Source organism: Atractosteus spatula, chromosome 4 (assembly GCF_055471065.1).
Source record: "Atractosteus spatula isolate fAtrSpa1 chromosome 4, fAtrSpa1.hap1, whole genome shotgun sequence".
Classification (NCBI taxonomy): Eukaryota; Metazoa; Chordata; class Actinopteri; order Semionotiformes; family Lepisosteidae; genus Atractosteus; species Atractosteus spatula.
The window spans coordinates 60,577,893-60,717,682 of NC_142709.1; the positions used below are offsets into that span (position 1 = coordinate 60,577,893).

General features: G+C 38.1%; 4 protein-coding genes across 7 annotated transcripts; all 4 read right to left on the reverse strand.

Moving 5' to 3' along the window:
- Nucleotides 1-15,504: 15,504 nt before the first annotated feature.
- Nucleotides 15,505-72,658, reverse strand: tnk2a (tyrosine kinase, non-receptor, 2a). 4 transcript variants are annotated; one of them, XM_088914479.1, is made up of 17 exons: nt 72,425-72,658; nt 58,897-59,080; nt 33,511-33,688; nt 31,704-31,774; nt 29,579-29,785; nt 28,372-28,524; nt 27,568-27,845; nt 27,083-27,209; nt 26,619-26,765; nt 26,377-26,471; nt 24,696-24,890; nt 23,495-23,586; nt 22,847-22,891; nt 20,740-22,196; nt 20,396-20,491; nt 19,940-20,067; nt 15,505-19,767 (listed from the first exon to the last, which is right to left on the reverse strand). In XM_088914479.1, the coding sequence occupies exons 2-17, from the start codon at nt 58,942-58,944 to the stop codon at nt 19,761-19,763; spliced, it is 3,324 nt and encodes a 1,107-aa protein (XP_088770605.1). In that variant the 5' UTR covers nt 58,945-59,080; nt 72,425-72,658; the 3' UTR covers nt 15,505-19,760. The 4 variants fall into 4 exon arrangements, with proteins under 4 accessions (XP_088770605.1, XP_088770607.1, XP_088770606.1 ...); XM_088914481.1 differs by lacking the exon at nt 22,847-22,891; XM_088914480.1 differs by lacking the exon at nt 22,847-22,891 and having other exon boundaries at nt 29,579-29,803.
- A 4,814-nt stretch (nt 72,659-77,472) lies between these two features.
- On the reverse strand, nt 77,473-100,346 carry tfr1b (transferrin receptor 1b). Its single transcript, XM_088913084.1, has 19 exons — nt 100,230-100,346; nt 94,308-94,364; nt 90,986-91,202; nt 90,102-90,306; nt 89,293-89,427; nt 89,067-89,166; nt 88,157-88,279; nt 87,549-87,647; nt 85,575-85,714; nt 84,953-85,119; nt 84,252-84,371; nt 83,823-83,908; nt 83,676-83,739; nt 82,891-82,958; nt 82,735-82,805; nt 82,420-82,504; nt 82,103-82,330; nt 81,506-81,646; nt 77,473-81,122 (listed from the first exon to the last, which is right to left on the reverse strand). Exons 2-19 carry the CDS (start codon nt 94,338-94,340, stop codon nt 80,880-80,882), a joined length of 2,325 nt encoding a protein of 774 aa, XP_088769210.1. The 5' UTR covers nt 94,341-94,364; nt 100,230-100,346; the 3' UTR covers nt 77,473-80,879.
- A 22,117-nt stretch (nt 100,347-122,463) lies between these two features.
- LOC148836745 (C-C motif chemokine 20-like) lies at nt 122,464-124,729 on the reverse strand. Its single transcript, XM_088913835.1, has 4 exons — nt 124,570-124,729; nt 124,015-124,123; nt 123,386-123,463; nt 122,464-123,112 (listed from the first exon to the last, which is right to left on the reverse strand). The coding sequence occupies exons 1-4, from the start codon at nt 124,646-124,648 to the stop codon at nt 123,085-123,087; spliced, it is 294 nt and encodes a 97-aa protein (XP_088769961.1). The 5' UTR covers nt 124,649-124,729; the 3' UTR covers nt 122,464-123,084.
- Nucleotides 124,730-130,993: 6,264 nt separating this feature from the next.
- LOC148836746 (C-C motif chemokine 20-like) lies at nt 130,994-132,740 on the reverse strand. The gene is made up of 4 exons (XM_088914913.1): nt 132,597-132,740; nt 132,248-132,347; nt 131,524-131,601; nt 130,994-131,238 (listed from the first exon to the last, which is right to left on the reverse strand). The coding sequence occupies exons 1-4, from the start codon at nt 132,673-132,675 to the stop codon at nt 131,214-131,216; spliced, it is 282 nt and encodes a 93-aa protein (XP_088771039.1). The 5' UTR covers nt 132,676-132,740; the 3' UTR covers nt 130,994-131,213.
- Between the last annotated feature and the right edge of the window lie 7,050 nt (nt 132,741-139,790).

Below are 139,790 nucleotides of genomic sequence, written 5' to 3' on the forward strand. Positions count from 1 at the left end.
GATGCTCAGTGTCAGACTCCGCCTCTCCTCTTGCTGCTGCAGCAACTTCTCCTGCTCTTTCTGGTATTCTACTTCAGGGACCCACTGCGCTACTCACTGAACCTGTCACACAAAAACACCCTGGTTTCTACCTCCTGCTGGTGCTTCGGGCTAAAGCCTTCTCTTAATGTGTGGGGGAAGGCTGGGTCATCTTGCCTTGCGCAATGTCAGCGTGTAATGCAATGCCTGGCTGTGGAATAGCTGTGTCCTGCCAGTGTTCCGGGTTGTGGAAGCAGCAGCAGAACTTTATATTCTCCAGAGTGCCTTGGTAGCCTGCTGGTTTCATCCTCCAAGTCATGCTGCTGCATTCTTAAGATAAAGTTTAATATAAAATAAAACATAGGGCTTATATTTTAACTGATCTGCAATATGCCCCGAGCAGGACTGCTCACATGAGCTTCATTTTGATATTCAATAATTTAAAACAAATAGCAATAGCAGTACGTTATTCACTTATTTAGATTGTATTATTTATAGCAATGAGTAAAGTTAACACTGGCCCTTCAATTCCATTTGCCTTTTTGATTGCTTCTGTGAATTGTCTAGAGATCAGGAATGTTCAGCCTTTGTCCTGGAGTTCCATAGTCCCGTAGGTTGTATACAGGAGGTAGTCTTAAAAGTTCTACTAGCAGAAATTGCAGAAAACATGTTAATTCTGCTGAATAATGTAACTGATTAATCCATTTATGTGTTTGGGGTTTGGTTGGAATGAAAACCTGAAGGTCCCATAGCTGTCCAGGGGGTTAGGGCTGTAGAGCTTTAGCCTAGATTCTGAAAGTGGCAAACCCCTCCTAGGACCTTTCTCCAGTTTGATCTCTTGTTCTGTGTCCTCCAGGGTATGAACTGGGTCCTACAAAATTTTATTATCCATATACAGTACAGTACAAAACCTTGCATTTAAATTGGCAGCCAATTTATTGATCATATTCTCTCCAGATCTCTTATATTACTTTCAGTGCTTTCATAAAAGGATAAGTTTAGTGGTAATTTGTGTCTATCCAAGCTGTTATTTGATATGATGGCATGAACAGTACTGTATATCTGCTAGTGAGTTGGTTTGAATTTTAACTCTCTGAATGTCGCTGCCAGGAAATCAAAGGGGATTTGCAATATGCTTAGAGATTTTACACAGGTCTCTGATCACCACTACTAATCTTGGCTTTCCCAAATGATGTCTTCCATTTCTTTAATGATACATTAATATTAATTTGTCTAGTAATGTATGCCATTTTTCTCTGGAGGGACTGGAGTCACCTTGGTGGGAGCAGTGTCCACTTTGGATTTCCTTCCTTTCAGCCACCAGGACACTGTTTTCATTTTAAAATAAACTCAGTCAGGCATGACTTTAAAATGTGCTGTCCCAAAGGAAGGATCAGGAAGTTTTGTTTGTTAAAGTAGATGAGGAGGAGTTGTTTTTCCTCTCTGAGCAGCAGAGAGATAGGGTTCTGTCAGCTTGAATTATCTCCTCTGTGCCACTGACTACTGGACTGAAGGCACAATCGTGAGCAAGCCCTTAGGTGAGGATAAGCGGTTCAGAAAAAGCAGCCCCCACATGGCCAGGAGGAGGGTGACACAACAATTGATTCAAGAGCAATCAACCTGAGGTTCTGGACAGAGGATTTCTGTTTAGTTTTCTAGAAACTGCTTTAGAAGGCTTTGCCTTGCTCTCATTTCTGTAGAAATAAGAACATAACAATAACATTAAGGCTAATAAAAATAGTTGATTTACTAGCAGTACGCCCATGGATACCCTGTTTCAAGAATAACATTTAAAAGGGTTATCTGTGTGGTGTTTTGTCATTTTAATCCTCTAAACTCCAGTTTCTCTCTCATTTGTATATTTAATGCAATATTCATAAGTTATCATGATCACGTTTAGATATAAGCTATACAGCATACTGTATGTTTGTACTGTATATAAAAGAATGCAAACTTATCTGTTATTACATTGTTGTGGTTTTAAATGCAGTGTGTATAGAAGGGGGCTGTTTCTACAACATTCTACAACATCTGACTTTTCTGCTTTTAAATAACTCAGTAGTTTTAATTTCATGGTGTGCGGTTTTACAGAAATACAATTTTATGTTGCTTTTTCTGTTTCATCCATTGTGCCTTTTTGAGGTTACTACACTGTTCAGCCAAATGTAGAGATACTATATAACAGAGCTTCTGAAAAACATTTTTTAACATTCTTTCTGGACACAAGAGATGTGAGCCCTTACTCTGCCTAACACATTCTCACAACTTTGGCTCTTGAAATATATTTTGTTTTAATGCTGGAAAAATAAAGCAGTAGAATTTCAACATTTAACAGCTCTTGTCATTGTGTTGGAGGGGAGAAGTCTCTTCTCATTTCCCTTCAAATTACATCAAACATGCTACCTGCTTGTTTGAATAAGATCTTGATGTGAGACCTAAAATTGGACAGTCAGCTTCTTAGGCTTTTACAGTATGTGATTTTACTTTTCTTTTTCAGAAAATTGAAGTTTGCGGATGTGTTGTGTCCTTGATGCATCTCAGTGTAATATTATAAGGAATATGCTCCTGGCACACATTTTCTATGAGTAAGAACTTTTTCCGTTATCTTTCACGGCCATAATGATTAACTCCCAAAAGCAAATAATTATTTATTTACTTATCTTAAGACACACCACCTGTGCCTCATAAGACAATCATGCAGCAGACAAAATGTGAGGCCTTGATGTTGAAATGTTTGATGACACAAATAAAAATAATTTAATTCAACTCAGTGGCAAGATTATAACAGTTTTTGCAGAGACTGGGAATCTACAATGCAGAGGTCTCAAGTCTGGCTTTGTAGTTTACTGTTAACGTCAAAATGTAGTACCTTTTTGCAATGAAATTGCAATTTTCAGTGGAGTTTGACTCCTTAAATGTTGTGAATTTTTAAATGAGTTTAGCTACTGTATGTCAAAGACTATAGGTTGTATGACACTGTTTTACACAGTAAGATATGAAGTTATATTCCCACACATCTCAAATACATCATACTTCCTCAAAAGGTCAATATTTCTTTGCTTTACACACCTTTTACCTTTCATTTCTTTGCCTTTCATTACATACCTTAGGCGATATAGTATAAATAAAGGATGGTTTTTAAATTCCCTTCACATGTAACAAACACAAAATACAAGTAGGAACCTGGAAGGAACTCAATTCAAAATAACCACCAGAGGTTCTGTTTTGGAAAGCCATGGTATAGTGAATGCTATCAACAATGACACTATGGTCAGCCTAGTTCACTTTCACTGCAGATTCAAACAAACTAGGCCTGGGGAAGCCAGTCCTAGTCTTGGAGAGCCACAATCTAGCGAACCCTGCAGCTCACCCTTACATTGTGGATTTGACCATACAACTTTAACCAACACCGTGTGATTATTTAAGTTTAACTGTTCTTCATGCAAATTATGTCTGTACTGCAAGGAAAAAAATGCCAAAACATAATAATGCTTTAAAATATTAAATTAAAACCGGATGTTTTCAAGAAAACTGACTTGCCGAGGCAAAACCACAGATATAGGATGAGACCATAGGTGTGGTAGATTGGACATTTGACCAGAAACAGAGATAAGAAGGGGAAGGGGAGGGGAAGCAGAGAGGGTGGGATTAGAAAGAAACAGAACAGACAGGGAAAAGGGAAGACAAAACTGCCTCTATTTTTGAGAGGTTCTGGAAGGCTTGACAACATCAGAACTGATTGAAAACGCAGAAGACGTGGCAGGAGAGGAGCCACATGTGTTCAATGAAGGGTTGAACCTGAAGAGGAGAAAAGGCGACTCAAGTCCTGACTTGTAGGAGATGAATGAGGTGAAGTAGTGTAAGTATCCTAGCAATGATGAGTGCAAAACTCGTCCATCCGCAACAAAGCAAAATACCGAGTGCTACAAAAGATGTGTGCAGTGCCACGTGCATCCAGGGAGCTTTGACGCAAAATGAAAGTGGAAGGGCAATTGAATTGGACATCCACCCCAAAGGGGAACCGCAATGCTATTTTCATATTTCTGAGGTAGAAAGAATTGATGAGTCCACACGTAAAATGTACGGAGTAACTTGTAATACCTCCAATTTACAAAACCTTCCAATTTACTTGTAAATACAATTTACATGACAAAGTAGAGGAAATTACCAGGTACTGTATGCACTAAAACTTCCAGTGACGTGATGAGGCCCTATTACATTGTAAACAAGCAGGCTTGTGGAGACATTTCTTTTAAATACTGCTCTCAACATCCAGATGGTTTTGCCGATAATTGGAACTTACTTGTTAAGTCTGCATGCAGATCACGTTGGAATCTTTCTGCAGTGAAATATCTGCTGCCCACCCTACATTAAATTTGCTCGTACGTTGCATTATATTATCTCACCCATTACGAGACCAGAGGTTTGTGACAACATGGCGACTTACAGTACTTTCACAAAGTTCACAATTTTGTTCCCAAGATTTCATAGCCAGTCTGAGAAATTGGGACTGTGGTTCCCCTTTAACGTCTGTTAATTTCACTACTAACAAAAAGAGAGAGAGAGTATTATCCTCAAGGTGCAGCTCGTTTTACCACAGCTGTCAAGAAATAAGAAAGCACGTACAGTATACAGTACATCGCAAAAGCTAAGAAACATCTCATATTATGATGCAAATAACATTAAAATGTAAAAACAAGGATAAAATATGTATGTAAGACCTCAAAATCAATTTGAACAAACCTCTGCATTATTAGGCTTTTGCCTAAATGCATTATTGTAATATCTATAGATTTGGGCAAAACTGCAATCGTCAGTGTATTTCACTCAGGTAATTAAATCATGCTAGCTGTCATCCACTGCAAAACACTGTAGGAACTATTGCAGCAAAGCCTTTTATCCACAGAATACGTTATCATCAAATTAAATATACTGTAATATCAATAATAATACAGTTTTGTTTAATTTGGGTGAAATAATACGAAGCTAGCGCAAGAAAGACCTTATAACCTAGATGCTAATTTTCTATAGCATAAACATTTACAGCATGAAAGCCCATCACTTGATATTTAATATTAAATTACTAATTCAATGAACAATCGAATACGGCCATATCACCCTGCAACTCACAACTGGCAACCCACTGAAGCTAAGCAGGTGTGAGCCTGGTCAGTACCTGGTCAGTACCTGGATGGGAGACCTCCTGGGAAAAACTAAGGTTGCTGCTGAAAGAGGTGTTGGTGGGGCCAGCAGGGGGTGCTCACCCTGCAGTCCACGTGGGTCCTAATGCTCCAGTATAGTGATGGGGACACTATACTGTAAACAAGCGCCGTCTTTCGGATGAGATGTAAAACCAAGGTCCTGACTCTCTGTGGTCATTAAAAATCCCAGGGCATTTCTCGAAAAGAGTAGGGGTGTAACCCCGGTGTCCTGGCCCATTGGCCCTTAACAATCATGGCCTCTTAATAATCCCCATCTCTGAATTGGCTTCATTTCTCTGCTCTCCTCCCCACTGATAGCTGATGTAGGGTGAGTGTTCTGGTGCACTATGGCTGCTGTCGCAACATCCAGGTGGGGGCTGCACATTGGTAGTGGTGGAGGGGAGTCCCCATTACCTGTAAAGTGCTTTGAGTGGAGTGTCCAGAAAAGTGCTATATAAGTGTAAGCTATTATAATTAATTGAAAGAGTAATTTTCTGTTCATAAAATATAACGAATGCTACTTACAGTACCTGGCTGAATGTATATCTTCCAACTCCTTCCTAAGTCAGAAGATGTTTTCCAGTCAGATAGTGGCAAGTCTATGACCCCACACTGCACAAATAACATAAGAAATATAGAAGGAAAATCAGTAATTACTGTACAACACCCACTTCTAACAGACCAGAAAATATAGGTTTAAACTCATAAAAGACTCTGCAAGCAAATGTATGAATTGACATTTGTTAATCAATTCTGACTCTATCCTAATCTATAAAATTGTCCATATTTATGAGAAAAAGGGAATAAAACAAAAAAAAATCTTAGGCATAGCATTGTTCACCAAAACATCACATAATAAACCACAAAATAAACATGGATTTAAAATTAAAATATACTCAAAGCAAGCACAAAGTTTTAGCAAGAATTTGAAAATGGGCAACAGTATATCAAATAATCATTGCATACCATAACTAGAGTTTACAGCACTACTGCAAAGCAAACTCCCATAAAGGTAATAAAACAATCTTTTCTTATGTACTGTATATTTAAAATGGCAGACTACAAACACTTAAATATTTAAAATGGGGTATTTTAAAAGCCTTTCTCAACATAATCCTAAATCAAAAAAGTCATTACTTTACAAAACAGTCATCTAGGATGCCATCTGAGTTGTATCTTAAAAAAGGGTAGATCAACAGCTACAGTATAGTGTACATTTTGAGGGGAACATTACCAGAAAAAAATCAATTTGTTGGACTTTCTTACCTCATATTTCTTCATGATTGCATGCTTAATATGGTTATTTCAATAGTAATCTATGTACAGTATACTTATCTTTGGATATACCTGTAATCCATTCTTCCTGTCTACCATGGCAAAATTACAGTACAAACAAATGCATACAAAATGTAACATACAATTAATACTTGTAGAAATACTTTCAATACCATTGATGCTCATTAATATTAACAGTCAGGATAGTGTTTCATTTCCTATGTATGACAGCATTTTCATGGTGTATTTAATTTGCTGCATAACATACTCAGTATGGTATTACATATACCAAGTTGAAATGAATGGATTCATATGTAAAATATTTTTTCTATACTTGCAGGCCTCTTTCTTCTGTGTCAGAGGCTTCTTAATTACTGAAGCGTATTAAAGAGACTGTGATGACTTGTAGTACAGGCTGCACAGTTTATCCAATATTGTAGAAGCTCAAAGAATCCACACATCAATTACAGTAACTGTAGGTCATTCAAAGACAATTTTATCCTTGAAAGTTATCAGTCACACTTTGAAAACAGAAGATTAAGAGAAATTTCAAACATTTTATTATTACTTTGTAATGTTGGTAAAAGATACTGGTGAAATGAGGTTGGGTCTATGTTACTACAGTATATGTACACAAAGCAATTTCAATCTTTTATATGCCTGCACAAGACCTTTATTCATCAAACATTTACTCTGTTCTACATAGAGGCATCAGCTGGAGGATAATCATTTGAAGGTCACAATGAAAGTTGTGCTTGGCTATTTAAAAGCAATTGATTTGTCCAGGACCAAGTCTGATTGAAGTTACCCCCGGACTCTTACATGTTATGCATGGTCAGCTTTCGCACACTATATACTGTATGTTGCAGAAAAAATCATTAAAGTAACAAGCAATACCCAGCAATTCAGTTGTTTGGTCAATTTCTAATAATGCAAAACTGAATCAGTGAATGTAAAGGAATAGCATTAGAAGACCAAAGAGAAAAATGCAGACCTCAGGGTGGAAGCAGAGCCACTTGTTTTTCAGTGGAGGGCTGAGGCTGAATACAGTAAGTGGGAACGTTTCTGGAGCCCTGGCTGAACGCAAAGACGGAGAGGTCCCAGCAGCACCAAATGTGAAACAAATCCGTCTGCAGCAAAGCAAAATGCTGAGTGCTTGAAGGATGAATGCAGCGCACCGCACCTCCAGAGAGTTTTTATGCACAAGGAAATGGAAGAGCAATATTGGAATTTAACCTCTACCCGACCTTGTATTCAACATCATACTTAGATTTAAAAAAAAAATCAATATTTTAAAAGGGTGCAGCTAAATTACATTTTTAATACAGAGTAAGAGTAGTACAACATAAGTGACATTCTGTACACTTTCATTATCATTTGTAGAACAGAACAGCAGTATAACAATATTCCAGTGTAATTCACTACATACTGTTTGTAATATTTATTATAACACTTTAGTGCAGAAACTGATATTCATGTTTTACACATTTTTTTTTTTCAATAGCAACTTAAAAATGATTTGATTATGGTTAAGGAGAAGTATGTTCATTACGAATTATTACCAAAGCTTATGTCATGTTTCTCCGTGTGTTTGTTGTAAAAATACAAGACTGGAGTTATTAGAGTGGAAAGAATCCAGAAGGAATTTTAATCACAAATTACTAAGCCCAGAAATATATTTAGAAACAGAAGAAAGTTCGATAAAGCACTGTTTCAGACAAATAATGGTTTAAAACAAATTGAAGTCCCTAAGGTCCTATTTTGGAATAAGCATACAAAGATGAAAACAGTTTTGTGTCGGAACCAGTCAGTAAAAGACAGTCAAGCTAACTAAGAAATCACTACACTGATTAATTTACCTGAATACGAAGAGTCTCAGAAGAAGAAGGAAACGAAGGGAAACAAAACCAAATCGATTGAAATCACAGATAACTAGTGTTTCCAGATAGGTAGTGGCTCCTTGGAGACTAGCTGTCAGACTTAATTAAATATATACAGTACCGTGTTTTGCAGCCTCTGTCTTCTTTTCATCGATAATATGAAACACATACAGTAAATGAAAGAATCCTATTGTGAACCAGCTAAGACGTGTTTTGAATTTCTCTGTGTACCCATTCAAGAGTGAGATGCTTATTTGAATAATTTCAAAAGTACAGTAAATACACAAAGGGCCTCGACTTAAACTACAAGATCCCTAAGACTTATTTCTTGCTTATTTATAAGGACAACAATTGCTTAACGGTATAAAACAAGGAAGGAAAGGGAATGCAATTATTCTTCTACATTTGAGAAAATATTTGTTGGCATTTACTCATCACTTCTGCTCTCTGCTCTACGAATAAATATCTCACCTCCTCAGCATACCTTTAAATATCTTTTTCTCTGCATTTTCTCTCGCTAGACAAAGTATTTGCCTTCCAATTCTCCATCTCCAACTTTAAAACTCTGTTGTTCCTGTGCAAGTAATGGCATCATCTCACAGGAGACGATGTTATTACTCGCTTCCACCCCCTTTCATCTCCTTATGCCCGCTGACTTTTCTCACACAGCCAGTCTTAGAAATTTGACAACCATTTGACTCCTCCAAGCCAAGGTAGACGTTCCCTTCCTACTTCTGGCAAGCTGGTCTTCCACATCCTCCACACAAAACAAGCAGCTCCTCGCAGTTCCCATGCTGTCTGCTCTTCTCTCCACCTTGACCCTGGAGCCACTTCCCCTTCTCCACCTCCTCCCTTTCATTTTCTCTCCCTCTTTCCACAATCCCTGCCTCCTTTCATCATCGTGCGTCACCCCCACCACACCTTCGGCCCCAGCCTGTTTCTGATGCTTTATACTCTTCCTCTTCCCCAGCGTTCCTTTCCTGCTGTCGGCCCCTGACTGCCCCCAGCGTTCCAAGCCCAAGCTCTTCCACTTACAGCTCTATTGGCGTCCTTCAAAAGACCATTGCTTTATCCACTTTATTCTGGTGTTTCGTCTGGAGACAATCAGTCTTCAGATGAAACAAATGGACTTGGCAGGACTCGTTGCTTGCCTGCTTGCCTGCAGTAGTACTACAAGGTCAATTCAATTATCAATGTAAGGAGTCTCTTATTCTTGTGATGTCCTTTACTGGCAGCATCCCAGTCTATTCACTGACAAGCATCAGCAAGTGGGTACTTAACCACCGGCTCATACACCATGGCTGTGTTCTGGTTAGTTCTTTCAGGTAAACAGAGCATCTTCTACAGTTCATCACGGAATTCCAATTTTTACCTCAGACCTAGGTTGGTGCCAACCTTCTGGAGCCTACCACGCTTTGCCTATATTCAAACAAATTCATTCAACCAAAAGAGTGCAGACCATACTCTATGTCTTGAAGAGCTGCGCATCAATGTAATGGGGTTGTTTTGATCTCTTTTGGGATCCTGGTAGCCACATCCTGATGGACAGGTTGCCATTTCCTCAGCCAGTTGAGTTACACCAAATAAACTCTCAATACATGACCCGAATAAACTTTGGTGCTGTGTTGAATTAATTAGGATTTGACAAATAACTGAAATGTTGCTTTTTTTGCTATCAAAGGCTGAGGTAAAATTTTCAGCATACAAGGGGAAGCAAGGTAATCGCTATTATAAAGCAGCTAACAACATTTAATTTTTGTCCCTTAAAGAAGCTTTTGTATACTATAATCTGTCTCAATAGGAGGAACAAGCAACTTGATTAATAAAAACAAAACCTTTTGTTTGTCATTCGATATTATTTTATTTATTTGCTCCTTTGATAGCCTCTGATAAGGATCTGGAAAAATTTTTTCCAGTTTGCCTGCTGAGCTGGTTCTTCCCCTGGGGTGTAACTACAGAGATAAGTTCAAGATGGCATCTGTTTCACTATCCAGACTTACAGATTTACAGCTGTCAGGGCCTCCTGTTGACTGTACTAAAAATGTTTGAGCCAGCTGGCATTTTCTGCTGATGCTAATGTATATGATCAACCTAGTTTTCCATGTAAACATTTTACTTTCATCAAACAAAAGTGCAGCATTTTATTTCTTATAATTAAATTACAGTAGTATTTTCTTTACAGTACATATGTACCAAGTTGCATCCATATAGAGTGTGGAAGAAAGCAATTACATTGATATCTCATGTCCCTGCTGAAATCAATAACAAGCACAAACAACGATGCAATGCAGTACGAATTGTTTTTTTACATGGGACACTTGGGTCCTATTTACAAAGTGTTACAAAATGGAGCATGGGGGTCTTGATCAGAAGGTTCGGTGGAGATCAAATTCTACACTTGCACTTCCCTGCATATAAAAGCTAGCGCCGCATGCTAGTACTCTGCATCTCACATTGTCACAGATGGGCATGTTTCACATCCAGTATGACCACGATCTTACCTTGATTGTGTTGATCCAGGTTCAGAGTCACTCTCTTGCCTCTTCAGCCTCAATGCTCCACTGAAATCAAGCAGCTCTGCGCCCATCATACCGTCGGTGTTTTTTCTTCCAGGTCGCCTGATGTGAGCAAAGCGTCCAGAAAGTCTGAGCGACTGCGGCACCTGTCCCCATGGCAGTTCTGTCCCCCTTCAATTTTCATCTCTGTCTTCCTCATCTTGCCCACACTGTTCTCATTCCTTCCCCCTTTCTTCTTTTCCGGTCGAGAATCCAACGCGCCACACCTACTGTATGTCGCGTGCCTACTGTATATCTGGCATTGTAAGTGTATATACCCACTGTAAGATCCTCGATTGCTGCCTCCCACTTCTCACACATGTGTGAGCACACAACATCAGTCTGTACTGGATCTGGCTTTCTTGTTCACCCCAGCACTGTCCCTAGCTTGGGCCCAGGCAGCTAGGCAGCTACAGCAAAGGGGTCTCCCATTTATAGTACTCTTCCTTTTTTGGTTGGTGTCTAACTAGAAGTATTATCAGAGATGGATGTGGTTGTTGCATATACTTTAATTTAACTGAATTTCTACATTAGTAGGTTCTTGCATTTGCCAGATAATTGTTTCAATATTCACATTTAATAGTGTTTTAGGCCTAAAAGTGGTTCACCTTTCACTGACAGAGCATGTCTCCCATTCAAAAATGTTCTGTATATGAAACGTACTGATCTTTTAAACAGGACGTTTAGCTGTCATCTACAATGTCACACAGGACTCATAAATAGAAGCATGAGCATGAAATGTTCAAAGCAGTAACAGAGATTCACACTTCAAACATCTGCTGTGAAACTTGGCTGTCCCATTTTGTTCACCAAAGGTTGCCAAGTTTGCAATAAATGCAATTTCTCCTCATGTTCTTTCTCTTCTGCATTTTCCATCTCTGCAGTTATTGTGGTCCAGCATACAGTATACTCGCTCATAGTGCCTCCCCACCCTTCCCCAGCCCAGTCGGCCTTACAGTACGTGCCCCCAGAGGGCTGGTATTTAATCTCACCACCCATAATCAATATTCCCAGACCTTCCTCCAAATTGCAATCTCGCCTTGCTCCTAGTTTCATACACTAGGGCCTTTCATTTGGCTTTTATTTATTTAATTTCTGTTTTCTTCAGTCTTCCTCCTTCAAATTACACAGCCACCAGCCTCCGACCCTGAGTTTGTAGCCTCCTTGCTTCGGGCCAAAGTCATCAATGGCTTTACGATCAGCCCCTATGATTCACCTCCTTTTCCCATTTACTGGGAAGAAGTGATTCACAATCAATCTTTCAGTCCCTCATAATTCTCATGTTTTGAGAACTTGATAAGCAGTTACAGTATTTTTCAGTAATCCTTACAATTTTCCTGTTCCATACTTCAAAACATTGTGTTGAGAGTTTCTGTCTTGCATGCTGATGACTAAAACCAGTTTTTGAATGCCGTCCTTGTAATTCCTGGAAGGTTTTCAGTCTTGTTTACAACTTTGTGTAGCTTAAAACAAATCAATATTTTACTTCTTTTTTTTTACTAAGATTACTACTGTTTGAATGACAAAAAGGAGCCCTTTATTATAAAAAATGCATAATCAGTGATAAGGAAACAATTTGTGCACCAACAGTCCCTTCGGTTCTAATAGCCACCACTCAGCTCTGTGATTTTGAAATCGAATCTGAGATGAGACATGCCACTATTAAACCGAGGTCATAAGGAACAGATTGCACTTAAAATAATCATGTAGAAATATGGCTCCTTCAAGGTGGTAAATGACTGAGATTATTACAGAATTCTAGCTAAGCAAAGCAAGACAAGACATGCATTTATTTCTGTGTGGGGCAAAGTCTATTTGTTACTACAGTCGAACGCTCATTCTGTATTGGATGTACATCACCTACCAAATTAATCATTACAAACTTCAAAAAAGTCAAGCGCTCAAACACAGAGAACTGGAAAACCCATAGTTGACTGGGCATGTAATGGGTTACAGGTACAGTAGCTTTAAATGCTCTAACATCTGAAAATGAAAAATGATAAACAGGCCCATTTATTGAATTTTGTGACTGAAAGCACAGATGGGCTGTAAACACGACGCTTCTCCATTCCTGAACGTGGTTGTTGTGTGCCTGAGGTTGTGTATATTAATTTATATAATTATATACAGATGTTACTGATCAAAGTTACAAAAAAAAACATCTTAGTAGTGGCAGCACAAGCCTCTACAGAAATCTACATTTCACAATCTGTAAAATACTAATACTGTGGTACTGTATGTGCGTCTACTGTAACTAGGAATTGTATTGCAGTTAAGAATTAGTTTGTTGAAATCATTGGTCAACATTGCATTCTGTATGCAGTTACTTTTTAACCTCATTGAACTCTGTTAAATCACAGCACATTAAGCACATTGCAGCTCTATTTTTTAGAAGAGAAGAAAAAAAAGAATAACGGCAGATGGACTTTTTCACAGCCCTTACAAAGAGTAAGCAGTATACAGAAATGACTTTGAACTCATCAGTTTTTTTTCCTCCCTCAGTCTGGGCTTGCTACGTTACTTTGGATTTTGCCATGCCCTTCAACAATTTGAAAACATGCCACCAGATGCTGAGTTACAAAATCCAAGGACCCGATTCACATTCCACGCAATGTAGATGCAGGCAATGACCATGAGAGAGGCTTCCAATTGCAGAAGACTCGTAACTTGTGAGAACACTCCACGATCTCAAACAACACTGTTGTTAACGTGGTGTTCATTAATTTCCTTTAGAACATAAACACGTGCAATGAGTGTACTTTCACAACTTTTCTTTTAATTTCACTGAAAATTAAAATGACAAACATAAGGAAAATGATGTGACGTGAAAATACGTGTGAACTTAAAGAGTAATGGTCTGCACATTTGTAAATTTTAAATAGGTCTGAGACTTATTTTTTCCAATAACAAATTGACAGAAGAAATAGTCATCTTTTGACTTGGTTAGGATATAATTAATTAAGATTTAGCATTATATTACAAGATTTGGGTAGGGTTAAACTTGGGTTGAATTAAAGGTCGAACTGCCTCTTGGTTGCAAACTTTCTTAAGATGTCATTTTGGTTCAGGCCAGGAAGCCAAAATCTTAAGGATAAAAGACTTGGAAAAGGTTATGTACTGTAGCAGTTAATAGTAGTTCAACAGTTCAGTCATCAGGTGGAATAAAAACTAGAAGACCAATGAATCCCCAGGAAAAGGTTAATAGTTAACTTTGAGGCTAGGATAAGAGATGTGTCTAGAATCATTAATTTGGCTGAGTCACTGAATGGTGTTACAATTAATTTGTGTTTTACTCATAAATCTTGGTGCCCATTTACAAAGCTGACTTTGCTAGAGCAGTCCACGTAAAGCTCCTTGCTCAAGCAAACAGCAGCAATGTCCCCGCCTGAAATTGTGAATCTCCACTCAAGAATCCAGACCCCCTAACCTCTACTCCACAAGCCAAGTTACGGTTCTACAGGACCAGGATTAATTTAGGAATCGTGTAGGACTGGGTTGTACTGTACCTAGGAGATAACGACTCCGAGAATCAGATTTAAGGTGGAGCTAGGATTAAATCCATGGTAATAGCAAGTGAAAGTATGACGAGAAATGGAGGGAATTGGATTCAGAATAAAGAGTTGGGTTAAGAGCTAAAAGTAAACTAAGTTAAAGAGCTAGGTTTCTTCAGTTACTTTGTGCTCCTTCGCCAGCCCCAGATTACAGTGCCATCTACTGTCACAGAATGGTAATGTAAATAGTAACCTGTTGGCACATTACTAGCCCAGGAGCCACTTGACTATGACCACACGTTCATTTTTTGTTCAATTGTTCAAATATTAAATTTGAAAGAATATAGACAATATTAACCTCAATTGAAATTCTGTCTAGATGACAAGCATACTGTAACAGGACACAGGGGAAGATCTTTCCTGACATAATCTTACATTATATTTAATTAAGGTGCATTTTTGCCTTCCAGCTTTTATGCTTTATTATAATTTTATTTGATTTTTTTTACCTGAGCCCTGTAGGAATAAATATCCCTGATCAGCTTGTTATAGAGAAAAAATATCTACAGTAAGTTACAAACACTGTACATCATGACAGTTTAAAAAAAAAAAGAACAGTATGAGTAATGTTTTTACTCTGGTAAAAAAAGAGGACTGAATCAGGAAGGGACCCTTCTCCATTGCTTTAAAGGAATATAGCTACTCAGCCTCTCTCCATGCCTTTATGAGGTGTACTGAAGGTAGTTTGAGAAACTTTAAAGTAAAAAAAAAAACAGAGAGAGCATGAAAATCCCACACAGATTAGGAAATCATCCCAATCTGGAATGAAACCCAGGACCCATGAGCTGTGAGACAACACTACTAGCTGCTGTCCTAAGAACATCACCAGCAAATACAAGCAACTAATCCTTAGAACTTTTCAGTTTATCGTCTCTGCATTCACCGTAGACAGACTCTGCAGAGGGTCTTCTAATGAAGATGTCAAATCAAAATGAAATACTGTATATCTGCAAGGAATTAATCCACCTGACATGAAAACTAGAGAGTTCAATAATCAAATCACCACACAATGAAAACATAGGAACTATATAATATTTTAATGAATTTACAGTCAGAACCTATACAAACAATACATTTATAAAATATATTCTGTACATAAAACCATATACACATTTAACAAGATGATTTGAGCTTCCAGACATTTTCAAGACATCATTTATTACACAGGCATGTAGGTTTAACATTTACTGTACTTTGCCTTCCAAAAATACAGTGTGCAAATCAAGGTTATTTATTAACATGCTTTTGCTATAACATTAGTTATATATACTGTAGAATACACATTATGAAGACAGGCTGCAGTGAAATAACCAGCTTTATTTTTTTCCTCTTGAACAGAGCAAACCTTTCTTTGTACTGTGGATAATGGCACTAACCTTGCCTATGTCCTACAATGGATTGCAGATAATCAGTTATAGAAAGATATCAAATCCAGACATGTAAGTAATTAATTCAGTGCTGCAATGAATATTCCTTTTAACAATCTAAAATTACATAATACGGTAGACTGTTGTAGTTTTATTGATAGAATGTTTTTTAATTGAAACAAATGTGATGTACAACTTTTACAAGAAATCTCGGTGGACACAAATCAGTCGTAATTTCTCAACATAATGATTCTAAACTAGTGTGTATCAAGGTAATTCTCTAGTCTATAGTTCAGACAGACGGCTGTTGATGTTTACTTCTTTCTTTTTTTACCAATGATGAAAACTGTTAGCACTCTTAAAATCTGTTTTTTCTAAATTAAATCACTGGGTATCGGTCAACAGAATTCTTTTTGTTGTGTGTTCCTTAGAGAAATTAGATTCACTTCCTTGCACTGTAAATACTGTATGATTCACTACTTCCGTAGAAGCAGTCTAAAGACACTCCTTAGGAATAAGCTAAATGCAAAAACATAATGGAAATAGTTTAAAGGTTTTTGTGAAAAAGAAACCTTGCAATCAGTTGCTACTGTACATGTCAATGAAGCAACATTGGAAAATAATCAACTGGAAAAGGAGCACACTTTCTCAGTGTGGAGTGAAAAGATGATACCTGAAACCAATGCCCCTGTTAATGTTTGTTAATCTGGTTGACATACAGAGGCATTCAAAGTATAGTACTTTTAGGTAGGAATAAATATGAAATCTAGCAACTCTAAGCTAAAATGAGAATGACCAAAATGTTAAAAATATATACTTACTACTGTAAATATGACCTTTAGTGAGAAAATCCATTTTCATCCAAGAAAACCAAAAACTGCTGCAGAAACCTCTGTTGCCGTAGAACTTCATAGTTCTCATAACTATAAAATTGCATTTAAACTGATTGTTTTAAAAGGATTCTTTGAACAAAAGTTGATAAGGATCAGGCTCTTTTGTATTTTCTATCATGCCTCATGAGAATAAAAGCAGCATAATAATGCCATACAGTGTGGATGCCGAAAAAATATGCATGCCAGTTACTAAATCTGTCAGCTTTTGGAAGAATGATGTACTGGCTAATTTATGCACAATGAATGGAACTGTCTGTGCCTCAACACCTTATCTTTGGAGGGTAAGAACTGAAATGTATGAGCAGGTGGACACAAGAGATATGTCAAAGCTTATGTTCTATTACAATCTGTCTGGCAAATAGAAACCATTATCATAACAAACCTTCCAGACCAGCAAATCAGTACAGTTCAGTTAAATGTTTGGAAATTTGTAAATCAATGTAACTTATGAAATTATATATATTTTTTAAATAATTCAATCACACTGCCAAAACATACAATGACAATGTTCCAAAGTATCTACAATAGAGTCTTATATTATGGACCAATCTTCAAAATGTTTTTTTCAACAGGAAGGCTATAACACAATTATTGAAAAAGAAAATCTAGAATGGCTAAAACACATCTTTGCTTCTCTTTGTTGTGCAAGACATCTTTTTGAAAGGAACACCACTGTCTGGAATGCAAAGTCACTTGTCAAGAACAGGAACAGGAAGCTTGCATGGATCCAACACAACCTGAGTTAGCATTAACGTTTCAACACAGTTAAACGTATTCATAAAGTTGCAATCCAAGCAAATGGAGGAAAACACCATAGACATGCATAAAAAAGATAAAAAATAGTTATTTTTAATAAAAATACATATTTTCCAGATCTGCAGCATTATCTCTTATGCAAATTTCCAACACTCACGAAGTGAAATTTCAGTTGTACAACCATTCTAAACATTTTACACATACACCGTGAGACTATACAAGCTGGTTTGAACATACAAAGGTCACCACAAACCCAAATATATCACCTGCCGTTGAACATGATTTTGTATCAGTCTTTTAAATCTGTTATAAGCTTAGCAATGTAAGCAATGGTAAGACGAGCTAAGGTCTGTGGTGGTCATTTTTGGTGTTTATTTTCTGACATATGACGTTCCTTTAAGCCTTTTGCTAATCGTATTTCCCTATTAAAAACACTAAGAATCTGCTAAAAATTTAATAAGGTGAGCTGCTTTTCACTGAATGGAAAGTTCAGTTGCCTCAATAAAGAACAGAGATGAACGCAGTTCATAATGCAACAGAATCACAACTACAATATTTAAAATAATCAGGGTTAATAATGATAAATCATCTTATACTCAGAGGAAAAGGAATACATTAGGCTATATAGGGATCTATCTAGTGAAGACACTTTCACTGGTATTTGCATTTTGAAAGAGGAATGTCTTTGCAAAATAAACACCTAAAAGTCAGAACACTAGCTGTATTATCAGAATGTTTCACAGACACCGTAACAAACATTTTGGGAATTCTATTGTTGTCAAGACGCTTACAGTAAGAGTGCTGCCATCAATATTAGGTAGACTATATATACACATACAGTTTATGTATTAAAAATAAATCTCAGATAATTGGAACAGCAATTAAAACATAGACAACTTCCTAATAAAGAGGTAACCTGCACAGTAAACATTAAGCACCACTATTCATAAGGATGGTCCTATAAACGTTACCAAGTCAAATCTTACAAGAGAGGTTCAATGCTCTCTGAACAGATAAACACTGATAAAAACAATAGGTTTGCCTTATTTGACAAATTCCTGAACAAGCTACTTGGAGCTTTCTAAATAAAGAGGTGGTTACATTGATTCTAATTCACAACAAACAACTGCAGCATTCTTTAAAAGTGAGGAAGATGTCCTTTTTGGCATGCATTCTACAGTGTAACATTGTATACACAGCACATGAGACTCAAACACATGTATTTAATTACTGAACGTCTCATAGTATACTACAGATGTCTTTGCTGAAGGCCTAAATTAGTGCAAAAACTATCCTTTAGTATTTTGTTAGTCACAATCTAAATTCTGACATTTAACACAAAATGTTAATGTTTTTTTTAGTAATGTGACTTACAGACTGTGAGCAAGTCTATAACTACATAAAAGCATTTGTTTCATTCCTTTAGGAACAATTCCTTTTTTGGCATGCACTTCTTTAAAATGGGTCAGTTTTAAGGATTTAATTCCAAGATTATGATGTAACTAACTTCTTCTGAAGTTCTGAAGTTGACTTCCCAACCAATATAATTTGTGCTGAATTTCTTTAAAATGCAGAGCATACTGATAATTTACTATTTATAATAGCACATAGTAGCAAACATAACTGGTAGTGCTCGTGGGAACACAACATGTTATGATAGGGCTCAGTGTCAGAGATGGGCTTAACTGCTAAACACAGAATCTGCTTATGAACGTGATGTGGAAAAACCAAGAACAGACAGCTTGACTGCCATCCCCCCTTTAATACAGTCAGAAGCATTAAAATATTTCAAAAAGTACTTGACAGAACAGTTTTGGAAAAAAAAATACAGATCTCATTGGCTTTCATATATATCTCTGCAATAATATCGGTTAAAGCCATTAAATAAAACACAAAACAAACATGAAAAAAAAGAAGACAAACTGAAACATCACAATAATACGTAAAGAGAAAAAATTACACAGACCCCTTTGTAAAACATTAGCGAGCTAACCAGACAAAAGGACACCGATGAAGCAAACAACTGCACACACCCCCAGTTGATCATTCTTTTTGAAGAAATACTGAACTGGTGGAAATTTGACCTTTGGGCTGAAAATGCAGCTGGGATCAATAGTGTCAATGGAAGGGAAGGTATCCATCAAATTGGAGTTCTGTTCAGGTTAAGATTCCATTCCACACAAAGCAGCAGTTTCTGTGCTGTGCACACCAGCAGAGGTGGGGCTGAAATCAGTGGTGCAAATAAAACTGGAACATGTGAGGCATCATCGCCTACAAATAAAGGAAACATTTTATTGTCCTTGGAGATGTATGCCTTTTCAGTTAACTGAAATAGGCGCTCAAAGTTCTGCGTTTTCTAAGACTGTAAATCGTGTTTATTTCAGAGATTTGTGTTAATGTGCTGATCATTACCCAGTTCAGACCAATACTTAAAAGGTCCTACCTTTGCCTGACAGTGCCATAGGAGTCAAGCAGCTGGGAGCTGGCCAGTTCCAGATTCCAGTCATACGTCTCTAACATTTTAAGACATTCTGCCCTTGTTTTTAGCCCCAGGCAGAACAGCTGCTCAACCTAACGGGGGGGGGGGGAACAAACGATTTGAAATATACTGTTTTTGAAAAGGTGGTAACTAGGAAAACAAAAAAGGCCTTCACTCCTGAAACAACAGTCTGCTATTTTTAATATCAAACCAAATATGACTTAAATTGTGATACACAACAAGTTATTAACTGGGATACTAACACCACCGTAAGTAACAAGTCTTTATATATTTTTATGAAACAAATATATATAGCTTTGTTTTATGGTATTTTAAATAGTCTCAATAATCTTTTGTAGTCTTTCTACTTCTCAGTAGTCCCTGCTACAGAAATGTTAAAAATGCAGTGTTAAAGGCTACCTTGAGATAGTGCACTGCCTTCTGAACATTCCAGCCATGATTATGCAGGGCAGCCTGGCACTCTTCTATTGTCACTCCATGGACAGCATCCTGCACCTTCACACGAGACATTTAAAAAAAACTTCAGAACCTCTATGTACAGTATTGTGCCTTCAGCAATGTTTAATGACCTTCATCGTGAATGTTAAATACAAAACACATTTTAAGTTCCAGGATGAAGGACTTAAATACAAGATATAGTGAATCTCATCTATAACTTGTTTTCATCAGTGTTACAACAAACAGGTGTAATGGATGGTATTGTACACGGAAAGTACTGTATTATAGAAGGCAAGGTTACTTACTAATTTGACTTTATCCATTGACCTGGCACTCTCTGATTTTCCAGCCTGTCCATCACAGTTCACTCTCTGAAGGCTGTAGGGCGTTTTCGCTGTGGTTTTGACTCCATGTGTGTTGCTGTTGTTCGAGGAGAAATTAGCTCGAAGGTCTGACTGTTGCATCATGGGCCTCACTGTTGCCGTAGTGACTGTCCTCCTGGAGGAGCTGTCCTCAGGGCTCTCTGCCTCTTTGAAAAACTTCTCGTACTTGTCTAGGTAGGGCGGTCTCTCGGGGAGGAGGTAGTAGTGAGTGCTGCTCACTTTCTTGCCATCTTTTACAATGGGCAAAATGCAAGGCCCCTTGGCACAGTCCTTGCCCTGTGCTTGAATAACTTTGGGTGTTGCATACTTGGGGTCTGACGCAAAGCTCTGGGTTGTGGGCATTAGTTTGCTAGGGGATGTGGAAAGGTAGGAGCCGAATGACGCTGCTGAACAGAGGCTGGTCCTTTGCTGAGGTGAACCCACGTGGAGGCTCATGGGACTGGGAGTTCGGGAGTTAGGCTGGGATAAGGGGTCCCGAGGGGGAATCTGCGGGGGTTTGTCCTTGTCCTCCTCGCCCCCCGAGGACGGGGAAAGATCCCCAGACCACCTCCCGTAATCGTTCCGTTTCATAGGTCTTGGGGGAATGGGTATCCTGGGGGGTATCTGGGGCTTGTCCTCAGAGAAGGACAGAACAATGTGCTTGTGCACATCCAAGCTGTTCGGGCTTGGGGAAGAAGGCAGAGAGGTAACCACAGGAACGTTAAGCCTCTTCATGCACTCCTGCTGAAGCTCCTCGAAGATCTCTGCTGACTGGGAGAAGTTATTCTGTGGGTTCTGCCTGCAGGGCAGAAACAGATTGTCCTCCACTTTGGGCTTGTCCACTGTGTCACCCTCTTGTACAAAGCTCACGCTGAGCTCTCCGCTCTCTTTGACTTTTTGGGCCCTGGCCAACCTATATTTGGACGGGTCATCCAGCAGACTGGGCTCAGAGCTGTTAATCGAGGACACCTCAATGTCTTCCTCGTCCTGAGCAACATCATCATAGGCAGGAGGGGCCGGCAGGGGCTTGGAATCCCAGTCTACTACGGGAGTAGGATGCAGGGGGCGAGGAAGGATACGAGTCGGACTTTGAGGAGGCGTTTTGTCCAATATGGAGTCAGCCTCTAAGACTAACTTCGCTAGCACGGGGATCTGTTTCTCCACAACAGGAGATGGAGTGGAAGGGGGCACTTCCTCCTCAAAGTCAATCAAGGATACCTCGTTAGCACCCGCTGACCTAGCTCCGCAGCTCTGCCGGTCTCCTGTCTTCGTTGCTGAGACCCAAGCGGCAGGCTTCACCAGTTTCAGCCCCTTGACTGGTCCTGGCTTTTTCAGGTACAGTTTCTTGATGCCCGAGGCTGTCAAATCGTCCTCTTCTGTCACAGGGTCATAACAAGGCTCTAAACCCAAAAGAAAAAAAACATTTGCTCACTGTGATGATTTTACTACATCACAACAGTCTTTCCTGAAAATACTTGAGCTTATAGCCAAGCTTCAAGACAGCAGACTGTTGTAATGTGTACCAGTCACACCAGTGACCCTTTTAAGTTATTTTTTATTACCCCGTTACATCTAGTTGTTTTTTTACACTTGATTAAACGCATCATCACTGCATGCATAATGTGTAGAACAACAGATGACACAGAGCTCAGAGTTCTTTAAACAGTATGTATAATCTATCTGGAAAAAAAATAACACCACACACTTAAATCTTTCGGCACGTTCATATGAAACGATGTCGCAAAAGGTCATTAGTTCATAGAATGTTAATTCACCATGCGACAGAAGCACAATAACAAATTACAATTAGTAGAATCATTTAGTTTTCACCCCCGTTAATGGCAGTTCTAAATGCAGAATAAGTCTGTGAATCCAGTGCAGTGTCTAGTGCAAATTTAAGGCTGCAAACTGCTGCAGACCAAGCACAACATTCACTCCAGTCCAGGCCAATAGGTAGAGAAGGTGCACAGTGTACCTTTGAAGAGTGGAGCTAGTATAGAACAGAGAGGGCAGGAACAGTGTTTGCACCAGACTGAGCGCCCACACTTACTCTTGACAAGAATCACTGGCTGGGGGGGGCGAGGTGGGGGCTCCTCTGGAAAATGCCACAGGGCGTAAAGATAAGGAATAGGTGAAACAGAACAGAGGGAGAGAGAAAGAAGAAGAGTGAAAAGAGACTGCCATGTTATTATTGAGCCAGCACAATGAAGGACGTGGAGAAGAGATGGAAATAACTAGTTTATTAAGTAGCACCTAGAAGCTCAAGTGCAGGTAGGATTCGAGTGGCAACAGGACACTAAAGGAATACTTGATCAATTCATCAGAAAATGCACTATATAATCATTAGTATTAGTATTATCATTAGTATTAGGTTAAACATTTACAGGTTGTGATAACAGTATAGTTCCATACCTGACTACCAACTACCAAATAAACAACTGTACCCTTGAATTTATCCCTGAATCGAAAAGAATACTATTGCCACTATTCCAATAACACAAAATAATAAACAAGATAAACTCATTCGACATTCAACATCAATTAAATCTTAAAGAGAAAAACTGTATGCAGCTGTTCTTTACAATTCATGGTAACCAAGCTAATTAAGAGGTATTATGCCTTTATGGGGTCCAAAAGAGAAATCAAGCACAACCAGCACAGAAGGCGAAATGTTCCACATTACAACAGGCTTTCTCACTTTTTGCCCGTCCTGGTAGCTGAGTTGGTCTGGCGGTGTTAAAATCCATTCCCAGCACGTCTGGAGGATCCATGGGATTGCCCAGATACAGACTGCAAGAACAACAATGAACAAGACTAACATCTTCCTGAACTCCGAGGCTGAAATCTCCAGCCACTATATGAAGAACAATTCCATTCCTTTCAGAAGGGAACAATGGGTGACTGCAGGAAGAGCAGGTTACCCATCCCGATGGGTTTTCTGGTTTGGGATGGTGTTTCCACACATGCTACGTGCAATGCTGGTCATCAATGGCACTGCCTACTTATGTCAGTAAATTTAAGGAGTCTAAAACAGCCGATAATTAAGACTGACTGTCTTTAGTCCTGAGCAGTGAAGATTGCAAGGCGTTTTGATACACGCATTCAAAACCGTGAGAAGTGCCGACAGTCAACCCACTAGATTACCTTACTTTTCGCACATAAGCAAGAAAACAAGGGCACAACTGGAGGTTATGAGGAAGTGTTTTTAGGACAGAGGAAGGGAGACACTTTTTCACACAAATGGTGGTGGAGTTTCCCAGAAATCTTCTGAAAAGGGCTGGATGAGATCCTTAGGTGGATAAGCTACTAGCAACCAAACAAGAATAATGGGTTAAGTGGCATCCTCTTGTTTGTAACATTATGTTGCAATACTAAGAACTGTATAAGCACCAAGAATTGCATAATATGTTTCAAATATGTTCCAATAATAATTGCATATTGCGTTACAATGCATAAAACATTACTCTAAGAGTTAAGTGTTTAAATAGCCTTTTAAAACACAAAAGAGAGAAATTCTGAGATGTGTAAATGAATCAGAAAAATACTTTGCTACCCTCTAGTGGTATACAGAAAAAAGGAAGATTTTAAGATTTCCTTAAGTGACTTGGCCTACAAGATGTTGGAATCTCAGGACAGCAGCTGTTCATCTATTTCTTGAGGCAAACAGCCACAGAAATAACTGCCAAAAGCAATTCAAATTGATGTGACGCCAGACCTCAAAAAACAAATCCTGGAAAGTGGCAGATCAAGGGAAGAGTGGGAACATTTTGAAGTAAAAAATTGTTTTACAACTGCTAAGAAATAACTGATACCATTCTCATATGGTGATTGTCATCATTTACTACAGCCTAGTATATGAAAGAGCTGAATGCGCATCTCTGCAGAAGTGAGGCACTTACTCATCGATCTTATCAGGGAAACCCCAGCTGCGGTGAGGGTTGGTGTCGCCATGCCCTGTGTGAATGAAGCTGTGTTTAAGTGGACGGCTGATATCCTGCGCTGACAGTCCAGCCACTGAGGTGACAGTGTTTCTGGGAAACTGGCTGACGTTCAGAGTCCGTTTGTTCTGGCCCCTCCACCAGTAGTTTTCAGCCCTAGATTCCAAACAAAAAATAATAAAAAATACCTAAAGGCACTACTCCACCAATAATAAAGATTTGGTGTTTGTTTCACAAGCATTATCGCCTTATTGGTAAACATTAATATTAATGATGATAAGCTTTTATTTAACTTGTCTGTGAACATTTTGTACTTTTGTCTATACTGTAATGATGACTGGGGAAAGTATCCATTTGTACAGCCCAGCATTTTACTGAAAAAATCAGACCTTGCCAAGTTAAGTACCTTGTACTGTACCTTGTCAGTGCACAAAACTGGCTTGAATCCATAACCTTCTAGGCCCACGTCTGAAGCTCTAATACTACTACAAGCTGTAGCCTAAGGGTTAATACTCCAATAAGAATATTCCAAATGATATTATACTTATTAAAAGGTAGGAAAAATAATAAAGCACAAATGCAAGGTTAATATCATATTCTCAAAATAGTAGCTAGACAATGACCAAACAAAGGACCTTATAAAAAATGTACAGACTTTCAATTCTGAGTGGAGATTAGACATTTTTGATTCATTATTGCTACTATGACAGAGTAACCAATAACCAGTATAGAAAGCCTCAGACCTGATAGGAGAAATCACAGCAATTTCTGTTAACAAGTTTTTATAAAGTGACTTCTTCAGCCAAAGATCAGATACCACTAGTCTTCCCATTAGAACATTGCTTCCTATTTTTTTCCATTTAATATCCAACAGTACATTCACCTTGAAAGAGTAAATTACAGACACCAAATGGTGAGATGCAAACCAGAGCTTGCTTTATAAGCTAGCGTTCACCAGTACACCTTTTTCAGTCAAACTCAGAATTATACCAAATGTTAATGCTTTGTAGTTTGACTTATGCTCTCACTGTTCCAGTGGCTTAACAGCTTGCTTAACATGAGGATTTTTCTAAGTCGAGCAGCTGTTCAATTTGACTGCAGTGCTGTTGCCCTTGTGGTCTGGACATGTAGCACATTCAAAGCCAAGAAAATTAAAGTAACCAGGCCATGACATTTAAATGGTATTTTAAAACTCCTTAACATTTGAACTCAAGGAAACATAAATTAAATTCAGGTTAATAAATAAATTACTTTTCCACTTGAAATCAATGTATTGCCTTTACATTTTAATGTATTAAATGCAACTTGTTATATTTATATTAGAGCGACAATTATACTGGTGTCTTTTGACCTTTAAAGCATGCAGCACTAACAGAAGACTTTATGCCCCTTTCAAATCCACACTTTAATGTAAGAATTAACTTGGAGACTTTTATGACAAAGATCTGGCCCGACAGTTTTAGAAAAAAATGTAAATGGAAACTGCAAGCTCACAGACTCATAAGATTCAATCCCTCTTTTTTGCATATGACACCACTCACACTATGTAAATGTTTCCCTAGCAATTTGCATGTAATTGTCCGGTTGAATGCAACCTCCATAGAGGAAGTTCAGGCGAAACAGCTCTGCTTTGAACACCTACCTGCCTTCAATGATGGTGATGACATCATCGATCTGAATCTCGAGCTTGTCTGGTTCCTCAAAATCCTGCAGTGCCCGCATGTCTGTTGGCATAGTCTGGCAACACAAACAAACCAGAATAACAACCACTTCTAATTTTGTAGATCTTAAAAATAAAGCACCAGCAGCAGAGCTGTTGTAAGACTGAAACACAATGCATACAGTGTACGCGTACAGATTTGTACACCAATGTCTTCAACTCACCTCCACCAGGAACTCCCGCAGAGCGACAAAGGTGGGTCTGTCATCTGGCTTCTGGGCCCAGCACTGCAGCATCACATTGTAGATATCCTGTGGACAGTCCTCTGGCTTAGACAGCCTCTCTCCCTCTTTGTCAATCTTATGGAGAATCTGCAAAACATTGCCCATTTTAAAAGATTGTTGTTTGTCCATTGAATCCTATCTGCACATCTGTAAAGCAGAACAAAAAAAAAAACTATTCATATTTTTTTGATCCGTCACCATAATTTACATTATTTTATTTCTATAGTCCATGATGCAAATTCCAGTGAATTTAGTCAGGGAATGAATCCTGAGCCAAACCACGTGAAACTAATCATCCTTCTCAATCCTTCCTGAGGATTTTCAACACCTACAAGATCGCAGGACCTTGAGGGACAGATTTGGATGTTGATGACCAACGGCCTGCTCTCTGCTGTTTTTGATACCTGACTGCCATTGAGCCCGAGCCAGGGCTCCTGTCCGTATGTAAACATCTCCCACAGGGTCACACCAAACATCCAGGTGTCACTTGCATGAGAAAACGTGCGCGTCTTCAGGCTTTCAGGGGCACACCTGTCGCGCAAACCAAACAAATCTGTTTATCAAATGTGACAATGAGCGTGCACACTGGTACAAAGCAGTCTCTCATTGATTGAAATGCAAAACATATGGCATTTACCAAGTACCCTGAGCATAGTTAACAAAGGCATGAAACATACAGGACAAAAAAACAGGCACCGTGATGGTGCCACAGTTCACATTTACTGCCTTAATTCAAACAAACAGCTTTCAAGGATCATCTTGAAAAAGCCCAAGGTTTTGTTACAAGGACCAGCAATATGAGTGGACTCACAGATTGCCCTGCCTATTCTGATAACCTTCCAGTGCTGTGCTCTTGTATTATTCCAGAGGTGCAGAAGCAGGGTCTTACCATGCAAAGGGGACCTTGCGGTGTTCCTGCATGACATAGTGATCGTCGTTCTTTGGCAGTGCCCTCATGAGTCCAAAGTCACCGATCTTTACCAGGTCATTGGCCGCAAGCAGGATATTTCGGGCAGCTAAATCTCGATGGATGAATCTTTTTGACTCCAGGTAGGCCATGCCATTGGAAATCTGGATTGCGTACTGGCACAGTGTTGATATCAAGAAATGCCCTTGGTTTTTTCTCAGACGGTCCAACATGGAGCCTAAAGGGGCTAATTCCGTTACCTAATTGTTGGGAAAAAAAGGATCACAGCAGAAAATAGGTTCAGATATAATTAAAAATATTTAATGTCAATTTCTGCATAGGTTATATAAAATTCAAGAGAAGAGAGCAATATTTTCCATAAAGAGAAGGTCCACAATAGCTACAACTGCATCATGTTTTTTAAAAGTAATTTAAACGATTCTAAAATTATACAGTTCAATAAGTTTAACATACTCTACTACTTTGTTGCGGCAAATGTATCAGTTTCTTAGTGTAATTTTAGTTTAAAAAATAAACTCAACCACCAAACACAAAAATAAAAGGTAAAATGGCAAAAATAATGCTTCTGAAGAAACATGAAGCTGTAGAGGCCCGGAAAACTGAAACGATTTAGTGAAAAGAGCATTACTAAGAATGATGCAGCTTACGCTGCTGTACCTTTCTTCTAAGGCAAAGACACTGATAATTGTTCAGTGTTACCTCACAGGTTTGATCTAGATTTTGATCTAGGTGCCATGATGCTTTTAAGAACGGCTCTTAGCTTACCATTTTCATAGGGTGTGTGAGCACAACCCCATACAGTCGTATCAGGTTCTGATGGTCGAGGGAGTGCATGGCGTTCACCTCCCGGATGAAGTCATCCAGTGCGTCAGGCTGATTGAGGACATCGGTTTTCAAGCATTTCACAGCAACGTGGATCTATTAATAGAGCGTAAGCTGTGAACAGTCTAGCAAAGCAAAGAACCCACTAAAAGAAACAGAACTGGAGTGTAACAAGAAGTTCCTGCCAGAAAAACAGAGCTAAATGCGCAAAAAAACGCTAAAAAAATAACTGTGCACACCACTTGCGAAGTTTCCAGTTCATTTCAAGTCTAGCTTATTCCCCTGTAGATCCATTGGCATATTGTCATATATTCGTCCCCAGGCGTTTACAATTCTATATGTTTCTTTTCCAAGTAAAACTTCAGGGACTTTATTTCAGTTCAATGATTTGAACTCAGCAGATGGGCCAGAATTCCTCATGCTCCCACAGTGATACTGCTTCTTACTATAATCGGCATACAGACACATTCAGCCCAAGGCCGAATTTGTTCAGTATATAATTTAAGGGTGGACACTGAAACCTGAACATGACATAGGAAAACAATGCAGAAACCTGGGGATCGCATGTCCCAGCGCTGTAAAAAGTCAAGTAGATTCTTACTATTTTAAGCAGGGTAGAAAAATAACCCGTACTAGAGCTAGGGATTTTAAAAGTTGAAAGACAAAATAATATCTCATAAGCAATACAGTTTCTTCCTGTCTGTTACCCTGCCTCACATGGAATGAGAATTACATGTGTTACAGGAAGAGTGCAGACAGATGAGTGTACTGCAATGTAAATCTAGCCTGGTCATCTATATACGGTACATGATACATCAGGTCGGAGGGGGTCAGTGAAACTCTAATAGACAAGACACCAGCCTAAGTAACTGCTAGCATGACTGACTGGGTATCCCTATTGAATTCTGTGGCAGAGAGAGGGGGATAAACCTTATCTACATCTGCAGAAAATAGCACCTAGGGGTGTGAAAGCACAGCTCCCTGACATAATCCTCATCTCTGAGGCTCAGGCTTGGACCTCGGGTTAGGCCCACACCTGATTTAGACCAGAAACCAGATTTAGACCGTTGTCACAAAAACTTTAAAAAAACCAAAGCAAAACAGCTTCCCACACAGCGTTTCTGTTCCAAATTTGGTTTTCCAAACTCACCACTTTCCCTGTGGGAGCGGACCACTCCCCACGCTTGACCACTCCGAAGGAGCCGTCGCCCAGCTTCTCGAAGAGAGACAGGTCCTTCTCACTGATGAGGCAGGTGAGGGCCTGCTGGCCCTCGGGAGGGGGCGGCGTGGAGACTTTGCGGAAGGTGGTGGCCGGCTGGGGCTGGAATTCTGACTCGGGCCTCTTCCCACTGAACACCTGAGGAGTAGAGAGAGGCTGCAGCTGAGAGTGATTCCATCTAGCTCACCAAAATCCGCCTTTCAAAAAAACAGACCCAGTACAGGTGCAGCAGCTATAAGAAGCCGGCATGTCACTAAAAGACAGACTGGTCAAGGTTAAAACTTGAGCACGAAATCGCCCCTTATTTTTTTAATGTCGTTTATTCATTAATGATGATTATGTGAAAGTAACAGTATATAAATGTACTGTATACTGCAGGTACAAATTCACACAGGCTAGATCTTCTGAGAAAAAAAATATCTAGTCTAGTCAATGAGTTCTAATAACATATCTCTTGTTTTCTCCGAATATCTTATCTGTAATTAAAATATTTTAAAGCCACTTTGTAACACGAGACACGTCATTGAAGGATGAAAGAACATTCTTGCACTGAGCAACCAACAAGTTATTTCTCAGCAGATTTTCTTAAGTGGAGCCCTCACTCCCTCCCTCCAGGCCTTGTCAGTTGAAGGCGATGAGGTGCTGGCTGAGTGGAAGCAGACTAAAGCACAACAATTCATTATACTTAGCAGCCAACCCACTTATCATAAAGCAGGCCAAATGAAAAGGGGGAGATCCCTGCAACTTTATCCCGACACCACTTACAGCTCTGCGGTATCAAACCATCTTGAACAGAGCACAGACATGTGCTTCACAATAACATTGGCAAAGGGGGGACAAAAGTTTAAATTCTAAACAATAAACCAACAGCTACTTGTTACTTGGTTGCTACCCTAAGAACACAAAGTACAGACTGTTCATTATTCTGTGATGACGAACATGAAGTTTCAAACATGTTTTTCCCAGACATCTGCACAATGCTTTCGGCTAAAGTCAAGTGTTCTGCAGATCTAGTGACTGGGTGCCTGAGGTCATAGATTAAGTTCTCTTTTTTTTTTTAAGATTTAAGAATGCAGCTTTGCGCAGACAAAGCCTTGAACCTGCAGCGACTCCCCTGATAACAATGAAGCAAGTGCTTCTCTGCCCTGGGCTTCAGCCGGGCTGGGGGCAGTGTGGTGGGAGAGGGCACAGATTACGGAGCCACAGATCCCTGCTTGGAACAGAAACAAACCCATGTAATTTTAGAAGCCTATCAATCCCTTGCTTCCTGTTAGGCTGTCTTGGTGCCAGAAACAGGGAAGCCACATTTGGAAGTCCCTTCTCTCACTGGTCTGAACACACAGCACCCAGGTCCACAAAGCAAAGACAGCTTAAAAAAAGTCAAACTCGGCTTGAAAGTCTGCTTCCATTACTTTCTTAGAAAACAAAACAACCAAGAAGTGCCTATTGTTATCTGTGGTCTGTCACACTTGTCAACTAACACTACGAAGAAGCAAGCATGACTACTACAGCACCCTGCTGATTCCAGACCTTCCCAAGTCATTTCAATTTCAGAAAAGAAGCCTTGAAAACCGAATGAAGACATCACCATTTTCAATTTCTTCTCAGAATTAAATACATTGAAACTAATTTTATTGCTCCATAAGTATAATTACCAGGCATGAATCACAAGACTGCACTCCTTAAAGGTAAAATACTACTATATTGTAACGTTATTCATATTTTAAATTCATACAGTACATTTTTTAACTAAAGCAATAGATACAGTAAGTGGTAGCTAAAGCGCTACCGAACATCTCCTGTTACACAAATTCAAGGAGAGTTAAACGTAGAGTAAAACATGAACAGGCAGCAAAGAATATTAATTCCTTACACACAGAAGAGAATTTGAAATCAGGTGGCTTTAAATTGTATTAAGCTGTATTGCAACAAAAGGCAATAAATCAGTGTTAGTTTCCTGGCACACTGAGATTATACAGTATACTGTAGGATCTGAAGGATACTGTACTGTACTGTATGTTTGTCTCCAGAAAGGTCATTATAAACCACTCCATACCTTGCTCATCCAGGACTTGCGCTTGCACATTGCTTTCCTTCTTTTGACAGCCTCCCACAGACGTCTCTGGCCTTCAGAAAAAAACAACACAAATGTTGCGGTCAGCCAGACTGTTAACACCCATAGAAGAAACACTTTCCAGGTCAAATGAGGTACTGAATTTGGAATTTTCTAATTAAGGCATTTAATGTCAAGTTTTAATGGCTTGGCATAAGAACTACAGAAAGGGATATTTGTTTTTTGAAAATCTCTTTAGATTGTCAATTACAGAACCAATTTTTGCTTTGCTGCCTGTGTGGTGATAGTTGTACCGTTATTAAACAAAGAAATGCAGCCTTTAAACATAAAAAGTTAAAACTTTTTTCGGTAAAGAGTCCTCCATATCTGTCTGGTTATCTTAAGAATGTGCATTTGTGCTCATTGTTTTTTTTACCAGATCTTTTTAAACCATGATAAAACTGGAACATGCAAACTTTTTAAGGCAAGAACTCTTGCAGACTCAAAAGGTCACACAAAGGCTTTTGCAGAAGGGAGCGTGCAGATTGCAAACAATTTGGAAAGAGGCAGGAAACGCTCACAATGGGATCCAACCCACAGGAAGCAGGTGCTTTGCTCAGATGAACTAATGTTTGCTTTCTGAAAGCCAAATGAGGAGACCTGAGCTGTTCTGCTTTATATAAATGATGCCAAGATTTTTTATTCACAGCATCCATAGAGCCTTCAAAATCCCCAAACCACAGCTGTTTACAATATACTTTACAGCGCTGAAGAAAAGTTTGTGAACCCCCTAGGTTGGTCCATATTCTTGTCTATTTTAGATCTACAACATAATTAGATCTTTCTGAAAGTCTTTATCAAAAAGCTGAAGATAACCAGCTTAAATGTATAACACGAAGATATCAACTACAGTATGTTTTTATTATTTCATTAACAAAATGATGCAGCAGTAAAAACCTTGCATAAAAAGGAATGTGAACCCTTAGAATTAGTGATCTATGGTACTTTCTTGAGCAGCCATTATTTCAACCACTGTAGATGCTTCCTGTAAATGTTCTTCAGTCTCTCATCGGCTTTTGTGAATTTCGTTCCCACTCTTCCTTACAGAACTACTTCAAGTCAAGCTTTGGAGTGTGTGGCTTTTCCTTCCCAATCTCTTCTGTTTGCAGCAGTATGGGTTTTATGACTCCATAACCACCAACAAAGACTCTTACATTCCAAACCGGGTGACACATAGGGCTGAAAACTGTCAATAGCAGTAGCCCTCGTTAGCTAAAACCTGAGAATCATGCTATTGCCATTTACATTTCCTTCTCAGAACCCATAGTGTTTACCACGGGTCTAACGTTCTACAAATGACATAGCTTTTACAATGATATTTCTGACTATACTTATGCAGGCCTTGAGGTGGTGTGGCACTTTTGACATCCAATGACATTTTACAATGTAGTTATGAGTATAGCTCATTTTTACTAGTAATTTCTAACTCATTGTTTGCATTAGATACAGTACTTGCCCTTGTCCTTCCATATTTTTTCCAATGCTTTACAGTACATGTCCTCTTACTCTGATTTTTATTTCCACCTGACTCTGTCTGAATGCATTCACCAATGAGTCAACGATTTTTTTCCAGTTGTGTAGTCGACTTTACGATCAAACATAATTGCACAAACAGGCTGAAATATCTTTCTGAAATCGGATGAAGTAAAGGCCAAATGAACCGTCGCTTTAAACCGGCATTTTTCGGTTCACAATTTTTCTGACAAGAATTTTTAGAAGGTTCACAGTAACTGGATTAAGCAACACTCACCCGGCCGACCCATTCCGATCTTCTCCAAGTCCTCATTCTTGACATAGTCAAAGTGAGAGAGGCGGGTGACGTTCAGGTCGTCGCGGATGCGCAGGAAGTACTGCTGCAGCTGTACCTCCATTAAGAGTTCCAGAAGCCACTCCGTCCCCTCATCTGACTGCATGCTACTGCCCAGCTTCTGCCGAGGAACACACAGAGAACAACATCACAACATGCCCCACTGTCACCTGCGCCCAGCATCTTTCAGTTACACCGCGAAAACTAGTCTGTTCTAGAGATTCAAATTATTGCCGCACTGACACAAGTCTGTTTGGAGATGGGATTGACACCAGAAGCCTGACACTTTTTGTTCAGTATCTGACCTTTTTTCCAACAGCTGTGCTGTTACATGTTATTTCGAGTTTATTGTAATTCTTTTATATACAGTAAATACTTACCTGTAAACATCTAGAAGCTTGCTTTCATTCAAGTATCTACTGCACCATTTTGTAGTGCTGAAAATTATTCTCATTGGCATAATCCAGCCATTTTGGTAGGAGTTAAGATAAGGAAGTAGATTTCCCTTCATCTCCTCCCTTTTCTTAGCTTTCTTGTTCAGCACACAGGACATCAGCTGCTTTCAATTACTTTGCAATCCCTCACCCCAGCCCTCTCCCTGTGGCCACTTCAGATTCAATCATGTTGAGAAGGATACTCTGGAGTACTTTGTTAAACACTGTTCATCACAGCTGTGCCCCTGTCACAACCCCTGACACTCAAGAACCTGAGGTTTCTTAATGGGGTGACTGAAATGTCAGAGGCATTTGTGTTTGTTATCTTTAGCTATTATTTCTGCTTGCAAGCTATACTCAGAGATGTTAAGATGTATAATTCCATACAGCACCTTCAAAACCTTTTTGGCCATTAATAATCTTTCAAACAAAGACAGCATGTTATGTCATGGGGCTACATGCACAGTGTACACTGAACCTACCCTCCATATCATTCCATTACTGTCAGTAATAGAGCTGGCACTGGATGGTAGTTACTTTTTAGGCATTACCAAGTCTCAAGGGGCAAAACAAGCTTTGTTTGAGTAAAGTCAGTCGACATTTATTTTCAGCAGCACTTTGGCCACTATACTATAGAAGCTAGGATACAGTACCGAAAACTGGGTCAAGGAAAGTGTGATTACAATTTATTTAGCCCAGATGATCCACTTGCACCAGTAAATTTGATTTTATTGTAGCACGTCTTACCAGCCACTGAGTTGGTGGACTCATCCTGAATAAACAAATCTGCCAGTGGTTGGCTCAGGCCTTGCGACCACTGTGTTGTTTATCTCCATGGAAACCTCCTGTCCCAGAGAATCCAAGTCACGAATCCCTGTCATACACAGCAGCTTTTTATAGATGGAATTACGCAGCTCCAGTCTCACTCACAGGGATTGCACTGAGGTACTCTTATTTTTTCAGACAACATCTTAAAACTAGCCGGCAAAACAAATCCTAAAAATGTGTATTAAATTAAAAAAATTAAAGCCGGGCTTCGCAATGTTGTCGAGTCCTGAGTGGAACATTACCTTCATATATACAGTAAAAAAAGCATCACACGTCAAGATACAGCAGACTGAAGCAAAAAAGTAGATTTGATGAAATGTGAAACTTGTTTCTTCCACTTTTTTTTTTACCTAAAGATGACACTGTGCTTGTAAAATTGGTGTGTAGTTAAGACAACATCCCATCTCCAAAAAAGCACAGAGAACAATGCTGTCTTGTGTCTTGCTGGAGTTCCGGTGGTAAAGAGACAAGGGTCAGGTCAGGGGTCAAAATGATCCCAACGTCTGCCCTTTCTTGTTTGGCAGTCAATGGTCTTGCCAGTCAGAAGACTGCATCCTACTGCCCATGATCGTAATGAATCAGAGACGTTGTCAGCACTAAGTTGCAGCACACTCATGCTTGACAGGAGGATTGCTTAAAGGGAATGTTTCACTTTCCCTCCACAAGCCTGTCTCCCTTCCCTTACAAGGGCCAGCTCAGAAATGCACTGCCTGCGGCTGTCTGCTCACAATGGCCCTGTGGCTTTTGGACAGCCAGGCATTACTGTAAAGAAGCACTGCGAACACACGCTGAAGGTATGATACAATGCCTGTGATTACACAGCCCTTAACTCATAATGAAACAGTTACTGTACCAACAGTAATGGCTCAGCATTTCTCTCAGCACCTTTCAAAGTATAGCCATCATGTTCTTTATACGTCTCTCAAAAAACAAAACGAACATCATGTTGGCTGAGACCAATTACCAAATAACAGTTCACAAGGGTTGTGGTCAAAATAATATTTTGTTAGTTGAGAATTTTCCTTTAGATGATACATCCATAAAAGGCATACTGTACATACTATAAATCTGACTTCCTAAACGAAAACTGGAAAATGGCTTGGATCACCTGAGATTGCAAATAGCTTCCACATGAATCTCGTCATCATTCATTTAGAGCTGGCATATCTCAGCCACTCCCTTTTTTTATTGACACACATCCCGAAAACAGAAAGCAGATGAAGGCAGTCAAACATAGTAAAAAGTAAATTCTCCAAGAATTAATGAAGGAGATTTGCAAATGCATTTTTTTCCGAACCTTAGAAGTTCCTGTTTATGGCGCTAACTGCAGCTGTTCACAAAAATAAGACAAGAAACTAAAATATATCGATGCACAATGTGTTCTTTTCAAAATTCCGTGGTACTGGCGGAAGCTGAACATACTTTTTGTCCTGTGTTACTTTTGACACTGGTGTGGTGAATGTAAAATCATTAGTGCCTGTCTCTCAGAAGGTTTCCTGGCCATATAGTACAGCACCTTTAAGAGACAAATAGCCTTTGACTGCAAATTGTGTGGGATTTTAATAAATCACCTGGTTTCACACTTGCAGACAACAATCCTCATCAGAGGAACCACCATTTGTTCATTTTTCATTTTGAGATTTAGTGTACTGATTAGGTTGTTTTGCATGAATATTTACAGCATGTAAACATTACTATTGTCACAAAAATACAGTCGCATCTACTCTCTTTCAAACGTTCAGTTGACTGAGAGTGAATAATCTTATTCCAGAGGTTAAGACAACAGGTGAACATCTATCCTTAATGTACAGAGGTCTGAAAAGGACTTTATCTTTCATATACAGTATTAGCAATGTATACTACTGCAAAATATACTGTATACATTTGGCTAACAAAAAATAGAAGTACTGCATTGATTTCCCATGAAATCTGCATCTTTTAATCAGAATATACTGTAGGCCAGGCTCTCTTACAATTTCATTCCCATTATTTGATTTCAAATGTGCAAACGACATTACTTAGCAATATTCTTTTTAGCTCGAAATGAAAAGAAAGAAAAATATGTGCAAGAAATCACTGAGGTGGAATTAAAATAGCACACTATTACAACGAAAAACAAATGTACATGATAAGACATTCACATATACTGCATGCTATTCCATAAAAAGAGCTGAAGTCAACATTAGATAATTCAGGCTAAGGTACAGTGGGGCCAAAGTGTGCTTCCAAAGTAAGAGGCAACATACTGGATTGTGTTCTCTGAGACACAGAAAACAGAATAAATGTGATCTTTTAGAAAGCAGGCTGCAGAAAAAACAATCAATCAACGGAGCATTAAATACATAAGCTGACTTGAAAGAATTATTGCTGTATCAATGTACAGTAAGCCATTAACAAGAGCATAATCTTCCTGTCTTCCGAAATGATGCTGTACTGCATGGTGTTGTCTTACAAACGTACTGTAAATTGTTTTACTGTAAGTCCATGTCCAAAGAACACACCCAATTAATGAGAAACAGCCACCAAATTGTACATTTACTTCGGTGGTATTTCTAGAGCAGGCTTTTAATGATGTTTAGATCATAGTATGAATAAACTGCTTACTGTGTTTCTTTTCTAAATTACTTTCTTTCATTGGGACATTCAGGCATTTTATTTGCACATTATGGAAAGAAATGCAAACCCTTTTGATAAACCAAAACCATCATAACTGCAACTTACTCGATACACATGAAAATGTGCAAAAAAGGGGATTGATTTCTTCAGCTTGTCAAAGCGACGCATCCTTGCTCCAGGGTTATGCGGTGTTTGTATAAAAACACACTCAATGTCTGAACCCTTAGCATCAAGGTCGGAAGAATTCAGGCCTGAGATTCTTCACTGCAAACAAAGAATTTCCTGCTAACCTACACAGAGAAAGTAGTTCAGAACTCATAAAGAAAAAAATCCATAAACACAATTCCCCTCCCAAGGATTCCATTTTTTTAAATCGGGTTCACCATCAGATTCCATTAAATGGTCCACAGTTAGAAAGTCCCAAGAGAGACTGTTAAAACCTTGTTTTTTTTAAAAAAAGCAGCATCTTCAGATCCAGTCCATACACTTCCAAAGTCTTGTAACCGGACTGGCACTTCGCATTCAGATTGACAACTCATGAATCCTCCAACATTCCTTGTAGCTTTTCCAGCAAATGCCCTGTTTTGTACTTTTTTCCTTTCCTTCAATTCATGTATCCAGTCCATAATTCCCTACAAATAAAAGCACAGCCTATTCTAGCGGCCTCTCTTTTGAGATGTGATCTTGCTTCTGATGTAAGGGAGGAAAAAAAAGCTTTCTCCACTTTGGATTGCCTGTTACTTCTTTTAACTAAGTTGGCTATATCTTCTCCCCCTGCCTGTCTGCAGCAGTGTGGTTTTGTAATTCCTGCATTAGGCAGCTCCCGACAGCACTGTATGTGCCCCCTGTCCTGCTGCCTGCCTAGTTTAGCTTGCTGGTTAAACAGAGACTCTATGGTATTCGGATGGAATACTATTTGATCAAAAGCCAAGAGGTCAGATTTAACTGCAGGATGGAGAGTTCATTTCCTGTGGGCCCCCTTCTCTCCCTCTCTCTCTCACTCTTTTTCTGCACTACTGTAGTCTCCACTCCCCCGCAGCCCAATATATCTTATTTTGTTCTTGTTTAGTTTCCTCTTTACGCCTTCCCCAAAATGTTATCTTTCTACACAACAATGCAAGTCCTGCTTGTACTATGGAGTGGGCTTTCCTTTGTCAGCATTGCTTTTTGTTCCATTCGTCCACATTCTCAACCTTAAGTACAAGCTATAAAGTAAAAAGTGGACACAAACATGGCACAATATGCAATGAAAAACACCAAAAGAAAACTAGTATAAAAAAGGTATAAAAAAGAATGGTTTGCAAGGGATTTTTCGAGTCATTAGAAGTGTGTAAAGAAGAATGGGAATTCAGATTTTCGGAACTGAAATTTCACAAGCATTAGCCAAGGAATAAGATCATTGTTCATGAGAATGATCAGAGAGACTTATCTCTTTTGGAATGACAGTCGCTGGATTTTTCCAATATACTGTTAGTTCATCAACACAAAACTAATTTTCCATCACGATAAATGAGAGCAAATGTACAGTAAATGTCACTAAATGCCATTCCATACAAGTAACAATGAATGTAATAGGACTCTTGACCTTTTAAAATAGTCTCCTGAAAATGAAAGAACCATTAAAATTACATACCGTAGAAAGAACATGTATTCACAGGTCCCAAAAGTCTACCTAAATCAAGTTGTCTGCTAGTGTTTCTGCATGTAATACTTTTGTAATATATGATACTTTACGTTTAGAAATCATAATGAATACAATAAAACATCTGAAACTGGAAGGCATAAGGAAGCAGTTTGTTTCCATAAAAAAAAATGAAAACAATGCAAATGCAAGCTGAAACAAAATCTGAACCCAATTTAAACTTCCTGCAAAAGGAGTTCGGCTGAAAATTCCACCTCCAGAGAACGCACAGCCCAAAGTCCCTTTCTTGATACATATTATGTGGAACTTGTTTAATTAATAAAACTAATTCATCTTTGTCCAGCTTCACATAATAGGCTGAGCAACATAAAACAAGCAAGAGTGGCGCTCAGAAAAACATGAGAAGAAGAAAGCAAGCTCTATGGCAGCTTAGAGATCATTTCGAGGTTATTATCATCACTCTACAGTACATCGTAACATAAACACTGAAAATAACAGAGAACGGGGAACGCCATCTTGAATAACTGAAACCCATGTTGATCAACAGTGCCTAGAAACCTAGCTCAGACTTGTAAGAGATGACCTAATATCTCAGAGGAGCTCTGTATTTGACACTACAATAAAGGAAAACCGTCCTTCAACAATAAATCTGCTTGTTCTCCTGTCACTTCGGCTTAATGAGTAACATCTGCAGGCTTCCAGGCTATCCGTGAATATCCTTTGGTACCAGACACACTGGTGCTAATTTCTTTCCAGAGCAGCTGCACTTAAAGACAATTGTTGAGGCAAACACTTAATTTTCCAGACTGACCTTGCAAATATCTCCTAACTCTGATGAAGAAAGCAACAATTTGATTTAAAAAAGTGACCACAATCAATCATTCATTAATTGTATTAATGCTTTTATTTTTGGATGGTGGGGAGGTTATATCATTTTTATAGTACTATTATACGAGATGATGAAATGATTAAATAAAAAGAAATGGTCTGTTCAATTAGATCTATATGGAGTGACATTTTTCAACTCAGCCACAAGATGTCATCAAACTCCTTGTTATAAAAAGTTGTGAATTCTGTAGGGGTGAATGACAATACAATCATCCCCCATGAATATAAAGAAATAAAAAGTATCTGGAGTAATTTTGTATTTCATTTTACTAGATCATTTTCAGTTACCCATGTTTTCAGTACTGTGACTTGATTAAAATACATGATAATCTGCGCTGGTTACAAATCTAACGTTCATACAGTATGGAAAAGTAACGGACTACAATGGCTTATTTGATTAGCAAATGAGGACAACTGTTTGAAGACAGTAAGTAGTCAAAATGCTTTTAAAATATCAGGGCATCTTTAAAATACATCTCAGTCTGGGGATTATGGGTCCAGGTGGCAACGTATGAAAAAAAATCAAACCGTGTGCCACAGTATACAGTTTAATATCAGTTTGAAAATATTTTTTCTTGTGCTACGCATCATAACTGTGGATCTAAAATAGCAAAAATTCCATTTCTAAAAAGCAGTAAATTGTTGTACGTTTTATAATATGGGACTACACAATTGTATTCAGAATAAACTAGTTAAAAAAACATAGTGTTTTGTTCAGCTTCAATTTATAATTTTATACCGTTTTAGATGAATTGTCACATAAGGATCCATAAATAATATATAGTATCAAAAAGAAAAGGATATAGTTAGTAGCTAAAATCCTTTAACTTTCAGTTCCTTAAAAAATGATTTAATGTACTGTACTGTATATGGAAAAGGCAGAATAGTGGAAGGCTCGTTAGAATCGTTATGTACAGGATATGTACACTCTCAGCTACAAAATACTACCGACTTCAAATGAACTTAAGCAGTACAGAAACAATCAAGGTCATTGTGCTGCATTGTGGAGTGAGCCCAACCCTATAGTACATCTTCATATTTGAAGTGAGTGTCAAGTGCTAATTTCACAGAGCCTACAGGCTTTAAGTACACAAGTACACTACTAAGCTGAATAACAAGTAATACAAACATAACATACAGTACAATATTCCATTCATAAATGGCAAATTTTTATAAGTGTGTTAATGTACTTGAACCTTTGTTTCACCTTGTAGAGGAGTGTTTGCCTTAGCACCTGAAAAAGCCAATTTAACCATGTGCAAACTTTTGTTTTGAAACTGAGCTTACATGTTTTGTACATTCTGTTGGTGAATGTGTTCCCAAATGTTTTAGGCTGCAAATCTTTAACAGGTTCCTAGTGGCCATGTTTTGTCCTTGAAATTCATCCCACACCTCAATGCGGAGGTAGGCAGACAGCTACAGCTGTGCATCTGTGATTCCATCGATTCATTACAGAGAAACCTACTTGGTGTTGTAGCAAAGCACTAAATGGCAACGCATCATTAACAATTCAATAAGTACTAATCAGGAATGGGAAAACTGTTCTTAAATACAAATATAAGCTTCTTTGAGGAAATAATTTTAAACTCCTAGCCATCGAGGATATAAACAATCCTGACCTTATGTTCAACTCCAGCAAAGGTCTGACAATGAAAAATTCAGCAAATCAAGTTCCTTTAAAAAGTAACAATATTAAAACATGCAGCTACTGTTTGTTTTCCATTCATTTCAGATGGTCTATTCTATTCATTCTGTGACAGACATATAAATTCTACTTCGGTACAATAGCTAGATTAAAGCGGTTTACATCAGTCTCTGCACTAGGGGGTAAAGATTTAGTTCAGACTGCCCTCGAGACAAGCTGTGCACCACACATGCTGTTTTAAAATTAAATTCTTCAGCAGGGGGTAGCTTAGTACCAAAAACAAAGCTCTTTTTTTCGGGGGGTTTTTCTTTCAGGGGATGAATTAAAAAACACAGAGATGATCAGACTTAAGACACTGGTGCTGTGTTAATACCACAGTGCGCAAGAAGGACACAGAGGGCTTGTGCTTTCAGTGCAGGGGAGACTCAGGTGGGATGAGTCATCACACCCATGTGCAGAATACTGTCTGAACAGAACAATTGTTACATTTGGTTTGAGAATCATGGACACACGCTGGACTGAAAGGACGGTGCTTTACATACTGTATGTGGTGACACAGTAAAAATGCATTCTATACACACATCAAGAAATAAAGTTCCATACTTATACAGTAAAGAATGCATTAACAGTAAAAACTGCATTATAAAAATAAGATTTTGCCTTATTTCAGTTTCTTAATTAAGAAACAAGAACCAGTGTCAAGACACTATATAGTATATACTGTAGTGGTTGTCATAGAAGGTTGTCAGGCTCATTCAGTGACCTATTTAACTTCTATCTTTGCAGTGTGGGTTTACAGATTGGGTTAGCAACAGCTAGGAACTATTCTGCATTAGAAAGAAACCTCAATATTCTTGGCCGGGCACAGACAAGCAAGGAGAGTTAACAGCCCTCTAACTCAGAAAGTTGGTGTTTGGTTAGAGAGAAATATGCAGGACAATGTGTTTTGGATCAGCAATACAGCCGCTGGTTTGGATAGACAGGACTCCACGTTCCAATGCTGAAATGTCTGCTTCTAATCAAAAGCACAGAAGAATAAGAAAAACAGAATAAAACATGTACAACAATGGCCAGAGAGTTCTGTTAATATCATAATACATGAACCATTAAATGTCAGTTTAAGAGGGACCTTATAAAATTACTATGACTTTAGGAAAAGAGTCATAAGCTAATACATTAAGGGTGCATTTACTGTACAGTATATCCAGTGAAGAGATGAGGCAGCAACAGCTGTAGGGAAATCACCTGACACAGCAGAATTTTAAAACCACAGGAATGGTCACTTGCATCACGCCATAGGCAAATTATGGATCTTCACTTTCCCCACATCTGTCCTCAAACAAGATCAATACTTGCTCAGAAAGATATTGTGCGTAAATGACTTTAATAAAATCAATTCAGACCATCTATTGGTCTATTTTCTTTAGTCCATAAACTGCATAAAAGCTTAATTTAGATTTCTCTGTGAATGGTGTCTGAAGAAAAGTAAAGCGATACATTGATCTCTATAGATACTGTACTACATCACAGTATTGTCCAGGTTTTACTGACGTTATCTGTTAATCAATTAAAATAGCATAGAAAACACATACACATTCTGACCGGTTTGTCCTATGAATAATTGTACTGCTAGTGTTTAATCAAAAGCCCTGCACACAAACGTCTGCAGTATATTTCAAAACCATCCCTGAAAAATTAAATGTGGTATATTCTTTCCTGGCCATGTGAGACTGGGTTTATGCTTCTGCTTCATACTCATACTGCATAACACATGCCCGAATGTCCCTAGTTTTTCTTTTCCTTCATGACATAGTTAGACTAGGCTGGTACCTACTGGCACAACCCATGTATGAGTGAGTGTTCTTTGGGCTCAGCGATGAAAAAGACCAAACAAAAGGTTACTATCAAGTACAATATTGCTTTCTGTCTTCTTCAACACACATTATCATGTACCATGTAATCTCAGAATGACTCCAAGTGTGCAGTCACATTTGAGTCATCTTTCATGGAATTGATAACACTTTGTTATCTTACATGCTAACACGAAAATTATATAAGTTGCACTTGGAAATTTTTTTTTTAATCTGACCTCTGCACTAGGCTATTATTTAATTTTTTAATATCAGGATAGGGCTCAAAGTATTCTAACAAACTTGTTTTTCTCTTTTATTTATTAAACAGCTAATTTAATTAACACACAAAAATAGTTCCTAAAACTAACCTCCTACAGTATACACAACAGCTCAGCAATTTAAACAGAGAGAATAAATCTTATACCTCTTCTTCATCACTCGGTAATCGTTGATATTCTGAGTCTCCCATGTTGATGTCACTGTCTTCTTAATATATGGGTCTCCAGGAAGTCTGTCTCTTGCACTGTAGGGCAATAGCAATGCTCAACTGCTATCCTAATGTTTGCATTGAAGAGGCTGTTTTTTTGTTTTGTGATTGTAAATATTCACTGTAGATAAAGGATTTCTTCTGTTGCCTCCTCACCTTTTTTCCCTAATATTTCATGCAGGAGGTGTCAGAACTGTAGCTTTACCTCTTCCACATGACTTACTGCAGGTTTCAGCTCTAATGCTTTAACACTGGACAGCTTAGAATCTTCAGGGAGAACTTCACAAGAATGCATCTGACAGTCACAGGCCACAACTCGAGAACCGCTGAAAAAATATCCACCTCATTAATTAATTTTGTTTTCATTTTTTTCTCCCCCCCCCCCCCCCCAAGACTTCGTGATAGCTGTCTGCTTCGGCTGCCAGCTTACCACTCTGGTCCCACTGAAATTTCAAATGGAGCTCTGACTGCTCGGTTGATGCCAAAGACTAATCGTCATCTTTTTTCCCCAACTTATCTCTCTGAGCTGAAACCACGCAACACAATTTGCCAGTTATATACAGAGTGGTGGTCTTTAACCAATGAATGAAAACACAGACTTGCAGCTAATACTCTCCTGCTTCAGAGGCTCGAAGGAAAGAGGAATGTCTGCAAAACCATCTCTGTGCATTGAGCTAGTGTGGCATCCGTGAGTCTATGTACCAGACTTCCTGGATGGAAGAGAGCTAAAGTATCTACACAATTTCTAATCTTTTATTTGCACAGGGCTTGCCTTTTAATACCTTGCGAAATAGTGATGCATCCGCAAGCTCTCTGTGTGCGTTTAATGCATCACCTCACTGGCCTTAATTTCCTCGTTTTCAAATCCTGTCCTAAAAAATGTATTGTTATTCTGGCTATTCATTTTCTCCTCACCTCACCTTTTGCTGTATTGCTTTTTTTTATTTTGGAAGAACATTATGTTCACATGACGCAATGTTCACATGTCCAATTTGTGATTAATTCTTATTTGGCCAAACCACTGTGCGTTTAATACTGTATATAGGCTGACAGAATAATACCCAGAACAACCAGTTTGTAATATTACTGCATCACTGCTCACAGTAAATTCCAATTCAGATTGCTCACATACTGTAGCATTTTTCCACCTCTTCCTAAACAGTGGAATGTTTTCCATGAATTAGAAACAAAAGTGCGGTTCTTTTCCTCATTTCTTCCGTTATGGCATTCCAAGTCCAAGCTGTTCCCGGCACAACAACAACAACCAAAAAAAAAAAGGCTGTCCTGGGCTGCAATCAGAAATACTGCGCTGTACTTAAGCCTCAGTCCTCAACAAATGCCAGATGACCAACTTGGCCTATTTCTATTTCATAAATCGTTTGTTTTTGTATTCCTCTTCGGTGTGATCAGCCTGCCTCCCCAGAGCAGATCCAGCCCCCGCAAACACACAGCTGAATTAAGAGTAGTCCTTGGTACAGGCTCAAGCTTCACATCTGCATCAGCAAAAAAATAAAATAAATCTATTGTTACCATGCGATTAGATCCTTTTTTTAATGTTACCGCCCACTCCCCCTCCGCCCCCTCCACCTCATCTACATTGCCTGTTTGTCTAGCAACTAGCAGACCAAATCTGGCAGCTGGAGAGGATAGAGCAAGGGCATCAGCGCATTACTGAACAGTGATGGCTACCGCAGTACTGTACCACTCACTGCATCCGCTGATCCTCTTACTGTATGTGTAGTCTGTTCTCAGCTGTTGGCAAACCTGCACCGATTCACAAGCCACCCAGAAATCTCTTGTGCATTGCAAGAGAAAACAGCATCAGTTCTGCTTTTTTTGTGTCTTCCATGTCTCAGTTTTCTGCTTTATTTCTCCCCCTCCCTTTATCGGTCTCTTGAGGTCCCAGTACTCACCCCTCCCACTTACTCCACTTTCTCCAGATGGCTGCAGAGCCCAGAGAAATGTCATTATACGTGTCTCCCCCACACCGCCCTACCAATGTTACAAGATATTCTAGTGAAGATGAAAACAGGCTCACCTCACAAACAGAGATGGGAACACAGAATGTGTGTGTGTGTGTTTTTTAAGAAAGGCAGAGGTAGTGTGCATGCTACCCACTGTTTCCCTGATGAAATTAACACGCTCCATTAGGCAGGACATTGGGGGTGGACAGCCTGCTCCGTAAAAAAGCCTTCCAGCAAAAATTAATCAACTCAGTTAACCGTTTCATGGCTGACAGCAGTTCTAGAGAGCTTGCTTTAAGGAGGAAGCAAACGTATATACTGTGCATTCACCGGCTATTTTGGTAATGCCCGACAGCCAAGAACCCTGTTTTTCTGGGAAGTCTTTGGTATGGATGCGGAGCGGTACCTTTATTTACAGCTTGTGTAACTTTGTGCACTAATGGCCCCATTTTAGGCTGTAGCATCTACTTCTAAAATGCCACTGAGGAGGATGAGAGAGAGAGGTGAGAAGTGTTAGAACCACCACTGCGATAATTTTGATATCTTCGCATTAAACACTATAAACACGACATTTTCCCATGTCATAATCTGTACTGGAACTAAAAAGACAGTTTGGTCTTCCAGCCTACTCAAAAGTTGCGATTTCTGGGTATTTACCATTATTTTCCTGAAGGTACTGTATGCAAGCTGACTACAGAATAAAAATATAGCAAAAAACTGTCAAAGAGCTACCCTCTTAATCCCTAGCAAATACAGGGCAGGAATTTAAATATTAAGCATTCAGTGATGTTGATAATCCTCTATTTATTTGCCTTTTTTTAGAGCAGATTCCAATATATGTCAGTTTGTCTTTCACAAGATAAACAGCAGAGGAAGAGTGACACAAAGAAAGTCTAACATATTAATATCCTAAAAAATGCTGCTTGATATTATCAGAGTCCCCCAAAAAAGAACCCACATTTCTGAAAATGGAACAGAGACTTCAAAGTGAAAAATACAACATACTGTACATTTCAGTGGAAAAAGTAGGCTAAATTCCATAGGGAACCTCCTCTCACTATGTTCGTGCAATGAAAAGAAAAAACATACCGGATACCCATCCAATTCTTTCTTTAACGATTAAAAAGAACTTGACTGGATTGGCAATATTTAAAATATTCCACCACCTGCAATTCAACACTTCCTTAGTAGTCCAGATATGGATCCTAATGTTTCTATGGTGATTCATCTTGCCCTACTGTGTTGCCCTACTGCTGTGTTTGATGCTGCTTTTAAGAGAAGCATGAAGATAACATTAGGTTTTCCTTTATAAGTGAACCAACAATCCGCTGATGTTTTCATCTACTTTTAGCAGCAGTACAGTGCAAGCCTAAAATAAATTTTAAGAAACACATAATCTAAAAATAAGAATTATTTTTTCACTTCAAAACTGATTTCATTCTTTTATTCTAATTCGCTAAACCTAAAGTTTAAAATATGAACAAGAAAAACTGAATTTACCATAAAATGTAAATTCTTGTACCTATCTGCTTCAAGACAACCACCATCGTGCCAGTACCGAAAAAATCAGCCCCCACATGCCTGAATGACTACCGCCCTATTGCACTCACCCCCATCATAATGAAGTGCTTTGAAAAACTACTTATTCCGCACATTAAAGCCAGCATTCCAAAAACACTGGATCCTCTACAGTTTGCCTATCGCACAAACCGCTCCACAGAGGATGCAATCTCCATAGCTTTACACACCACACTAACCCACCTGGATAAAAGGAACACCTATACAAGAATGCTGTTCATTGACTTCAGCTCAGCATTTAACACCATCATACCCATAAAACTTTCTACCAAACTCAGGGCTCTAGGTTTAGATACAACCCTCTGCAGCTGGATCCTAGACTTCCTCACCAGCAGACCCCAGACTGTCAGGATTGGCAACCTCATCTCCAACACACTCACCCTTAACACCGGTGCCCCTCAAGGCTGTGTGCTCAGCCCACTGCTTTACTCCCTGTTCACCCACGACTGTACTGCTAAGTTCAGCACAAACACCATCACCAAGTATGCTGACGATACCACAGTCGTGGGCTTGATCACTGACAACGACGAGACTGCCTACAGGGAGGAGATAAAACAACTCGCAGACTGGTGCCGAACCAACAACCTATGTCTCAACATCAGCAAAACCAAAGAGCTGATTGTTGACTTCAGAAGACAAGGAAAAGTTCACTCCCCCATCTACATAGAAGGGTCTGCAGTGGAGATGGTGAATAACTTCAAATTCCTAGGCGTTCACATCTCTAAGGACCTTACATGGACACTGAACACCTCCAGTCTCATCAAGAAGGCACAACAGCGGCTGTACTTCCTGAGAAGGCTGAAGAAAATACACCTACACCCACTGATCCTCACCAATTTCTACAGATGTACGGTGGAGAGCATACTGACCAGCTGCATCACAGTCTGGTATGGCAACTGCACTGCATCCGACCGTAAGGCACTACAGCGGGTAGTCAAAACTGCCCAACACATCATCGGCAGTGCCTTACCATCCATCCAGGAAATATACAACACCAGGAGTCTGAAAAAAGCCACCAAAATTATGTCTGACCCCACTCACCCTGGTCATAACTTGTTTGTTCCCCTACCATCTGGCAGAAGGTTCCGGTCACTCCAGTCACACACAACTAGACTCCAAAATAGCTTCTTCCCCAGAGCTGTCAAGTTGGTGACGCCCCCACTCCCTTCCACCTTATTATGATCTCTCCTAACATCCTCCTGTACCCACAACCACTGTACTCCTACACCACCACACACACATGTAAGCCAAAATTGTACTGTCCCCTCGATAGCCCAGTAAAATTGTAACAGGCATAATAATATTTAATATTTATTAATTAACCATACTACTTTTAACCATACTATCCTTTTTTTTTTTTTTGCACTGTTCCAAGAATTACCTTGCACTGTTTTTGTCCTGTTAAATTTTCTCTGTTTGCGGAATTTTGCACAGTTTTCGATTACATGCTATTTATGTTATGTTATTACATGTTACTGTTATTGCTATTGTGTAACTGTCTATTGTCTCATCTTCTGTCCTATTTATATACTGCACCTGAGTGACTAATGAGAAACACTTTTCATTATACTATGCACCTGTGTAAGTTTAATGACAATAAAGTTGAATTGAATTGAATTGAAATCTATACAGAGGATTTCAGTATAACACCCTAACCAAACAGGAGTCGTTCCTGACTTTATAACATTACTAGAAAGACCATTGTGGAAGGACTGTAAGATAAAATTAATCAAAACAAAGGGTCTTTTTTCTCTCCTTCTTTCTACTGTGTTGTGGAGAGGTATTTTGTTACCATGCAACAAATATGTTAGTTATAGGCCCTCACCTGCTTTCCAAATACTATAATAATAGATCTAAGGTAATCAGCATGATAGTAACTATTCAGAAAGAAAAGAGGAAGAAAACAAAAAATAAGTGTGCCATCAGTTTACATTTAGAAAATTAAATTATTTTTTTAGAAATTTATTCAAAAGTACAATGTACAATGGCTAACAGAAACTTCTTTTTAGGCACCCATTAAAATAAAATTAAGGATGATGACAGAAACACACCATCTGTGCTAATCTCCCCAATGGCCTATTTGCATTAAAAGGCTGAAAAGAAAAGTCACACACTGATGAGGTCAGACTCCCTCAGATATGAGTGGGTTACATGTGTTGGTTTAAGGACCTACTTAACTGCTTTACTTAAACATTCAGTGAGCAAGAAGCAAGAGAATGAACTTCCTGCTTTAAAATCCTTTCAAATAAATGTTCATGAGTCATAAGTCAAGCTAGTGAATGACTTCAGAAAAGCTAAACCCATCTGATAATAGCAATTACACAATTTCCATGTACTTCTTTAGCACACTACAGGTGCAGTCTGAAAGAAAATGTATTTATGCAAGTAAATTAAATTATACCAACTAATACAAGCAGCCATTAAAGTGCTTTTCTATTCCTAAAATAAACCAAGTAGGGGAGGTTTTATAAAGAGCAGGAAATATTCTAAATGAGGAGTAAGTAGAAATTTATTCCACACTGAAAAGCAGAAAGAAAAACCATGTTTTGGCTGTGGAGCCTCTTCAGATGTCTGAAGGAGAGAGGGAGATAACATGATTTTCAAATCGAAACATGATTGGAAAGAGCTGAAAAGACTCAATAAAATGTAGACGTGAGTAGGGACGGGTGAAAGGGGGAACGATTAAAAAAAACTAACAAATCACACAATATGGACACAATAAAATAGGCATACATTTAGACACTTGAATGATTTTCAATTTCTGAATTTACGTAAAACGATGCTATCATTCTACATATTACCCAGCTGAAGTGTTAAAACTACCACTAATTACACTTAATAGAGTAATTGAAGGTCTCAATCCTTCCATAAATTCCTTTTTTTTATATCCATTAGTGTGTATTTCATCCATTTCAAACATGTTTCCCATGGGTTTGGTTGGCTTAACAGTAAAAGGTTTGTTTAGATTACCTTTTTATCCTTAATCAGAACCAGAACAAGAATTTGATTGGCTCTGCCCATGCTTTCAATGTGCAATGTGTATCATACTTGAGAAGCAATTTCCTTTGCCTTTTTTAAATCCTTCCCATATGCTAAGCTGAAGAAATAAGTCTTTGGGTTTGTGCATAGCTGAAGGCAAAGAAGCCACAGCCATTGCAACTTCATTTCTGGGAATATATATGAGGAAAATGCTGTTGTGTAGCTCCTTTAAACAATAAGAAACAGACTTCTCATGACTTAGACCAACAAATGACCAAACTTCCATTTGGTGTCAAAGCAACAAATTAAACTCTCAAACTACAGAAAGTTTCATAAATCTAGCACACTGTACAATACCACCAAGATATACTGTAATGCACAATATGCAAACTGCCAGCCATTCAATTCGACCGACTCTTGGCAGGCATGTTTTTTTTAAGACAGCAAATTGCCATGAACAATCCTGAGAAACATCACAAGCTTATGATTCATTATTAAGTTCCACTTCATTCAACCTCATGATTTTGTTGTCCAACTCATTCAAGTGCCTTTTTTTTTTTTACCAAATCCAGGATGTGCCCAATCACATTGTCAAGAACCTCACTTTATCATAAACATGGCATCTCATGACCACCACGGTTCAGGAATCTAAAATGCTTGGTTTCAGTTTTCACAACAATTTTTAAAATTTCTCACTGTCAAAAAATTTCCCCTCTGTCAGAAAGCCAATATGGTGGCCAAACTGTGTGACCTTACCTTTACATTCCAGCAAAATCATCATGAATTTTCTTCAGGTGGGATTGTCTTTCAAATTAATTTGGAAATAATGCTGCTAGAAAAATATCTGGACAATACCAAGAGGTTCCAGGTGCTTCATTGTTTGCCCCATTTACAGACCAATATGTCTTATGACTATAACTCATAGATTATGGAAATAATCATCTGTATGGCAACAGGATTCAAAAGAACAATTAATTTAATGCAGGTGGGTGGTAGGAGGAGACAAGATGGTGGTACTTGTTGAGCCTCAAGAAATCTGTTCCACCAGAGGGAGAAACGAGCAAGAAGGCAGCATTAGGATGGGCACATGGATTTTTGTGAGGGTTGGGAATTTTGGAGGTGATTTTATTGTGCTGCCAGTTAGCAGTTTAGCTGCCCAACTTCACAGAAAAGGACAATAAGAAGTCTAGGTAGAGATCAAAGAAGAGCTTGAGTTTTTATTTTGTGGTGCAGGTTATTTTTCTCTTACTCTGTAAATGAAAAGCACTGTTTTTACCTGACATCTGCATTGTGTGTGCCCACTTGCCTGGAGACACACCTATTTAAAATCCCAAATCGGTACCCTGCTCCTGGGTACTGCTTGCCATAAGGGATTTAGACAATATTGGCCTTGTTTAACTAACCTCAGTATTCTGAAAAGAAAAAGAATTCATAGAGCACATACTGTAATATGGTACATTCAGACTGCCTGGAGATATTTAATAATGGGGTGGTGTGGTGGTTCTTTAGCTAAGATCTGCGCCTGTGGCTGGAAGGTTGCTGGTTCGTATCCCGCGGCGGGCAGAGGAATCCTACTCCGTTGAGCCCCTAAGCAAGGCCCTTAACCCCAACTGCTCCAGGGGCGCCGTATAAATGGCTGATCCTGCACTCTGACCCCAAGCTTCTCTCCCTGTCTGTGTATCTCATGGAGAGCAAGCTGGGGTATGCGAAAAGACAAAATTCCTAATACAAGAAATTATACATGGCCAATAAAGTGATCTTATAAAGATCATTCTAAAAAGGATGGTTCTGAAGTTGGAGAATTATCTTGTGCTCCTTGCCTGTGGATTCATTCCAGCATTAGGGATAATGAATTCCTAGTATCCTAATGTAGCTGCATTTTGCACAGGATCATTTCTTGTGATACATTAGTGGAATTCTTGGTATGAACAGTATTCTTTAAAAACAAGAATTCATGGCATTGCACTGACAGCACCATGCCTTAAAATTACAATAAGTATAATTATAAAGCATGTGCCATAGTTCAAAAGTAATTACAAAAACGATTACAATCTAATTAAATTAGAGATGTTAGAGATGCAAATCATGCCGAAATAAAACTTGATTGCACACAGCCATTGAAAGAGTTAACCAGAGTTACACTAACAGAATGGCAATACCCTTAAAAATATTTGGCACTGCTATATAAAGCAAAAACGGGAAACTGAATTTTAAAAAGCAAAACAAAACAGTGCAACCTGCCTAAATCTGGGATGAACCCATGTCCCTCCAAAGTAAGCATATTTGCCAATACTTAATTCCCTCAATATTGTGTCATTTAAGACGTGAAAAGCTTAAAAAAGAGAAACAATAGCCATTATCCTTTTTTCCGTGGAAGGCTTTTCTATTTTTACAGAAAGTTTAGGAGCCATACAAAGATCTCCGATCTCAGAGAAATGGAAAATTGCTCTCCTTAATCTTTCCAGCGAATAATTTTTTCTAGGAAAAGAGCTTACCAATGGAAATTGTGATCTCTGAGCTTGCAGATTTACTTAGTTTTCGATAGATACCAGTACACAGCTGCAGGTTACCTGGATCAAACTGTTTAATCAGGGGCTTGCATTCAGGTCTCATAGTAGCGTAGCACATTCCTTGGTCACTACAGCAATATGAAATTCAACCATACACACTATGATGCCTGAGGAAAGAAATCAACTTAATCACTTCTTTTTAATTGCTTTGTACTACCAAAAATAAAAGCAGTATGAATCACTCTGAAAATTGAAAAATACTCCTTTACTAGTTTTCCTTATTTCTGAAAAGAAATGAAAAAACACTCCCACAGTTCAGTGAAACCTTTAATATAAAACCACTGACAGCCTTGTCTCTATTCGGGCCTTCTTTGTCATCTGAGGTAAAGCCGTGACTCGCACTTTCCATTTGAGATATAAATGCGTGCACAGGCACGTTTAAGCCCACTTACCCGTAGTTTAGTCCAACAGCATTAATATCTAATTGGATCAAAGCCTCCTAGCCAATTCTGATTCACCACTATTCTTTATTATTGTGCCTCCAGTCAATTAATCTCATACTCCTTCAGGCATCATTCTTGATTCCTGTATGACTGCTAAGATTAATGACCTGAACTTATCACTTAAGCAGTTTAAGTCGCTGCTTATCATTCAAATGAAACATTTTATTTCATAAGACAGCCAAGTGAATTCACTACCCCTGGCACAAATCTGGAAAGACATGTTTATTTAATTTATGCGTTTACTGAAATAATAAATCTACATGTGGCAGGACTGATGCTGAAGTCATCATCTTCCTTTCTTAATGTCACATTAATATTTTTATGCATTCAGTATGGTTGTTGTAGCCTTATCAATGCAAACTGTGAAGGTGAGTTTGGAGTTGAGAGCACTAATATAAACCACCAATTAAAAAAGTCTGCTTGAAATGCAGGAGATGTTCACTCATGCACTCGCACACACACTTGAAGAAATTAAAACTGCAGTCAGCAAGGATGTTATCTTTTTGTGATAGACATTGAATGATTTCAATTTGTTTTTTTGTTATTCAAAAATGAACAGAAAAAATTAGATATGTTGTTGGTGGTTTATAAAGAAATGTGTGAAGCATTCAGATATAGGTTCCTCTGAGTTCAAAAGAAGTGAAGGCTTTATCCCACTCACAAGCTTGTTTATATTCTGTGCATTTGCATCTTCTTAATACCTGTTTTATCCAGAGTCCCTGATAATGTAGGTTTAGTCCCATCTTCCAATTAACATTAAACTAAGAAAAACATACTGTACTATACAGATCTGAAGTCCTTACACGCATCCTTTCATTATGACACAAGGGGGCAGCATTTCAGAAATTAGCACTAACTTTTAAATTTCTATTCATGACACTTCTAATGTAACATTACTGCACAATTATATTAATTCATACAAGAGTTCAGTGTTTTTTCTACTTCATATTGAATAAATAGCTAATCTGAAGTACAACAAGTCGTTTTGGGCAGCAGGGCAGACTGAGATCTTTTGATTAAACTATGAATTTGTTCAAAACTGCTTATCCACTGTCCATTGCTTATCACAATGAAATTAAACTATGAAAACAACCTGGGATAATTTTAAATACATTTTATAAAATTGTGAAAAACTGCATAAAATATTCATTTAACAGTACTATAAGAAAGACAGACTACATTTCAATAATACTGTATTAGCACTGAGATATACAGTACTGTGTACCCAGAAGAGTTAGCATATTTACACAGTTTACAACTCATGAGGATGAAATGGTATTTAACAAATCCCTAAATTAAACGTACATTTACAATGCAGTAACAGAAATATTTTAACTTTGTGTATTATTAATTGTTTACATTCTACATATGAGAAGCTGTTCAGTACTATTCAGTATTGAACTCTACCAGTCCAAGGTGGGAAATACAAATTGATCTGCTTCTGGCAAAATTTCCTGAAGATCTGGACGCCAAGGTATCAAATGAATAGTTTGCTCCTGACTGCTTCCCTTTGTAATTTTTGTTGTCTCGACCAACTTTAATCATGGGCTGATTTACAAAGCTCTTACAATGTCTGGAGAAAGAGAGACCACTTTCTCACTGATATCAAACCGCTAACAACTTGATTCCTGGAAGCTTGCCCGTAGGAAATGTGCAATCAGGGAAGTTGGTGTTTAGTCTTAATCGGACCACTAAGGATATAATTAAATCAAAAGTCAACAGTATATTACACTCAACCCTCTGTGTTGTCATCTGGTTATTATAAAAATCAGGCAACTTCAAAGAAAAGTGGTCTTTTTGTTTCAATTGATTAGTTAATATTTTGTTCAACAGATATCATCCATCCATTTTCTCACAGCTTCTTCCTGTTCAGGGTTGCCAGGGAGCCAGACAAACAAGCCCTGAAAGCAAATGGCGGAAGGCAGGGTACACCCTGGACGGGACGCCAGTCCATCACAGGGCACACACAGACACAAATACAGACACCCCTCAACAGATAATCCAAGTCATAAAAGACTGTTTTCTTATTTAATTTTTTCTAAACAATTAATTCTATGTCTTACCACTGCCTTGCTGCTACACTTGCTCTTAATTTATTACGGAAAACAGATTGCCTAACTTTGAAAGAAACATCAGGACCTTGTTTTTTCTTCCTGGAGTTTTGGAGCATAGCATACACAGCAGAATCTACTCTATTTGTCTCCTTACATGCAAAAGAAAGGTTAGGGACTGGATGTTGACAGGTGTCCCCTCAACCCTTCTCTTCTGGAGATGCGTTTTCAAGACCCAAACTGAAAACTATCTCAAGATCCATTCCATTCCAGCACTTTGTGTCAGACATATTGTTAAAGACATCTGGGATTGGAGTCTGGAGACACTCGGATCAGGAGTAAGGAGGTGCACCTTCAGAACAACCTCTGACAGCTAGGGAAGAGTGAGTGTTTTATTTGTCAATGTATAACCCAGTCTTCCTGTGCAAGGAAATAAAAAAGGATAAGAAGAGAAAGGAAAACACTCAGGTGCCTTCTGACCATTCCCCAGACACTTATCATACTGGTCCTTAAAACAAAATCACAGGACCCTTCAAAAAAACAATATGGACTGTCACCATCTTGGAATTGTACTCTGTTTAAAAACACAAGCATTTACTGATCCACCTCACTTCAGTAGGTTTAACCTGTGAAATTACTCTGAGCCAGCTGTTTGTATTTTTTCCCAAAACAAACAGGGATTAAGACGTGACACACAAAACAAGAATATGCGGAACCTCCTGCCCCCCAATAACTAAAACATCATTACAATTTTATAACTTGTATCCAGAGTTGTGAGATGTTTCAACAACAGTACTTCTTAAGAGGTAATTTAAGAAGTACTGTTGTTACTGGGCATCAGACGTTGCTGAAAATAGAAAGGTGTAAAAGACACCTTTTTTGTAATGGGCTTTGAGGCAACATTTCACTTTGGGAGCCAACAGCTGCATATGAAAGAGTCCTGGAGAGAGCAGATACTGTAGCTCTAACAGATGTTAGAGGGTTAAATTAACACAGCCTCCCAGACACCCCTGTTACTTCCTCTTACCTTGTTACTCTCGTAAGCCATCAGAGCTCAAGGAACTCTAGGCATTTGGAACTACACTCCATATGCAGGACGGAGGGCTATTTTGGGCTTTTCTCTCCACACTCCAGTTTAAAAATAGACACACTTCCCCTGCCAGCACCCCCCCCCCCCCCCTCTTTCTCTAGCCCAAATCCAGCACAGCTACTTCACTCAGGTCAACTCCCCACATGTAGTTCTCAGCATTCACATGCCTTTTCCTGTGAATTACAGTCCCGGATTATATTAAGCAGTACAGTAAATAAATACGCATCTACAGTACATCACATTCACAAGTGCAACTTATGCCACACATCATACAAACTGTACAGATGAACAGGTTTTATGCAAAATATTGCTGTATTACTAGGGGGGTCACATCAAACTGCAGTTTTGTGGAAAATCACAGAATTTTGTTACAGCACAGACATGTTAACTCAAATTTAAGTGATCAAAAGATTACTTTCTAACTAAAGTTCTTTTCTCCTTTCTGCCACCTTTATCCTGTCCACTGCCACTTGACTAACAAAGACTAACACACTGCTGTTTACAAAATACTTTTCAGAGCATTTAGGCCTTCTTCCCTTCCCTTTTATAAAATTAAAAACTCGTCTTTGTGTTATTTTGGGCTTATGTGATCATGTTTTGATTCACTGAAAAGGGAAGTGGTTGACCTCAGCAAGCGCATTTTAGAACAGCTTTGAAACCACAATAACACAACAGTTGTCCTTAAGACTGGGTGTACATTGCACTATGAATCTGATCATAGTAAAAAAGAGTGCAGATTAAAAATAGTAATTACACAGTGCAACTATTTTACTTTATGCTCAAAAATCAAGCTCTTCTGTTGCCCCCACAGTATTTCATCAGCCACCGCTTTTATCTTTTGCTCCAACCAGGATACAAGGTATCAATGAACTCAACTATCAGTGAACTATCAATGTGTATTCAGTGAAAGGATGGGACCCACTTCATCCATCGCTGAAGTGCAGCCACCTGGGTGAGGTTTGGCAGCCATTCTGTGCTGGCAGCCCCACAAGAACAGATCAAACAGAAGTGCAGAAGCCAGAAATGGCTTCAATAAGAGAGGAAAATTTAGGTAGGCCAGACTGAGTAAACTTTAACTAAAATCAAGCCAAGACACCAGGGTTAACACCCGTAATCTTATAAACACGTTCTTGGGAACTTCAATGGCCCTAGTTTAAATATCTAAAACCTGGTTTAAATATCTTACATATTCCATAGGGCTTTCTTAACCTCTTCCAGTACAGTCTATACAGTCACCATACGGCACAAAACAAATATATAAAAATGTCTAGATTAAATCGATTAAATAGTGTTAGCATAGGTGATGTAGAAGTGTTACAAGTATTAGAAGCAGTTAATAAACCTCCAGGGTCAGAAGGTTTTGTACCCAAGTCATTAATAGACTGCTAACAGAACTCTTCCAACAAGCATTCAAGTCAAGGACAACACCCGGAAAACCCTTAGTGTAGCACCCATCCATTAGCCCTCGGCTCATTCCTTCTTACAGAGACCATTACAACAACACCTCTCAGCAACAGTTCAGGGTGAGCAGTATAGAAAGCCTATTTTGTGCCCATGGATGTTGGACAAAGACCTTGCATATAAAGGGGCAACAAGACAGTCAAAGGCAAGCTACCCTGGTGAGTCTGAACAAGGAGAGCACTGCAACACAATAATCTGCTTTGTGATGAGCCCAAGGCAACGTGCCGCTTCTCCATGGCAATACCAGGCATCATTTTAAAGATAACGGCTGGCCACGTGCACACATGGCCAAATGCTGACTTCACTGACTCAATTTCTGAATGCAAAGAAAGCAAAAGCTCACAGAAGCGTACAGTGAGAGAGTATGCCAAGGAAACAAGTGTGTGTGTGTAGCAAAGGTGTGTTGATAAAGGAAGGACAGTCACGCATGAAAAGCAGTGCCCTGCTATGAGTTTGACAATATCTACTACACACGGAAGGCACGTTCAGGCAAATCAGAGATGGGAAACTTGGTTCACGATGAGTGAACCTGCTGGTTTTGGAACAGGCTAGCCATCTTTAAGCTGTTTAAGCTGATTTTAAACATTCATGAAATGATCTTTATGTAATTGTAGTTTCTCACCCTGAAACCACACTGATTCGTGTGCTGTGTAAAAACATGGCATTTGCACCAAACAGTAAACTGATTCATCCTCATCCAACTCAGGTTGCCACAATTGATTAAGTTTTTTCCAAGCAAAGTGAAGAACTTGCCAGAATTTTAACTGTGGTGCAGAACGCGTATCAGTCAAGGTGCAAACCTTTTGCTGCGACTCTGTAACAAAGCTCTTTCTGTCACTGGAGTTCATCCACAAACAGGATCACTGTTCCCGTAGTCCATTATGGGCTAAGACTGCGACTCTGTGGGCTCCATCTTGTCAATCCATCAGAAGGTTTTGACCATTGCAATCCATTGAAGCTTTTTCTCACTGTGGTACAGCACACCTGCAATAAAAAACACTAATAAGGAGAAAGGCACGGATTTCAGTTTAGGTACATCAGGGTAGTGTTTCTGAATTCATATCACGATTACGCGTGATATCTGTGAAGGCAATGAAGCAAAATAAGTGCAATAAAATTATCATAAACATCTGCTATATTCTATTTGTGACAAGCATTACCATTAACAAGTAAAAACACTAAAAACACTACAAAGAAATAAAGTGAAATAAAAATAAAACCCTGAAAGAATAGTATTTACATAGAATATCATCCATGATAACTAAAAACAATCGAATATATTCACCATTTAATAATAACATGGCTTATGGTTAAATATCATAGTATCATGAGAGACATGAATTCATTATAAAAGAAGATTTTTAGATTGCTGTGAACTGGGAAGAATTATTACTTTTCAGAAGATAAGAAAGATTCACACTGAGCAGTAGCTGCTGCTTTAGCTTCTAGGTGGAAATCTGGGAGAGTAAAATATCCATTCACAGAAGGGGAACAAGAAACATTTACTGAAGCTGTTGTGGAAAATGCGCTAAATTCAGAGAATCAGTGTAACGTGTCTTAAACATAATTTCTGTTTTTTTTTTTAAATATATTTAATCTAATTGGACAGAGAATAAACGTGATTTCTCAGTGAGCACCCAGTTTGTATCACGCTGCTATTGGTACGTCTGCTCCATTCAAACACCCACAGAGGTCTGAATGGTTCTGCGGTTCTCTGTGAAAATGTCGGGACATCGTTAATGAGGATGACGAATTCCCTGTCTGCGCAATAAGAACAATCATGTACCCTGAACATTGGCAAACCACAGTGAAGGAATGTTTCTGGCACTGGTTTCCAAAAAATCCTTTCTTCCTGTCAATGTGATACGTACAGTACAGCAGAACTTTAGTAAAAGGACATTTTAAATTACATAGTTACGCGATTTGCAATAAGATTTGAGAATAGCCATAAGAGCAAATATCTGGCTTACGCAGCATCTTTTTATGTCAATAAATGCAAGCAGCAATCTATACATGTACTATCCAAGGGACATGTATATAGTATGTCTGGACATTAACATTTAAAAATAAGTAAATGTGATTCACTAAGTGTTAATAAACTGCAGCACTAAGAAGCCATGGTACAGTATATGTTTTATAATGTCCTGCTGCACTCCAAATATTATTGTCATTACAACACAGTACAATGTGCCTCATTGTTTACTTCCAGCTTAAACATACATGTTAAATAAACTAGTCTTTTAAAGAATACACTGTCACCTATCGAATGACAATGTACATGTAATTCTATGAAGCAAGTACCAATGTTAATATCTACTATGGTGTCTGGGATTTTGCCATTTGTGAGGAATGTCTTACTCCCAGCTGTTGAATTGGGGTGATTCAATTGACTGCACACCCACCTAAAGTACAAAAAGTACAAAAAGCCACTCTTTGCTACCTCCAACAAAGGCTCTTTTGTCCTGCCAAAAACACAAGCCCCTTGCTTTCCTTCCCTGCAATTTCAGTAAACTTCCTGCAGCGCAGTTTGACTTCCCAGCCCAAACACAAACATTATGTCAGAGCAAAGAGGGCTGGACTCCTTTTTTAAGTGGAACAAAAATGCCACCCTCACAGTGCTGCTCCAAATTAAACATTTCTCCAGGCCCAAGGGAAGGCCATCCACATTCTAGGACTGAGTCCGTGTTTCGGTTTCAAGCTCATCAGCTGAATGCTGAGCTTGTGTCAAGTTTATACTGCTCGCTGGGACATTCCTAGGCTGAAAGCCATCTCAGCAGCTTTTCATAATAAAACAAATTAATGTCAGCACAAGCTTGTGAAGTATTTACCCAGGCAGAAGTGCAAGAATTCACAAAGTAAATGCCTAAATGAACAAAGGACTCAGGGGTTCCATCAGGCTAAAGACAGGACTCCTACAAACCCAGCAGAGCTGCAACACCACCCTTTGTGAATATTTCATTTCCACTCTGCAGGAGTGAGGAGAGACAAAACCGTCCTATCCAAACTGCATGATTGACAGGGACAGAACCGGTCAATTTTATATTATGGTGCTTTTTAAGAGAGCATGTCATGTTCAAAGAACAGCTTCCTAATTATAATGTTGGGCACAATTAGCAACACAGCGTAGCTAATTCTAGCTGATTCTTTGTATATACAAAATAATTCGTCATGTTTTGCTTGTCATGTTCTTTCACTTGACTTTTACTACACATTCCACAGCTCATATGCCAGCATTCAGTACCTTAGCCAAATTAAAAACTCATTGCCCAAGTGGTGAGAAAAAATACAAGCAGAACAGAAAGAAAATATTCCGTTTAGAAAAAAATGAATACACTTTAAGGGAATCCACTTTCACAAGAAACAAAATATAAAACATGTTCACTTCTACTTAAAAAGGATTAAATCCATTTCATAACATCAGTGTAACTACATCAAAACACTTTTAGTATTTACAGTATGACTTTATTTAAACACTAGGTGCTTCTGCTTGAATATAAACTTAGAACTAAGACTCTACACAAACTGCAGCATGAATTTATAACTTTTCTGAAACAAACCTGTTCTACTGACAAAGCTATTTAAATGAAGTCCCATGTATACTGTGGCATAAAAGACCTGTAATATTAACTTCTTTTGGTGATTCAGATGCAGATAGTATAGCAGATTTCATCACAGCCTTGACTTCGTAATAAAGTCAACAAGCTACAGTTCAAACAATGCAATCATTCGAAGTCACTGAAGACATTCTTTAATACGAGTGTCTTATATAAGCCCCATGATGACCTCACACCACTTTAGACAAAAAACGCTTTCAGAAACACTGCTTTATGTGACGTAGCACAAGGAGCAGAGTACAGACTAACATCACTGCAGTTACTTTCCAAATGCATCACTACCAGAAAGAATGAGAGAAGGAAATTGGGACTCATCACTAAATTAAAAAATATTAAACTAGGCTTTTGTTGTTAAATTAAGTAGCATGAAAACCTCTCTGAAAATACTTCAAAAACAAAAAAAAGTTCTAATAAAAGACCAATTCCATACAAATGTTATGTCTTTTATAATTAATAAATTAAACATTTTAATCTACACATATCCATGCTGTATAAAAGACACACATAATGTATGCACAGGCATGATGTATAAAGATAGATAGATACTTTATTGATCCCGTGAAGGAAATTGCAGTGCAACAGCAGCTTAACACAGTCAACACAGCACTGTGAAACGAAATGATACAATAATACAACAATACAATACATACAATACAATCAGTACAGTCAGTGAGAAGTGCACTAAGAAGAGTTGCTCACAGTCCAGAATATACAAAGAACAAACCAGAACATTACACAAAAAGGTATATTGCACATTATAAATATAAATATATTGCACGACCAAGTTGAAAACCCAAGCATAGATGAAAATGCCAGATAGATAATAATAATAATTGCTTACACTTATACAGTGCTTTTCTGGACACTCCACTCAAAGTGCTTTACAGCTAACGGGGACTCCCCTTCACCACCACCAGTGTGCAGCCTCACCTGGATGATGCGACGGCAGTCATAGTGCGCCAGAACGCTCACCACACATCAGCTATCAGTGGAGAGGAGAGCAAAATAATGAAGCCAATTCATAGATGGGGATTATTAGGAGGCCATGAGTGGTAAGGGGCAATGGGAAATTTGGCCAGGAGGCCAGGGTTACACCCCTACTCTTTTCGAGAAACGCCCTGGGATTTTTTAATGACCACAGAGAGTCAGGACCTCGGTTTTACGTCTCATCTGAAAGACAGCGCCTGTTTACGGTATAGTGTCCCGGTCACTATACTGGGGTATTAGGACCCACATGGACCGCAGGGTGAGCACCCCCTGATGACCAAACTAACACCTCTTCCAGCAGCAACCTTAGTTTTTCCCAGGAGGTCTCCCATCCAGGTACTGACCAGGCTCACACCTGCTTAGCTTCGGTGGGTTGCCAGTTGTGAGTTGCAGGGTGATATGGCTGCTGGCCCTAGATAGATGATACTGTAGATGAAAATGCCCAACTACTGTTTTAAAAGCTACAGCACTTATACTCTAGAATATAATTTTACAGTATTTCTTATTTATATTGTTGTTCTATACAGACCCATAAGGAGATGTTAAGATGCAAATATTATGATATTTTTGAAGCTGGAGAAAAAAGAAACATGAAATTAAGGACATGTTAAAATAAGTCAAATGTTCACTTACATACAACACCCCTCTCTGTGTGAAATTGTATTGCTTGAGTTTCTATGTCTGATGCATACGAACATGCACTTCTGATTAAAATGAAAACGTGACATGTCAACTACTGAGTGTAAAGCACTCCATAAAACAATTACATTTAACACTGCAGCAATGCAAGCCAAAGGTTACAACATCAGAGCTTTTCTTGTTTCCTGTAGTACACTTTAATTGTAAAGTGCACGGCAGTTCAGTCCTGTTACATCATTTTCACCTCCGCATAATCACTAACCCACAGAAACTTAGCCCACTCACTCTTTGTTTTATGCAATGCAACCTCACCCTATACTGTATATGAACAGTGCATATTAGTTGGTTATTGTAGTGGGTGTGTAGCTGCTGAGCTAACAGAGTGCATCAGGTTAAGAAGATGTAATTTATCGGAGAGGTGTGACCTTTATCATTGAATGTATTCAATGAGCACATTGTCCATTTAACTCTTATTAACTCTAGCAGTAATTATCTCAGATGAAGTAAGCTTTCAGTGATAATAATGCAACAAATTTGCCACCCTTTCTTTGTTTCTTTCCCCAAAATATTAATCCGAAACAATTAGCAAACAGTAAGACACAGCAGCTGTTGGTCATACTCAGGTATTACATTATGTTTTGCAAGTCCTAACGTAAAATTAAGTTTAATATTTATAATATATCACTAGGCCAAGGAAAACAGTCTTAATAAATGTACAGTAATATAAAAATAAACAGATAAACATTATTTTAAGTGTCCAAATTAAGTTAAAAAAATATCCTATTTCAAGATTTTATAGGACCTTAAAAAGGAAAGATTTCCACCAGGGAACCATCAAAAATAACATCTGTCAGATGAAGGAATTGCAAACTGAGAGATTTGTAGTATAAACGGATTATAACTGCACTTACTGTATTAAGTTCTAAAACAGACTGAAGGAAGATTCAATGAAGAACTGAGCTGATCAAGGATAGGATGGTGAAGGAAGACTATAATTAAACTTGGCAAGTTCTCACGAAGTCACACCTTTTCCAGGACAAGGAACACCCGCCATCTGTCCATCCCCATTCAGATCTCATGGTCCTGGCTTCCCTTACCTACCTGTGTGCCTCTTATCCTCCTCTGCTCTGTTCCTCCTCGTTATGACTCATTTTTAAATCCCCGTTTCCCTCCCTCCTCACTAACAACCTCATGCTCCCCCTGCTGGTGTGGTTCCACCTCTTCTGACACAATTTCCTTGCCAATTTCCTCTTCTCTCATTCCAAGGCCTTGTAAAATTTCAGTGTTTGGAAATGCAAATCAGCATCAAACAAAACTGACTTCACCTCCAGTTTTAACTCCTATCTTGCACTGGGTTTTCTTACTGAAACCTAAAGCTCCTCTAAGATCCCTCTCCTGTGTCACTCATACTGGACTGGACTATTGCTCACTTTCCTGACTGTTCCCTGTCCTGCCTCTCTCTCCATCACCACCTCTGAGTTTCATGCTGTCAGAATACAATTCCCCTACTTGACTTCCTACCATTGTTCTCTCCTGCCCACCCAGTCATCATACTCATTTTCTTGATGAATGGGCCTATTTCCTTTCTTAACTCCAGTCTCTCTCTCCTTCAGCAAATCTTCTAGCCGACGTCAACGTTCACCAGTCTACATGCAGCTCCACTTCCATCTACTTCCATCTCACACTTTCCACTCCTTTCCCTTGCCATTCCCCCACTCACACACATCTAGCACACTTAGATAGCATCTTCTTCAGGGCCCCCCAGTCTCTGTCACAGTCCTTGACTATTACCATCTCTATATTTATCTATAATATCTATAATTTATCAATAATATCCCTTTCCTCACCCCCATGTCTTCATCTTCCAACGTCTGCCAGTGTCACCTTGCTCCACAACCTCTGATCTCCATCTTCGTCTACTCTAACTCACTCTGCACTCTCCCTGCTTTCAACTATTAACTTATTCACCAGACTCTACTAACTCCACTCTCTTCTCTGTCCTTATCTCATCCTTTGAGCACCATCTGATCTGCACTTCACCTTTCCATCACTCTTTTCCCCCCTGTGCTCCTCTTGGCCAGAACCAAGTCGCACACAGATGAAAAGAAATTGGAGACCTCAGTTGTCCTCAGTCTTGGATACTTACTGCTATCTTCACTCTTCTTTCTCATCACTACTCACTCATCTGTTTCAAATCTATTTCTGTATTCAGTTTATCGTCTAGTAGTCTACCAACAGTCATTATAAGCTCTACTGTAGCCCCTGGAACTCTCCCACCTGGTGGATTTCTACAACTCCCTCTTGGCCTGCCTCTCTGCCAACACTGCCCACCCACCCTAACTCCTCCCGAATTCTGCAGCCTCTCCTCCAGAAATCTTTAGTCTCTTGACTAGCTCCCTATTATGGAATGCATCCAATCAAAAAGACTAGCTCTCCTCTGTTGTTGTCTCAACTACTCTTGTCCTGCCCATCTTCACTCTCTGAGCCATTTCCCTCCTGACAGACTTCCTGTAACCTCTCACCTTTCTAAACACTTTGATCTTAGCCCTTGCCACTCACGGGTTGAATGGATTGCGTACAAAAATCAGAATTGCTCAGTCTTTTACCATCTCTCAGCTCTCTGCTACTGTATGTCCCTCAACAACTCTTGCACTGTACAGTGCTAATCTTTTTCAGTTCTCAAACTGAAAATGCACAATTTGTAATGTACAATTTGCCACTTATAATTATTCATGGTATACATGGCCTACATACCTAAAATGAGATTACACTTCTACTCTCTACCCACACAATATAATGTTTTAGTTCGTGCTATATCATTAAGTTGGAGCTACTCTCACATTACTCTTCTAGCTTTTGCTAGCCTGTCATTTTTTTTAATTTACTTTTACCTTATGGTACCTGCACTGTTGTTCCTTGTTCTTACAGAATTTAAATTTAAATATAGAGAGTAACATATATATTGTAAGTTGGATAAGGGCGTCTGCTAAGCAAATAAATAAATAGTGAATGGAAATTCTAGAATCCACCCACTCCACCCATGGCCTGTGCCTCAGAGCAGATTTTTTGTTATTCAGAACAGAACAGAAGCAGTTTCCTGAACACACACGGCCGTCCCTTTCACATCATTTCTAACATTTGCATTTGCAGTCTGCATTGCAACGGGAACAGTGAAAGAAAGCTCTTTACCGACTGGGCACACACAGTCTTCTTGCGCAAAAGTTAACATATTAGATATACAGTAAGGGGGTGCTTAAGAGACAAAGAGGAAACTTAAAAGAAAAGTTTCATTGCTCAGAATAATGTAATCATCCCTGTAAAGCACAAAAACTAGACCTTTACCAAGTCACATTGTGTGAGGAGAACCATGGTCCATATTATATGAAATATAATACCAGGTATTCATAATTCACTGAGAAAGAGGGGGTTGTTTAACATATGAAGAAAACAACTACCACCATTTCTAAAAACAGCACATCTACCTTCTAGCAAGACAAATATTAAAACTTACAACTAAGAGTTTATTGAAAAAACACAAAACGACAGTGCCTAGCAAAAGACTTCTACCATGGGGTTTCTATATAAAAGCACCATGTGTATGTGGATGAATTCATGTATAAAACACAATGATATACTCACACTTAAACTTAATTTATTCAGCATCAAATTGCTCAAAACTGAAGACTTCGAAGTATGATAAGATACAGTAAATGACAGCAATAATTGAGACAATAAACTGAAATATGCAGATTGGCAGCAAATCCAATTAAAAGTCTTTTGGGGGTAAATCTCTACCAACTGTGCACTCTGGGTTGGTCCAGAGCAGAAAGAGATCGTTGGGGGAGGGATAATGGATTTTGTTAATAATGATAATGGAGTTTGTTGCAGCTGTTGGTTTCCAATCCCCAAGTGCATGTTTTTGAAAGTTTTGGGATACAGGACCTCGCATGATTTTACAGGTTTACGGAAGATACCACACCCTGCAGGTTTCAGTGATAGCCATCTAAAGCTCCCATTGTCTGAACTTAATTTCTTTTTAAAAAATCAAGAATCTCTAAAACAGTGAGATGCAAAGTTACAAAAACGTACTTATAGCCTGCCTTTACATGCAGGTTTATCAAACCATCCCCCGGATATGAGGCCTGGAGGCAGCAGTTATTGAACATTTTACACCCACGCACAAAACAGACGCAGATACAACAGCCTCGGTAAAGCCAAAACCACAAACTGAAACAAAAGTGACAGCTGCTGACTAACACTTGGAGAGGCTAACAGACACCCCTGCATTCACCTTTGTACTGCAGGAAAGCTGATTCCATTTCTACAAGCTATAAAAGTACATCTGTGTGGCTGATAATGAATGTCAGGGACCTTAAAATGAATAAGGCCTTCCCTTAATTGAACTAATGTGGATTGTCAACATTTTTCTTTTTCAAAACTTAACTATATTTAAAACTATCTACATGACATAAAGTCAGCTCAAAAGCATAATCTATTTCACTTACCCCACAAGCACTGAAGGAAAGGCCTCCCTGAAACAGAGAGACAATTTCCATCCCTTGCACAGTGGATTGCCAAGGCCAATGGTGCACAATGCAGGCACTGTGGCTCTATCGACACAAACGGCAATGCGCCACAATTCGTCTTAGCATCAGCAAATCCTGGCTTGCTGGTCTACACTAACATCACATTGCTTTTCTTAGCACAACCAGTTGGCTTCATTTAGTCATCTGAAGCCAACAAAACACAAAGGTTACAAAGCAAACTAAACGCTGCCCTTTCCCAATATCAGAACACAACTGGTGTCAAGAGTTTTACCAAACTGATCCATGCATTACTCCTCATGAATTGCCCTGATATTTTTACAAGAACACATTGATATGGAAACCTACCATTTTCGGATGGAACGAAGGGAATTCCTATCATGCTCATATTCCAAGCTTCCAACCCAAATCAACATTCTATCTGATGCTGGCATTCTTATACAGCGGTGACTCCCTTTGGCACTTTTGTTGAATTTACAGTAATTCCGTCCCCAGACACCACATTATGATCGCTCTTATGATACGGTATCTCCAACTGCATTTGTGTGCTTAATAAACCCAGAAAACACAACATGATCTAGCCTTCTACATATACTATAGAAGCAGGAATAAAAACTGAATGAAGATCAGACAACCGTCAAAAAGGGTGGCTTATTTTTCTGAATCGGTGTTATTTCTTGTACTCACCCCAACCCCCATGCAATTGGATCAGAATATTCTGTTGCAGCTTCTTGTTATTACCTCCACCTGCTCAAGTCAGGAGATATGAAAAACCGCACCATTAAATGTGTCTCTAAATTGTTCAACATACTTAAAAGCAGGGAGGCCAGAGGAAAACTATAAAACAACACTGTTTATATTGATGTATTTTGCATTTCACACTGTACACTTTATTTCAAACAAACATACAAAATTACTAATTAAATGTTACAGAATGTATCACTCAAATAATAACCATAACCAAAACTTTGTGTCTCTTTTCTTTTCCTTTTAGCATGGAATAAACCTTTACCCACTCAAATACTTATCTTTCTCAAGTCTCACTTTCGTTTGCTTTCACCCTCATGTGCTAAGGACCATCTGTTGATTTACCATAGGTTACCTGAGTATGCAGTGACAAGCCAATGGTCTGTTTATTCCGTTCTACCACAAGTTCACCACAGCGGAATTTTTTAATTCGCTTCTTAACGTTAACAGAGTGGAATGAAGGAGGTGTCAAATGTAGTCTCTACATCAATAGTCAGCAGGTCTGGAATCATTGAGATTTGAGCTCTGACATTGTCAGTGGTAAAAAAAAGGTTATTTTAGTCCAATGTTAGTTTAAACAATGCATTTAACCTGTTTCGATTTTATTTCCCCCACTTCATCAGAGACAAACCACTCTTAAATAATGAGATTTACTTGATTTGTACACTCAAGCTTAAGAGAACCATATCTTTAAATCTGACGCCAAGTCATTTGTCACAATGGGAAACCATGTTCTTTGTTTCTCCTGAACTTTCACTGGCCAAGAAGAAAGGGAACATGAATCCCTTATACTTTAAAAATGAACTCCTGGTCTATTTATTAGGTTTCTTCCCAAATGAAGAACAACAGTATAAATGTCAACAAAAAAGAGAGCATTAAATACCAGATATTTTAAAAGTATATAGTTCAAAAGCTAACATTTTTAAATCAAGAGCTTCACAAGAGAAATGCATTGTGTGATTTGTCACAGCATACATAGGCTTGTCAGTGAAATAACACATTGTAAACCACACATATCATCTTCTTTTGTACTTACAACAGCCAGTAAAATGGGCCTAACCATAAGTGGTTTACACAAGTTCAAGACTAGCGAGACTGGGTCTGAACATTCTGGGAAACCCAGAAATGTATCTAGTCATAGCCAGTACTGTACAGCCAAATACGATTCCATGCCCTCCAGCAGTGACAGGACTAATTGTTGCCTCTGTAATGGATCATAATAGCATTTTCTGATCCCTCTGAAATCCCCAAATTAACTTTATGCAACACTTTGTTCATACATTCCAGGTGAGGTTCTTCTAAAGGCTTTCAACTAGTTTCAGTGATATAACCATGCCACAGAAACTGGAGCAGTTCTCCTACTTCTTTTTGTAAAAAGTTATATTTGTAAAAAACACACACTACAAAGAGTTAAAAATGTCAACTACAAAATGTAGTCTGCATGTATCATATAGTTTGCAAAAGGTTTCCTTCTACTGGAGTCTTTATAGAATATCAAGAATACCATTACCTCACAATTCGTTTATCTACCCCTGATCTGCTACGATTACTTTGTTTTATGGGGAGAAAGAGCCTGTAATTGCAGATGTTTTTGCAATAACAACAAATCTACAAGTTTCACTATGAACAAACTGCACACAATAACATAACCTTACTGGCTACAGAAGAAAATGACCATCCATGGGAAATTTCATGCAGTCCTAATTTTAACGCCAGGATTTCAAAACTTCTCAGCACAATTGCAAAACAATCATGTGCAAATATTAAAAGAACTAACCCTTGCTCTCCAGCCTGTTTTAACATTCCCCCTTATAAAGTAGTACCTGAGCTTCTATTTTATGTAAAGGATATATCAAACAGAGTACTGGGATTCTGCACGACTGAAAAGTCACGCCTTTTTTAAATAACTCCACTGACTCATACTCAGTTGAAGAACATCATTAATGTTAAATATTTTATAACACAAAAACAGGATCTGAGAAAAATACAGTATGCTTAACTACTCCATCTGAAGACTTCAGGAAAAGAAGGCAGCATACTTAAAGCAAAGCACAAAGAAGAAAAGACATCTAATAGAATTCTAAACCTGAAAGAGTTTCAATCAGAGGAAAACTGGTGCTTTAAATGGTTTCCTTGAACTTTTAAAAGGCCTATATCATACAGGATCAAGTAATAGATTTTATTCCATGCTGAAAAAAAAGAGGAAAGAAAACACAACGTTTCGGCCATGGAGCCTTCTTCAGGTGTGAGCTCACAGTGGCTTTTAAATTCAGTTCACGTCACATTCAACTTAATTAATCTGAAACCGAAGTCAAAAGACTTTGTTGTTCATCAGTGAAAAATAAACATTAGCTCACCTCTCAAAAGCCTAACCCATTACGTAACCGAAACAACACTACACGTACAGTATACAGTATTAAGTCCAAGCAAGTTTTTAACATTTTCTGACATTTACATTTATGTTACCTATATCCTACTTATTCAATCCACAATTAAATACAGAACTCACCAGTAGTTCGTCAATTGTTTTCAACATGCATACAACAGTACAATACACAATTTGACACTACACCCATAACTGTTGATGATGTTGTATCGCAGGGCTGTTAAATTCTGCTCCTGAAGGGATGGTACAGTATGTCTGCATTCCTATTCACCTCTTAATGAGCTAAACCAACTAGTTACTGACACAACTAGACAGATTTAACAGCCTCTTTCAGCTCTTTGGGTGCTGAAGCTTTGAAGAGACCTAGAAACCCTGCAGACTCACCACCTCTCCAGGACCAGGACTGGAAAGGGCTGGATCACAGGGGAGGGGATCTCCCGTCTTTGAGGAGCTACATGTCTTCTGATTATCATTCCTCTTCTAATCTTCATGACATGACTGGTCTAATTATTTTACCAAGAGGACATAAAAGAATCTGTTTAAATCAGCAGCTAAAAGAAAGATGCATCAAAGGAATCCAGCCCTCAGTGACTTGAGCACCACACTGTAATGCACAGTACACTGCTACAGCATACCATGACCACAGCTCAACAGAGTTCTGAGTAACACAGTCCCCGAGGAAAAAAAACAGAACTCAGTCTCAGTCAGGATTGAGAACTGACACAGAAATAAAACCCACTAAGTGACGGGATGTCTGAAATTGAGTGATAAAAGCGTTTTTTTTTTCATTAGGCTGCAATAATCTGGCAGGAAGTCCTGCGGCAAATTTATTTCATAACAATGGAAGCGCAGGTGTAATGCAGTTTTGCTTGCTATATAGTTTGGCGCAGCCTCCCTAATGCACACTGAAGAACATGTTAAACTCCTACACAAATCTCTTTGTCTGCACTGGTACAGAGTGATGTTGAATAGACGACAGACATGCAGCCGGCCCTTTAAAACAAGCGATGCGATACACGAAACAGAATGATTTAAACGCACTGTGCTGAATATTTAATCATCAACACTAACATACCGATGTTACGAAGTGCAGCACAACAGAATATCCTAAACAAACAAAGGAAAATAAAGCATAAACCCACACAAACAGTATCAGGCATACAGTACATAATGCGTGTGGCACACATGCAAAATACTGTCTGGGGTTGCAACTGTAATGACACAACAAAAGCAACGCGTTAGGAAAGCCTCACTGTGTAACGTGTAGCTCGAAAAGTGCCACTACCTTTTACAGGTAAAGAAGACTTCATGCATTCGTACATTTGTAAAGGGCTCCTATAAGAGATGAATCAGCCTGCATGACTCTACCTGCACTGTCACACGAGCCCTGTTCTTATCTACTGAGTATTACCTGTCAGCTGCAGCTCGTGTTCTTTTCTTGTCGCCACGTCGGATGTAAACCTCCCCTGCCGCGAACTTCTTCACCACCGCAACGCGGGCTCGAGTTTCTTAAAAGCCCTCCCCACGATAACCTTAGAAGTCCCACAAAAACTGTTTTAATTGATTGCCTTCCCCCCCGTTTTACGCGATCTCTTCCCGTGTTAGGGATTACTAGCGTCGCTCACTCTCAACACAAACCCGCTCTGCACATGCTCTCATTCAGCCCACTCTTAAAGAGACAGGCAACCGCCATCACACTGAAGTCACAAGGCGGCGGAGAGCTCAACATTTCTGTACGTGAATCCATGAGCGATCGCATCTGCCACTAAATAACTGCGCTTAACTAAAACGTAACGCAATGGACGCATTTCTTTGTTTTACAACTGAGGATTAGGTGAATAGTTCAATACTCCCATTGCAAAATTCACATACAGTTGATGCTTACAATAAATTATAACTACAAGTACCATCTGATAAACCCTACAAAAACTATTGTTTTATGAGACACTTGGGTTATAAAATGAAGTAAAAGAGCTCAGTGCCCTCGCTTGCAACCACAACAAAGTGAGGCTACGGTGGGAAAAAAAAGGTTACTTGTAGACACTGGGCCTTACAGACACTGACACACTGAGATACACATTGATACTGCTGGAACAATAAGGTCGGGCAGAGCCAGGCTCCCCAAACTGTTGCCAACGGACTTAAGGATCAAAGGAACTTTTACCAGCTGAGTGAACTTATAACAAGTATGCAGGGCTGGGAGCCATTGGGCAGGAAAGACATGGCAGTAGTGCCGCAGTGCTGCAGTCAGTGCGTTGCCTGCCCGGCTCCGGTCAGCCTGGCTAAACAAGACCATGCGGTGCCTCCAGGAGCTGTTTGACTGCGGCCAGAGCCAGCAGGACTTGGGGCAGGACTGCCAGACCTGCCACCCTCTGCTTGGCACAGAAGGGTCCCCAGGAAATCTCTCATGCCCACCTTCGTTTGTTCCAGGCAGGGGCACCCAGAGAGCGGGTGGGGGTGGATGTTTTGGACCTCTTTCCCTGCTGCGTCCAGTACCCGATAGGTCCTGGTGGCCACAGACTGCTTTACTAAATGGCCTCATGCACTGCCAGGCCAGAGCGCCACCACCATGACAGATACCCCTCTGGATGGCATGTCCAGCACGTTGGGTCTCTCCGGAGGAGCTGCACAGTGACCAGGGGATGAACTTCGCGTCAGCTGTCTTCGAGGAGGTGTGCCTGTGTGTAGGAATTAGGAATCCATAAGATCCCCAACCACCCTGGTGCACGTCCAGATTGACGGGTCGATGGAGCTTCAGTCAGACAGTTCCCCACCCTCTCAGCCAGCTACCAGAGAGACTGGGACACACACTGGCCTTTGTCTGCTGGAATGAGCGTCTGATCGTAGGTGATCAGTCTCCAGGACAGGAGGGACAATGCACATGCTGTCACCCGGGGATAGCTAGTAAGATAGTAAGATGCACACCAGGCTGGATGGGCCTTTGGCTTGGAGGAGGTCTACAGCCCCCCAGTTGAAGAACAGGAGCTCTCTGAAACCCTTGCCATCCTGGGACAGCCCCTGCGCTGTGCATGGTCTGCTGTCAGAGGTGGTTTGCCAGGCGGGGCCCAGGAGCTGTGGCCAGGTGGTGGTGCTGCACCAGGACTGGATAGATCCTGGAAGAATAAAGACTCAAGACAGCCAGCTGCCCAGGGCTGGACAAGCCCCTCAGTAGCACTTGAACTCCTGCCGGGGCATCCACAACACATCACACAGCACCTAAGCCACTTAGGGGCCTCCAGGTGCATCCTTTAAAAAACCCCCTATGGGGGCCGACTGGGAGATTTGGCCTAAGGTGGAGGCAGTGTGACACCTTGTGGCATTGGTGTGCTATTGCAGTGGATTAACTACACTGCCTCCTTCCCCAGACCTGCAGAGAAATAGAGTGTTATGTGCATGCATATTCAAGTATATTCCGTTGTGCATGATGAGGTGTTCCACGCAATATGTCTTCATATTGAGTGTGACCTCCGATTTTTAATATGTTGCATATTTCTTGCTTAAATAACTTGGAGGCATTCGTGTTTAATCGTTTGTACTATACTGCCACACTGTGGTCGCACTTCAGAATGACAATTACAACGAAATAATTTATAAACAATCTAGCTTGTTTTATAATTCAAGTATACTTAAAAACATCAGAAATGCTACAAAGGAGAGGAGTCTGCTTACTCCTTTTGCTTGCTTAATCCTGTAGTTCAGTGGCCTCAACCACTCCGATGGGAAGCCATCTCCAAGCATCCACAAGGTGTTTCCTATTCCAGCCATCCATCTATTTTCTAACCACTTCTTCCAATTCGGGGTCACGGGGGAGCCGGAGTCTATCCCAGCAAGCAAAGGGTGCAAGGCAGGGTACACCCTGGACGGGACACCTGTCCATCACAGGGCACACACAGATACACACGCTCAGTCACACCAGGACCAAGTTCCCAGAAGCCAGTTAACCTACCGACTGTGGGAGGAAACTGGAGCACTCAGAGGAAACCCACACGAACACAGAGAGAACATACAAACTCCACACAGACAGCGTCCCAAGGACCGAACCCAGTGCCGTGAGCCAGTAATGCTAACCACTGTGTCACCATGCTGCCAAGTTTCCTATTCTCTGAATTAATTCCCTTTTAGTTTCTAATTGTGACCCCTTGTCCAGGTTTCATTCCTGATAGTGAAATAGTCCCATTTGTTGACCCTATCTTTACTGGTAAGCATTCTATATTCTGGGGTCAAATCTCCTCTCAATATTATCTGCGCTAGACCAGGGATGGCCAATGTTGGTCCTACTTCGGCTGTTTCTTTTTTGGTCACCTTTCAAGGATCAATTTGTAAAGGTTTGGAAGTTGTGTAGCTTCTTAATCAATTTAGTAAGTAATCAAAAATTCATATTGCTGTAAATAGGGTATACGTGAAACTTTTGCTTTAGTGTAGAAACAAGTAAACCAAAGGTCTAAAGAAGCAGATTGATTAATAGCAATAATGAGCACAGGTGATTTTGAGCTAATCTGGAACAGAAACCTTTGGATAAAGTGGTCTCCCACAACTAGGGTTAGGAGTCACTATCTTAAGATGGCATATACTGTATATTTTATGCATTGGATATCTTACAGTATATACATCGTATATACAGTACACATACATCTTGCATCTCATATACTGTATATATACACCTGAAGAAGGCTTCACAGCCAAAACGGTTTTCTCTTTTCAGCATGGAATAAACCTATTACTTGTTCCTTTACATCTTATATACCTTTAAGATGACAAGCTGTTTCTTATTAATCAATATTCAGCCTATGTGCATTCATCACTTTAGATTGCAATAGCTTTTAGCTTGAACCCTTAACATTCCATGAATGAAGTTATTATTGTTAATATTTTCATGCTTTAGAGTTTTCAACTCTTTCTTGATGTTTTTTGAGAAAAAAAAGACCTTTTATAAATCCATGTTAGGCATCTCTTAAGGTACCATGGCACCATTGTTTTGTAAATATTCTTCTAGCTTAGTTGTATCATTTCAATAACTTAATTGTCAACACACAGTAGATTATTAATAACAGGTTGTAAAAGATGACTATACCCCAAAAAGTCTAGTTTTCATCCTTTATATACTGTATGAATTGATGTTACATCTGTAATTCTCCAGCCTCCAATGTGTACAGCTCCCATTTTTAGTGACAGTTCGATTAAAAGGCTATGAATAACATCCTTTATAAAGGTGGTATTTTAGCACTGCTGCCTCACTGCTCTTGGGTCCTGAATACGATATTAGAATGGGGCACCTTCTGTACCTCTGTATGCATGTTCCTATGGGTTTTTGCTAGGTGTTCTGGTTTCCTCCTAACTACTTAAGACTTACCAGGAATAAGCAGCTATCTGAAGGATGAATTTCACGTATGTGCCAGGACACCATCGTTAACTGATTACAATAATGACTCAGGTTTTGTGAAACTGAAAACAGTAAATCAGTCCTATAGGAGGACCAAGGAGATTCCCATCCAAGCCATTTGTTCTGGTGCTGCGTTTTTCTAAGCTCAGAGCAGAAGTGGAATAAAATAGTTTAATTACTAATTTATTTGGCTGAGACTTATCCTTAGCAACGTACACCTGCACCCATGAATATATCTGGGTATTTGACTGGAGAAAGCCTGGCAAATCTTGCTCAAGAGCAGGCACAACAGCAGTGTCTCACCTGGGTTTTGAACCTACAATCTTCCACTAAAGTTTGATGACAAGGCATTTATTTTAGATGAAAATTGGATTTAATTGAAAATACCTATTTTACTGTACAAAGACATTGCGTTTCTAATTTGTCACATTTTATTAGATTCACATAATTGCCAAGATGAGCTGGCAGTGCCTCTCAAGATCATTTCTTGCTTACAGGGATGTTTATCATATGAAGACCCAACTGTCAATAGACTACTGTTTGTTTTTAAATATAAACATAAACCTCTATTGCATTGCTGTATTTGAGAAACGATACAAAAAAGTAATGTTTTGCATTTTAATCTCAATTCTCCACTTTGTTTTTGCAAAAAGCAAGTGTCCTGTACACTGGGATAACAGACACAGTTCTCTGTTCCTGCATTATGCAAAGAATTTACTGATCAGGCTTAGAATCAAGTGCAACTGTAGTCCAATATAAACATTCTGTGTTGAATTGAATATGGTTTGAAGTGTTACTGGCTGCTTTTTGATAATGATGCCTTTAATTGTTGTACAATGCATGTTTCTTTGTCTTATCATTGACGTATGGGAGTTACATGTTCTATGTTTATAAAAACATACTGCTCTAGGGAGAAGTCTTTATGAACAAAGAGCTGAATTTATTAGAGGCTGCAGCTTTTATATTGAAGTTGATATAATGAAAACCAAAAGCCATCATATAAAACATATATACATCATTAGATCTTTTAAAAATACCTAGTATGACAGGTATGCACTCAGCCAAGGACAATGACACAATAGCTTTATCAACATTTATTGCAGAAAACAGAAATGCAGATTTTCTTATCTTTTACAAATCCCAGCCACCAACCAACAGACATTTCTTCAAAGTGGAAACAACCCATCTCCCCAATTCACATTAATTTTACCAGCTCAAACAGTCACACATTTTGTTATAAATAAACAGCAAAGCCTAGATCTAAAAAGCAATTTTACTTTCCCACGACAATAGCTGTAAAAATCCAAAAGCAAACCGTTGGACAATTTAAAAGAACATAATGTAAGAAACAAAGCAATCAAATCACACATGATGAGACTATCACTCACAGCCACAATATTACAGGTTCTTTTACCACATCACTTGTTTAAAGTGAACTTTTCTGTAAAAAAAAAAAAAATTTTATACCAACTCCAAAGTTCATTGTAGATCATATAACTTAAAAAATTAATCAGTTTTAAAATTGTTTTTTAAAAATGTTTTTACCGTTTTGAACATGGTTCGTGATAGGACCTTCTAAATATATGATCTGTTCAATAATGGAAACAATGGTACATACCATATACCATGCTCTCTGGCCAGGGAATGTTTCTTTAGCTGTATTATGACAGAATTAAAATAAAGGGTGTAATTCTAGATCAATAAGAACAAGACTGAGGCAACATACTGATCCATAAAAAAAAATCAATTTGAAAAAAAAAACACTAAACAAAAAACTGCCTCAGCCTTCACATTAAAATCATAGACTGGTTATTTGTTACTGGGAGCATTAACTGATCATTTTACAGCAGAATACAAATTTCCCCATTTATTGAGGCTTATGTTCCCATTGTCTTAATGAGACAAATTTAATTAAATTTTATATGAAAAATATGATATTAGGCATTACCCATACACTACATTTAAATTTTACACAATGTGATTTCTAACAACCAACACCTGATGTATAACAAAATGCTCAGTTTAAACTGTCCAACTTTTGACCAATTCACCACTATAGCAGTGCAAACAGATGTGCTAACAGGAAGAACTGTACTGTTTGCATTCCCAACACTTTGTTTTTCCCTCGTGATTATGTGCTGAAAACAGTTTCTAAATTTAATTGTATATCATTTGCATTTTCGTCAAATTTTACATCTCAGCATTCTAAACGAGTGCCTGATTCCATGAAAGAAATGCTTTCTCCAGTTCTAAGGTTAAACTATTATCTGAAAGTCACAAAATACTTTAAAAATATATTTAATTTTGTCAAGGAGATTGGCTTTTACCAAATGTAGGCATTCTTCTTTGCTTTTCAATTCCCCTAATAAACCAAGTACCCTAATCTTGATCCTCAGAAGTCTGACTGTATTTAGCCAATGTAAAGGACAGAACATCTATGTTTTAAAACTTAAAAAAAGAGATGCAAGAGAAAAACAAGTGTCAAGAAAGCAAAACAAGAGTTCTGATGAGCAAAATTTGCATTCTTTATTTAAAAGATTCTTCTGATCAGCAGTAAACTACTTAAATCACTCGAGGCACAGTTAAGCCACACATAGGAAATAAAACAACAGCAATGGCTACACTGTAAGAAGTAGAGGGCATGTAGAAAGAAAACCCACTCCACTAATGATGATGCACAAAAAAGTCAAGCTTTGCAATAGTACGTCAATGCAAACAATATATAAAAATTATGGGAAACACTGTTCCCGATAATTACATACACCCTGCAGTGTGAAATATGGAGGTCACTGCCCCCGATATATACACCTTGGTAGGCAAAAACTACCTTCTTTTCCACATTATGGAAGACACTGCTCCCGATAATGTTTTTTAGGATTAGAAATACAAATGTACCAAAATTTATGTCCAAGAAATTGCAAAGCTTTACTTAAAAGGTTTGGTTCATTGCCTTCTCCACTGCCAAATTCAAGGACTTGGACATTGATTGATTTTGGACTGCATTAAAAATTGGTCAAAACAAAACTTTGCATTTAAATTGAATGTTGTCTAGAATTAACTTAAAACTCTAGAATTTTCATAAATCTGCTTAAAAGAGTGAATTTTCCTTGGTTAATCTGTTGAGGAAAATAAATACCAGCATTTTAGTTCCAAAGAAGGATGTATAATTGTACAATTTGGACTAGTTTACAACACCCATAAGACAATTAATGTTTCTGGACATACACATTGGTAACAAGTTTATTTCAATAGCAGATGCTGCTTTTAATAAATCGACAGTATAACTGTCATAATTATGGAAGGCACTGCTTCCGATAATTATATAAAAAAAATACTATTTATAGTGAACTCTGTCACTGATAAATAAATAATGAACAAATACATATCTCAGTGCCAGGTGGTGAAGACCTTTTCTTCACCTTTTTTTCCCCCATTTTGCCAAATGAAATTGGCTGGAAAGAAATGTTAAGTTTACATACTGAATAATTTAACAGGAAAGATTTGGTAACAGAATTTTGCTCTATAGGCAATTAGATACGTGTTCACAAAAACGTCAGTCTGTCTGTGAAAACAAATTAACCACAACGGAGCTCCAGTGACTAGAGTCCATCATACAGCACCCTGGGACATACTAGAAAGTGTGCATCCATAAGTTCAAATCTGGTTAGCATGGTGGCTAAAACTTTGCAATGCTCAAACCTTAAAAGTGATCAATGTCATTTAGATGCAAAACAGCTCCCATCACAAATATAAAAAGCACAGAAAAATATCAGAAACCAGTCGCAAGAAATCTTATTCATGACCCGATATATGAAAGTACAACTACGATACAACAATGGTCTACGCTTGATGCACTAAACTGTGGCAAAATATTCTTAGACTGACATGCAAGTTTAGCTTGTATAGCAAAAAGATTTTATCTTCTACTTTAAGCTAAACTTCACATACTATTTATTGGATCGATCAATCAAGTATTAATAAAGCCACATAGAGCATGGATAAAGTCATTTGCATGCTATTTGCCACTCAATTCAAAGCTTTTTCCAGGTGGTAAAGCCGTAATTAGGACAAAAAGCAGATCATGTTGAGTTTTCATCATGTGAAAACTTCTGAATGTTTGTCTTCACTTATACAATCAATGTGTATTTGAGCTCATGACCACAACAGCCAAAAAGGAGACATAAGGTACTGTACCGATTTCATTTGTTTACGTTTAAGTTCATTAAAATTTTGGATCTATATTAGAGTGATTTGGAGGCAACTGGTGAAACAATGTTAACACACCAGTGGGTCACTGTAACAACTTCGTGAAAGCGAAGTTGACCACTCGTTTGCGAGGAACTTCAATCTAATGAAGTGCCTTCCAAGTTACTAGGAAACCCATTCAATATTTTCCAAAAGGGGAGTAAAAATAAACACCAGAACTGTCCAAATCAGTGAACCTGACAGTCTCCTCTGCTCTTAAAGCAAACCACAGACACTAGCTTTACATCTCATTATCGATGTCCCACACATCCCCTGACAGCCCGTTGGCACAACCCTGGATGGTCCAGGTGGCCAGAGCAAACCAATTCTTGTACTCGTCCATACTGAAGTTTGCCGAATTTTCGCGGAAAACCCCAAGCCGGTCAAGCAGAGACTGCAAGGTGTGAGGACCAGAGCCATAGAAAATGTGACGGAAAGGAGTTTCCTTTGGAGAGACGTAGGGAGAAAGGAAGCCGTGCTCCACCTACGGAGAGATGGCATACTTTCATCCATCAAGAGCAATAACTGAATTAACTCCAGAAGAGTGCTGGTGCCATGCAGAATAAAAAGGTAAAACACTAAAATGGTAACACTAAAACAAGAACAATTAAAAAAAAAAGTATCTGACAAGATTAAGTAGCATTTCTACATTTTGAAATTCTTTATTTTTATTCAAGGAAAATGGGAGACATACTCACCAAAGGTTTTAAATCATATGTAGATGAGAAATGGATCTCATCAAATTTGGAAGAAGAAAAGTTTTTGCAAATATGATCATACTTTTGAAACAATCTAAAGTATTTAATTCAAGCAAACAGACTGTGACAGAGATGGATATGGAGAGGAAAAAGGAAATAAGGAAATTACCCTCATGATGCGATCATTAATGTAGCGGGACATTGCAGCATCAGTCACATCACTGTTTTCGATGTCTTCCGACAGAGTTCTAGCTGCCCGGCTGTAGTCTCCACTACCCGATTTCAACCACTGCATGGATAACGCTCCAGGCTGCGACAAAAACAGACAAAACAGCAACATTTACATTATAGTTCTGAAGCTGCGTCAAGCAGATGCTTAAAGGGGAAACGAAAATAGTCATAAAAAACAGGTGTTTGAGTTATAAAAAGCGCAGAAAGTTTTTCACTTCTTTGAAAGTTATCCTGTACAAATCATGCCTGAGTGCTATAACAAACCTACTGTACATAAAACAGTCACATAAAGCTACACTTACAAATGTAATTTTATGCAACATGGTTGACAACTATAACAAATACTATTGGTTAGTGTACAGTTATATCAAGGTTTGATGGTAGAGATAGGTATGCATTCTGGGCTTTTTTTACTTTTCTTTAGTTTCTGGGCTCCTCTTTTGCTTTGCAAGACAGAAAATACTAAAATGTAATGAAACAGTTGTCACAGAGGACACACACGCATATTGACAGGAAAAAAAAGGTTTCATCTCACATTCTGCAGTTTTGCACTTTCCATAACGATCTCCGACACCATGGTGCGCAGATATAAGCTGTACTTTTCAACGTCAAGTCTCAGGAGGTGATCATGGGTCAAGCGCAAAGCCATTAGACCAGCCACTTGCGCAGCAGCAACAGCAGTATTGTATAGGTCTTGTGTTCTGCTCTCTAGCTTTTGTCTGGTGTCTTCAGCTGTTCCCAAAAAATCATCAAGTGGAGAATTCTACAAAATTAAATGATGTAAGTACTCAATGCATTAATGAAAAAAAGAACATAAAAATCTCTGTAACAGTGTCTAATTTTAAAACTTACCCGAATGAAACTGAAAGAGACAGAGGGAATACCAGAAAACGTAAGGAAAGTATAAGCTGCATCATCCATCTTCAAAGGCCCCATGCTAAAATGAACCAAGATTGACAAGGGTTTACCTAACTGACATACAAAAAGAAGCAACACATCTGTACACAACTTCGAGCTCGGTTGTTGTTCAGGTAATGTACAGTATGATTTTACTATGTGTACAAATACGCATCTCCAGAGGAAATTAAGGTCTTTTAGTATTTTAAATCAAAATCAAAAAAGAACAGCATTAATTACAAAAGAAAAAAGTAGGATTCTCAGACTCACACTGTGTTCTCCCAGTCCTCTCCACCCACAGCAGCATAAATGGACTGCTCATTGCTAGTTGGGGTCTTTACCTGAGATTTAAAGAGACAACATTATCCTCATAGTCATAAAGTATGATGACATGGGATTATGGTTAAGATTAAAGCAGAGGTTTACCTGTTTCAATACACTTTCAATCAGGCTGTACAATAATGGACTTGCTGATGCTCGGAATGTTTCAGATCCTACAAAAAGGCAAAAAAATCTTTTATATAGCATCTTTAAAAGTAGCTTCTCAAAGCACTTTCCAGAGCAAAGACACACAACGAGAGAAGACAGCAGAATTACAGTTACAATGAGGGTTAAGATTACAGTAGAAAAGTAAAGGGGTTGACACAGAACCAGTTAAATAAAAGTCCTTATAAAGAAGAAGGTTTTCAGTCTAGATGAGAAAGAGTCCAGGGAAGGTCACATGTCGATATCCACAGGGAAGAATCCCAGAGCTTTGGGGGCATAACAGCAGCAGCCTGTCACCCACAGAGTGTAGACTGGCTTGCAGGACAGACAGGAGACCAGATTTAGACAAATGAAGCATGCAAGGTTGGGAGTAGGATGATAATTCAAACAGATACTGTGGTGCCAAGCCAAGCACAGCCCCTTAGGTAAACCTGACAGGAAGAAAGTGCAAGTACACCACGGTAGGAGTGTAAATGACCGCATTACTAGACGTGGTCAGGATTCTGGACGTACTGTAGTTCCTTTAATGTGGATTTACATACCTCAGCGAGTAGGGTGTTTCAGTAATCAATTAGAGAGATATTAAATCTCTCCTGTGGTGACTTTAAACATCTTTATCGTTGGTGTACAGGATACTATGAAAAATTACTACACTAGGCATAAAAACCCCCCAATGGAAACAGAAGTATCAGTAAAACAAAATATTCTAACATTTTAGGACTTACCCAAAACAGCTCTATCAAGGTTAATGTAAGCCACTGCTTTCAAATGCAATGAAGAAAGATAGCCCTGAAAAAGAAAACAAGTGAGTAAAGCATTCAAACGCATATTGGTGGAACAAGAAAAAAAACTATAATTTAGGTATCGCTTGCCTCCTGCCACTCAGTAGCTCCGATGCTGCCAAAGTCACCAGCACTCCAGCTTGCAAAAACAATACTTCTTCGGGGCTGGTATCCATCTATTCAAACAAAAAAAATAAAGTTCAAAACTACACTATCCACTCTACACTGAGCTTTAGAATGTGAAATGAAACCATTAAAACAACAAAAGAAGATAATACCGATTACTGCATCTATAAATCAATTAAAAATATATATAAAAATGTAAAATGTCCATCATTGAAGCGATTTGTGAAAGCAGTTTTGTTCTTTGCTCCTTAAAGATGGACATCAAGTTGTTCCTTCTTTGCTCCATCCTTCGCTCCTATCTCCATGTCCAGGAGTGATCAAGTGATCAAGCAACAGTTCAGGTCTGTATGAGAACAGATTCAGTTTACTGTATGAGCCCTGCATTCTTCTTACCCTTGGTCACCATCTCTGAAATGGCTCTGGCAAGCTCTACCAGCAGGGCTGTGCCTATGGTAGACTTAGCAAAACCTGGGCCCCAGGCATCCCTCTGAGCACCAATCACAACATAGCGATCTGCAAAATAAAATGACAGGGAAAAATAAAAAATTAAATCAGCTGGAAAGAAAAGGAGGATTGAGGGGTAAGTTGCATGATGAAATTCTGCTACATTTTTAATTACAAATGTTTTATGTATATATGTGGAGTATCCAAATCTGGCCCTCAAGACCTCTTTACACCATTCTGGAGCTCAAGCAGAACATCGGAATCAAAAGAGATCCATAACGAACAATAAAACGTACTTCAGGGCACAATACACATATTGTGAAAATGGTTTACTCGGATATATCAGCAAAACACCACTTTTAAAAAGTTACTTTTCGTAAACGAAGGCAATGGAACATGTACTGCAGCACAAAGTCAGATCATACTTGCATATATTTTCCCTATTACTTTACAATGGAAAAATGACACTCGGAGGTTTGGGAGGTCTTCGACCTTCTGGACAAGGCAAGACTTGAGATCTGAAAATGATCTTACTCGTAACAGAGGTAATGTTTTTGGCAAATATTTCTTTTACTGCAAAGATGTGGTCCTTCAGTCACATAGAATCGGTAAATAGACGTTCGAGCGTTAGGAAATATCTGAAATATTACCTGGGTCAACGTTTCCCTTGATTACTCCAAAAATATTGTGTATCTTCTTCTCAAGAAGGACATTATTCACTTTGACTTTCACTCTATCCGTGTCAGCACCCAGCCTGTAGCTCACTCCATCAAAGGAACCCATCCACCCAGCAGGTACATTATCACCTTTCATTTTCCTGTATTAAAAAAAAAAGGATTAAAAAAACTACACCACCAGAAAGGTTTGCAGTCTTTCAAATTCCCTTTAAATGTTTTCTCATGAAGACTATCACGCCTGAGCCTTGTGTTAAGTAAAACAGTGCTTTCTGGCTCAGAGAAACCACATGTAGCTACATCTCAGAAAATAGTTAATATAATCAAGCAGATATTCTCACGAGTTTCCGTAAAGGTTTGTAAAGTAAACACACTTAAATGACAGGTTTTATAAGACATCAACCCACATAAGAGATTATTTCAAAGCACTTGAAACACACATCCTAACATAACACCATTGTTACCAAAGCAAAAACCCTTAAGATCATGACATCCATCAACCAAGGCCAGTCAAACAGGAACATCTCAATTCCTTTTACACTCCAGGAAAGTACTTCACACATTAACCTAAAGATAAAACTATAAAAGATGGTCATACTGTAGCAGCTTCTTTCCAGAATCAGCGCTAATGGTCTGAGCCAAGATTTTTGGTAATCCGGAAGATACTGATGGAGGAAACTGAGTGTGATTGAAGGAAGGGAATCCTGGGGTATAGGGATCTCCAGAACCCAAGTGAACCTTTTAAAGACAAAAAAAAAAAGCAAATCAATAATTTAACATCATTTACTAGGTGATAGAACTCAAAGAATATTGTTAACCAGTCCCTGTTTTGACTGCATATATAACTTGCAGCCAGTTCAAATGGAAAAATAAAGAGTTAACACTATATAAATTGCTTGCCTTTAGGGCTGAAACGATTTTTCGATATTGTCGACAATAAAAGTTTGTCGACAAATATTTCCATTGTGGATTTTTTGTTTATATTTTCAAACAGGCCTCCAACCTCCAGCGAGTTAATGACTTAACCTGAAGAGGGCAGCAATGCTGCTATAGCGTCGAACATTTTCTTAAAACAAAAGATAAAACCGCAACATGCAACACGCAGAAAGTCGATTTAGCATTCCATGGCAGTACAACGTGCATGCTTGAGCATCTGAAAAGGAAACATCCTTTTGTAGACGAAAACACACCAGGTTAGTCACAGAACTGGGGTAACTGCAGAATAGAAACCGATACCCTGGTTAGCAATTAACATTTGTGCAAAAAGGTTACTATTAGCAAATTCAAATCACAAACTTTTCATTACTAAGGAACTAGGTGTGGAGTTGTATTTAATTTAGTTTATCATTTACAAATGCATGGCGTTCGGTGGCGTGGGTGGGGTTCTGAGTAGTTTGTTAGAATGAGCTACCCTTACCAAAATCACTGAAGCTCGCCATATCCTATCAAATTATACAAGTCATTATAATAGGTTTCTGAATAATTAGAAGTATTTAGCAATGGTGAAATACCACAAGCTCCCACTCATTTGTCTATTAACCTAAAGCTAGCAGAGTTGCAGTTCAACTTAAAAAGTTATTGCAGCACATTTTCGGTCTGCTGAACCCTCACCATATGGATAGTAGTCTTTTCAAAGAACTGTACAACAAAAGAGATAAAGCTGGTCATCCTATCGGAGATAAATATGGACCACTTCGAAAAATAGCTCATCTTGTGAACTACCGTCATATATAGCTCATCTTGTGAAATAAAAATACGATCAATATTTCAATGACTTTGGGAAACCTGGATATAATCTACATGTTGATTAATTATTTATCAATGTTCATCACCACAGCTCACATTAGCAAATCCTACAGTCAATTAAAACATTTACTTGCTGCTGTTTTGAGTTCAGTTGGATTTCAAGTAACTTATCTGAAGTTTATTTTGAACTTTGAGCGGATTTGAATCCTGACTTTTTTTTATATTTAACTCTGAACATTTTGAATTTTATTTATTTTGAAGTTTTTTCCTGAAATTTAAGAGTGAAAGACAATGCAGTAAGAAATAAGAAGTTGAAACTTTTTAAAAGTTTTGTGTTTCTCGTTATATTTTTGAATAAAGGTATATGGCTACTGAACAATGCCAAACATTATTTGTCACAGCCTTTCTCATTTACAAGCCATAATTTTCAGCTAAGCCAATTAATCGATTAATCCTTGTAATATTCGCCTGAATATTCGATCATCAAAATGCGTTTGTTGCAGCCTTACATTTTAGAGAAGAAAGGGTTAATCAAATGCATTAATTTATGCCAGGCAGAACACAGTATCTCCAAATAAACTTCAATATATCTTCCATTAAATATTTTTAAAGGTTATGAATGCTAAGAAAGCGGCTGTATTTTCTTTCCTATAATGTTCCTTCTAACCATCAACTGGCCAGTATACTTCACTACAGTCCCCTCGAGCTCCAGATCTAAAACAGCAAAAGGAGCAACCCATTTCAAGCCCTGCTCTGGAGCCAACACAAGTTATCTCTGGGAATGCGGCCAAGTACTAGTAGTCCTTCAGATGCCCTCAGTACTCACATGGCCGAAAAGATCAGTTGTTGGCGACAGACTTGCATAATCAGATCGATCTGGGTATATTAAAACTGCCGCAGCTCTCATTTTCTCAGCGTTTGCAACCTAAAAGACAACAGAAAACAGATCTTCAATTGTGTTTTCAAGATCAGGATTGCCTGAAGTCTCCATGAACGATTTACAGACTAATAAAGCAAGAATTGGATTCATTGTCCAAACTTGTTCATTTGGAGTTATAATACTGTCTAATAATTAAGACATACAAGTGGTTCCAATACACGTATCACGTGTAGTTAAAAGAACTGCAATAGAAAGTTATATGCTACAGCCTGCTAACACTGGGGGATTTGTATTAACGCACAAGTACTAACTAAACAAAATTATATACATTAATATGGCTAGAAAGCACAAACTCGGAGTTCTGGCTTTTAAAAGTGATTTACACAAAAAAATGAAAAAAGACTGTTCTTTTGAAAAAGCAACACTTTCATTTGTTTTTCTTTTGAATGTTTCAGTACTTATTTGTCCGGTTTAAAATAAGGCAGATTCACCTTAACTCACTGTTCAGATTAAACTCGAATTTCAAAAATATACGAAAAAAAAAGTTTACTCACCTTTTCTGCAAAACTTAGTTTTCCAGCTCGAAGCAAGACAACAGTGCCATTCAACTGTACATCCTGAGCGACCAATGCTTTAAAATCTTCTGGTGTGCCATAGTTGCAATATATCACTCTTCCCTATAGAAAGGAAACGGTATTTAACATCCATCATCCATCCATTTTCTAGCTGCTTCTTCGATTTCAGGGTCACAAGGGAGCCAGAGCCTATCCCGGCAGTGTATACCCCGGACGGAACGCCATTCCATTGTAGGGCACACACAGATAAATGCACACACTCATGCCAGGCCCAATTTTCCCAGAAGCCAACAAACCTAACAATATGTCTTTGGACTATGGGACAAAACCAGAGCACCCACAGTAAAACCACACAAACATGAGGAGAACATATAAGCTCCATGCAGATAGAACCCCAGGAATTTAACCGCTGCACCACCCCGCCATTAATTGAATATTTTTTGCCTTATTTCATTACATAATTCCCAAAAAAGTTTACATGGAGTAGTGTCGGCATATACAAGTGCTTATAAAAAAAAAGCTTCCCGAGATGTTCAACCCATGGGTTGTGTTACAAGACAAAGCACATCTAAAATTTTACCCAGCAGGTGCATTACTACCTGAAAAAAACTGTACAGAAAAGTAGAGGCTATTCAATGAATTCAATGTGTTATTGCCTTAATTCAACGCGTTACTGAATTTCTTCATAAATCTCTTCCTTAAAAAAAAAAGAGTGCAATTTTGTTTTCAGTGAAACAAATTCTGTGCAAGACAGATGACATTTATTCATCAATAATGCCTCATCTAAATGAACTGAACATTTAGCAATCGACAGAAGGGTCATTTAAATAACTGAAGATATGGGTTATCAATGGTCAGATCTGCACCGATTTCACCGCAAGGCTCTTACCATAACTTCTCCAGTGGCACTGTAAGCGAGATATCCAGTTGGGGAAGCAATCGTTTCTTCACGGTCCCCACTTCCTACGTAAGTAACTTTGTTTTCAGAACTACAATTGAGACAAATAAAATAAAGAAGCCACAATAAGACAAAAAGTAGCCACAGCTACTGTACTTGCTCAGTGGCCTAAGCTGTATTGCAAGGATATACAATTGTATAGTAAATTCCTACTAACCTTCCAGCTTGAAGCTTGACAAAGTGTTCATCTGTCCAGGGTCTCATGTCATAACTTTTGAATTTCTCATACACTGAAATGGCAAGCCTTTCATCTTCTTCAGAGCCAGCCTCATGGCTTCCAGAAATGAAATCCCTTTAAGAAAGAAACCGCAGAAACGGCTGAGCATTTTTATAGCAGTTTTTCTGGAGAGAAACATCTACCCATTCTTTTACAATAACCACTTTATCCAATATATCGCCGCAGTGAATCTAACCCTGCTGACAACGGGGGCAAAGCAGGATACACCCTGGACAGAACACCAGCCCACCTCCCAAAGCCCACACGTGCAGGAAATTCAGAGACACAGGTTACCCTTGACAGCATGTCCAGAGAAAAACCACGTGAAAACGTGCCAACAGAGAACCATTTTATGAAATTTAGAAAATAAAAGCAAAAAGGAATAAACAAGCTTCTTGATCGCACTAGCCAGAAGACAAAATTAATCTAGTGCCACCACATGCTGCATCAGTCAGTACTACAGTATGTAACTTTCTATATTTAGGACACAATATCACTTGATTGAGAATGTACTATTTTGAATTCAAGTGACTACCTGCATTATAGCACGCTTCAAGTCTTCAGTTACCACTGGGCTTCTTTTTTTCTACTTTAGGTACAATGCATTTATTTGATTTTTTGCAATCCACCACATCTTACGTATTTGTCATCAGGATTTCATACATCCGTACAAAGTCGACATTTAGCCTTTAAGGCCGTAATACTGTATCTCAAATTTTAAGAAATGTGTAATTGACATATACATTTACCTGACGCTGTTCATGAAGGTGCTGGAAGTTATTTTTTGACCGAGCAGGCGGTTCAGGTCACTCCAGTCGAGAGGAAGATCCTGCTCCGGTAGGGTGTCGGGGAGGTCATCAGTAATTTTATCAGCCAGAGATGTGAGAGACTGATCCGTAGGGCAGAGCAGGCATTCCTTTTGCCTACGGTTAGCCAAATAACCAATCAGAAATCCTAGAAGACAAGAGCAAAAAACATTAGTGATACTCTGATTGCCATTTACAAAACAATATATATATACAAGGGGCTCCTATATTATTAACTTGGAAGCTCTACATCTCGGCTCATTTGGAAAAAATAACTGAGGGCTGGGATTAATTGAGTATAAGAATCGTCTGTGACTTTTTAGGTACAGTAGCTGCAGACTTGTATGAAAACGGTGGTGGAATGCAGTTAAAACTGAGAGCAGCAGGCTGGCACTTCTTTGCAGAAAGGGAGCAAGAAACAAGCTGAAAATTTGTTGAAGCTGAAGATTTTTTGCCTTTTTCCACAAAATGTCTGAATGTGGGATTCTTTCTACTGTAAAGCAAATCTAACTAGATAAGCTGAATGTACTCGTTTGTAATTATTCTTACATTGGGCGAGACAACCAAGAAACACGCCGCCACATCACTTATAATGCTCCCGCATTGCAGTATTCAGCTTGCAGTGTTAAAAAAAAGATTGAATATTTTATATACCATATTTTGTCTCAAAGGCTTAACTGGTGGGAACACCAGGGTACATAATGTTACTTCTGAGTTGTTTCTCTGTCCTCATACGTGAGCTGTGATGTCAAATAAAATTTGGTAGGTATGAATTAAAACATATTTCTGCAAAACAACTTCCCCCCCTTGAAACAGAAAAACATTACCAATGAGGAAGAGGAGCACTGTTCCAATGATCAAGAAGCAAACATTTTTAGGACTTCTGCTCGACTTGTTGACATGAATCACTGGATGGTCTCCAACAGAATTCCCAACCTCCTCATCTGCATCAGAGTTCGACAGTTTCATCTCCACGTGGCTGTTTTCCCCTTCCATGTTCTGGGCTAGGCTGAAGCGAGTGTAGGAACGGGGCTCCCCACGAAACTACAGGAAGAGCAATGGTACATATGAGACGCTGTACAGCTGGAGACAAGCAATGACACACTGACAATTCTCCTGTTTTTCTCTCTGAAAGCAGAAGCTCCTCTCAAAGACCAATCTGATGGGGGTTTTGTTTCCATGCCAAAAATAGAACATCATTTTTTTTTAGCTTGAAGAAGAACAAGCAGAGGATTGGAAAATGAAAAAACTTTGAATACTGAACTATTTTTTTATGTACAGACTCAGTCTGTATGGATAGGAATTATTCCAGTGAACAGGTAAACTGATAAAGACTTCCAAGCAAGTGCAATGAACAGCTACCGACAGATTTCAGAGATTAAAGAAACTTCAACAAATTCTGGTCTTCACATGAGTTTGTATCTCTCTTCGGAAAAAAGAAGTCCACATGATAAACACCATGGTGGGTGTGTTGAAAAAACTGTTTTGGGATTTTTGGGACTTGCATCTTTCTTCCTTATTTGTCATAATATTACTTCTACCTTTTTCTTCTATTTTAATTGGTCTTCAAAGCAAAAGACATATTCCCTTGCATCATACCCATCCCACATTTTCTTACAGAATGCTTTATTTTATTTTTAAACAATTAAGTTTTATATCAGTTTCTTACTATATTACACTTCCAAGTCATTATCAAATTACTTTCAGATGTTAAACTTGTCTGCTACAAGAAAACCTACTAACACTTTCATTGTGACCCTTTAACAATGTTTAATTATTTCATTTATAGTCTACTCTAGAAGTCTTATGCAGAATACAATGCACAAAATGCTAAAATGCAGTGATTGCCAAAATGTTTAATAATAGATGTAAAACAAAAATGCATGATACAAAGAAAAATTAAGGCAATAACTGTTACCCCAAAGCTCATTAATGGAACAGCGGTCCTTTCTTAATCTAATCGAACTCTAAGAATTAGATAATGGTACCCATTAAGCCCACCAAATCTGCTTTTTATGGATATCTGAATATGCTGCCCAGGCTGTGATAAAGATTTATCTTTATTTTCTAAAATATTATGTAAATAAATATGACTATTTGGGCAAAATCTGGACTGTGCTTGTAAAAGGTACAGTACATGAAGTACCATTTAAGCCAATTTCTTGTAGGGTTCCTTTTCATGCACAGTACATGTTGCTTAAAATATTAAACTTGAGAAATGAACATAAGATATGAAATTATACACCACGCATGGCATTTTTACATTTCATCCAATAACACCATCATAGGCCTATAAATACTAAAGAATTTGCCACATTTAAGACAACTTATCCATGCCCGATCATACAATGGTAAATAACATAGAAATTGCATATACAGTACCAGCAAAATAAACAAATGTATGTATTTTATTCCTGATATAATTATACAAAGGTTTAATTAATCATCCAAGATGATCTTGTACCTTTTAAGTTCACCTAAAAAAAGCATATCAAACTATCAGATATATTTTCCACTCATTTTTATTTATGATTAAATAAGAAACTGAATAATCAAACTTAAATTCTTTAACATCCATGCCTTTTATTGTATTTTAATACAGCTCGTCTCTGTACTAGTCCTCTCAACAACTTTACACTGCTGAAAGGACAGAAAACCCACATTATTTACTTTGAAATCCCCATTAAAAGTAATAGCAGTTTCACTATTCTGTTAAATTTTAAACAAATATTATAATAAATGTATATAGGCCATAAGATAAATATTTGCCCTATTTTCTTTTCACACAAGTGTGTGAAATATGTCCTTCTATGGCTGCTCCACAGAGGTTTCCTCTGTGGGCTTGGTCTTAAGGATGACAAATACCTTGGGCTGGACAAGATCCTCAGATCCATTATCTGGATTCTTGGCTGAGTGGCCTCCTTTCTTACTTTAGGTCATTTCATGAATCAAGACTGCCATCATAGCGCCGTGCAAAGTAGTTGAAAACGATACACTTTGCAATGGAGCGCTTATGGCACTGGAAGCAGAAATGCTGCTTTGTTCCACAAACAATGGTCACCAGTGATAAAGCCTTCTGTTCTAGGTAACCAAGTAATATCACTTGCTAATCCAAACAGGTGGTCCAACCAGCTCAACATAAGGGCTATCGACGCCAGACTTTCAAACCCTGTGTACAGGCAGTATGATATCTAGTAATGCTTACCTACAGTAGATATTTGTGCCTCAAACACGTACCACAGTGTTTAAGCATGTCTTGCAACTTTTTGGGCTTGTCTTGGAGTGCCTTTCTGGGTACAGCTAACATCTAACAGGAATTCTGTCAAAGACATTTTTGGCCTCTACTGAACCCACACATCTCCACCAGATCCCGGGTGGTATTGTTCTCCACCTGGTGGTATTGATCTCAGCCCTACTGCTTATGCCGTTTGCTACAATGATGTTCACTGAAGGCGACCCGGTGACACAGCACGGTTAGCACTGCTGCCTCACAGCGCCGGGGCCCCGAGTTCCAATCCTGGGATGCCGTCAGCGCGAAGTTTGTTTGTTCTCCCCGTGTTCACATAGGGTTCCTCCGGGTGCTCTGGTTTCCTCCCACAGCCCAGAGCCAAGCTGGCAGGTAAACTATCCTCAAAGAAAACCGGCCTTCACGCGAGTGTGTATGTTTGTGTCTGTGTCTGTGTGTGCCCTGCAATGTACCGGTGCCCCATCCAGGGTGTATCCCACCTTACACCCAGCGCTTCCCAGCATAGGCTCCGGGTCCCCTGTAAAGAATTAGGTGGGCAGGTAGTGTGATGTGATGCATTAGAAAATACCTAAGAGTACAGCATCATTTCAAGCGACAGTTCTTAGGAGGTATTTTAGACGTTCTTACACTGTAAAAATAGGGGCATGGATTATAGCAAGTACCTGAAAACATTAAATGATGACTCAACTCCTCTTGTGCCAAAGTGAAGACGTAACTAAAAAGCAAAGGTGTTTCACAAGAGCGTAACCAGAAAAACTGACAGGAAGCAAGACTGATTGCCTAATCTATGAAGCTGCACCTTAAAAGAAGCAGCTTGAGTACAAAAGAGAGAGTTTCATTTTTCATTAGTTATGGGATGCGTTGTTGATTATATAAGAAAGACTGGAAAACAAAGGCCTTACTATATTTGATATTGCTGATCTCGCTTGATCCATTGTAGTTTTACAGGACCTCACAGCCTGTGAAGAAAAATAAGAAATAAACATCAGTTCACCTTGAACACTAAAAGCCCTGGAAAGATTTGAGGCACATAGAAGTCTCCAACAAGCATTTGGCTATTCCCATTTCAAAGGAAAAACACAGGGGCTAAAGGCATTTAAAATGTAAACAATTTAAAAGACCCAAATTGTTAGTCTTGGCTGCAAGAAAAAAGAGGAATGTTTTTTTGGATGATACCAACACAATGTTTCGAATTGTTTGTACAGAACAGTTAATAGCTGAAACTACATTTGAATCATCTTTAACTTTCTACTGCGCGTCTGGCTCACCACTAGCTTTACTGCACAAAACATTGTGTAATGTAAACTCAGCTGTGTTGTCATTGATTTTTAAAGTTCCTTCTTTTGTTTAACACACAGTATATAACTTTCTATGCAAGAACTGATTGAAAATAATCTCAAAGCTTATATAAAATCTTTATTTCTCAACATGAATATTTTTTTTTTACCAGCAAACATTTCTAACTTTTAAGTCAATCTTCTTCATTTATTTTTGGAATCAATTTAGCAGTTAAAGTAATTAATATATTTTTCTCCTGATTTTAAAGGCCTTACAAATTAAAATTACAATATAGAAGAGTTTATTTACAACTCACACTGCATAGCAACTGCAGACTTGTTTCAAATAAGATACTACCAGCCTACAGACATTACATTTAGAAATATTTAACCACAGTACGGCTGGGTCATACAGTCTAAAATGGATTAATCCACTATGTGACTGCAATCTTATTTTTATCCGTTTACTAGGTACATAAATCCTATGGGGGAAAAAAAAAATTACATTACATTATAGTTCAAAGTTTTCAATTTACATTCTTCTGCTGCAAACTAGGAACAAATAATGAATTAATACTGTATTTTAGTTTTAGGTGCAATGCTACACATTTGTAAATGTGGAATCAGTGCAGGAAAATTCAAATTATAATATTCACATCAGATTGTAAAGACAGATGTGAATTTTACTGCTTGTTTCTTTATATTGTAAACTGAAAATTTTAGCTCACTGGATAATGACCTGCCTTAAAAGCAAGTCACCACATTTGTTAAAAAAACAGAAGAAACCCCCGAAGAGAAATAGTGTTAGCATATACATCCATTTGATGACAGTTTCTAAATGAAATACAAGTCCTACTCAAAGCTCACAAGATGGTATTAAATTACCATCTTCCATTTTCAGCACAGGGTATGTGACTCAAAGCTCCAGCTACACAACCTGTATGTTTCAGCTCTTCAAGGACAGGTTTTTTTATTTTGGATTGTTTTTTGTTACTTATTCTTCAATTCTGAAGCCATAACACATTCTAGACACTGATTAAATTAAGGGTACATTACAGTCAAGCTGAACAGCTTCCAAGAGCTTAATAACTGATCCACCAGGGGGCACAACTCCATTTAATTCTTCACAAACTCACAACAACATACAAGTTAGACCAGATCCTAAATTCCAAAAGCTCCTGTCACCAAAGACTACATGTTTTGATAGAAAATATTTCTCTCACTGCCTGCAAATACTATTGCTAGAGCTGTGGGAAATCAGGTTATAACGTTTATTGGTGCAATGAGGCATCAACTATCTTGAACAAATAAGCAATGACTTTCAATTGTCAACACGTATTAGGTAAAGCTGCCTTCCCGAACCATGCAAACCTCACAGGAACTAATCTTCAAAATTATACACTTAAATCGAAGAAGCAAAAGTGCCTGTACTGCAATGCAGTGAAACTCGGCTCAAACCTCAGAATGCATTACCACAGAATGAAGGGTGGGCTGCAGTTGCTTAATGTTCCATGGGGAAAACCAGTGCATTAGAGAAGTGCCATTTGATCCACTTACTGTACATGCACAACATATAAACAGTGAGTACTGCAAAGCATCTATAAAGCTTCCAAATGATAAGATCCCTCAAACACAGAAATGAGGATGCTCTGCTGCAGGAGTACCTTAACTGCCAAAATCCACTTCCTTTATTTATACCAAAACCCCAGAAACCACCATCACAACTTCTACAGAATACACCATGTAAGAATTTGCTTCACATTATGGACACTGACATTAATTCATTCATCCTCTTGGTTAGTGACCAACCACATTCATTGCCTGTGAACTTTAACCAAGTTTGAATTAATCCCTGTAAATCACCCACATGTGGTAGAGCAGTGTCAAATCCTCCTCCCCACCCTGTGCCTCTTATTAAGGCACTAAGGAAAAACCTAAACTATAAAACGTTTCATATTTAAGGCTTTTATGGACAATTTATAACTTTCAACAAATGCAGGGTTATACCTTACACAAACATATCATACAGACATAAAACCATGTACTGTAGCTACAGTGCATTTTAAAATCCTTAATGTACAGCATGCTTGAGAGGCAGTTCATGCACAAAGGGCGGTCTGTTCCTTTATGGTTAAAGAAGGCTTGTGTGAGTTGGATGGCATGAAGCATACACAAAAAATAAAAATATTAGTGGAGAGCAATTCTCACTAGCGGTCAATGCCCTGCACAAGCAGTAGCACAATCTATAGGCTTACTTTTTAAAAAATAATGTTTAATTGCAATGGCAAAACCATACTTAACAGGTGCCAGCAAGAGATAGGGATATGCATTATTGGATGCCACACCCTTCCAGTAAGGAATACAACCAGCACAGTCACACAGAATCTTTTAACCAGATTAAGCCATACTTTTCTGTTTGTGCATTAATCATTAACATTCATCTGAGGTGTTTTAATGCTGCCTGTAATGCGAACACAGCATTAGGATATATCCTATTTGTTATTTCTAAGCATTTTTAATTGTTGAACTGATGAGCAAGTCACATCCCTTTAAATTTGTTTTGTGCGAGCCTGTCTTCCCAATGAAAAATGTTTTAACTATATTCACTTCTAAGATGTGAACTGACAAGTTTTGCAAATCGTACATCCCAACCCCCCAAAAAAGTTAAGCAATTTATAGACAATGTTGCATCAGAAAATGAGTAGCCTCATCATTCAAGGTTTCAGAACTGCTCAAGGCCAGACCCTTATCACAATATTCATTATAAAGGCAAGAGGAACCTTTCTGTTAAACCAGATGTGCATGCACAAGGGTCATGCTGCAAGATGATCCCCCATACACTAAAGCTCTTTAGGAATCCAGCATACCAATCTTAACGAGTCCAGCACGTCTGTGCATTTAAGGAAATGATTAATAAGGAACTACAATATCCTTCTGCCTTTTAATATTACATAACGAACCCATGGCGCAGACATTAAGAAGCCAATTCTGCCAAGCATGGGATGGCTACAGCCTCACAATAAAAGGAGTATGGAACACAAAAGCACTGCAGGGTACTACTATATTTAAAAACCAGTAAGGGATACCGGCACTTCCTTGATCAATTTCCCTCTCAAGTGGCACGATCAGGAGGGAACTGGATTTTTACGAAAGATCGTGTCAGACACAGATGAGAGACCCAGCAAATCTGCTTTTTTTCCTCAGTTTCTTGTTACATGCAGCAGTAAAGTTCGGGAAAGCAGTCAGAGTGTTACTTAATGGATCAGGAAAACTGAAGTAGGAAATAAGAAAAGAACCCAAGCATACTTATTGTATATACTCAAAAATGTCATCTAGAAAAATCTCTTATATCCAAGAGACATAAAACAATTGATCATTTACGCATTTATCAAACATGCACATCTTACAGCAAAAATATATTTGGTTTTAAAACTAAAAAGAGCAAAAATAACTTTATAAAAAAAATCACACAACCTGCCAGTATTAAGAAGGATGATTGTCCTAACTCCTAAGTTACAAGACAATACTTACATACAGTATTTATATTGAAGCTTATATATTTCATTGGCTTAATTCTTAGAGGGGCTTGAGAAAGCTCAACTTGAAAAAGGAGGGATTATTTAAACATGGCGTTCAGACTGACATTTTGGTCAAAGGTTAATGCCTTTTATAAAAAGAAAAACCACTGTATCTTTTGCTCCATGATTGTGACAAATCATGTGAGTTAACACGGGACACTACTTCAAAGATTCCACATTATTCATGGAAGAAATCCAAGAGCCTAACAAATCTGCTCATAAAGAATGTTAATCAGCTAGAATGAGACACAGCACCCAATGTGTTAAGCATGTCTACTTAAATCTGTTTTCAGTTTTTAAACTTTAAATAAGAGTATGAAAGCCTCTCTTAAGTGTCAGTATTGTAAAAGTGAACTTTTAAGAAATGTTAAAATGTGTACAGTATTGGTAATTTCTCAATACTTCTTATTATTTATACAACAAAAGTCCAGCTAGACTTCCTAAACATAATAATAAAATAATGTCTAAAAAAAGTATTAAAATTAGACATCTTAAAAAAAAAAGCCTCAAAATCTAATTAAAAAATGAAGAAGGGAGCAGCTCCCATGAGGAAATAAAAAGTCCAACTTGTCTTTTAAAAAAATAAAAGCTGGCAGCTAAACGTTACATATAAAGCAGATTTCTTTTTTCCCCGTGTCTTAGTTCACGATATAGTTAATGTTCAGATCGGTAAGGTGCGAATCTAGTGAATTATTATATACAAAGACAATTGTTGTGACTACAGCTACACTAACACCCCTCCTGTACTGCAGAGGAAAGGACATGTACCGGTGGCCTTCAAGGACATGAGAGATACCTCATGGTCTGCCAAATGTCAAGTCCGGCTATGTCTGTTTCCAGCCTCTGTGACATTTCAAACCCCAGCAAGCCCTTAGCACTCATTTCCATTACAATGACCCCCTCTTCATTCAATTACGTTATAGAAATACCTTTTCTATATATCAAATAGAAAGAGCACATAGTTTCACAAAACCTTGTGATGTGGACACGTTTCCTTTGCATCTGCCCATACAGCTGATAAATGTCGTTAACCTTAATATTGCACAAAACGAAAGCACCAAAATGCGCTAATCTTAATCTCAAAGACGAAAAAAGGCGAGACAAAAGTCTCTTAAGGCCAAAAACAGAACACGTGTTACACCAGGCCCAATTACAGCTGCTGCTTTTCTGTATCGCCTTTACCTTACAAGAAACATTAAATAAGAAAACATATTTAAGATCATATTGATATTTTACTGTACAGGGCGTTAGGCTTTTCTCCATTAAACTTCTCAAAGCGTCACTTCATTTAGATCTGGAGAGTCAAGGTCAGTCGATGTACTTCCTGCCATGTGCTACGGGTACTTCATTTTTTTTAGGCACCAATATTTACTGCATCTTGAAAGAAAGCATGATGTACCCTCGTGAATTACTGGAGAATATATTCTGTTCGTTATACCAGCTATTCTGTGCATTATACAAAAAAATCCCAATTAAACCTCTAGCTTCCTTTTTCCTGTATTTCAGCTGTACCCGCAGGTAGTATCTTATTTTTTTGCCACAGTGAAGTATACTGGGCATGTTCCTCACCACGACATATTCGCCGTAAAAAGAAAAATGTCGTTTCAGACGGAACAAAAAGATCTTCACAAGATAAATCGGCAAAAATAATAACCTTTACAAGAAATATGATAGATCGCACATCTAGGCACAGACTGAAGGAGGACACCCGAACGCCCAAGAAAACCTTTTTGCTTCCAAGCTGTTATGCGGTGTGAAGAATGTCCTACTGTCTTGCGTCGCAATCAAAGGATGCTATTAATAGGCACGAATTTTAGCGTATAACAATAATTACTGAAACTATTTAAACATTATCATAACCATAAGAGTCGAACCATGAGGGAGAAAAAACGAAACATTCTGGTTCCCGAAGATGAGCCAACATGACTTAGCGCCTTTTACATCTCCGTAGCTACCTCAAGTAACTTACCAAACGTTGAAACGTCTACTGTTCTCTACCTTGTCCCTCCCCTACCCCAGAATAAAACGTGCAGCTCTGCAGCTCTCGCCGGCTTGAAGGCAGTCCTGTCCCCTTTATAATGAGCACTGAACAGCGGCCGAACGTCGCATACGTCACTTCCTTACGTAGCGTTTGGGGGTGGCTGCTGTAGTTCGGGTTCAGCAGTTCGTTTTCCTCATACTGTAGAATGACGGGATTAAAAAATATTAAATATGTTTATGTGAGGACCTCAGCGTGTTTGTGTGTGATTACAGGTTGGGGTCCGGATAATTATGGTTCTCGTTAAGCTACTTACTAAGTCATTGGCATAACAGTTCGCTGTTTGTTTCGAGAATTTTCGTTGTGGGTGGCAAAGCTCTGTTTCCTAGTGACGAAAGGTACAGTACTCGTAACCTGAAATTAAAAATGTACACAAAATAAAAATATCCAAACTGTTCGGTTTATAATCGACGGCGTTCACAGAGGATATAACACGTGGGCTTTCATTTTCAAGTGAAGGCGCGTTGACCATTGCTGACCCAAATGATTTTGACGGATAAGCCTGGAGTCTTTTCTGTGTAATTCTGCTTTTACTATACGAATATGAATACAAACCTGATGTCCATATATGTGCAATACGAATCTGATCTTTTTAGTATTATTCAATCAACTGGTCCTAATTTTAACGTGGTTTTGATTGAGTGAAGAATAGAACAATGGTAAGAGTTATCAAATATTATTAAAAGTACAGTATTAACCAAAGAGAGCTTTTAAATTATGGAGACGTGCTAGTGTTAATCTACAATAATAGATACATAATACATAATATGTATGATATCAGCTCAGAGCTAAAATGAAAGATTTAAACTGGCTACTTATACAGTAGTAATCAATGGTAACTCCTGCCGAAGAGTAAAAGTGTTTTAAATCCCTGTACAGTAGTTCTATAACTTAAACCAGTAGTTACCAGTTTTACATTAGCATTAACTTGTGCATGCATTTTATGTTAATGTTTCCTCTTGGAAATCCTCAAATAGAAAATAACGGACTATTCTATAAACAGAGCTCATCTGGTAATTCCACATGTTTGTAATGGCATGATCTGCACAGTCCTTTGTGCTAATTCTACTGATTTTCCAGTTAACGTAAATACGGTATCTGCAGTTGAAAGCAGCAGAATATCAAATCAGCAACCTTTTTGATATTATCTGTTGACTTTGGTTTTTGACAGACAAGAGTTAGCAGTTTTGTCTTTCTTGAACCCTTAATGGACCTGTAATTACAGTAGGTTTCATACAAAAACAGACTGTCTTTTCTTCCCTGAATCCAAACTCAGTATTTTTTAATGTCATACAATATGTTATCCATTCCTACAACAGCTATACTGTGTCTCGTATAAAGCCAGGGAAAATGAACATGGAGGACATTTTATCTTCAAATGGGAGCAGAAATCCTTTGGCTTGAAATGGTATGTGCTCTCAGCTGCGAAAACAGCACCGGTCCAGGGGTTTGATCTTACAGTACATAGGAGTTGGCTGCAGGTGTAGTCTCCTACAACATGTAAATATCCTTTACTATAAGCATAAGTAGTTTAAGAAAAGGTGGTAAAGCAAATGATAAAAAATAATGATTAAAACTCTAATTGTTAAAAATATATGTAAATGGAAACTTTTTACATCTGTACCTATACTTTGGCTTGAATTAATGACAACATTTTGTTTTGCAGTGGATTTTATCAACTAACCTAGAGAAACAATGAATAATGTCCAATTTACAATTAGAAATCTGGGTCAATGTATTGCTGTAATCCGGTCATTTGGCAGGAGTAATAGTAAAATGTAAAGACTACCTCTTCAGCCTGAAGTTAAGGTGAAATGTGATGTTCTCAGACCACCATGTGGTAGTTTTTAGGATGATTGTTTTTAAGAATTTGGGTTTTCTCCAATTTAAGGTCGATGGGTTGATGGCCTCTGCGTGTTCTAATTTTCCAGTCAACACACTTTATTGACTCTTGGGTAATGTTTATTACTATTGTTGCTTTTACACATACAGTACAGTTGTGAGAAAAAGTTTGTGTTTTGGAATTACCTGAATTTCTGCATGAATGGCTCCTAAAATGTGATCTGATCTTCATCTATGTCATAATAATAAATAAAGACAGTCAAATACAGCACTTTAAACAATTTTATTATACATGAAAATATATTGTATGAACAATACTTAAATGAAGAACACAAAAAAACAAATTCAGTTGATCTTTACTCTTATACTATACTATACTTTTCTGCCCTTTTCCCTTTTCTCTTTGAAAGACAAAGGACAACAAGAAAAGTTTTGTTTTCCGCCAATAAGGAAGTTAATTAATGAGGGCACGGTTTGATAGCTTCAAGACTTATTTATATATATGGTAAATTAAAAAATACAGTTTCTTTGTGGGAATTTTAGAGGTATGGAAAATTTCTAAAAACCCAAAAGGCGTTTTCATTCAATATTTAATTTAATGACTAACCACATTTCTGTAAATGAACAACAAAATCATCGATCCAGTTCTTTACTGTGTAAATAGGAAAGATAGTTGGTTTTGTTCTGATTTTAAAAGATTTTCTCTTAATGTATGTTATTTTATTAAGATATTTGCAGTTCTGTGATTATGTTTAGTCTCATAGGAGATTTCATTAATTTTATTGTGTCACAATCCTGTATTGCACTACTGTTCTTGTTCTGAATTTATCATGATCACCAGCAAGATCTTTATATGTGTGGTGGGATTAATCCACCACCAAGGCAGCTGCCACACAGAGAGAAGGATTAATATTGAGGTTACAGATAGAAATCAATTCACAGAAAACAAGTGTGGTAAAGCGTTGTTAATTGGGAATTTTAATTTGATCATGTAAGAGATTTGTGAACCCCAAAAATATATTGTTTACACAGTAATTGCTTAAAGGAAACAGATCACCTAAGAGCACTAATCGTCTTAGTTTCTTCCCTTTATAAAAAGTTTTCTTTTATTTAAATTGAGACATGAATGTAAACCAGCTAAGAGGTCTTTATTGACTACAGGAATTGAAGTGAACTGCTATAAGATGTGTGGTAGGGTGGCACAGTAATTATCACTGCTGTCTTGCAGTGCTGGGGCCCTGGGTTTAATTCCAGACTGAAGTGCTATCTGTATGGAGACTATAATCGTTTGCACGAGTTTCCTCCCGCAGTTCAAAGACATGCTGGTAGGTTAATTGGCTTCTGGGCAAATTGGCCCTAGGGTGTGTGCCAATTAAACCAAAGCACAGGTGGTTTCCAAACATACCTATAAATGACATATTCCATGTCTTTAACAGCTTATGTTAGTTGGACAATTATATGATACACTAGAAATGACATTTCTTCTTCCATGTCATTTGCATCTTCCCTTTTGTAAAGTCAATTTTTCACTTTAATACATTTCCAAACTTCTACCGTCCGTGTGAGTTTTTGAAAATATTATATTCAGAATCATATCTGATAATTATACAATTTTTATTGTGCTAAGACTGTACTAAGACTGAGCCAAGACTTTAAACAATGCCTCCTTTTATATGAAACTCCTCTGTAAAGCCTGATAACAGGAATTGCATGGAAGTTTTTTGTCAGTTAAGAAAATCACAAGACTAAATTAGGTTTAACAAATAATTATTATAGTTATGGTAGTATTTCAGCCCAAATGTGTAAAGACTTCCTCCAATGGGTATTTCCAAGTTAAATTTCCCTTGCAATTTACTTCACACTAAAAGTACTTCCTTTGTGATTTGATAATATAATTTTATTTTTATATTTGTTTTTGCTTAACAATTTGTTGCTTACATAATACTTCACATTTCAGTTTAAAGGAGATAATATTTAACTGTGGCATTCTATTTACCACAACATTGATATTGTTTAATTTAACTTAATCCTGACCTTTAGAATTCAAATCAATGATTTGAGGGGAAAAATATTTACTTACCTGAAACAAAATATTTTGGGCTCTTCAGTTCAACTCAGGCTTTTATGTTTTTTAATGAATAACTTGCATAGATTTTATTTGGTGTTGTAATAGCTATAACACTGAATAAAGGTGCTACACAGTCTCTATCAATTAATCATTTAATATGTTACAGCAGTGTTTAAGAGTATGAAGGTAACCAATGTCAATATGATAACCCACTGAAAGTGCATGTTTCTACCATCAGCAGAAAACCTTACTTTTTAACAGCCTTCAATGAAATAGGTAGAGTAAAAATAAACTGAATATAGAACAGACATATCATACGAACTTTGTAAAACAAAATGGTACTGCAGAAAATGAATTAACACATTTTTTCCACAGCTTATCAACACAGTTGCTATTGCAAAAATGACAAAATCAAACCACAACCTAAAAGTAACCCCCACAACTTCTTCAAGGCCTGAAGCAAGAACTGTGCAAGGCCTCTATCAAAGACAGTGCTGTAAAGTAGGCATAATGAAACAGAGGTCTGTCTTGTGGAATCAGCACAATATGATTTTGACAGATTTCTACCTTTATCAGGGTGAGATCCGAGAATGTATTTTCAAAACTAAGCTTTTGCAACATACTTTCAATGATTTGGCGGATCCTGTTGGGCCAGTGGTTTACGACACCCGCTTGAGGAAATATACAGTATCATCTTAGATTTCAATATTTTCATGTTGTAAAAAATGTAAAACTGAATACAGTACTTCACAGGTTAACAAATATGTTATCAATATATTAAATACATATTTTTTTTCTTAATATGATCTCTTTATCTAATCGGTACGTGGAGAAAACCTACGCATCCATGAAGAGAATATACTGTACAAACTCCACTCAGATACAGTATGCACTCTGGGGCTGAGACTTGGCACCTCTAATCACAACAAAACCTTAATATTATTGGCATTCTATAATAATAGAACTACAAAACACAGAATTCATCCATTTGAAGTTCTATTGGATCTGAAGATAAACATTTGCTCCCCAACCTAAAGTTTATGGACAAAACAGTTTTATTGACAACTGCTCCATTTGTGATTCCAAATAGTTTTAATTACACATTTAGTTATGTTTTAGGAGTTAGCTTACTGTACATACTGTATAAAACATCTGCATATGAGTAGTCCAATATGCATTGTACTGTTGTTTACTGAAATCTTTACCATATTTTTCCACCTTTTCTTGTTTAGGTTTTGCATTCATCAGGATCTTTTGTAACTCTCGACCATTCTGCACAGTCCAAATCAAATTTGCCTAGTTATTCAGAATCAATTACTTACTCTCCTTTTTTCATTTTTTGATTGGAAATATTAGTGCTTCTATCCATACAAAACAAAGTGCTGTCATTGCAAAATGGAAACCTGTAGTTAATCTAAACTGAACAACCCCTTAAGCTATACTTTCTCACACACCAGTTGATCATTCATCATAGTAGCAGGTGAGGAACACAACTGTTTTGCAAACAGAGAACTGTACTGAATTACCCTTAAACCTGGACTGAATAGGTGATGTAAATGGACACAATGGTGATGCTTGTTTTATATCAAAATGTGTGGAACAGGTACCCACATAAATGAAAAGGCCAACAGTGGCTCCTGAAATTAATTCTGCATTCAGCTGGTTAACACAGATATCTGTATAATATTCAAAACACAGTATTTCCCCAGGATTTATTTAATCCTGTTGGCTCGCATTCGTCTACTTCTCCTCTTCATAATGTTTAGTCACATCCACCCTTGAAGAACTGTGAACACTTTTCCCCTCAGCACCAAACAAAGAAGACTTTAATTCAATTTAAATCCTATTTGAAACAAAACAGAAAGAAAAAACCTCAATGTGTAATAAAGCTTAGCTATTGACAAGAGGCAATGAAGCATAGCTCTATCCTTTAATTTTCAGTAAGTGCTTTATCTTTAGAGGATTCAGTTAACTGGAGCCCAACCCAGCAAACACTGGGAGGAACACATTTTTTCTAAAGTGAAGTGTTTCGACAAGCATTATTGTGCTTCTGCTGTACAGTCAGCCAAAGTGTGGGCTGGTCAAGCTGCATTCTTTTTCGTGAAAGGAAATATTGTGGATCCAGGTAATGTCCTGGGAAAAGTCAAATGGAGTCAAAACCTTTTGTATAGTTATGACCTTATGAAGGAAGAAATAACAAAGGCAAGCAGCAATCATGAATATATCTTGTATAATTCCTCAATGACCAAATAAACGCAAAGTGTGTGGATAGATTGATACGCAGGTCAATTGAATTCTGGTCTGGCCTCTTTCCTGTCGTTTCTTTCATGCTGCACTTTTTAAGTGCTTTTTAAATGGGAAATCTATTGTTAACAATCCAACAATAAAAAACAAGAATATACTGTATGAACATAATATCAGATTATTTTAATGAAAAAGTTCCACCTACAGTATATAATAGAACATAAAACAAACAAAAAAACAAAAATGCAGATTCCTGTTTCAACCCACAGCCCTGGAGCTGTGAGGCGATCATGCCAGCAGCTTCACAGGAGCCACCCCTTGATGGAATAATTAAAAATGTTTTCAAATGTGAGTCTTGTACTTATTAATTTAACTAATTACACATTACAGAAACTGGAAACACTGTGATACAAAACATACTGAATGTCAGTGCACTTACTCTTCACGTGTCTTAAGTGTATAAGACAAACAAGGCAATTGGACAACGACACCTGAAAGAGATTCAGGATGTTCTTTGATCAATAATGGCACCTTTGAAGAAAAAGGGAACAATGTATTCTTTTTTGTTGGAAGGAATGATGATGTTGATTTGTGGGCAGTGATGTTTTTTCACACCAATAACAAATTCCTTCCCTTCCTTCTTGTGGTTTTTGTAATTCAACTGGGTGTTTTTGCATCATCTCCCTTCACCAAACCATTCAGTCCCTCATAGTGCCTGTTGCTGACTGGACTGGACTTTCAGTACTTCACCATGGTACCTTGTTACCTGGCCCACTTAAACGTTTCATGAGGCCTTTAATGAAGACAGTCCCTGTGAATCAATTAGTGAATATTCAGTGCTTGTACATGTGGATTGCATTGTCTCATTACAATGAGAACAAAAAATGAAACACATACTGTAAACCACCAAATTCATGAGTAATAAAGCACAACTCACTTACATATCTATTCTTCAGGATTTTGCCATTCATAATAGGAAGAAATATAAAAAAATAATGAAGTGCCATAATAAATTGCTAAATAAACTTCCATGGCTTTTAACCTGCCAATGGTTTCACAAACATTCCCAGCAGAAGAGCCCCTGGTACTTGAGTAAGGTACTGTATATTGTTCACTGAAGGTCTAAAAGGAGGTAATCATCCATATACAGTAGCTACCGTGTTAAATGTTTAAGTGACCAATCCAGTGCCATGCGCAGAATAATTCTCTATCAGCAGGGTGGAATGGCAGCAGAGACCCTCCACACTTTCTTCTTTCGAAGTATATCTACAGAGACAGATGACCCTCAGCCTAACAGAAGCCCCTCACTTTCTCAGAAGTTTTGCAGTTATCTGGGCCCCACCCAGGGCCAAGCACTCCACATGCTGCCTTTGCATGCTGATGGGGATAGTAAATTTCTGCCTGTCTTCTAAAGATATACCATCGCAGTAATGTACGTGCCTCCAAACTGCATTTACATATCTAACTTTCCTGGTGTCATTCTTAAAAAAAATGTGACATGTCCACTCTTTACTTTACTTTGGAAAGGGGAATATTTACTGTCTTACTGTTACATGATTTCATGTGCTGTATGCAGCTAACCAATCACAAAATGCCACTGAATAGTAGCCACTAGCCATGAATAATAGCATGAGACTGGAGTGGTGGCTCTGTGGTTAAAGAGCTGTGTCTGTGGCTGGAAGGTTGTGGGCTCAAATCCCAAGGTTAGCAGAGGAATCCTCTTCTCCTGGGCCCCTGAGCAAGGCCCTTAACCCCAGCTGCCCCAGGGGTGCTGTACAATGGCTGACCCTGTGCTCTGACCCCTAGCTTCTCTCTGTCTGTGTGTCTCATGGAGAGCAAGTAGGGGTATGTGAAAAGACAAATTCCTCATGCAAGAAATTGTATATGGATAATAAAGTGATCTCTCTTATGTTTGTAAGGGCTCCTAGTTAGAGGACCATTTTCAATAAATGCTTCTCAAGAAGGTGCCCTCTATTTAAAGACAGTTGAACATGACTCGAGATAAATTGTGATGATGAATTTACACATATAATTAATAGAAATACATCAATTGTTATTAAGAAAATATATAAAAGAAAACAGAAGATGTTAGTGGATTTCTCTATATTTCCCATCAGAACAGGTTTGCTAAGGAAGAGAGTGTGGGATCTATATTCAAACTAATTATGTGGACACAAAAGCAAGTACAGTACACCTGAGATAAGACTTCCAGGTGGGAATTAATGACTGTTGGGTCAGTAACATACCAAGAAGAGCAGTGGCATTAGAACATACTGTACTGACAAAACTAATCTGGAAGCACTGCTAATACTGTATGTATCCAGCTAGAAACACAAAGATTTATAGAAGAGCTTGAAGACCCCAAGATTGAATAGAAATCCATTTTGGACAGGTTTGTATATGAGGCATGAGAAACTGTGATCATTGTAAGATCATAGACCACTTACTGTACAGTAGGCCTACTGTAGTTCAGTCCACAAGCAAAGTAGTTAAGGAGATTATGAAAAGGGTTATTTATGTGTGTAAAAATATTTAAAAGCTTATAGTTCAGAAAACATGCCCAATACCTCTTGCTTTTAGCTTTCCAACTTTAAACAGGCCTGTCATTCAGACTCTTCAAGCCTCGTTTGGAGCTTTCCCAATGACTCTGCATCTACAACATAGCCTGGCAGTTTGCACAACACACCCTAGATAATCAGCCTTGACTTGATTTCCATTTAATTTTCATTTAAACTGCCTGGCCCTGGTCTTCGTGTTTCATTTGGCTTGGGCAAATTTTTAAACCAAATCACCGTTTAGTCCGACTTTAATGTGTTCAGACTAAAATATTATTTATTTTATTATCTCCATATCTCCATATAAGATGAAAATGTTACAGCTCTTACCTATTTGGTTAACCATCTTTAGGAAGGTGTGATAGTATTTTTTTACAGTATTTTTCTGTAAAAATGTCATCACAATAATAATGCATTTTTTTTGTCTGACCGCTGTTGGTTCTAAATAAGCTCTTCATAATCAAATTCTCAGCAACAGTGTTGAAGAAGGCAATACTATAAACTATTCACAGAAAAGAAAACATTTGTTATAAATACTGCAATCAATTTTGCATGAATACTAATTTACAAAATAAGAAAAAAGAGGTACCTGTTTTTGTCAGAATCATTCTACCCTTTAATACACATAAAGCTGTCTTTTATGTGTATTATATATTTTATGTGTATTAATTATGTTTCATGTGTATTGTATTAAGAGGAGAAGCTACAAATGATAACAGATAATATTAAAATCTGTATTAAAAATGTAACAAGCGATTTGCCTTGACCAGGTTCCTTAACCTCTTTTGTAACATTATGAAAGAACTTTGAAGGATTCAAAGCCACCAGTTCTTCCTTTGTTGATTTTACTGATATGATTTAAGTCTAAATGTGGCCTTAAGACAGGATGTTTGCAAGAACAAATTTGTCAAGATCAAAAACTATCCCTGAAGAGCCCAGTTTCGGAAGAGCAGGGTGCACTTTGGAAGACATACCACTATCAGTCTTGATAAAACATGAGCTGTATGTTTTCATTGTCTGTTTCGCGGAGATACACTATCAGCAACTGGGCTAGAATTCCTAGTTCTGTGCACTGAAGACTTAAAATAGGACATATCTTTTCTTTGTTGTGAGCGGATCGTGGCTGTGAAGTAGAGACCACTGTCCTGCAGATGTTTGCTGAAGTTTTTTTTAATAAAGTGTCAAAGGCAAGAGTTAGGCAGCTACTATTAATCCAAATCCACATGCATGCCTTTGCTCGCTTTCCCTCTGTACAACACACAGATAGTCATGTGGCTGAATGTGACACCTGACCTGGGGGATGCAACAGGCAAAATGTTTATTTGCTTGACGGCACGTACTGTACCAATATTAAGCACCATCATGCATCATCACAATGCTACTTAGTTTTATTGTGTAAAACTAAGATCCACGTTAAATCTTCAAGCTTGCAGGAAAACAGATCCCAAACTTGAATGAATAGCAGAACATACCTTTGTGAGCTCACTAGAAATAATATTTTCCACTCTGTGGGCTCAGAATGTCAGATATCAGTAGTGAAACAGAGCTGGGCCTGGTCATTATTGCAATGGGAGATCTCTGTGGAAAAGCAGGATGCTGCTCTAAGTGGTATTATGTACAGCAGTAGGTGGTGTTATTCCTTCCAGCCAGGAATTCCCAAACCAATGCTCCAGTATGGCGAGGAGTTTTAATTAAGGTGTGGAATTAACCTCAACATGCAATGCCTGCTGACACAGTTCCCCATTCTTAATTCCTCTGTGGACTTTCACAAACTGCTATACCTAGTTTCTCACTTCTGATCTGTTCTACAGCGGTCCTGACGGAGTTGCATATATATGCACTCTGGGGAACCTTTGGAGGGGTGAAAAGAGAAAAGAATTAATTATTATGACATACTGTACTGTATTGCGCTTTATGTATAATTTACATTTTTGGGAAGGTCATTGGGGAACAACACAGTACAAACTAAAATTATTATTTAATAAAATAATCAGAAATGCAGCTTGTACAATATGCATAAAGTTAGATTTGTTTTCATTTCTTTACATATTTTACATCCAGAAAAAAAGTCGAGAACAAAATAATTAGAATGTTTTTAGTTTTAGTGACCTCTGCTGGTAAAATGATAAGGTCACAGTCTTTCACCTTCCTCTCATGAAGTTAACTAGTATTGAAAACAACTGTGACATAACCAGGTGTAAATATTTACAAAAGACTGCATGGTGGCACAGTGGTTAGCATTGCTGCCTTGCAGTACTGGGGTCCTGAGTTCAGCTCTGGACCTGGGGTGTTCACTGCATAGGGTTTGTCTGTCTGTTCTCCCTGTGTTTGTGTGGGTTTCCTCTGAGGGCTCCGGTTTCCTCCCACAGCCCAAAGACACGCTGGTAGGTTAACTGGCTTCTAGGAAAATTGGTCCTGATGTGAGTGTGTGTCTGTGTGTGCCCTGTGATGGACAGGCGTCCCATCCAGGGTGTACCCTGCCTTGTGCCCGTTCCTTGCTGGGATAGGCTCTGTCTCCCCCCTCACCCTGAAATGGATGGACGGATGGTATTTTCAAAGAAATCCTCTCTCCTTTAGTATGGCTATGCAGTAGAATAATTAATAATAGCACATCAATTATCCAGTTTTAGGGAAAAAGATCTGTTTAAGCCTTGCTTTATCCTTTATACTGTACATTACTATCAGTATGAAGTTTGAGCTTCAGCGTTAAGACTGCAATTAAGAGCTTCCAGGTATTTGATTTCCTTTTGGGTTGGAATAGGACAATAATAGGATTAAGTTCAGATTTCCTTGTTCTTTTTTTACATGGCATTCCAGGTGAATGCATGCAGAAATCTGTATTGTTGGTAATTATCCATATGGCATGCATGTAATTTTATTTTTGGATGCAGGTGCACACTTGAAAAATAATGCAAAAACAGTTATTATTAGCTGAAATGTGGGGGGCAGGATGGGAGTGCTGATTCTTAAGTGCTTGGGAAAAGGGAGCCAGATTTACATTATCAGCTGCGATCAGAGTGTGTGAGGTCCCATGCACTTACTGGTGCTCTAATGATTGAAGAACCACAAAGTTCTTTACTTTTTATTTCCCTCTCCAGATCTAAACAGTAATTATCACCACAGAGATGAGTCTGTGAGAGGAAAGAGGAAAAACAAACAGTAAAAAAGTCTTCACTAGAAAAATAAATAAACACAAGAGTTTGTACAAAAACTCACAAAACAAAGAGACTTTAAGGAAAAGTATGATATTTGCATACTACATTAAACATGGTAAATACACTTGAGACCACACAGCTAGGTTTGCAACACTATATGAAAATATAAGGAAAACTTTACAATGGAGTGAGATGCTTCTATTGTCCTATGTTTACACATTCCCACAAAATCGATTATAATAAAATCTGACTGGTCTCTTTCAATTTAAGTATTAAACTAGTACATTCATGTATTAAAATAACGATTCCTAATACACTATATGGATTAAGGAATTGTTAAAACACCACATGAAACCATAATATTGATGGCTATAGTTTTTCAGTTCCTAATATATATAATGCATTAGACACAAATATACTGTACGTATTACATTGATAAGTTTGTAAAGTTTGCAAAGAAATTTAAATTTCAAATTTAAATGCATCTAACTTCTGCAGTCAGACAGCCAGAGGTGAAATATAACACCATAGATCGATCTGACTCTTTTGAAAGACCTGTGACAAAGGAGGTCTACAACTTTGGAAAGAGACCACATCTCTGCATGCTGACCCTGTACACAGATGTAGGTTGGGACTGTTTGACTGAATCTTGTTATGTTAAATAATTACACAACTATTCTTATTGGTTTTAAATATGCTTATTTTCCTTGTGATTCTGTCTATTTCCATTGGTTTTAAATTTACTTATTTTTCTTGTGATTCTATTTCAATCTCTGCTCTTTTCAGCAAACTTTCTTATCTGATTGTGAAGATCTAATCATAGTATGTGTATTTTTGCTCACAGGTCTAAACAGACACAATACATTGCTTGTGAAAGACGTCTGTCTAAACATTGCTTTTGGTGTTTATTTAGATTGCCATGGTAAACTTAGAAATGCTCCTGTATTATCTTTCTCATTGATAGCTTCTCCTTTCTCCTGCACTACAGAATTGTAAATCTATATCCACCTTTATTGTTTTAAACTGCAACACACCTAGTGTTTCACCTAGTGAAATTTTAATACACTGATTTGATTCTTAGCAATGAAATACCCAACACCTAATTTGTGCAATTACTCAATTGAGTTTAAAGTCACTTGCATTTTTAAAATTTGAATGTACCTTGTTTTCAGAATATCATCTTATACTTAAATATAGGATGACTCAATAATTCTGATATACACTGTAATTACTGGACTTTCTTTATTAAACATTATATGCTGTAATTGGCAAATGCATCTAAATTCTACAAAATGACTGCAATTGTATATAGTATCCTTATCATTTACTCACTTGTAATATCTCAAAACAGAATTTTTAATCTTATCCAGTAAGCACAGTAAATGTTAAGTAAGCATGTGATGTAACTAGACCATTAACCTGATAACCACAATCACCTGTGTCATTACCTGTACTGCCTACGGAAGAAATCAAGGTGTAAATTACCGTGCTTATCTCACAGAACAGTCCAACACATGTCATTCTGTCTATAAAAGCACAGGTAGTATTTTATTTGGGAGTATTTATGGTCTGATTGGGATTGACAGCTACTTTAATCTATTACTATTATTTTTGTATGTGTGTGTGGGGAGGGGTATTGCGCATTAGAATGTGTTTCTAAGAGATCTGGGCAACACAATGCCCACTTCCTTTTATTAGGTGTACAGAACATTTGCTTGTCGGTGTTTCTAAACATGATCCTTTGCTGTTCAGCTTCTTATCCTCTGGTAAGGGTGCATACGGATTACTATTTTTTTTTCCATGACTTGTGCTATATACAGTAATTTTAAAATCTCAGGAAGCCTGGGACCACATTTTTTCATTCCATTTTACTACATAATGTCAGAGTGAACTACAAGTTCCCCCTACCCCCTGTAAGGCCATTACTGGCTGAGGCCTTAATGAGGTCGTCACAGGGCGGGCAGGAGGGGTGCCCAAGTGACTTCTTTCAAAACAGACTGACGGCTCAGCCTCAAGAGCACTCAGGTGCAAAGGTGGTGGTTTATTTGGACGGCGCACCTCTCAAACCCAACAGAAAAATATATATAGTGCAAAAAATAACAAAAAGAGGAATAATAAAAATAAGTAAAAGAAGTGGGATAAAAATAAGTGGGATGACGTGTGTTGTCCGTGTACTGTCCGCGGACAGTGACAGAGATCCCTCTGTCACACAGGTTGTGTTGTTTGCAGCTTCTCCAGATCCTTTCCTTCTCCATGCTGTAACCTTTTCATCGCTTTAGGAAAGGTTTAGCATTGCCTCATCTGTCCAGAGAGCTTGGTCATTTTTGTCTTCTCCTGGGACAGCCTCGAAGCCTTGTGCTTGTGAGCAAGCCTGGCCCACATAATGTCATGGCCTGGGCATCGGGAACTGGTTCAGTCCTCTTTAGTGATAATGTAACTCACGAGAGCGACAGCGGAATGAATTTTGAGGCTTACTCACTTCAGCACTTCACTCCGCAGCATGACAATGACCCGGCAAATACAGCCAGGGCAGCCACAGGTGTTCAGCTGCAGAAAGAAGAGCAGAATCTCAAGACTGAGCACGTTCATCCTCGGATTCCAATCCAATTCAGCAAACATTTGAGAAGCTGAAGTCGGAACTCCTCAAGGACAGGCAAGAACGCAGAATGGTTGCAGCAAAGCATTTGAAATTATTCTCAATGGATCGCTACCTTCGTGCAATAATTGTCTCAAAGGGCTAATACAGAAAAATACAGACATCTACACGGTAAAGTATACTTAAACTGATACTTTCACTTGAAATCACGCGGTTGAAGAGAAAGTTTGTATGCGTGGAATTAATACAAAATGAAAACGTAGACTGTATGGTCCTTTAAAAACTCTCTTGAAAAAAACGAATATGCATTGAAACAACGATTGTACTCGGGTAATATAACAGACTTGGTTTAAACGATACAACCGCATTGGAGGTGCTACATAATCAAATGCCCACTATGTCTGACGTACTTACGGTAGTCTTGAAGGCGCTTGGAGAAATGTAGTATAATAATAGCTTCGTACACTTTATATTTTTATTTTGTATAAAGACTATAAAAACAGAAGATTACTCCTTCAAATAAAAAAAATAAAGTCCATATAATGAGCATTCACAGGGTAGTTTCCTGAGAGTGTCTTTAATTACAAAATGTTAAATAAATATTGTAGTTAGAAACATATTTATTTAAGTAAACAATCAAATGCAAGACCTTAAAATGCACCTGCTTTTACTCAGCATCGATGGTGTCTAAGAACCTGTACGCTGCGTCGGAACCTCACGAAATGTTCCGGACATTAACGAAGCAAGGAAGACGTAATACAGTAGGTGTTGAATGTGTTGTGTGTTGTGTTAAATAAACCACGAATATTGAAACGGAGTTGGAAAACCAAAATCAAAACTGAAACTGATTAATTAGTCCATGCACTCAATTTCCTAGTTTTTGTTTCTGTATTGTGCCTTTCACTGGACTGGGCGAATCTCAAAAGCAAGAAATACATGTCTTATTTCTCCAGAAAGGGGGCGTTAAAGCCAGATTTCCTTTACCTTTCCGAGGTTGTTTCTAACAATTGTAACAGATTTTCTATCCAACACCTTATTAATTTCTTTTTAATTATGGATTTAAATGGTTCCACGTCGACAACAACCACAGGACGTCAACGAGAATATGCTGTTCGGGATAACTTTATTACGATGCCCGTAAAGAAAAAAAGCAGATGCCCCGTGTTAACGAAAAACGCGGGATTGGAAACCCGCAGCAAGTTTTGCGCCGTGGAGTTGAAAGGGAAGAAAGAGAACCGATTTAAAGATCCCGAAGAGCTTTCAGAAGGAGGTCTACAACGTAACGCAAAAGAAGGGCGAGAGAAGAAAAAGGGTTTTGCAGGAATTCAGAGGAGAGCCTTCCGGGGTCATGCCAGAGAAAGTCTGAGATGTGGGGGAGCCGAGTCCCCCTGACTTGAAGAAGGATGGGGAGGAGGCGCTGGTCAATTTGTTGAGACATCCTTTAAAGAATTTTGCAGGCTGTTAGAACCCTACTTCCAAGAGTCACGCTACTGTTTCAGAGTTCCAGGATCTAGAAGAATCGCCAGCTTCCCCACACTCACCGCGCAGCGAGGACGACAGCAATCACAAAGGAGTCTTGCAGACAGCACGTAGAAAAGTAACTGTGTCTGTAGATGGATTGTACCAGAGAGAGCTGTCGGCATCCTTCCTAATTCTAGGTATTTCTGTTTGCTTCTACATCCCAGCAGATAGCAGGGTACAGCCTGCATTTCTTTAATCTAAATGGGAGTCCTCTTCCACACACAGTACCCAGGAGATGATCCTAAAGTGCCTTGAACGCGCCCTTGATAAATTCGGCATATCGGAGGATAATGTATTGCTTGTGATTGTTGAGGATGGGTCAAACTTTTTTTTAAAAAAGCCTTGAGACGAAGTGGGGAGACTGAGGTGAATATTGGAGATTATTAGGAGGACTGGGAAGAAGAGTGTAGGGATCATACTGATGCTTCAATAGAGGGCGGAGAACGCGTTCTTAGCGGTGAGTACAGGGATTTTATTAGTTTTTTTCTTCTTCCTGTTTGAACAACACATTACTTTTTAAGAATTCTCCTAACTGCTGTACAACTATATCCATTTTAATCATAATAAATCCTGAGGTTTTAGGACCCACACAGACTGCAGGGTGAACCTCCCCTGCTGGCCCCACTAACCAGAAGCGATCTTAGTTTTTAGACCCAGGAGGTCTCCCATCCAGGTACTGAAAGGTTTCACACCTGCTTAGTTTCAGTGGGTTGTCAGTTGTGAATTGCAGGGTGATACAGCTGCTGGTAAGTCTGCCCTGCCTGCTTAAGATCTTTAAGAAAAGTAAGCATATACAGTACATTCCCTCCCAAAGTATCACAACTACTAAAAAAAGTGCATAAAATCTGACTTACTGTATGTTTCACAGACTTTATTTGTACTTAAACTATTTTTAAATTTTAAGTTACATAAATATATATACACACATGAAGAAGCCAGTTTCCTTTATTGAAATTCATTTTGGGACATTCCTGCTTACAGTATTTCAAATGTACAGTTTAAAGACTGGAAACAAAATCTATATTTTTTCATTACAGGTGTTGATAATGTGGTGCTAACAGCACAAACTTACAAAATTACATTTTGCAGGATGTTGAACTGTCCAGATACAGAAGAATTCCAAGCCTGGCGCACACACACAACAGTTTCTCATTACTAATACCTATAGATATCCAATTAATACAGAGCAATCTAAGCAATTTTAGCCATCAGCAATATCACCCTGCAACTCATAACTGGCAACCCACTGGAGCTCAAGTGGTCAGTACCTGGATGGGAGACCTCCTGGGAAAGCTAAGATTGCTGCTGGAAGAGGTGTTAGTGAAGTCAGTAGGGGGCGCTCACCCTGCACTACATGTGGCTCTTAATACCCCAGTCTGGTGAAGGGGACACTAGGGCTGGGCAATATGATCTCAAATCAATATCATGATAATTTCACACATTTACCTCGATATCGATAAATTAACAATAATTGTTTTTGAAACCCTTGATATGATATGCTGAAAGATCATGTTTTAAATATGCTAAACTATTGAAGCTGCACACACTTCATCTTATCTGAATGTCTTACAAATCATTTAAGGACATAATTCATGGAAACACCAACAGAATAACTTCCAATGAAAAAAAAATTGAACATTTTAACATATTGCACAATGAACATTTATGGAAAATATAGGACTTTGAGTATTTATTAAATGCCGACTAAATCTAAATGTCTCACATCTTATAGATTTTCAATATAAATTATGCTAGAAATCAAAATATGCATCTTATGAAAAAAGATTACTTTTAAATTGTTTTACAGTAAAAGGCAAGTTGAAGTTGCCTGAATTACTAACAAAAATAGAAAATAAGGTTTCACATCCATTGTGAAATTTCAAAATGAATAATGTAAATAAATAAAATCCTCCATTATGTTACTCTTTCGGTGTTCATGCAGCCCTTGTAGGCCTTTTACTCTAAGTTTTGATGAAACAAGTTGCTCATGTTACGTTTGGGCGCAGAAACGGTTTTCCGACAGTTTACATCCGACTTCTTTTTGTTCAGTATCCTGTTTGCTGAAGCCAAAATAGGACCAAACGATCGACACTGCATCTTTTGTAGATACCAGCTCATCTTCATTTGTACTTGAGTCATCCCTGCCTGACTGGGGTTCAGCATGAGCGACCCTTCTGTGTGTTTTGAATAAAGAACGAAGGTTGGTCGAGGCAGAAGCATGTGACTGGATATGACGGCTGGGTGTTGTAGTTTTTTTAAGGGGACCGCTCATGAAAGCACGCATGAGTGGGGAAAGCTTTTACATAAGCAAAATTAGGTCGGTGTGAGATTCTTAACGTCGGTAGAGGTAAAGTTTCGGTATATCGCCCAGCCCTAGGGGAAACTATACTGTAAAAAGGCGCCATCCTTCGGATGAAACGCAAAGAGGTCACGACTCTCTGTGGTCATTAAAAATCCCAGGGTGTTTCTTGAAAAGAGCAGGCACTGGCATCCTGGCCAAATTTCCCATTGGCCTTTACTAAGCATGGTAAACCTCCTAATAATCCTCATCTATGAATTGGCTCCATCACTCTGTTCTCTGTTCTTCTCACTGAGAGCTGGCGTGTGGTGAGTGTACTGGTGCACTATGGCTGCTGTCGCATCATCCAGGTGGCTGCTGCACATTGGTGGTGCAGGGGAGTCCCCATTACCTGTAAAGCACTTTGAGCGTAGTGTCCAGAAAGCACAACACTTAACAGAGCTAGAACTGTGGTGAGCAGTGCTCTTGAATCTTCAGTAGTCACAGGTAAAATCATGTGGTAAAATGTGGTAAAACATTGCCTTTGGACTGTAAACAAAACTGGAGGTCTGATCCCGTGTAAAACCGAGAGACCTGTTGAGATTAAAGTTGTTTTGAATGAGGTTCTTATGGAGCTTTGCGTGCAGCCTCTGTCTGAGAGTCAGTGGTCCGAACTGGAGGAGCTTGCAAAGATCTCTGCTCATGGAACAGAGTTACACTGAGAAGCAGGCTTTCTCTGAAGTGGTGCCCTCCATCCTGAACCTAGAAGCACAGCTGCAGTCAGTTACAGTGTCAGAAGAGGTCAAGCAGGTTTTGCGGAAGGCACTACAGTACGTGAGCGTTTTGCAAGCATACCGGAGCTGCAGTCAGTAAATTTCAATGTTTCACCCACAGCAGCCTGCTTACCAGACCCAGCTATTTCTCCTCACACTTGACATGAAAATACTGTTAAAAGCTGCAGAAGAATCTGCTATTAATCATTGAATGCACTACCCCAGTGTGCCAGGTGATACCAGTGATGTGACTCATGGGAACAACCAGATCTGTGCTACTGCTGAGCCAGAGGCCCCAGGGTGTAATACTAGAGACGTTCAGGTTTTGGGCTTCTAAGGCTGGCAAGCAGCTCAATTCAACATCCGGAGGTTCACAAGTGGTCCATTATGAGTTTTCTACAAGCATGCTGGAGGTAAAACAGAACAGAATGTTCTTTTGTGGGTCTTCTTTAGAGTCCCGGCGATCCAGAGAGTCTCTTTACTCACACTCTTCCACAAGACCTGGCTGCTGGCCCAGTGTCACAGACGTTACAAGACAGGTTCGTTTCCATAAGACATCATTTCCCTTCTGGATCCAGCAGTGAGCTGGCTGTGTCCTCTGAACAAAGAGCATTTCTGTAGCTCAGTAAAAAACTGTTGCTTCATGAACTTTTCTGTCTAATACTGCCTAATGTTGTGAGGGTAAAAACCTGTCCAGCCTTTAACAGATAGCTGCTGGTCCTGGTGAGAGTTGCAGCAAATCTGAGCCCATTCTGAAGTACAGGATGCAAGGCGGGATTGAATTTTCCTACTCTGGAATTTATTTTCTCTACTGGGTAGATAGTTACTTTTTTGATTCAAGAAATTGCTTTGACATGACCAGAAAGATTCACAATTTACATGTAATTGTATTGTGTGATAAAAGGAATAGGAGACTTACGACAGTTTTTATATATCAAAGAGAGCCTTTTTTTTACACAATAAAGCTCTGTGGCAGGTCTTTTCAATCTCTCCTGATTATGGGAAAACCTTTCAAGAAATCCCTTATTTTAAACATTACATTTAATTGAATTATTATAATGGATTGTTTCATTATGCTTTACTATCATTAAATAATGCTTGATATTATATACTGTATAGATAGATACTTTATTGATCCCGTGAGGGAAATTGTATGTTTTACAACTTGCTTTACTATTATTAAAGCAAGATTGCAGGCCAGTGATCCTACTATAAGCTTCATCACAACAGATTCACTGTGAGTGTGTTTGACTTGAAAAGATTCCCTTTGTCTTGCATTCATTTTAGACAGTCTCTGAATTTTACGAGACCGCTGGTTGAGAACTCCTTTTCCAATCTATCCATTTTCTGATGCTATTTTGCAGATTTTCCAGTAGAGGGCAGTATAAGACTACGCAAGGTCCTTGTGCCATTTGCGAAAGCGACCTTTTTGTACAGTATATGTATTCTAAATAGGATAAATAGGGGTTTTGCACATCTTTGAATTAGTTTTTTTTTAAATGAAGCCCACAGCTCTCTTAAGGCCTATTACTGTACTTAAGTTTCTTTAAGAAAGAAAATTATAACTCTATGCTTGTCTGCTTTGAGAAAAATAAAGCTTTGATTCCGGTTATTCATCAAATGTTTTAGATTAATTGATTATTCAGGACTGACCGCGATAACCTTGAGAGACCTGGACTTGCATAAACACAAAATAATTTAATTAAAGATAGAGATTTTGTCCTGTTGAATGTATAGTCGTATGCAACTTACAAAAAGGACCATAATGCCTTGTTTCTATACATGCAGAGTTTTGTGCCATGTATTTGCAACATATCCATGCTATTGGTGTGTTAAAGGCTGATCCTGATCAGCCCTCTGTTACTTGCTGTCTTGGGTGTTCAATTTCTAATGTGGCATGATGCTACAGCCAGATACATGTCATCAGTTGCAACAAGCTGGCAGACCTAGAACCATGACATTTCACCAAGTTCATTGGGAAGTTCCAAGTTTGACCATTTGGGCAGGGATGTCTAGCCACAACAGAACTGCACTTGTGATTAATCACAACCTGATTGTCTATCAAGTGCTGGAACCTGATGTGTCCTGATGTGACAATATTCCAGCAGGATAACACTACAGTATGTTGTCCTCTTGTGTTAGGGTGGCTTTCTTCCAAGTTGAGAATGTGTTAATTTTGCCGTGGATCTTCTGTTTGCCAGGCTTAAACCCCATTAGATATGTGTGGGATGAGCTGAGATGACCTGTGGCATTTAAGACTTTGAAACCAGTGAACAGGCACATACTTGTCCAAACATTATTACAGGATTAGGAATCCCTGAATACTGTACTTGATGCAGAGCATACACCACTCTTGTACAGCTTGTACATTGTCCATCAGTGACAACACACGCTACTAGCCCGAGACTTTCACAGACTTTTCCCGTTCTTGATGGATGCTCATCATCGAACGCATGTGCCTGTGTCATGTCAGTTCAGCTGCAGCTTGGCAATGTGGAGGATAGCATTTCTCCCTTACAGCTCTTGGCTTCCTGATTTGATGCAGGCGTGAGGCACTTTCTGGGTGGAGTTTACCTGTTCTCCCTATTGTCACGTGTTTGATCCAGGGGCTACGTCTTTCTCCCAGTCCAAAGACATACTGTCTAGCTTCAGCGGCGTCTTTGTCCCCCATCTGCAACATGTATGTGAGACCGTATACATCCCATTCTGGACTGTCCAGGTCGGGCTCTGCCTCACTGTGACCCTGTGTTGAGCTCAGCAGTCATTGAAAAAGAAATAGTGTCTGTTTATAAAATATTGGTGCACCTACTGCAAAATTGGTTGTCATTTTCTTGATAATAACTTTGTGAATGTCTTATTTTATATGTAGTTTATATGGTCCAGTATGTATACAATACATGGTGTTATACTATACATGGCCTGTCTCTGATTGACAGTGACGATAAAAAGGATAACTCTGCTGAAAGTTTTACTATTTTATTATTTTGAAAGATGTCTTTGTGTTTTGATGTACGGTAAGACTTTGTTGCTTGTGTCCAGACGGTGAAGTTTAAAAACAGTAGTGGAGGCTGTGATTGTTTTGTGAAGGTTTTTGCAGTTTTGTAGTTAAGAAAGAAGACAGACCACTACTTGATTTTTTATTTTTTATAAATATTTTTTTTATTTTACTGAAATATCCTTACTAATCCCCAGGAAAACAGTTTAAAAGTTTTCTATGAGAATTCCGTATAAATTCATTTAACAAATCTCTTCCAGTTGAGATAGACTAAGAACACAAATGTGTGATACCATATAAAACAAAATGTTTTAAAGTTTCTTGTATATCTTACCATAGTATCTTATCGATACATTACATCATTTCTGTTTATGAAACAGAGTAATAACACAAACATCCAAATCAAATATGATGCCAAATGCTTGTTAGGCAACAAATTAAATGTTAGAATAAGAACATGTACTGTAAATGCTTAAGCTCCAAAATAACAGTAGTTTTTCAGAGTAACAGAATTATTGTAGCACTTTATCTTTGACCAGCATAATAAATAAAATTAGTATCATAGCATAAAGGCAGTAAGTAAAAATGACCATATAGAATTATCTACAATAAAAATTGAAAACCAAAAAGTATTTTGCAGGTAGAACAATAGAGGGTCCTTCCATCTGCATTTGTACATCAGCCAGTGCTTAATGATGAGTGGTGTCGTTAGCTTATTTTCTTCTTCAATCCATCTTCAGACTCAGAGGTGACAGAATTTTACTGAACAAGTTTGTTTGCTTTTTCCCTAAGAAAAAGAAGGAAAGAAGAGTTTTAAAAACAATTTTCAACTTTTCAACATAATATAATATAGAATTATAATTTTGCTCATTTATTTCAAAAAGAGACTATAATGGAATTTAAAGACTGCTGATTAGTGAATTGTAATAAAAACATTATTATTATAGCCTAATAGTAGTATTATAGCATTTCTTCATAAATGCATATGCATTTTATATGAGTTTTTCATGGGCTTAGGAGTGTGAGCATAGAGAACCAACACAAAAAAAGTGACACTTACTTCAGCCATTCGATTCTGTTCATCACCCAGTGTTCTGCTGGATTAGCACAGATAGATTTTCCCTTGACAGTGTGGAACCTGCAAGTGCAGATATTGGTAGCATATCAGCATGGTTGAAAAAAAAATACATTTATAATATCATCATAATACTCTTTGAGGAGAGCACTGTGCACAATATAGGTCATCTTAATCACCACTCTGACTTCAAAGGATACACGCAAGTACACACATGAGTCCTTTCATTTGTTTGCTTCCCTTTGTGTTTCATTTACTTTGCTCTTGTGCTTTTTTGTGGGTTTTCGTTACTAATGTGTACAGATCATAACTTAATTGTATGCCATAGTTTAAAGGTTAAGATAGGTACGCAATGTACAGTGATAAGATGCTGACTAAAGAATGCAGTTGTACTGCAAAATGAAATGTGCTGGCATAAATACAGAGACACAGCCTAAGGTACAAATAAGAAAACTGTACTTGTGGGTCCCAGTGCTGTTCTTAGCCCTGTTGTTCTCATTTGAAAGAATGTGTTCAGGCAGTAGTTGGCACAATAATAAGTTGGACTGCAATCAGGTCGCTCCCTTTCAAATGCACCTGTGTCAGGTGCTAACTTGCCATGTGCAATGACTTACACAATTGCATCAATGTCGCATCTGTACATGACAGTCTGAATTGTGTAGCCTGTGATCAGATGACGTGGAAACGGCTTCTTTGAGTACGAAAGACAACAGTTTCTTTGAGCTAAAAGAAAAAAGAAAAGAGAAAGGAGGTTTAGCATCCAGGCTGTGATTCCCATTAGCTAATAAAAAGGAATAGCACAGAATGTACAGTACGCAGATTGTAACACTCATGGGTTTGGACACTACTTCCAAAGTAAACTGTGACCTTTTTCCATTGGAAAAAATCCTTCTGTAATTTATTCAGTTGAAGACCTAGCTCTTAAATCTTACAATGAAGACAAAATGACAGAAGAAAAAAAAATAGCAAAGAAAGTGACTCCTAGCAGTGTCTTTAATAAGTGGTATATTTTACACATAAGGCTATGTCATTTTTGAAAACAAAGTAAAATGCAGCTTGATCTTAAAAATTCATTATTACTAAAAAAGGCCACTGTATATCTAAAATGTATTTATTCTTACTGTTTTGAGCTATTTAAGCTACAGTAAGTAAGTGAATACAATGCTTACCTGCTTCAGAGTGTAGGGCTAACAAGTTCACCGTCAGAAGTCCAAACAGTATGACTGTGATGAGATTAGAGCTTGCCATTTTCTTGTTAAGGTACAGTCAGCAACCTTTCACAGTAAAACGAGATCTGTGTTCTACGAGCTTTGCTATGAACTAACCTAACAGGTGGCCACATTTATACAGTACAGGCAGACTCAGGAGTTTCCACAGGTCATCAAAAATAGAATCCGTTTCTGACATGGGGCTTTCTGTGATGAGGCGTGTATATGGAAACAATATTCCTAAATTACTTCCTCCTTTTGTTACTGTTCAGTCTTTTCCCCTTGCATTTTTACAGTGGAGAAATTTTTATCTGGCACGTGGCATGGAATTTCTACATTTTGCAACATTCTTTTTATTATATACAGAAGATTGTTTACAACGGTATTCCATTTTCTACAAATAATGTTTCTGTTGCTTTTTTTAACAAAACCAATGTTGATGATTAAAACAATAAACATTGTTTTTCAGTGGTTTTCTCTTCTTTTGCTTAAATGTCACTTTAGAGTAATTTTTAAACAGTTTTGTGCAAAAACATTGTACCTCCTAACACAAAAAAAACTTCACCAGCCCACATCTGAATTTTTAACCCATTTGATTTCCAAGTATAATTCTTATATTCATACACTGTTGGAGGTTGGGTGCATGATACCATTTAAATTAAACTTTGCTATAGCTACTGTGTTTGAGCTGTAATAATGGAGGGAAGTGCTTAATTTGGACTTAAAAACTAAAATATTTAATTTCTGTTTATGTGCACCACATCTTCTTTTCCCCTCTCATATCCTATTACCTTGCAAATAAGGTAGTAAATAATTGTAGCCTCCACGAACTACTTCATGTCACTGCTAACCTTAGTAAGAGATCTTCAGTAAATATATTTGAAAAAATACCTTCTTAATTGAATATGAGATGTTAGTGCACATGTAGTATACTTACTTAGAAGAAGCTATATTACATACTTACTATATTATATACTTACAATATTACTTAATCAGCAGAAGCTAAGTGTTAAATGGGTTTTGTTTTGTAGTATATGATAATGAGTTTTATGACCTTTTTACGACATTACACTGTCTTAACTGGTATGATTGCTGCTATGATCATAATAGAAGGAAATAAAACAAAGATTCATTTTGTTTACATGTGTATCTCATCTGGCTGCCTGTAGAAAAGAGCTTTGCATAATACCAAAACAACAGCAGGCAGAAAAGGAAAAAATAAAATGTTAGTGTCACATTTAAAAAAAGACATGCAGTTATGCCTGATCTCTGCGGAAACCCCCAGGCACACTGTTACTCTCTTTCACTGACCTTTGAAACCCTGGGCTGAGGAACTGTGTTAAAAAGGGACAGAGAAGCAGAATGAGGGAGACCTGATTAGGGAAGAGCAGTGACATCACTGGCACATTTGTCTGTAATGGTTTGAGTTTGCCATTCAGCTCAAGTGGGGACTGCAATAACTTTTTTTCTTGTTCCATTATCATCTCTGTTAGAGTTATGGTCATAACGCTTCCAGGGAGCTATAAAGATCCTGGCATTCAGGGGCTGCTCTGGGTCCTAGTTGCTGTGGTTGCGTAGATACAGTAACTGGAATACTTAACCAGGATAGAATTGGAAAGGAATACTGGTAATGGAAATAAAGTGGCCATGTATTTGTTTGATTAGTTTCTCAATATATTTTTCAGCTTCTGAAAGGGTTTCTTACTCCACTTTCTGCTAGTTTTGCCTTCGGTTAATCTCTCAATTATTTGAACCTCCGATTTACTTAATAATGCACCACTAAGACCTTTCTGATGTTGTTTCAGTTAGGAAACCAGGAGTGTTTTTATTTTGCCTTTAAGAACTGTTTTAGAACTTTACGGTTATATACATTTTAATGACATACTAATGCTACCTCTACTACAAATAATAATATTAGATAGATAGATACTTTATTGATCCCATGAGGAAAATTGCAGTGCAGCAGCAGCTTAACACAGACAACACAGCAACAGTGTAACGAATGATACCATAATAATAATACAATATATACATGAAATTATTAAACTAAGGCTCCACCGTGCAACTGAAAGTGCAGCTGTTGAAAATGATCTGAGTACCAGGGTTATGAGGACTGGCCACATGAGGCGATTGGTGGGCTCTCTGGTAATACTGCGGTTTAGAGGCTACAAATGGTTCTTTAAAAATGCAACATGAAATATCCAATAACACAACATTTCTTCTATTAGGAAAATGTTCTGGTTACCTGTTACAATATACTGTACAATGCATTTTGCAATCCCTGAAATAGTGTTGCCAATTTTCCATTTTGTAGATAAATGTATAGATTCATAGTTAATTATTCATAATTTATAGATTATATATTATAACTTATACAGTAAATAGATTTAAAACATGTTTATATTTTTTATTTTGTCCATTCATGAACTGATCATATTCAAAGTGCAAAAAGTAGCTCGACTTTGTATAGGTTAATGGAGTTGTTAACATTTCTGCATATTTCTACAAATGTTTGCTGCATACTGTACTTGAACTAGCAAACAGGAAGGGTGTCAATACATTATGTTTAGGCTGCAATAATTATGCTATTGAATATATTATGTCATAATTTTAAAGGTGTTTGAAGCCAGTGAAAACTAGAGGCAAGTCCAACCTGTCCAACCTGGATGTTTACATTTAAAAACAAAACAACACAAAGCCGATGATGTGATCCAGTTTGTTGAATGGGCTGTAACCCACATCCTGTTGGGAGTTTTTCTAGTCTGGCTTGTTTGTCATCTTTGGCACTGGGAATGTCACCTACAGTATACTCACAGATTGCATGAGTTTACAGGTATGTCACCATATATCTACCCTGTGCACTGGAGCTAAGAGATATTGCTTAAAGTAACAGCCACCAATAATTCATTAACTGAGATGTTTTGTTTTAGCATAAAAATTCTGATGCGATTTAGACTGTTTTTTCACCTGCTGTATTCATTTTCATTTTTAGATTATTATTTATGTTTCTATTCATTATTTTTTTCCCCTTCAGTATAGACCAGTTCCACAAACTGGTGCCATATTGAAGTCATTTAAACAGGGTGATCACTGAGTGCTTTTTCCTTCTATATGTAAAACCCCAATTATGTTGTCGTGATTTTACAGATTCCTTAACCATTTTATTTTAATTTAATGATTAATTCTAATAAATCTGTATCTGTATAGGAGAGAGGAAAAAATGTATTAACGTTGAGGAACTTTATAATGTATATTTTACCGTGAATTGTGAATTGTGGTGTTTAAGGTTTTGAAGATCCTGTCCAATGGAAATTAAGATTACTTAATGACTAACTTATATTAGAAGCTTATTATTAGAAGCTTATTAACATTAATATGTATTAATAACAATATTATTATAATAATGCACACTATGAGGAAACTATTGGAAGCTTTAAATTTGTTGTTTATGTTCATAAGTAATATACAGTATATTGTACATCCTTCTTGTATTACTATGTGTAATATGTGTATTACTTTTAAACAGTATTTTTTTAATAATTGTTTTTTCAGTTTTTGATCTTGAACACTCAATGGCCTTTACTTCAGAGATGCACATTTAAACTATTAGAAAAATACACCCATAAAGAAAAGTCTGTTTTTCTGTACATTATTCTAACATAAAGTGCAACTTACACTGATGCTTTCCTTACCAGCCTAACTTACTTACACTGATTCTATGACAGTAAGATAATCCACAATGCCAACTGGCCAAGGCCTCAGTACTGCACAAGCACAAAGCAGAAGCAGTTTTTCACTTACTATCACAACCATCTATCACAGTCCGTCCTTCAGATGAGATGTTAAACCGAGGTCCTGACTCTTTGTGATCATTAAAAATCCCAAGGTGTTTCTCGAAAATATTAGGGGTGTAACCAAATTTCCCATTGGCCAAATTTCCCATTGGCCTTTACCAATTGTGGCCTCCTAATAATCACCATCTGTGAACTGGCTTCATTACTCTGCCCCACTGATAATTGATGTATGGATGCTGCACTTTGGTGGTGGTGGAGGGGAGTCCCGATTACCTGTAAAGCGCTTTGAGTGGAGTGTCCAGAAAAGTGCTATAGAAGTATAGGGAATAATAATAATAATTATTATTATTATTATTAACCAATAAGGAAGTGCTGTTTGACCTGCACAGCCATTAACACATTACCCTGGGTACTAATTTATTAAAAACTCACCCCCTGATTTTAAGACAAATTCTGCACTAAAGATGGAGTGGTCCTAATCAACTCTTCTTGAGTGATTTTTCACACAAGTATATTTTGTGCAACTACAGCTATATACTGTACGATACATTTTGTGTGGTTTCACCAATGTATGGAATGATTTCTATCGAGGAGACTTTATAAATGTCAAGAGACAAGGTAATGATTGTATCTCAGTCTTAATTTTTCCGGTGTCCGAGGAATACGCGTAGTTACGCTGGGGGCGTGTCCCGTGTGGAGGCGGAGCCCTGGTTGAAGGGCGACGCCTCGCCTTTTTTAGTCCCAGCTGTCCCGGCTTCCAGCTGATGAGCCCCAGTTGGGCGGGTCCTATAAAGGCACACTGGACACGCCTCGACGGGACGAGCAGGGGGTGGAGGGAGAGATTTGCAACCGCGTAAGGATAACTTTTCGCTTGTCCCATCAGGGGCAATGGCATACACGCGCGTTTTTGTTATGCAACAGTTCGTGTTTTGTTTTTACCTTGCGCGCCCTCCTCACCAGACTGGACCCCGCTAAAGAGGGTACAGTGAGTCCAGTCTGGTCCCCGCTGTGCTAGCGGCTCTCCTTTTCCCCAGGCTGGACCCTGTTAAATACTGTAGGTAAAGCCCAGCCTGGAGGTAACGCAGCACAGCAGCATACTTTCTTTTTGCTTTTTGTTAGTTTTTCCTCTTTTGTATTATTTTTGGTCCCTGCTAACCTCACAGCGGTGTTTCGGTCCCCTCACCCGGGGCGATCACTTTTTACTAGTGCTCGCTGCGGCGGCTCAGACTACACACTGTCACAGTGTTGAAAGGCCAGTGGTTAATTTAGAAACCAGAAAAGGTCTTTCTGATTTCTCGTCTGGCATGGGGAGGCCATCTTTATGAATCACTAAACAATCTTTAGGAATAACTTGGTTTCTCTGAAGTCGTCTTTTAATGTGGCATTTTCATTTTTTTAAGAAAGAATGGGAGTATGTTTCACAAAAGTGACACACCTTTGGTTATTTGTTTTCTACAAATATCTGCATTGTTTTCCATATTTATTATTGTCATGTAAGTCCTAAATCGGGTTTATTTAAAATAACCCGATCATCATCACTCTATTCAAATGCATCCCATTTCTCTTATTTTATAGGAAACATCTCACAACTGAAGTAGAATTTGAGGAAGTATATGGGTTCCTATGTTGTTAGTTATAGACTGGAAAATAGCATACAGTATATTAGAGACACAGTGTTTGGTACAGTAGCTGTGCACATTGTATGCTTAAAAAACAATGCAAGAAATCAAAATAACTTTTTTAGCACAATACCTTTTTATTTTTTTAATTGTGATCTCCAAATATTTTTTATTAAACACCCTTCAGTCTAGAACCATTCTTTGGAGACTTTACTGTCTAGCAGTGACTATGGTATACATGTGAAAGAGAATGAGACCTGTAAACTTTCTCCACCTGTGTTTGTGATTGCAGACAATGTCCATTTAACACTGCAAGCTCCACAGCACCAGACAGGAGAGGTAGTTCTGACTGGACAGTAGTCTCTCAATGATGTCACTGCATGTCTCAGGAGAAAGTGTTTTCTGGAGAGTTTAGAAAGTAATGGATGACTTATCCTAATACTACCTTCCGGAGGTCTACCAGTGCTGTGCACCAATGTTTGGGGAACCCTGGGTGGAAATCATCACAGTATTGTCCTTGAGAAGGGTAACCAGACTAATTCAATTTTAGCATTTTGAACTTGAGTTATGAAGCTACTGTATAGACAAACCTGAATTTTATATTTTCAAAATATTTTCATTAATGAGGAAAGAAACAAGGACTTGCATGCTGGATTTTTAATAAAATGTAACACTGAATAGTTTTACATTGCATTCAATGTGAATTCTGAAATGTACAACACATATCCATTTCCATATGAATAAAAACATCCTCCAATGAACATACATTAAACTTTAGTTTTTAAAACTTTTTTTATAAATGAAATATTGTAACATCAAAACTTAGCTTATGACAACTTTATAAGAATATGTTAGCTTTTTAGATATTTCATTAGTCCTTTGATTTTGCATATTAGAATAGATGTAAATACTCTGATTCACATAATTCATTAATTTAAATATCAGCATAAATATATTAAAATATGTTTTGTCATTATCACATTTATCATAAACATTTTTATCATCAGATTAGCTACTTTTATACTATCTTGTTTATTAATGTTATTTCAGTGCAAACAACAGAAAAAATAAATGACTTTTGTTCGTTCCCCCTTTCTAATAAATTAAGACTGTTAATGAAAGTATTATTGTTGGTACAGCTGAAGCATCGTTTCCTCTTTTCTTCATGAACCATTTTCATATCTTCTCATCTTTAAGACAGTGCCTCTGCTTTGAGCCTGAGAAAAGCAAACAAGAACAGTCAGATTACATCAAATTATACATTCGTTTGCCACTTATATACATATCTTAATTATAACATAATTTTAAAGGTGATGTAGGAGCATTTATTTGAGGAATTAGTAAAATTGCAACAGTTAATTCAATAGAGTGTCTTATTTTTTACAACCTAAAAGTAAGGCTTTTAGAAACTACTTAAACATGCTAAATTTGGAATCATTTCTAGGTTGTGGTAGATCATTCTGCTTTCGAGTAAATGACACATTAAAGATAGTAGGACTTACTTAAGACACTGGATTCTGTCCATCACCCATTTCTGGGCTGGATCAGCACACACATCCTTGTTTTTGATTGTGTGAAATCTGCAAATGAACAGATCTTTAATTAGAATACATCAAAATATTCCTGTTCTACATTTTCATGTACAGTACTGTACCTCTTAATATTTCTTTTTCGAGGTACTGCTTTTTCTATCATTAAACTACACATTACCTCCCAAGAAGAGTGGTGGTGGCTCTGTAGCTAAGGATCTGTGCCTGTGGCTGGAAGGTTGCCGGTTCCGTATCCTGTAGCTGGCAGAGGAATCCTACTCTGTTGGGCCCCTGAGCAAGGTCCTTAACCCCAACTGCTCCAGTGGTGCTGTATAAATGGTGGACCCTGCCCTCTGACCCCAGGCTCCTCTCCCTGTCTGTGAGTCTCATGGTGAGCAAGTTGGGGGTATGTGAAAAGACAAATTCCTAATACAAGAAATTGTATATGGCCCATAAAGTGATCTAATTTTATCTAAGAAGAAGCAATGCTAAAAACTTTGAAGATGGTTTGTACAAGTGTTTTTTAGGAATTTATTGCGAGAGTGTAACTCGGATTTTTGTCTTATGAAGACTCCATTAAATGACACTGAAATTTTGGCACTAGCTTGATTTGGATACTGTAAGTGTTTTATGTAAGAGGATATAAATATAAACCCGACAACCATATGAAAATATTTAAAATATTCTGTATACTCACATTATTGCTCTAATGTTGCAGATACCATGTACAGTCTGTATTGTGTAACCTTTGATTCTGGAGAATGGCAATTGTGATTTTGAGTAGCCTGTACAGCAGTCTAGAAATTGAAAGAAAACAAGCTGTTAGAATTACTGGTAACCAGACTGAACATAAAGACATCACATAATAGAGAAAAACCAGTTCATGTAACTGACACGGCAAGCACATTTAATAGCTTAAAAGTTTAAAAAAAGCAATAATGAAAAGCGAACCAGTTATATACAGTATACAACACACGTCTTTAGATCTGGACAGAGTATATGTAGAAGTCCAGGAGTTGTACGATGAAAAAGAAAGTAACACTTACAGGCTGCAACCTGTTCGCTGAACAAGTTCACCGACAAGAGCATCACCACGGTGACAGCAAACAGTTTAAATTGGGTCATCTTCTCTCAGTTCTTTTTTCACTAGGTCAGAATGCTTGAATGAATGAACAGATCAGAACGTTAGAGTTGTGTTCCTCTCTTGTGTCCTTCATCTTGAGCGGCGCCTTTATATCGAAGAGGGATGAAAAGTTTCCGGCGGGTTGTAATGGTATTTTCCGATCTTGCGTGTGGTTCCCCTTCTAAATCTCTGCACCTTGTCCCACGCTAATGGAAAGGGAGAAAATGGGGGAAGAAGGAAGGAAGGAAGGATCCGTTTTGTCTTTCGAAATAAAAAATATTTAAATTTGTGTCTTAAAATAGTTATGTGGTCTCGTCCACAAATATGCCCATCCCTAGGCTAACAGTATTAATTGCGCCTAATAAATTAGCCAATAACCTTGTTTCAGATATATGATGACATTACTTATGTCTACAGGTGTCTTGTTAGGAGTATTGAAATAGGTAATGGTACACAAAATGGACTGGAATTGTGAGACAATTGCATATGCAGTATGAAACATGCTGATCTGAAAACACGCATGTCATGGCTATAGGTGCATGATACCTAAATCTGAATTGAGTGCAATGGTAAATGTAAATAATTTAATTCTGAAGCTTAAGAAAAACATTAATGACAAATCAGGCGGTTAATGTATGAAATGTCCTCTTACTGTAAATGCAGGAAGGTTTTGAAAAACGGCTGAGTGGCTATCAAAAGTACTTATCCCCCTTGCACTTTTTTAAATTTTCTTGTGTTACGATATGGAATAATAATGTATGACAGTATTTAACTGGGAATTCTTGCTATGGATTGAAAAAAGCACCATGTCAAAGTGAAACCAGAAATATACAGATCCTCCTAAATTCATTATACACATAAAATGGAAAATGATTGTCTAAATATGCACACTCTTTGAGATAATATTTGGTAGAGGCAAGTTTGTCAGACATTAAAGCCATAATTCTTCTTGAAAAAGTTTCTACCAGCTTTGCACATTTGGACACTGTAATTGTTTGGCACATCCTTATTTGCAAAAATTACTCAAGCTCTCTCAGGTTGGATGGGAAAAGTTGGTGAACGGCAATTTTTAACTCCTGCCACAGATTGTTGATTGGATTCATGTCTGGGCTTTGACTGGTCCACTCCAGAACATTGACCCTCCATTGTGGCTTTAGCTGTGTGGCTTGGGTCATCGTCCGGCTGGAAGATGGTTCTTCTCCCAAGTCCCAGGTCTCTTGCAGACTGCAGCAGGTTTTCTTCCAGGATTTCTCTGTACTTTGCTGCATCCATTTTTCCTTCTCTTTCTTCACACGTTTTCCAGGCCCTGACGTAGGGAGGCATCGCCATAGCATGAGACTGCCACCACCATGCTTCACAGTAGGTGTTAGAACTTTGTTTTCACTTTGACTTTTGTGTCAATCAGTGGCAAAAAATCCCAAATAAATACATGGTGATTCTATATTGCAACACAGTAAAATATGAAAAAGTCCAAGGGGTGTGAATAATTCAGATTTGAAATTGTAATTTTGTTGAAAGTTTATATTGGTGTCAGTTGTACTGTATCTGCAAAAACGTCCCCTTGGTATTTAAGGTTTATCAAGACTAGACATGGTTTTCACCTCCATCTCTGAAATTAGAGCACTTCAAATGAAAGATGAGACTAGGAAGCATTGGGAGCTCATATCACAGCAGGAGCACGAGACCTGTTTTTTCGGTGTGTGACCGTATCAGGGTAGGTGTTTGTTTTCCAAATACATTCTTTTCAATGAGCTGAAGTTTAATAAGGGATTGCCTGGGGTTTTTCCCTGATGCCAGAAATGTACCTAATGCCTGCTCACTATTGAAATGTTTTTGACCTTTGAAAGAGCTTAAATAACTCAGACATTAACATAAGAGACCACCGCAAATTTACATAGTTCCTCATAATGAGAATTTTCCGAAACACTTCAAAATACAGTTGCCTGAACCACACTGAGGTTAGAAAGTTATCTTGGAACTAGAGTTATGCGAGTTTGGAACAAACTGTAATCCATTGTTGTGTTAGGGAAAGTGCTTCCCAGAGGTGGAAAAGAGGATGATGAGGTTTTTGAGTAGTAATGAACTAGTAATGATGATTTCTAATTCATAGTTATAATATTAATTGTGGCACAGTGGTGCAGTGGTTAGTATTGCTCCTCACAGCACTGGGGCCTTGGGTTAAATTCCCAACATATAAAAAATATCTGAAATAATCCTAATCATAAACTGTAATTTTAATATAGACTATATATAGACTGAAAGATTGTCAAGATGGTTTTTTAAACCTCTGAAACAGAATTTACACTTGATTAGTTAAAAGAAAGGAAAGTAAGTATGACAATATGAAAACGCCAGTTGAGTTAGAGACAAATTACATGGAAAATTAATAGGAGTGGTAAAAAAAGATTTACTGCCATGTTGAAACCTGTCCTGTCCTAATGAGAGAGCAAATCAAAATCGTTGGACACAAATGTTTCAGAATATTATTTAAAGTCCCTGAAAAAAAATGCTTTCATGTTTAATCTGCTACATTGAAAGGTTGTATTTTGCATTTCAAGAAAAGAGTCGTAAAATTAAGAGTAGCATAGGAGTGCGACCCCAAAATGTTTTTCACGGAGATACAGTATAGGAGATATACATTACAGGCTAGCAGCTACAATATATCACCCTGCAGCTCTCAACTGGCTACCCACTGATGCTAAGCATGGTGGAGCCTGGTCAGTAACTGAATGGGAGACCTCCTGGGAAGCTATGGTTGCTGCTGAAAGTGGTGTTAGTGGGACTAGCAGGGGGCGCTCACCCTGTGGTCCGTGTGGGTCCTTATGCCCCAGTATAGTGGCAGGGACACTATACTGTAGTGGGTGTCGTCTTTTGGATGAGATGTTAAACCGAGGTCCTGACTCTTAGTGGTCATTAAAGATCCCCAGGCATTTCTTGATAAGAATAGGGTTGTATCCCAGTGTCCGGGCCAGATTTCCCCCCTCATTCTTCCAGTGTCCCCATTTATGATTGGCTTGCACTTGCCCTGTGATGGACTGGCGCCCCGCCCAGGGTGTACCCTGCCTTGCTCTCGTTGCTTGCTGGCTAGACTTCGACTTCCCGTAACACCATATGGTATAAAGCGGTTTGATCGGAAATGAGTTCATTTTAATTATAGTTTATCTTTAGATAAACCCATATTTAATATGTAATATGTAGCTGCAATGTACATAAAAGTAACAGTAGAAACTGGTTTAGTTTGTAAGTAATCATAGTCATCCTCAACGTAAATCCTAATTCAATGATGGTTAATAATCTGATCAAGATGCAAGGACCCGGCACGGAACCTTGTGGAACGCCTTGAGTAATTGGAGCATCATCAGGTTTAAAACACTCAAGATTTAAAAAATGGCTTCTATTACCCAAAACAACTAGAAGTGCCACTGATCCTTAATTAATTTTAATAATCCAGTAGAATGCCATGATTCATAGTATCAAAAGCTGCACTTATTCCAGAAAGGCAAGCATAGAGTCATAATCCATCAAGTAAGTTATTACCCACCTTAATAAGGGCTGTTTCAGTAATGTGTCATTGTCTAAATCCCAAATGGAAAGGTTCAAACAATTCATAAATTGCAAAATGTGATTGCAGATCATCTGCAATCACCTGTTACATAATTTTGCCAAAAATGGATACATTGGAAGTCAAAGAGTAAAGAATTATAAAGTTTTATTTTTCTTTACACAGGTGTAAAAGCAGTTAACTGTATGTCTACAAGGTACAAAACCAGACTTCAAGATTTATTGATGAGATTAGTACAAGGGAGACTAGATTTGAGCAGCAGTATGGGAATACTGTCCAAAGCAAAAGTAACATGATATAAATCAAATTTCTCCACATCAGTATTGAGTGTATTTGATTCAATTGCAGAAGGTGAGATCCACAAATGATTATTAATAGTGTGTATTTTGTTGTGTAAAAGTGCTTCTTGTTGAGGGAAGGAAGGCATACTTACAGTAGCTGGTCCAAGCATTTGATTGGTGGTTGAGAAAATAGTTGTAGGGTTACTGTGACGCCACTCAATATCTATAGTAAAAGGAGAATCTGGCTGCCTTAGGGTCATCCCTACAGGGAAGTGGATGTTATTCATAATCCTGTAAATAAAAGGTCTTCTACCTCCACAAATGCTCAAGGTGCTCTCTTGCTGCTTTCGTAGAATACAACTCATTTCAGGAATAGCATGGGTGGGGATGAACTAGTACAAGAAATTGGAAATGTTTTAGAAATGTCTACACCCAAAGAATTGACTAAATATGAGGTATGACCATAGTTATGCTTTTTTAGAGCTGGCAAGCTGAATGTGAAGAAGTTCAAGACATTGTCCACTGTATCTAGTGATCTTGGAGAAGTCCAAAGGGCCAAGTTAGACAGTGCCTTGCAGGATTTTGCTTAGATGAATCAAGTCCCATTATTGTCTTGTCTACGTTGAGAACTCAGCACTAAAGGTCTTTGGAACATCAAATCTTAAAGCTTCTTGGCCAATTTAATGGCAGAAGGTAGTGTGTAATATTGTGTGTATTTGATTATCTTATTGTGTGTAATTGATTATCTTCTAACCCTAGAGATTCACGATGGGCACCAGACAAAAGATTGTATTTTTAGTTTTAAACTATGGTAGTTATTTTAAAATACACATTTAATTCCAAATAATTAATGAGAATACGTGATAAATTTATGTGGTTTTATTTGTCTGTTTAGGGAAAGAACATAGTACACTGAACGGAAGCCTGTCATGTGCAATGGTGTTCTGCTTGCAGGGGAAAAACTCTTATTTCCCCACAGCTAAATGGGTCACGGTGAATCAAGCTGTGAGCTACATTTGTATCTTCTTTCTTCTCTCACCATGTCATAAATTTCCCTTTATCTCCCACCCCTGCTTTTCGCCCATGTTTTATAACTTTCAATTGACTTTTTTTATTTAGAATGCCCTAGATTTCTTAAATGACTTAGTTCACCGCCAAAGGGCAATTTCTTTGTCTGAGGTTCTTAAAATTCCTCTTGAAAAATTAATGTGCTTATTAATGCTTTTATCCTTGAAATATCTGGTTTCACAATAGCCAAGTACCTCATGATAAAAATCTGGTAATAGAAGTGAATTTATAGACAGTAATACAATATAGTAATACAAGTGAATACCATACTTTCAAAGCTTTTTCTTAATTGTGATGTGAGATATTATAGAAATCTAAGATAATAAAATGTTATTATTTTGTGAAATACCATCAGTACAAGTACCAGTTTTTTTCAAACAGAGTCAAAGCAATTATATAAATACCAACTTCCCTCTGATTGTTTTATTTTAGAGAAGTCTAATCACAGTGTGGTTGGTTTGTTCCCTAAATGTCCTCTACAGTAAAATACACATAAAAATGTTAACAGTCACTGTCAAAATCATATCAGATTTGACTTGTCCTACTCCGAGCGATTAGTAATAAAAACTTTGTGGAACAATACTTAAACCAGCATACAGTATATGAACAAATGCATATAATGCAGGTGCACAAATTCCTAACAAATGCCCTTCATCTAAAGTTTTGTATTTAGATTCAAAACTTATACTTTTCAGATGTTGTAAGAAAAATTGCTATATGCCACAAAATCATAAAAAAATGAACATTGAAAATAAAAATAACATACTTATTAGCTAAATTGTCAAGTAGTCACATGTTCCAACAGTTGAGATAATTTCAAAATTTACAACAAATTCCGTCAACTCTACCCATTCATTAACAAGGGTGTTTATTAGGCTCTGATGTGTTACTCCTGGGCAGTTCTGTCAGAATTCGTTAACAGTATTAACCATATACAACGGAGCTGACTATCACTAACTTCTGAAATTACCTGTTGCGCTTATTGATGATGTGTTCATCAATGTGCTGTTTCATACCTAAATTATGTTATCAAAGGAAGTGAAAGTGATTCATGTTATTGCTAGGTTATTTGGGGCATTCAGATGAACCATCAGTTATCTTTTCAAAGTTGTACCATTTCAACATGTTTGTCAAGGTACACGTAAGTCAACTGAGGATTATGTGTTATGTGATTATGTGTTAAACATGCACAGGAGCTATTCTTAGTAAGCAGTCAAAATACAGTATAATTTAGAATCACAGAAATGTCTGATGGAAATTAAGTATATGGTTTATGAAAGTAATCAATATTAACAGGAGCGTAACAGCGATTGAAGTGATATTTTCTCAGAAATTAATCCATCGATTCCATTATATTGTGGCCAGATGTTTTAATTTGATATTGAGAGGCAGAGGATAACAGGAGAAATATGCACTGTAGAGTGGACTATAGAAACGATCATGCTATTTGTTTATTTATGAGGCTACCAAGAACCATAAGTCAGTCCCCTTTGTGGTTTCATCTCTTTTTGCATGTACTGTGTGTAACTGGTCTTTAAACATTTTCACGATTTATGTTTAACTTTTCTGTAGCCCACTCTTTTATAATCACATGGCAGAGTATGAATATGCTTTACAATTGTGAATGTTTTAAAGCATTTTTTTGTATTTTTCATAATAGTGTAAATATTTATTTTATTTTGTTATATGACTTTTGAGGTGGGAAACCACAATCCCACACTCCACTATTGTGAAACCCCTGGCATACTCACGCACTTGTAGATTATGTACTGTGCGGTTTACCTTCTCAGAAATGCTGATAAAGAAACAGAAACATATTCAAAATTTAAATTGCACTTTAGTAAGTGGTCAAGTGCCTTTATAATGTTATGACCTAAAAGGTTTTGTGTTTTTCTTTATATTGCACAGAATCACACTGTAGGTGTCTAGCTATTACACTATTGTTGAAGATATTTAATATTTAACAGTTGTCACACTATTTTCAGTTTGCCTTGTCTCACAGAAATTCAGGAACAGGTAGCAGAAGTTCCTTTACAATCCCTAATAACATCTCATTATACTGTATTTGCCTCTCATGAGCTCTTTGAACCTCTTCAGTCAGTGTTTATTCTGAAACACAGTATTAACACAGCTGGTGGCTTCTGACTCTGGGTCACAACATTTTCTTCACCTTCTGTTTTCAGGTACAGATTGTGATATAGTCGGT

Coding starts and splice junctions, on each gene's coding strand:
- tnk2a (XM_088914478.1), bottom strand. CDS start 43,942: ATGGGAGACTCAGAATATCAACGATTACCGAGTGATGAAGAAGAG. Junction 33,689..43,897: donor TACCGAGTGATGAAGAAGAG/GTATAAGATTTA, acceptor GTTCCTCGGCAG/AAGCTGGGCAGTAGCATGCA. Junction 26,766..27,082: donor TCGGGCTCAATGGCAGTCAG/GTATCAAAAACA, acceptor AATGTTTTGCAG/ATTCTCCATAAGATTGACAA.
- tfr1b (XM_088913084.1), bottom strand. CDS start 94,340: ATGGATCAAGCGAGATCAGCAATATCAAATATA. Junction 90,307..90,985: donor AGTGCTCCTCTTCCTCATTG/GTAATGTTTTTC, acceptor CTTGTCTTCTAG/GATTTCTGATTGGTTATTTG. Junction 85,715..87,548: donor CAACTGATCTTTTCGGCCAT/GTGAGTACTGAG, acceptor TGTCTTTAAAAG/GTTCACTTGGGTTCTGGAGA.
- LOC148836745 (XM_088913835.1), bottom strand. CDS start 124,648: ATGGCAAGCTCTAATCTCATCACAGTCATACTGTTTGGACTTCTGACG. Junction 123,464..124,014: donor TGCGACATTGATGCAATTGT/GTAAGTCATTGC, acceptor CTGCACTTGCAG/GTTCCACACTGTCAAGGGAA. Junction 123,113..123,385: donor AACAGAATCGAATGGCTGAA/GTAAGTGTCACT, acceptor TCTTTTTCTTAG/GGAAAAAGCAAACAAACTTG.
- LOC148836746 (XM_088914913.1), bottom strand. CDS start 132,675: ATGACCCAATTTAAACTGTTTGCTGTCACCGTGGTGATGCTCTTGTCG. Junction 131,602..132,247: donor TGCAACATTAGAGCAATAAT/GTGAGTATACAG, acceptor GTTCATTTGCAG/ATTTCACACAATCAAAAACA. Junction 131,239..131,523: donor GACAGAATCCAGTGTCTTAA/GTAAGTCCTACT, acceptor TGCTTTTCTCAG/GCTCAAAGCAGAGGCACTGT.